This window comes from Salminus brasiliensis, chromosome 17 (assembly GCF_030463535.1).
Source record: "Salminus brasiliensis chromosome 17, fSalBra1.hap2, whole genome shotgun sequence".
In the NCBI taxonomy this organism is placed as follows: Eukaryota; Metazoa; Chordata; class Actinopteri; order Characiformes; family Bryconidae; genus Salminus; species Salminus brasiliensis.
Window position 1 is genome coordinate 32,977,791 of NC_132894.1, and position 121,896 is coordinate 33,099,686.

At 41.8% G+C, this 121,896-nt stretch overlaps 2 protein-coding genes across 6 annotated transcripts; one reads left to right on the top strand and one right to left on the bottom strand.

The window, feature by feature from the left end:
• Positions 1-6,383: 6,383 nt before the first annotated feature.
• On the bottom strand, positions 6,384-16,548 carry sv2ba (synaptic vesicle glycoprotein 2Ba). The gene is made up of 12 exons (XM_072660350.1): positions 16,095-16,548; positions 13,012-13,192; positions 12,706-12,857; positions 12,176-12,309; positions 11,112-11,201; positions 10,674-10,787; positions 10,505-10,593; positions 9,462-9,626; positions 8,540-8,673; positions 8,253-8,456; positions 7,536-7,695; positions 6,384-6,567 (listed from the first exon to the last, which is right to left on the bottom strand). The coding sequence occupies exons 1-12, from the start codon at positions 16,546-16,548 to the stop codon at positions 6,384-6,386; spliced, it is 2,061 nt and encodes a 686-aa protein (XP_072516451.1).
• Positions 16,549-27,746: 11,198 nt separating this feature from the next.
• Positions 27,747-119,111, top strand: LOC140538493 (A-kinase anchor protein 13). Of its 5 annotated transcripts, none has more exons than XM_072661082.1 (38): positions 27,747-27,873; positions 43,636-43,679; positions 49,820-49,982; positions 54,252-54,539; positions 57,228-57,411; positions 60,146-60,326; positions 61,775-63,971; positions 64,993-65,078; positions 76,750-76,846; positions 80,703-80,818; positions 82,986-83,299; positions 84,367-84,414; positions 84,656-84,721; positions 88,268-88,451; positions 88,546-88,648; positions 91,266-91,308; positions 92,086-92,197; positions 94,242-94,398; positions 98,316-98,377; positions 98,487-98,553; positions 98,679-98,823; positions 99,409-99,515; positions 99,775-99,921; positions 101,167-101,417; positions 102,185-102,310; positions 102,412-102,529; positions 104,568-104,819; positions 106,645-106,721; positions 108,083-108,264; positions 109,010-109,092; positions 110,176-110,343; positions 110,562-110,714; positions 111,694-111,755; positions 112,184-112,228; positions 112,929-112,979; positions 114,171-114,608; positions 115,809-116,103; positions 117,258-119,111. In XM_072661082.1, the coding sequence occupies exons 2-38, from the start codon at positions 43,647-43,649 to the stop codon at positions 117,314-117,316; spliced, it is 7,260 nt and encodes a 2,419-aa protein (XP_072517183.1). In that variant the 5' UTR covers positions 27,747-27,873; positions 43,636-43,646; the 3' UTR covers positions 117,317-119,111. The 5 variants fall into 5 exon arrangements, with proteins under 5 accessions (XP_072517183.1, XP_072517181.1, XP_072517182.1 ...); XM_072661080.1 differs by having other exon boundaries at positions 27,748-27,873; positions 115,806-116,103; XM_072661081.1 differs by having other exon boundaries at positions 27,748-27,873; positions 112,932-112,979; positions 115,806-116,103.
• The last annotated feature ends 2,785 nt before the right edge of the window (positions 119,112-121,896 follow it).

Genomic DNA, 121,896 nt, shown 5'->3' on the forward strand with positions numbered 1-121,896 from the left:
AATTAAATCAGGGAATGTATTATTGACCAAATTTAAAAACATTACTAAAAACACTTAATAACTTCCTAATATTGCCAAAATTTCACCTTTTTCAAATTTCCAGGTTTTCTTTAGTTCAGACTTCAGTTCCAGTCCTGATTGATATCTGATCTGGATATCTTAAAAAGCTCACCTGCGCTTCTATAAGGGTGGAAAACAAAGCATAATCATGGTATGAGGTTGTATTTCAAAGGCTAAGCAGCACAGTTGACCTTAATGATGTTTAATCATGCTTAATAACCTCCATTAGAGCATTACACTCAAGGTGTGACATTTCCACTGATTGGTGATCAGTGCCTCTGAAAATGCGCGAGTGAGGCAGCCGTCAACACGAGAGCTGTGAGAGAGCAGCCTGATTGAGCCTGTCACACTAAACCGGCCTCGTTTCATCCTTCAGCTCCCTCTAATGAAGCCGACAGCAAAGGCACTACATTAAAGAACTGCGGCGCTGTGCAGCGCTGTGTTGTCGAACAATAGTGGACAACAAGGTGCAGACTGAACCCTGTGACCAGTTCAGGTCTGGAGTTGGTCACCAGCATCAGCTGAAGTGGTTATGTGGTTGAATGTAGGTTGTGATGTGTTTAGAGTGACGTCGAAAGTCAATGTGAATTTGATCTAGAATAGTGACGACAACTGACATTGATATTTAGTTGGTGATTGTAAGTAACCAAAATCCAACGTCATCCAATCGTTTCATGCCGATGTCAAATTAACATAAAATGCTAACACCTGCGAAATGTCATCTTCGTAACATCTACATTGCCTGAATTCTAATGTTGCTAGACGTTGCTATGTTGCTGGATTTGAGCGTCTTTCAAATGTCTTATGCCAATGTCATGTTAATATAAAATACCAACACTTAGTTGTGAATTATAGAGACCAAAATCCAACATCTGCTAAACGTCGTAATCGTTACATTCACACATGAAATTCGAATGTTGCTAGATGTTGAAATGTTGTTGGGTTTTAATCATGGTGTCAGGTAACTTGAAATCCAATGTCTTTCAAACGCCTTATGCTGATATATTATTATATCATATAAACGTAAAAAACATCTGCGAAATGTCATAATCATAGCTACACATAAATATCATATCATCTACATAACGTGAAATTTTAATGTTGCTAGATGTTGCTGTGTTGTTGGGATTGAACATCTTCAAAGGTTTTGAATCGTGGGATCAGGTAACTTGAAATCCAACGTCTTCCAAATGTCTCAGGCTGATGTCATATTAACATAAAATGCCAACATCTGCAAAATGTCATAATCATAGCTACATCTACATAATGTGAAATTCTAATGTTGCTAGACGTTGCTGTGTAGTTGGCTTTGAACATCCACGTCAACTTCCAAACGTCTCATGCCAACGTCATATTAATGTAAAATGAATTATAGAGACCAGCTGCTAAATGTTGTAATTGTTACATTCACACAACATGAAATTCTAATGTTACTAGATGTTAAAATGCTCATGTTAAATATGTTGAATATGCCTCATGCTGATGTCATATTAACGTAAAAAAAAACAACATCTGCGAAATGTCATAATCATAGCTACAAATAAATATCACATCTACATAACGTGAAATTCTAATGTTGCTAGATGTTGCTGTGTTGTTGGGTTTGAACGTCTTCAATGGTTTTGAATCGTGGGGTCAGGTAACTTGAAATCCAACGTCTTCCAAACATCTCATGCCGACGTTACATTAACGTAAAATACCAACATTTAGTTGCGAAGCATGGTGACCAAAATCCAACATCTGCTAAACATCATAACGTGAACATCCACTCAACATGAAATTTCAACGTTGTTAGAATAACATCTAACGTCTAGTTACGTTGGAGCTTGAAGTCAACTCAGGGTTTTTGACAGACATGTGACTTCCAATCAAAATTCAATGTCAGCACAATGTTGGAGGTTGATTTTCATTTAATGTTTGTCCAACGTTGGAGTCCAACGTCTTTCTGATGTTAAGAACTTACAACATCCTAACAACCGCCAACCTAACAATGCAAGGAACCCTTTAACCAGGCAAAGAAATGAATGAACCCTTAAAAAGCCACTTTCCTTCAGTTTCTAAAAGCTGGACTGATTCCCGTGGCTCTACATGCTCAGCTTTTCCCGCTGTGCTTTACTCCACACTGTTCACCTGTGGAAGTAATTTTCCTGGCCTCCATGCCTAACCTCTCTCTCTCGCTGTGTGTGTTTGGGATCAGGTCGCTGGGTGAGCGAGTGAAAGGGAGAGCCTGTGTTGTGTTGAGTTTGACGCCTCTGTATTTTGAAGGGAAAGCTGAAAGCTGAAGCTGCACCTGTGTGTGTCCCTCCAGTTTCATGCTTCCCTCCTTCGTCAGCCTCCCTGACCTGGGACACACACACACACCCACCCCAAATGACCATTCACATATAAAATATACACGAAAAGTAATTAAAACATAATTAATTAAAATAAATTTAAATAATATGAACATTTGAAAAAAAGACCTACAGCCTTAAAGACAAATCTGTCACTGAAGACTCTTGAGTGAAGCCTCAGAAGAACCACTTTTGGTTCCCCAAAGAACCATATTTGCTAAAAGGATGTTGGAGAGTGAGTGACTTTTTAAAAAATGTTCACATAATGTGAAGGTACCGTGTCGAGGTTCGCATTTACAAGTGTCTCTGTAAAGAACCACCCTTTAAAAAGTGTTCAGGATGTCCAAAAAATCCTTAACGGCACCTTTAAATTTAAGAACACAGTGATATCCTACATGAAGGCCCCTTACACATCATTATCAATACTTCTTTAAAAAATAATAATATAAAATTATAAAAATAACAGTATACTGAGGAAATACACTCACAAGAAGTATATGTTAATTACAAATACATGTATAAATTGTGTGAAATGTGTTAAAATGAAGGAGAAAAGTTCATAACATCATGTATTAGCTAAATAATCGACTTAAGTGTTGATATCTTGCCCTCACATCTAAAATTCTAGCTTTAGATGAGCGAGGTTTGACTTATTTTCACAAAAATAAGCTAAACAAGCTTCTTTAACTCTATATTTGCTCTGTGAGACTCTCAAAAAAGCTCATTACGGAAGCTAACAGTAATTTTGCAGCTCTGATCATTCACATTAGCTGTGCATTGAGATGCTAAGTAGGCTAGTTATTCCCTCCCAAACTGACGTATCCTGAGGTAAACTTTGCTAGCTAGAAAGCTAGCTGGCTAACTTAATCTTAGCAAAGTTACCTAGCTAGCTAACCTTACACCGCCACACCAAGACGGAAGGCCTGTGTAGTTAGCTGTAGCTACACAATTCTGACAAAGACAGGGCCGTTCTCCCTTTATTGAGAATTACTGTAGCAATATATGAAGTATTAGCTAGTAAAAATGGCCAAATTTAATGGAAAAACATCTTAAGAGTAGGCACCAGCGTGCTATGCTAAAAACTACAGGCTTGATATTGAGGCTAGCTAGCGAGGCATACGTAGGAAAATGCTAGCTAGCTTTGCTATTTAGCTATGGACTGGACTTTGTATGTGTGACAAAATTCATAAACGTATAGATGTGCAAATTCATGATTTGTCGGCAAATCCCAGATACCAACAGGATTAGCTTAAATGAATATTAATGTTCACTGAATGAACTGAATGCTAACTCTATGCTATGTTTGTGATGCGATTTGACCCAATACATTTTCATAAAGATTAATAATAATATGAATAAATCTTCAAATATACTGAGTTTGTATAGTTTTTGAGCTTGTTACAGTGCATTTAGTCAGACTGTGCTGTTAAAAATGTGAACACCGTGCCTGTGTTAATGGAGGCAATGCACCAGCTGTGTTAAAAATAACGCAAAATGTGTTGATCTTAGCTAAATGTGTTAAAAAATAACACGGTAAATAACATGGTGACGTCCACGCTGAGCCAGAGCTCCTCAGAGTAGTGGATTTACTGAAGAAACGCATTGATTTTAGACTTCTAGAAGCACCTTGTCTTTACATCTTTTACACCATCGTTTACACCATCATGTCCTTCTACTCCGTACAGATTACTGAATCAAATATGAACATGAACTGCAGTTATTATTGATTATTATTATGATTATGGCCTTGTGATTATGGTAGCTTGTGCACAGCAGGATTCCTTCCCCATTGAATCCTCAATGGGCCGAGAATTGAACCCAGTGGGACCTCAAGCTGACCGCAGCTCCTGTGGGACATGGGCAGCAGCCGTGCAGCATTTTACGCCCGAGGTGTAAAACAAAGCAAGAGCTTCAGCACGAGAACTGCTTCCATGTAATAAACTACTTTTAAGAATGATAAAATGCTACGATTTCAAGCAAATTTTATTTGATAAAGCGATTTGTACTGCGAAATAAAAATAATTAAAAACACACTAGAGTGACACTGTGATTAATTAATACTGTTTTAGATGCAAAAGGCATAGAACGTCACAGCAGGTTTATGTCTGTGTGTAGATAATTTACGTTTTATCTTTTAAAAAATCTTTCTTTCTTTAGCAAATACGTTGTTGATGTTTTATTCACTGATAAGCAGGAAAGGAAAGGAAGGGATTATCCAGATTTCTTTTCACACCTAGAGCTCTAATAAACCTTCTTCACCTGAGGTGTCACTAGTTCACACTCACGCCCTGTGTTTTCACAACTGCCTCTGCTCTCTCACTCTTTCACACACACACACACACACACACACACACATACACAAAGCTATGGCTTATCCACTCTGAGCTGCAACGTAATTCTAATAAGTTTAGTTAAGTTTATTAGTGGGCCGTCGAAGTGGGCCGAAAGTGTTATTACAAACTTCTAATACCAGAGAATAACCCCACTGATTTGTACAGACATGCCTGCAGGTACTGAGTAATACACCTTAGTGTGTAATAGGCCTTGGTGTGTTAAGGGGTTAAGTAAAATAGAATAATTCACCAAGTCAGAGTCAGTTTTATTCTTTTTTTATTTTTACCATCACAAAAACAAAAAAGTAGTCTTTAAATGAAGTCTTTCATCACATTTTCTTTTTGTAATATGAAATATAAAAAGTAAATCATGGATTCTCATTCACATAAACTGGTTAGACTCTGCTGCTCTATTGTACTATATATATATATATTATGTGTTTCAATGGTACAAGTTTGGTAACATGCATTGAGAACAATTAAGGGTTAATTTCAGTCGAAAGTTGTTTGAGTCTGATTCTAAAAAACGAGTCCAAACATGCAGGAAATTCTTGCTCTTGTTCTTATATAGAGGGACTGATTTTAGGCCTCAAGGAATCAACAACATGAACGGCGTTCCCTGTTTGTTTAAATAGTCCTAAATGTAGGACAATGAATCCTAATCGGTGGCATGTGTAATTGGACACATTCATCCAAACACAAAGGAGGTCCTTTAATGCCTTAACGCTGTCGTTTACCCCTCTGATGATTTGCATATGTTAATGATAAAGACTGACACAAAAAGGGAATTAATCTGGCCACAATTAAAACACAAACTACAGCAAAAATATAGATGTGCTATAGTAATAAACCAATAAATACAAGACAACAAAAACAAGCAACAGGTCAACCGATTCAGGTTTGTGTTAGTAAATGTACACATACAGCACTGTGCAAAGGCTTTAGGCACCTGAAGACCTTAGAATGAGAAGCTCCTTATCTGCTCAGTAAAACTCAGAAAGTGGTGGTGGTTCTCCATCACTGTGTTCATCATTAGAACATCTCCAAAGTTCTCCTCATGGAGTCTAGTATTATTTCTCAGAGTAAAAACCCTCTCACTGCTGAGAGACATTACTTTAAATAATGTTCTAAGGGGCCTAAAACCTCTGCACAGTACTGTATATCTCTGTCCACACCAAAGTACTGCAGATATAAGAACATACATCTGCCTTCTGAGTGGGAATATTCTAATCCACAACAACAGAAATAAAAGAAAGTGGGTTACTTTGTTGACAAATGATGCTTTCACTCTTTTTCAATCAAGTTATGACGCAAATATCATTTTATATAATAACAACACTCCAGGTTTTAGATCCAACTTACGAAAAAAACACTTCCTATAAAAGTGTCAAACACTGAAGCCCAAACTGCTCCGGCTTGTGTGGCTTAAAAGAGAGCAAATGGACGGTAAAACCTTGAGGAAAACCCAAATCTGACTCGCTAAACTACTAAACTAATCAAGGTAAACATCATTTTTTAAACTTTACATGATCATAAACAACTCCTGCTCCCGTACATTCACTTCTCTGGGTATGAGAGGGCCCAGTTTCCAGCTGGACCGCGCCCTGACATGAGGCCTTAACATTTTAGAAGTTTGGCTTGTTTGCTTGTTTTGTTGTTATTGGAGGATGACTTCCCGTGTCTCTGGAAGCTTAAAGGACAGCAGTCCTCCACACACCAGCGCTGAGAAGGACAGCAGGATGGGGATGATCTTCGTGACTGCCACGAACTTGGAGAAGATGAAGGTGCTGATGATTGCTGCCAGCTTACACAATCCATTCAGCACGCCAAAGGCGGTCGCTCTGTGGAGGAGAAGAGTGTGACCATGAGCAGGGAACAATGAAGAGAACTGAGAAAACTATCAGGATCTCATCTGGGGATGAGGAGATGTTGGTGACATTCTACAAATGGCAGAAGAATTGAATTTTATTCATAAAAGTTTCAAAAATTAAACCAGGACACGCAGTGTCACTGATGTGAAGCACCACAAGCTACATGAGTACCAATAGCAACCCCTTGTGGAGATTTTTAACTTGCTAATGCTGATGAAGGAGAGAGTTACAAGCCAGGTCTTTGAGGAAAAAATGAGAAAATCCATTTTTATGGATTACAATCTTTATTTTTGAGGGACTTGTATTCTACAAAAAGAAATGGAGCTGGATAATCTTTTTTTTTACTGTAGGCTTGCAGGCACTGATTTTCTATGTCTGCCCAGTGTCTGCCCATCTTTCACACAACGTTTCTTTCCAAAAAAGCCACATTCAAAGCGACCCGCCCTCTAAAACTCCCCCTGCTAGTGCTTGGAGCGTGAAGACCAACGTGTAGTCATGTTAAGCACATCCAACGGCCACTAATAGGATGTGGCTGGACAGCTCCAGGGACTTAGAGGAGAACACTTACTGTCAACTGGGTAATGTCAGTAACAGACACCCTCACTCTCACTAGCTAGCATTGTGCTGAGTAGTGGAAACTGGGCTGTCTCTTGGAAATTGGCCAGAGATGGCCAGAGTGACATCATATATTTTACAGTTATTTATTAGGTAACCCATTTGTAGATTTGTAAAGTGTGTGGTATCCCTATAGGCCTCAGCATTTTGCAGTGTTCACATATCAGGCCTCATCAAGAACAACAAAAATAGGCCCTGTTGTTCGTCTTTCATCCATACGGACACAGTAGCAGCAGACAGGGTGGCCTTGAAGCACCACTGCGCCATTCAACGACCTCAAGACAAAGACCAGACTTGAGCACTACAACACTACTGGACTCTACCTCTTCGAGGCTGGATAGAGTTCCACTGTTATCACTTCTATTCCGTTCCAGGCTGCTGCAGATGCTGCATAGAAGAGGCACTGGAAGGTTATTACAGCACCCGGGTTAAAGCAGAGGAAGAGGAAGAACGAACAGCCAGAAGATACCAGCATGGAGCCACCTACATGGAAACACACATGGACACATTATCAGACATTATTATACACAGTCCAATCAGAGTATTATGACCACCTCTGGGCCCCAGGATATCACAGATGTATAAATAAGCGAGCACACCAGTCAGTTGTAGCAGAGTGCAAAACCATTGTCATGGGCAAAGGATGCGATTTGACTGATCTCCAAAAAGGCATGATAATAGGGTACTGGACAATCTCAGAAGCCCCTAACACTGTGGGATGTTCTAGAGCCGCCGCAGTGAAGGTGTACCGAGAATAGACTTCCCAACAGCATAACAGTGGTGCCCCATCGGCCATTGATGCCAGAGGGGAACGAAGACTCTGGTGAGTGGTACTGAGCAGTTGAAGCTACCCTCTATAATACAGTCCAAGCCAATGGTGGTCATTCCCACTATTAAGCAGGTGGTCAATATTCTGATATGGTGGTGCATTTACTATACATTCTGGAGGTGGAGATGTCATTGAATTATGTTAATGACACTTAATATGGTGTATTTTGAGGCGCCATAGAAAAACGACAGGAAGCGTTTAAACCACATACCTATAATTTTGATTCTTCCTATCTTATCCATAAGCAGACCTGCTAGGATGTTGCCTGGTATAACAGACAAGCTGCCCAGGAAGCTCACTAAATAAATCAGGATGTCGTTTTCCTCCTGGAAGTTCAGATGGCAGCCTTTCTTGGGATGATGAAATGAGACGTTGGAGAACTTGCAGTCAATGAACTTTGAGTCTTTCCACAAGTCTGCAAAGGATAAAACAGAGAAGACGTCAGAACTGCAGTACAGAGGGATCTTTCTGAAGGTAACTTTTATAGAGAAGAAGTACCGGTGTTGTAGAAAACAGTGTTCCTGAGGGTGCAGTTCTCAAAGAACGTGTCTGTGGACCTGACGTCCTCGAAATAGCAGTTTTCAAACAGGGAGTCTTCAAACTTCACGTTTCTAATTTCTATGCCGACAAACCTGCACAGGGGTGATAAGCCAATGAATTTAGATTCAGTTCACGGACAAATGGTTAACAACAAGCTACACAATATATTAATCAACACGTTCAACATTTAAATATGTTTATAGTGTAGATGGTAAAGTATGGTAATGTATTGGAGCATTTCTATTGGTCCATACATCACAATGGATTCACATTATGTCAAAAACAGAAAAACTGCAACATGATTGACAATGTTTTGGAGTGAAATATATATACTCTAAAAGGACAAAAGTATTGGGACATCTTACTCACTCCTTGTGTCTTCCGAAATCTAACGGTATTAAAAAAAAGAGTTGATCCTGCTTTTGTTGGAGTAACTGCCTCCACTGTCCAGGGAAGAAGACTTTCTACTAGATTCTGGAGGAGCATTGCTGTGAGGATTTGATTGCGTTCAGTGGCAAAAATGTAAGTGAGGTCAGAATGTTGGACGATCACCACCCCACCTCATCCCCAACCAACTCCCCAACTCCAAAATGTATTAGATGGAGCTCCACCATCCATCATTCCAGAGAACACAGTTCTTCCACTTCTCCACAGATCAATGTTGCTGGGGGGCTTTAAACCCCTCTAGCCCACGCCTGGCATTAGGCAGCATGGTGCCAATAGGTTCATGTTTACCAGCTCCAGATTGTCCTATTCTATTAGCAGTACTTCTCTACATGGACTAGACAAGCTGTGTGTGTGTTTGTGTGTATTTGCACATCCACAAACAGTACGTATTCAGTAGACAGCTGGGAAGAAAGTCAGATGGGCATTACTGTACCTATCGTGGATGTACTCCCCCTCCCTGTGGACCTGGTTTTGCAGAGTGAAGTTGAAATGAAAACGCTCAACCTTTTCACGGTGGAACAGCTTGACATTAGCCTCGTACTCCTCAAACTGCAGGTATTTGATCTGGTCAGGGAACCACACTGACAGACCGTAATAGCTGTGGGTGAATGGAAACAGATGCATAGGTTACCAGAGCAGGTAACTGTTCCTGCAGTCATACATATGTCAGCATATATCAGTAAATTGATTAGAAATCAGGAGCCAATATTCAGCTCTGGGAAAAATGAAGAGACCACTTAATTATTCTTTCTTAAATCTGCATCTCTACGAGTCTGGCAGACATTTTATTCCAGACTTTTCATCAAACAAAGCTGAGTTAGCTGAATCTGCAGACTAGGAATGACATAGTCCCAAAAGCAATGTGAAAGACTAGTGGAGAGCCGGCTCAGACATGAGAGCTGTGATTGGCAGTCGAGGTTATTTCACCATAGTGATTTCTGAATGCTCTCAAAGTTCAGATATTAGTACTGTGTTGTTTAAATTTCAATAATAACTTTTAATAACATTTGCTTTATAATTTATATTATTATTTCTTTACATTATTTGAGCAGTGGTTTTTGAGCAGTTGTTATTTTTGCAAACAAATAAATGCTCTAAATAGCAGTATTGTTATTTGGAGTTAGGGGGAATGTTGTCCATGGTTTACACAAATGTCACAAATGTTCATTTCCCTAAACACACTGCCTATAAATAGTAAAACCAGAGAATTTGATAATGTAGGGAGGTCTCTTAATTTTTTCCGGAGCTGTATGAATGTATGTATGTATGGATTATGTGGCTAAAATAAAATTCTCAGACCATTTTAGGCATAGAAATCCAAAAAAACAATCACACTGTTCTTGTATTTGAAGATATTCCAGGAATAAATGCAGTCTAATGGCTGTGATTTTGTATTTACACACATACACACACACATATTTACAGTGCACCCCTGTCCTAGTGTAATAAAATAAGTGCAGGGAAAAGGTTTTCTACCTGAAGGCCATCGTAAACCAAACGATGCCAATGAACAAGCCATGGAGTCGCATCTCTGGAGCAGCCAGTGACATCAAATTCTTCATCACCTTTAAAACAGACACATTCAGACAGTCACCGCCACCACTGAAAGCACTGAAAGCAGTTTTTATTCTGGTGTGATCCATACCTGCTTGATGAGGGTCACTTGCCTGACCATGAACCTCTGGAAGGCAGTGCCCGTCTCACTCTGAATCTCGATGAAATCATCATCCTGAGTTTGAGGCGTTTTAATCTGGGAAACCTGAGAGAGACAGACAGATAAAGAATCATTCAGTCTTAAAGGTGATGGTTTGGCCAAAAGACCAGTAACAGGGTTGTTAAGTAATCTCAAATAGACAAGAATAAATGTCTCATCACATAGCGACAGTAAAAGCAGTACTAGCAGTCATCCTGAGGCCTGAATTGTTATGTCCATTTATTGTCCATTCAGATCAGTGCACAGTGCTGTTGTCTGATGATTTGGGATGATTTGCAGTTTGGGAACTACAATAAGGTTTTAGGCGAAGCTTAAATATCCCCAACATGCATCCTGATCCAAATCTAGAGATGAAACATGCTGACATACTTCAAACACTTTCTGGGGTTCACCCTTGGCCCTCCAGTTGGTGTCGTGGACCTGTCGCAGGATCATCCAGGCCTCATCATGCCTCGCATTCTGAACACAACCAAACACACTTCAGTTAATAGAGCATTCAAGGCTCTTATACTGTACTATACTCCTTTATTGTAATAGCTCACATGGGTGGAGTGTAGGTTAGGTGGCTTCCAGGTGGGCATGGGCTCTGTGTGGGTCTGTTCAAACAATTTTTACATAGTTGGGACTCCCAAACGGGTCCCAATATTACAGCCGGTCCCAACTAGGCCCCATGTACAGTGTACAACCCTGATGAGGCCTATGCTTAACCCCACCTAGTCCCATCACTGACTCTGATGGGCATTCACATATATGAAACCAATGGAAGTCACTGGCAGTGGCAAAAAGTTCTAGTTCCCAGTTGGGCTACCCATACAGGCCCAAATTTGACATGTTAGCTGGGTATACTTGCACAGTTCAACTTTTCTTGTCATATATCTGAGCTTAGAAAGCCACAGTGTGAGCACAGGACAGTGGCAGCTAAGCAGACCTGGGTACTAACACTAATAACCCACCACTCCAACCACTGATCCGTCACTGGCAATGCATATTAGGGTGTGGATGACAATTACAGATGCAGCATTACTGCATTTTTAGCCTCCAGGGGGCGCATTAGCCAGGGTTGGAGCAGCAGCGGTGTCATTTATTGGCATAAAATGGATTGTTGGACAACAAAATGCTGCAGAAAAAGCATATAAAAAGTCCAGGGCTTTGTACAGAGTTGTAACACTGTGTTAAAACTAACCCAGTCATGTGGAGGCTGTACTTGAGTTATGTACCTGCTTCAGAATCTTATAGTGTGTTACATCCATCAGTCAATTGCTGTGTATCGGTGCATTTGACCCTACATTCAGTTGTGCTCTACACTTCCTGATTTATGAAAAATTAAATCACACATTATAAACTGTAAAACTGATGCAAGCTAGTAATAAAAATAAAAATGTAAAAATCTTATTTATTTATTTATTTATTTATCTTTTACTGAGTGACGTTACCTCCAGCAGGTAGCGGGGACTCTCAGGCATAAACACAAGTCCGCCAAGAGCGACCACTGAGGGCAGGAAACACACCAGCACAAACACCCTCCAGCTGTGGAACTGGAACTCAGTGCCCATACTGAAGCCCCAGCCTACAAAACACACACACACACACATATCAATCTGATACTGATATAACTTCTTATGACTATATGACTACATACTTATGACTATATATATAGTATCATATCAGAATATATATATATATATATATATATATATATATATATATATATCATCTGACCACCACAGAGCAGGTAGTATTTGGGCAGCGGGTCCTTCTCAAGGTGGCAAGTATATATATATATACTGTCCAAAATGACTTCCCATTCTCATCACATCACAAGATGTTAAGAACACTATTCTTTTGTCAGTCTTCTCACACTAAATGGATCCGGTCTTTCCCACTGCTACTTTATCATAATTAGGGTCTTTATCACTATGGTTAATATGAGTGTAATTATGCTGATCATTATTGCTGTTATTACCATAATGAGGGATGATTCCCCAGGCGGTGAAGGAAGCGTACAAGCCGCCCAGCATCCAGAACAGACACAGCCAGCTCAGGTGCTCTCCACGTTTATCCATCTGCAGGAACTCCGCATAGTATGTGTACACGATAGGGATGGTGCCACCTATTCTATAGAGGACAGTGAAATACTGCATGGTAAGTACAGTAAGACAACTTCCCATGTTAGATTTGCACTTGTACTTTTACTTTTTACTTTTACACCTGAGCTGGCTACAACTTGGTGGTATATCAGTATATCCATGGTACTGAAACTCCAACTCACCCAATTCCAGAGCAGAGCCTGAAGAAGAGGAAGAAGCCGTAGCCCTGGGCGAAGGAGGAGAGGAAGGAGAAGATGCAGTTGATAGCCAGAGCATAGAGGAGACACTGGCGGCGGCCGAGCTTATCAGCCAGACCACCCCACACTACGGCTCCCACCATCATCCCCACATAAACGATCAGGCCTGCACACGCATGCACACACGCACACACACACACACACACACACACACACACGCACACACACGCACACACAACACAAAACAGACATATATTTATAAGAATGCTGAAATAAGGTGCAGTCAGGTGTCCAAAACAGCCAAATTATCACATCACATCCCGGTCACAGTGGATCTAGGCCCTACCCGGAAACACTGGGCGCAATGCTGAAATACACACTGGACAGGGTTCCAGCCCTTTGCAGAGTAACAGACACACATGGGGTTGCCAACGGTCCTGTCCTGTCCTGTCCACTGTCCAGTGGAGCAATTTGATTGATTGTTTAGGATGTTGAGTTTTTAAAGTCAAATGAATAATCATTTATTTAATATGGCCATTTAAAGAACAAATCATAGTAATGGAATAATAATTAATAAATAAATATATTAGTTAAGAGAAAATGTTTATATATATATATATATAACAACCCCTACACACACACAACCCAGCAATTTACCATAGCCAGACCACCTCCTATGTTTTTGGGAGAAACCCTGAGACACCCAGAGATCACACCACTAGCTGCCTGCATACAGTTACACCATTTATTGGCCAGAAAAGTGGCCCTCATTCTGAAATGCAGTTTGTTGAGAGTTCTCCCAGTTTGCTAACAGGTCTAGAGACTCTCTACAACAACACTCCTTGCTTAATTTCAAATGTTTTAGTCTAGCGTAGGAACCATCCCTCACAGCACACTGTACCACTGCATCATGACCACTTTGGAGCTAGTGTGTAAACATGGGGCTTTGACATATTAGCTTGTAGCTAGAGCATTAGATCAGGACACTATAAAGCCAGGGTGACCAGGTCCCGCCTTCTCACCACCACTAACGGCCCACATGTACCTGCATCTCCAAGCAGCCATTAGGTCAAACTGGTTCTCACCACAGACGATTGGCCACAACCTAAAATACCCGGCCGCAAATGTAAACAAACACATATGTTTATTTATATACCTTTATTAATTTATTTATTAATGCATTTGTTTATGTATTGATGTATTAATATTGATTCATTCAGCTGCATGAATGAGAACGGCGTCCTCTTCTAATAAATACACACTGCCATGGTCCTACAACTTAGGCCTATTTGCAGCCCCACAGCCTTAACATACTAACCACAACGGAAAAGAGCACTCCTTCGGTGTCCACGTTTTTAAAAAACTAAATATGGAAGTAGTATTAGTAGAGTTATGATGTATATACATACATCATATATCATATATGTATATATAACTGTATATAAAAAATAAAAAAATAAAATATAATATAAAAATACATCATATATATATATATATAACTGAATTCTAAATTTTGTGAAATGTTACACATCACATTTATGAAAATAGAAGGACAGTAGAAAGGAAAGAGACCTTTCACTTTAAACCACTAGAGGGCTCCCATTACCTCGGTATGGATGAACAGGTATTTCATGAGAAACTGCCCTGATTAAGTGATCCCTAGTTAAATGATCATACAGTCTAACCTTAATTTTAACTAATCCAGATTTGATTTGCTGCTAATCATCAAACCAAATAATTTCTTCACTGTATAAAAAATGTATAAATGCATAATGTAACCACACTATTATAGAGTTTATAGAATTTGGGAGTTGTAAAAATAAATAAATAAATAAGTTAACTGTTAAAAACAGTTTTATATCATACAATATTTTAATCACCCCTCAACAATATGTGATTCTGTATTCATGCATTTATACATGGCCTGTATTTGTTTAACAGTATATTCTGTATTGTCCATTTATCTACGCACCAAATTACACCAAGACAACCTGCAAGTGGCCAACAAAGTGATGTTGGTTGCCTTTGCCTCACCCCTGCCGCCTTAGTATTTTACTACACACACACACACACACACACACACACACACACACACACACACACAAACACTCACACACAGACACAGCTAATTTGAGAATGAGTTAGACGATTAGCGGGCACGTGTGACGGTAGTGTGAACCTCCTGCTGGATTACACTCTCCCCACAGTGCTGTGACCTTGCAGCCTAACAGACTGCCAGCCTGCACACATGCCTCAGTCCAGACTGCAGCTTTGGTCCAGGTCCCATTCTGTCCCATTCACACGCCACCCCAGAGCTTCTCATGAAGATCATCAAGATCATCTAACACCACACTCAGAGAATTCCTCCTAAATGTCCATTTTAATCAGTTCACAAACTTAAACAAGTTTCAGACAGAGTAAACAGCCCAGAAAAGGCTGATTAAAGTCGTCATGCCACGCCATTGTTGCCAATTTCTTTTTTAAACATTTATTTACTGAATAAACTGATTAAGATAAACTGAAACGGGTCAATAATCTACTTTACACATCCACCCCCCCACCTCGAATGTGGCCAGGATGCTACTACTGCTTTAGCTTTGCGACATATTTTTCTTCACTTTATATAAATTACAGTGTGTTTGAGATTATTTACCACTCCACGCAGTTTAAGGAAAAGGATGTGATGATTTAGGCATATATTTTTTTGTGCATGGTGCTAGCCTGGTGGCTATAAGTGTCCATTATGTGTTAGCTACTTTAGCCTTGTAGCAAAACTAACCTCAGAATCGAACCTCAGGCATCAAACATGTGTTAGCTGATCAGCTAGGACTGAGCTAAGGGGTAAATTGTGTCAATTTGCTGATGATAAATGGGCAGTCTGGCATCTCCAGCTTCTCGGTGGGACGTGTTAGGTGGATGTGGGTTTTATCAACCTTCATTTTAATTCGTATTTGTACTAAATTTCAGCATATTTGGTCTCACTAGCCAGCCCTGCCGCACTGAATGGCTGTTTTGAGGAACTTTGAAGCTTTTTAGGCCAAATTAAACCATATTAGTTCTTGTCTTACCCAGCAGGCCCTTGTTGGCATTTGACAGGCACATGTCCTTCTCAGCACTGGGCAGGGCGAAGGCCACCACGAAGCATTCGACGCCGTCAGCCATGAGCGCCAGGCCCAGCACGGTGAAGAGGGTCCACTGGAAGCGCCCGTGGCCGCAGTCCTCCATGATGCTTTCGTACTGATCTGCTAGCGTCTCCTCCTCTTCCAAGGCTGCCAGTTTAGCCTTCATCCTGGCCTCCCGGCGGGCGGCTCTGCGGGCCTCCTTGATTTCGTCCGGGTGAGGAACGCCCTGGTACTCGCCCTCGTACATCTGGTCGTCCTCGTCGTGACCCTCGGTGGCATCGCTGGCTGCATCCTCCTCCTGGGCAGGGTAGTCGGTTTGGTAGGGATATCCATCCTGACCTCCTTCTCCATAGGTGGGGTAGGTTTCTCCTTGCACATTGTTTTGGTAAGGGTCATCCATTTCGACTCACGAAAGGTGGTTGAAGTGTCCTCCAAGAAGCTGATATGTGCTATATGAACATAATCCTTGGTAGGTCTTTCAGAGATGCTGTCCAAGACACCAGAAGAGACAAAGGTATTTGTCTTCTTATGTTTTTCCTACAGTGATCTTTGGATCTCTAGCTAAGGTCTCAGCATGTATGTGGAGAAAGAACTACTTTCCTTGGTGACCTTCTGCACAAGGGAGCATGCTGGGCCTGAGAAAGAGAAATTGTGAGCATGTTAGCATACTAGTAATCACAGACTAGTGTCACAATGTTCTATATAGGGGTTCTATATAGTACTGGTGGTGCCATATAGCCCAAAATAGCTTCTACAAAGGGTCTTTTACCGATGTAAAGAAACATTTAAGCATCCAAATTTGAGTTATTTGAGCTGTCATGTTGGTTTTATGTAAAAATATTGCTATAATATAGTGTATCATGCCATATAGGGGCTGTATAGGTAGCCCACCTGAGAACTAGAATGTTTTGCTCATGGCCTTCATGTTAGCCCTGCATATGGATACCCATCAGGGTCCAGGATCAGTGATGGGACCAGGTCGGGTTTTAACTTCCATCTGGATTGTCCATCATGGTGCCTAGAAGGGACCCATGTGAGATTAAGGTGGGCTGTAACGATGAGTCCCATTTGGGAAGCCCAACTGGGTCCCAGTAAAAACGCATGTTCAGACCCACTCACAGCCCTTGCACACCTGGAACCCACCTAATTCCGGCCACGTGAGTAATATTACTAATTAAATAATAAGAAGAAGTTGTATTATTATCAACATTACTAATAATAACAATATTATAGTTATATTATTAGGCAAGTAGATGGGTACAGCTATGCCTCTCTATGCCCTAGGACAATATGTAGACTCCTACACTATTGTAAGACAGTGTCTCAGGCATCAGGCAGCATTCGTGAGCCTTTTGCATAATAATCTCATAAAACAAGAACACCAGTATACCAGGAGCATCCTACTGGTTACAGTGAGGCCGCAACGATAAATCATTTGGTTACAGATATGTTGACTGCTGTTCCTATGCTCTGACACGGCTGCAATATCCTGTTGATGTTGTTGCGTGTGGGAGCTGCGGTTTAATCCATCTTAAATCTGCTGAATTTTATTTTGTTGTGCAGATAGGAAGTGAGAATGATGATGACCACGGTGGATGATGATGATGAGTTGAAGTTCAACAGCCAAATAGAGAACCACAGGCTGTTAAGCAGGTGCTAAAGGATGTTAAAGCAGCTATTAGCTGATTTTTTCCTCAGTGTCTGGTGATGCTGTGAAGAATAATACCAATACAGATATAAAAGTGCAGAGGCAGCTTATAGTGGAACTGTCCCACAGATCCAAGGTGAACTCAGTTAAATAACCGCAATCTCTACCTGACTTTAGTCGCAGCTGAAGTCAGATTATGAAGCAAAATCCTTTTCTTTTGGTGTGCGGCCTGTGTCACTCTGCTCATCCTAATTTGTTGGTACCAGATGGCTGTTACATAACGCAGTGTTTTACTGCGTTTCTCACAGCAGCAACAACCACAGACTCGGCCAACTAAGGGGAAAGGGAATCGGGGTCATTCTAACCCCAAAAACTTAAGAAGAGATGAGCAATGCCAACAGAAGGGATTTTAAACTGCACTGTTTTCATCATGCACATTAAAGCAGCTCTATGGAGAATTGGCATTTTTTGCTCCTGAGCTCCATCTACAGATTAGAGGTGTAATTCTGGCTTTGAGCCAGTAATTACGGCCGTTATTTTGTTTTTTTGGTTTGAGATAGTAGAGTAATAGTACCAGATTTTCCACAAATAGGCCTCTATATAGCTACGCAGCATTACTAAGTTCTCGTGAGCGTTGTTGTGCACACTCCACTAATTTTACATACTGCAGTTAACAGTATGCTGAGCCTGATGTATCAACAACAGCAATGCTATTCTCCCTATTACAAGTCACAGGAGCATCAACAGGATTTTGAAGCTGTTATTGTAAGGTTGTAATGCTACATAGTGTTGCTTTAATTTGTTGGCTCTTTCTATTTGTTGTCAGATTCGCCAATATTTGGGGTCGTTCATAAAAGCAGACGCATGTGCAAATGGGGGATGTACTTCTAAAGGTATTTTCTAAGTCTATGACACATCAAAAGGTTTCATACTTTGAGATTCTCAGACAAGCAAGCAGGCTAGCTGCTAACAAAGCGTCACTGGACAGCTAAACATGCTTGGAGGAGAACGCTAACTGCCAGCTGTGCTACATCTGCTAACAGACGCCTGCACTGAGTAACGTCGGCCTGGGCCATCCTGCCCAGTCAGATTGAGTGAGGCCAGTTTGTGATAGATGTATGGGAAGCCCACCTGGGAACCAGAACGTTTTGGTCATGGCTTCCATGTGGGCCCTTCAGGGGCCAGGAGGGGTTAAACATGGGTTGTACACTCCATCTGGGTTGTACACTGCACATGGTGCCTAGATGGGACCCCTCACATTATGCTAGGATTAAGGTGGGCTGTAACGATGTTGTTGGATTTTTCTCTGTGTGAAAACAGACCAAACTAAGGGCAAATGCTTCAAGTTTGCAAACTCATTAACTAATTTGGACCAGAACAAACCAGCTACAGGTGTGAAAATGCCTGTAAACGGCACAGCATGACGTTTAGCTGAACTATTTTACTGATTTTATAGTGCTTTAAAGAAACCCTTAATAAATAATGACATTATTCTTTAAATTACTGCGGAGCATATTATCTCAAAGATGCTCATATTACTCATACTAATTTAATAACCTTCCCTGTATGATCTGTAAGGCCCAGCACAATGGTCTCGTGATATACCCATTTACGGGTGGTGCTGCACTTTAAGGGGGCGAGGCCTGTTTGTGGTGTCACTGGGAGGTACTTGGCTGAGGGCAACCCTGAAGGGCACGTTTACTGCAGTGTGTAACCAGTCAAAATAAGCTACCAAAATGCCCACAACGTATGGGAAGCGGTATCTTGCAGAATCCTGCAGTGACATTATCACACAGACAGACAGACAAACAGATACACAAGGTAGATACAGGGGTAGGTACCACATAGGTTGTGTAATTTATGTAATCTGGACATTTTTGTCTTGGATAGGCACAGATTCTGCATTTATGCCTGAGCTAACATTAGGCTAATCAAGTTTGAATAAAATGCTGGACTAGATTTGCTTACATTTAATTTGGGTATTTTGATTTCAGAGCATGGACCGAATTACATGGGTTGGAAAGTTGAAATTTGGAAATATCGTTCTAATATACAGATCAGAAAATGGAAAATCTATGGGAAATATGAATCAGTCACGTTTACCATCAAATTAGACTCAATCAAATTGCTTGTTAATGCATGCATAAATGGCAGTTGAAGACAATGTCAAGACAATTCATATGATTCATATCATGTTTCATACTTTAAATAGACTTTATGCCTGATCACAAGACATATGTTTCAAGCAGAAATCTAAAAATCAGTCATACTGTAGCTTGACTTCAACTAAAACTGCCACAGAGTGGAATTTAACCTTGATATCAAGCGTAATAAAAGCCGTCAATGCAGTTTTTCAATCAAAATAAAATCTACAACTTACCAGAATGATCATTCCTTTGGATGCAAAGCTATTTCTTCACGAAATCTGAGGATAAAAACCATTAAATGTATGAACATATCCAGGAAAAAGGGTTTCAGAAGGCAAACCCTGCATGTCACTTTAGCAGAAAGCGATGGACAGTCCAACGGATTAGGATCCAACCTCATGATCCCCAACCGGCTCATCTCCAGAGAATCTCCCTACGCCTGCTGCCCGTGGGCTGAATGGTAGAGTCCATTCTAACTTGAAGAATGCTGGCCACTGAACAGGGTGGTGGCGGTGAGGTGGTGGGGGGTGGGTGGGGGGTGGGGGTGTTGTCATTTAAAGCATGACTTTGTAAATGTATTGAAATAGAGTAGTTTTTAACTGCTGGAGTTTATGGTGGACTATCATACGTGTGAGAACTCTTCATCTTAGCATTCTTCACCAAAGACCTCAAGAGCCCTCTGGTGCAAGTTGTATTTCAGTAGCATCGCAAATGGGGGAACACTCAGATTGCTTGGGTTCCTCATGATTGCACAGATTGGTGGTCATGGTGAACCTGTCCTACATGGATTCTCATCCTAAAATGTTCTCAATGCTACATGCTCCATTCTGCAACCCCCATATCTTGCCCCATGTGTGGCCTGAGAGTTAGCAAATAGCTTGTGACAGTTCCTAAGAAAATCCTACTCTGAGGTAGGAACCCAACCTCACTAACATCACTGCTTCCCCAATGGTCACTCAGCACCAGTAAATACCAGGCTTGTTTAGGCCTATATGTCTATGTACTTTTTTCAACCCACACCCAGCAGTAGTTGGTTTGTCCTGCTGCGGGACATCATCATGGTGGGTGCATGTCTTGCATAGAGGTAAAGCTGCCTAATCCCGAGCCCAGATAATTCTACCGCAAAGAGGATTAGCTCCACCCTAGCGGAGCCATTGGCTAAATTTAGACCACACATTCCCTCTGGCTCCTCTGCTCTCAGTTTGCTCCACCCTGCTACTTTCTCCTCCCAGTTGAGTTGAGTTTGTCCAATAACCATTTACTCATGAATAGATTTTGCCAGGCCTTGAGTGGCAGATGTCTCGCAATGCTACCAATACCAAATTAGGAGGTGATTCGGAGGGAGGGATCTACACCTATTGAGCTTATTATGAGAAATAAACTGCACTTCTTTAAAAGACCAAATAAAACTGAAGGATTCAAGATCTCATTCATAGCAGAGAGTTGGTGTAGACCATTATCTGCTAAATGGTGGTCAATACACACACAATATGACAAGCCTAACACTCTGAATCCTAGGTTTACAATTGGGTTTTTAGGAACTGTTTAGTTTAGGACCTCATGTGGTATCCCACAGGGCCCTGTTTTAGGGTCTATGAAGTTGATGCTAATTGTGGCAGTAACGTAGTTATGAGAGTGAAGAGCTGAAGTGTAGGCCTGTGCATGGGGTTTAATGGGTGACCCTATACACATCTTATGGGTTATATATGTAGGCCTAATGTCAATCATGGTAGAATAGAGGTAATGCTGGACAAATATGACTTTTGTGGGGACTATTTTGCCTTAGAACACCCTGCATTGACCCCATCCACCGTTAATGTATATAAAAAAAATTTAGGCCAAAATTTGGTGGGTAAACCAAGTATCTCAGACATCAGACGGTTTGTTCGTAAACATTTAATGTAATGGTTCTCTGTGATGTTGCTTTCAGAAGTTGGGCATTAAATGCTATAGATGTGTGCTGATGTATTCTATGTATTCTGACTCATGTTTCTCTAGCATACCAAATTTCCCCACTCTAAATGACGTTGTTTAGGTCTTAACGATTTAATTATGCATGAAAACATTCCTCTTAAATTCTACGAGGTTAATCATGCATAGGAATTAACTCCTGTTCCCAGACTAACGTACTGCAGACCGTTGTGCCTTCTCTTCTTGATTCCATCTTTGGTCTTGAAACGCCGGAGCCCTGACCGAATGCAAATGACTCCAGCGTGTAGAAGGCATAATTCACTTCCTGACGTCCTCGTCACCTCAGGGTTTCGTTAGCAGGATGCTGTCGAGGCACAGTCAGGTTCAGTCTGCCACATTTCCTCCTAATGAGCAGGGAAGGGTCTGTGGTTGTAATCTGCTGGGATTTGCTGAATGGAGGTAGGAGGCGAGGTAAGAAGAGGGCAGGACCTTGGTGACTGCCAAAGCCTTGGTGGCAGATTGGTAGAGTCCTGATAATCACCTGCCACACTGCGTTTGAGATGCTTGGACATGGCTGGAGACCAACAAGCGTTGCAAGCTCCAAGTAGAAAGCTGGTGTACAGAAGGCCATGATATCGCTTTGGCTCCCTGGAGAAAACCATGTTGGAGGATGTGAAGAACCTGCAAAGAACCATAAAAGGATCTTCACATAACTAAAAGACTTTAAACCAGTGTAAAGGTTCTTCGTAAAGGATTTCTTTACATAATGTGAAGGTTCTTTACACTGTAAAAAGACTCTTCACACTCAAACATCTTATTTACTACATGGATTTTGAAGGAAGCCTCCTTCGGAAGGCCTTTAGGGAATCTAGTGGATCTTCTGAGACATCTATTTTTTTTTTTTTTTGCAATATTGCAAACCCATAATATGTTTAGGGCAGTGGTCCTTGGTCCTCGGTCCTTGAGAACCCCCTGCTCTGCTTGACCACAGTACCTTCAGCTCAGGAATGGCTTGTTAATGAGCTAATTAGCTGGATCAGGTGTGTTGGGAGCTGGGTAATACTAAAACGTGCAGGGCAGGGATCTTCCTGAACCACGGTTTGGGAACCACTGGTTAAAGGCCATAATTAAAGTGAGTTTCTTATTTAGAAACATACAGAAATCTATTACTCAGATCCCTGAAGACTCTGAGGAGGTTCCTGCTATGTTGGTCCAGCAGTACGTACTGTAAAGACAGAGAGAGAACCTGCTGGGAAACCTATATGAGTTTCAAGTCTGCAGGAGCGAGTGCTGGCCTTCATCCAATAAACTGGACACGTGGCGCCATCTAGTGACACTTGGGCACAAATGTCAGCTAAGTGACATGAATTTCCATCCCTCTGCAACCACTTTTGAACTGGTTCTGTTTGTTCTGTTGAAGGAAACACGTGCAATTTAATATCACATATTAAAAACTTCAGAGGAATGGTTCCTAAAGAGAAAAGCCAACCTAGTTTTATTCAAATTACTTAGAATTCATAAAATCTTGTTAAAAGCACGTATTATTTAGAGGTATTAAAGTTCAATCAATCAGTCAAACCCATTACACCCATTACCCATTCAGCCTGGCTTCAAAAAAGACTGTAAATGATTGATTAAGCGAGTCTAGACGGCTCCAGAGTGATGTAAGTTCACGTCACGTCTGTGGGTATAAATTACTCATGAGGTCGGGCCAACACACCCCAGTCTTTCTTTCCCAGCTTTGCTTTGAGAAACTGGGGCTTTTTTGATGAGTAAACTCTGAAGGCCCGTCCCCCGCAACCAATACTTCCTCCTCCAGCAAGTCCTTCAACTTACAAAACAGCTTTTGTAGCTGGACAAAGCCTGCAATGTACTTCTTTGTGGCAGGCTTGTTTCCCGTCTCCGAGCTCTTGGCGGCTGGCAGGAGTGATCTTCTGCAGAGGAGGCATTACCATTCCCCGCACGTTCTCCCTCCCCTGGCTATCACAAATGTGCTCAAGTGCGGCTCAGCATGGCTGATAGAAGAGACTCCTTTCTCCTGCTGGTTCCTATTTATCTAACACCACAACTCTTCGCCTGAGGAGAAAGAAGAGAGTGGGGAAAAAGAAAGGCCTGGTCACTGCAGCAACACCATAACACGACCTATTAAAAAAAAAAGCACACACACACACACCTTTCAAAGCCAGCAAAGAAACGTATTCTACCCATTTCTGCTGCTCTAAAGGCAGGGCAGGTCTCAAAGAGACCAGTCGTGATGTTACTTTACACTCTTACCTCGTTTAGAACTGCTGCCGGTGCAACGTCACCGGGCCACCAACCAGCTCTGATGCCGGGCAGCATCACACTGAAGTGATGTGGGAAGAGCGATCTACCCATCTGGAGAGAGCAAGGCCAATTGTGCTCTCTCAGGCTCTGGCTGCTGATGGCAGGCAGCATGACCCGGTATTTAAACCTGCGGTCCTCAGGTCATGTTGCTTCAGATGTTCTTCAAGTGTTCTTTGAAGGAGAACCACTTTTGGTTCCAAAAAGAACCAAGTTGGTAATAGAGATGTCAAGTAATGGTGGTTCTTTAGATCTTTAAAAGGTTCTTCACACATCTTTATCACAAATGTGGTTCATTATGGAGCTGAAAGTGCCCAAACCTTGGGGTGGATTGGTAAACCCTGCATGCGTTTGAGATGTTGGGACATGGTCTGGTCACCAACAAACACAAGTTCTAAGTAGAAACCTGAGGAGCATTTACCGTCTTTTTAGGTGATCCCTTTGGATTTAATTTGGCACTTCCAAAAACTTACGGTAATGAATGGTGAGCTATACAAGGCCATTGTTGCAAAAGGCTCTTAGAACCATGTTGGAGAGATTTGTGAATGGGAGGAACCTGTGAAGAACCTCAAGGACACTTCGCATAACTGAAAGATTCTATACCAGTTGAAGGGTTCTTCCTGGAGGCTCTTCATTATGTGGAAGTTCTTTACACTTTGAAAAGGCTCTTCACACTCAAACATCTTGTTTAAAATCAGAATCAGAAATACTTTGTTGATCCCAGGAGGGAAATTACAATTGTTACAGTTGCAACTGTTCGTGTAAGAATAAACACTCTATAGATAAACACTCTATAAATAAACACTCTATAGATAAACACTCTATAGATAAACACTCTATAAATAAACACTCTATAGATAAACACTCTATAGATAAACACTCTATAAATAAACACTCTATAGATAAACACTCTATAAATAAACACTCTTTAAATAAACACGCTATAGATAAACACTGTATAGATAAACACTCTATAAATAAACACTCTTTAAATAAACACGCTATAGATAAACACTCTATAATTAAACACTCTATAGATAAACACTATAAATAAACACTATATAAATAAACACTCTATAAATAAACACTCTATAGATAAACACTATAAATAAACACTCTAAATAAACACTCTATAAATAAACACTCTATAGACAAACACTCTATAAATAAACACTCTATAAATAAACACTATATAGACAAACACTCTATAAATAAACATGCTATAAATAAACACTCTATAAATAAACACGCTATAGATAAACACTCTATAGATAAACACTCTATAAATAAACACTCTGTAGATAAACACTCTATAAATAAACACTCTATAAATAAACACTATATAGACAAACACTATATAAATAAACACTCTATAAATAAACACTATATAGACAAACACTCTATAAATAAACACTCTATAAATAAACACTATATAGACAAACACTCTATAGATAAACACTATATAGACAAACACTGTATAAATAAACACTGTATAAATAAACACTCTATATATAAACACTATATAGACAAACACTCTATAAATAAACACTCTATAGATAAACACTCTATAGATAAACACTCTATAAATAAACACTCTGTAGATAAACACTCTATAAATAAACACTCTATAAATAAAATACATTTAGGACAAAGAGTAAGAAAAATTTGAAAAATGTACATGTATAGAAATATTATGAATTTAGTAAAGTGGCATATTGGTAATAACTGTTATAATACATATGGAAAATTATTGCACCCGAGTTATTGCACACATTAAACTGAATTACAGTATTATTATTATTGCACATGTGAACAGTATAATTTAAGTATTGCACAGCTTGTGGATTTAGGAAGGACCATCCAATCGAAGGTTTTTATGAAGCCAAAAGTGCTTCTTCTCAGATATTGTGATTTATACTTGCAAGACTGCAAACTCATAATCTGTTAAAGCCAGTGTTTCCTGAGTACAATGGTTTCCTGCTCTAACCCACTATCCTCTACTCAGAAAGGGCTTGTTAATTAGCTGATTAGATGGTCCCTCATGGAAACAAAAGGGGTTCCTCTATGGTGTCGCTCAAAGAACCATTTGAAACATCTTTATTTGATAAGAGTGTATCAATCTTCCAAATCCTGGCAAAAAAAAGGAAACGTCTGCCCATCCTCTTTGATCCCCAGGCAGTCACAGCCTTAAATTTCCGGCCCAGACTTATTGAACTGCTGAGCTGGAAAGGCGGAAAATATGTTTCAAATCTCAAGTCAATCATTTTCTTCTCACTACTCAAATGGCTCCTTACCACTGAAGTGTGGCAAAGCAAGATTTACTGCTGTCACTCAAACCTCTTTCCAGGATTCCTCATGAATGGCTCCGATCAGGTTGGCTGCAAATTCATTGAAGTTATAAACCCATATCTAGATGTCCTTGCAGAAGCCAATATCCTTTCAGCATAGCAAATATTGGAAGCAGAACACTGGTTCTTACTTGTTTATTCCCTACACAGCCGTAAAGGCCCTACACAGCAGGCATCAGCATTCACCACCAGTGTACACTGCTTCACCATTAGGGGGCTGCAGACACCACGGGACGGGCGCTGGAGGCGAACCCGGGGGTAAATCCAATAGCACCTGGATTACAAGAACAAAGGATGATGTGTTTGAATGATAAGATGACTTAGAATGACTTATCGGAGCATTAAATATGAATAAATGGACGTGGTCTACTTAAATACAGAAGGATAATGTTAAGGATGCTATGGATGTTTTTATTTGGTCCATCTTATTTTTCCCCAAAAACTAAACAACTTTTTTTCTTTTTATTAATTAGCAGCACAGCTTACCTAAATTGTGTGTCTGTATTATACATAAAAATGTAAGGATCAGATGGGTATCATTAAGCATGACCTGAACTGAATTGGAGGGGGGATACGGGACAAGCATTCCTCTTTATCATAAAATTTGGTTTACTGTACTGTAAAAAGTCAAGTGTTCAAATAATTTCAAAAATATGTAATTTTGGAGCATTTCTATTGGTCAATTCAATCTGCACGATTCATATTATGTCAAAAACTATGTCAAAAATAAAACAAACAATTTTTTTAAACATTTTAAACAAATTTGGCTCCTACATTTTGGAGATGTTCAATCTTCCTAACTTGGATTTAAAAAAAATAAATAAATCTTAATATTTTATAATATCGCGATAATATGCTGGTAATATACTGTAGCTAATATAGTAGTATCGCGATATTACCAGTATTGCTCAAGGTGCTTCAGCGTTATCTAGTATAATAATAATTAAATGGACGAATTAAACTAAAACTTATCAAACATTTTCTCTCCCGATTTCTAAGTCATTTAGAAAATCGATGTAAGTGCTGCCTGCATGCAGTTATTAGCCGCCTCGGGTCGTGTTTTGGCTCCTTACCGTCGCCATGTTTTCATCCGCCTCGTCGCTGCGTTGCCAATAGCAACGAGAGCCGGGCTTCCTCCGGGCAAGTTTCACACACAGACACTCAACTCGGTTTTTACACGCAAATAACACTCAAATAAAACCCCCTGGCTTAGTGTGGACGGGCTAATTCGAGCAGCAACTTTGTCGACATATGGAAAAAGCTAAGGAAGCTCGTCAGGATCCCGCTTACAGGTCGCCTTTATGCCTGAAGGGGAAGCTCGCCGCTGCAGCAGCGTCCCTGTAGAGGAGGTGAGTGTGGAGAGCTGGGGCCTCTTAGTCTGGGGTTTTAGAGGTAAACTTTTAAAATTAGCACAATTTTCTGCTCTAGAGCAGCTTTTCAGCTCTAAAACAACCTACTGCAGCTTAATACAGTGTACAGTTCGCCCTCGAGACGATGCTAGCTAACTAACTTAGCTAGCTAGCTACTAGCTAACTAACTTAGCTACCTACTGCACTAATGGACAAAAGTATTAGGACAGCTCCTCATTGAGTCTTTCTTTCAAAATCAAGGCTATTACACATGATCTGTCCTGCTTTTGTTGAAATAACTGTCTCTACTGTCCAGGGAAGAAGGCAGCTTTCTACCAGCTAGCTCCTACTAGCTAGATTTTGGAGGAGTTGCAGTGAGTGTCAGTCAGGTCAGGGTGTTGGATGTTGATGATCAGCACCCCATCTCATCATCTTCATCATCCCTAACTCCCCAGCTCATCCCAAAATGTACTGGATGGAGCTCCACCATCCATCATTCCCTCCCATCAGACCCTCACTGCTCCACAGCTCAATGCTGGGGGGCTTGAGACCCCTCTAGCCCACGCCTGGCATCAGGCAGCATGGTCCCAATAGATTTATGTTCATCTGCTCCAGAGAGTCCTATTCATATAGGCATATTTTTAGGCATATTTCTTTCCATAACATGATAAAACACAGCCTATGTGGACATATTTAATCCCTAAAATGATATGTTCTGTCTTAAAATAATAAGATTTAGGCATATTTTATTTTTTAAAGTGATAAAATAACATATTGTGACATATTATACCCCCAAAAAGTTGAAATACAGTCAATTTTGACATATTTTATTCCTTAAAATAATAAGATACAGCTCATTTAGGCATATTTTATTCTTTAAAGTGATAAAATAACATATTGTGACATATTTTATACCCCAGAAAGTTGAAATACAGTCAATTTTGACATATTTTATTCCTTAAAATAATAAGATACAGCTCATTTAGGCATATTTTATTCTTTAAAGTGATAAAATAACATATTGTGACATATTTTATACCCCAGAAAGTTGAAATACAGTCAATTTTGACATATTTTATTCCTTAAAATAATAAGATACAGCTCATTTAGGCATATTTTATTCTTTAAAGTGATAAAATAAGCTATTGTGACATATTTTATACCCCAGAAAGTTGAAATACAGTCAATTTTGACATATTTTATTCCTTAAAATGATAAGATACAGTCTGCATGGACATGTTTAATCCCTAAAATGATATAATAGTCCATTTTGACATATTTTATTATTTAAAACAATAAGATGCAACCATATCTTTTGGACGTTCAGTAAATTAAATAAATTCGCAGTACATTTGTTATTGCAGTTTAGTTTCCAAACATACTATACAGACTATACGCACTCAAATTCAGTTTTTACTAAATATTTTTTGTTTGTAGAATCAAATTCTGCACTTTGGGAGCTGTTGCACACTGAAAAATAATAAAAATTAAAATTAGTATATATATATAATTATGTATTATATATAATACAATATATACAAACTACTTATTGTAACTACTTCCAACTAATTCTGTGATACTGTAATATGCTTGGAAAATATTGCAATAAGAAATTTGACCAAGTGACAAATGGCTACAGTGGATTCACTTCAGATATATGGAACATAGGTGCTATATTTAAAAAAGTCGATGTAAATAAGTATATGCAAAAAATTTAAAACAGGCTGTTTTTGCAGCGTAGTTGCCAAATATGAACTGTACACACTGGGTGAAGTGATAAAAAATCAGTGTGGTAAACATAATATATAAAAAAGTCAGGATTATTAATTTTTTGGTCAGATATTATCCCTTTAAACAAATCAACAAATCCTCAGATTCATTAAAATGCAAATGCAGTGCACAAATACCGAAAAACAGTAGCCATGCTCGCTGAATGCATGTTGCATTTAAATCATTTACACCTGTTGCCATATATTATACTGATTACAGCTCTGACCGAACCATTCAGATGATACTTTATTTGTTAAGGCGTTCGTGACCATGGCCATAACATCTAAACCAGCTTGTGGTTCTTCTTACAGTAACGTGTTGCAATTAGAGTGCGCCGTCGAGAGATATCTACTGTGGAAGTCGTTAAAGCGTTAAACCATAAAGAAAAGAGGTCAGCCGCGCTCGGAAAGGAATGCCAAACATGCTGGCCTTTCGCAAGCATGCAAATAAAGCGGGTGGGGGGTGAATTCGGAGAGGAGTGGACAGGAGAACATTAACCTGGACTGCCTCGGGCAGTAGCTTCAGTGAGTGAGGCTGAAGAACACTGGCCAGCACAGACACCTGAACCAAGACCCGCCCCTCCCCGGCGTGACGTCACTGCCCTTATCTCCTGCCTCTCGGCCAGCACAAAGCCGTATTTAGCTTCCAGTAATAACAGTGGGATGACCTAACGTGCCATGCTCTGGGAATACACAAAGGCGCTTGAAGGCTTTAAGGGACTTTCTTTTATCAAATGTTGAGGGGTTGGATCCATGAGGTTCAACAGGAGTTCTTCACAAGAGTTAAGGTAAGGTCTGTGTAGTGTTTCACTTTGAAAGCAGCATGAAATAAAGGACAAGAAGAAAGAAGAAGTTAGAGCTGTAAGTGGAGAGAACTTGCTGACTGAGAGTGTGTGGCCTCTGGAATGTTAAAACCAATGGGAAAATGACTGTTAGCTGGTGTAAGTGGTGTCTGTGGATGGCCATGCAGTCGGTAAATGTGCTTGTCATCAATTCATACACTTAATACATTTTAATACATGTTTGTACAAGTTGGGACATATTGTATTCCTTAAAAATATTCAAATACAGCCCGTTTGGGCATATTTTTGGACATATTTTATTGCATAAAATGATAAGATACAGCCTGTGTGGACATATTTAATCCCTAAAATGATATGTTCTTGCTTAAAATGGAAAGATACAGCCCATTTAGGCATATTTTATTCTTTAAAGTGGTAAAATAAGCTATTTTGACATATTTTATACCCCAAAAAGTTGAAATACAGTCAATTTTGACATATTTTATTCCTTAAAATGATACGATACAGTCTATGGGACATATTTAATCCCTAAAATGATAAAACAGCCCATTTTGACATATTTTATTCTTTAAAACGATAAGATACGACCATATCTTATAATTTTGAGGAATGAAATGTGTTTAAATATAATCAGAGAAAACTTTTAGATGTATTATTCATGCTTTTGCAGTGTAGACTATCAATTATTGAGCTCTCCTGCTTTATATTCATGTTCCTTTACACATTATTTTCAGTAGATGTCATAGAATAGTTCTGGGAGCCCGGTCCAATACTAGACAATGGCATTTAGCAAAAGCGATGTCAGAAATACTGTCCTCTTCTAAAACTAAGCAGTATCAATAGAGAGTCTGTTATTACATAATATATAAGCTGGACGCCACGCATAGCAAAGCCAAGCACGTTAGCATTAGCTTCTTGCTTAGCTTACGGCGAGTGTGTATCCCCTCAGCAGAATTGAACTGTGTTTTTGTGGGAGCGCTAACTGGAGGTCAGAGAGTTTCTCAGCAGGAGTCAAAGAGCACACAGGGCAGAGGGCCTAAAGAATCAACCACAGGCCGTCCCTCAGCACTCCGCCTAATTTGCCGTCTGAACCCCACAGCTATTGGGTTACACCGAGAGTGACTTTCAAAATAACAAGCTGTGAGACACCCTGGTAACATTTAAGGCAGCACTTCAGCCAGTTTAGCCGTGCACTGTTGCCAGCATTGCTTTTTTTGGTATCTTGTTTTTTCACTTGTTTGTAATGCTCTGCAAATGTAACCGCTCCGATCTGCCCTTCCGTACTTTTCATAAGAGGCCACGTTACTCAGAAAGTTGGCTAGTGTCAGGGTCTTTAGGACATTCCAGGCTGCTGCTATTCAGAACCATCTGGTTGCAATGATACAACAAAGGTCATAACATGTAGTAAGTGCTGACCTCTGTTCTGTTTGCTGGGTGCATTTTAAATACTAAATACCAAAGTTAACAAACACTGGGGGTGTATTGATCCAGTTTCTGGGCCCCCTGTTTGACCTGACCGTCCTAATACAGAGTGTAGGCCGATACCTATTCATTGCATTGTGTTAATTAGTCTACATTTGAAATGAATACCATTTTAAATGACATCTGACTTATATAATTGATGACTTATGATAGTTCAGTAACATGATTACCATTAGACTTCCTCAGCTAAGGCCATAACATAGTAGTAAGTGATAGCAAAACTGGCAACATCCTGATCCATGGCACTTGTACTGGTGTTTTTTGTTTTGTAAATAATAAAGCCACATAATCATGATTAGATGTGCTACACAGCCAATTAATACTGAATCCAGCTTAGTGGGACATTCATCAACTTATGTTTTTAAATGACCATTTTATAGTGTGTTTATGATAGTCCCATCTTAGAAAGAAATAAAGGACAAGAAGAAAGAAGAAGTTAGAGCTGTAAGTGGAGAGAACTTGCTGACTGAGAGTGTGTGGCCTCTGGAATGTTAAAACCAATGGGAAAATGACTGTTAGCTGGTGTAAGTGGTGTCTGTGGATGGCCATGCAGTCGGTAAATGTGCTTGTCATCAATTCATACACTTAATACATTTTAATACATGTTTGTACAAGTTGGGACATATTGTATTCCTTAAAAATATTCAAATACAGCCCGTTTGGGCATATTTTTGGACATATTTTATTCCATAAAATGATAAGATACAGCCTGTGTGGACATATTTAATCCCTAAAATGATATGTTCTTGCTTAAAATGGAAAGATACAGCCCATTTAGGCATATTTTATTCTTTAAAGTGGTAAAATAAGCTATTTTGACATATTTTATACCCCGAAAAGTTAAAATGCAGTCTATTGACTGTAATACACTTGCACGGTACAACAAAACTCTTTGCATATCCCATCTTAGAAAGCCGCAGTGTCAGTCATGCTACAGCACCCCTGGAGCAGAGTTAACCCATTAACACTAGTAACTTCTGTACAAACTGGTGGGGCTATTTATAATAATAGTTTTGGCCAGCCGATAGGTGATAGGCGGTTTAAGGGGTTAAGGGCTTTGCTCAAGGCCTAGCAGTGGCAGTCCCAGTGCTGTAACCACTGATGGAATATATAATATCTGCAGTTCAGCTCCAGCTGTAGCCTCTAATCTTAAGTAAGCTCATTTCTCATTTCTGTTATGTTTTACTTGGAAATTTGATCCACTTTACAAAATAACACCAAGTTTCAGCAGTATTGAGATGAACGTATTAAATTAATTACTCATGTTTTCTGCTCTTACGAGGATATGCAACTGGGTGAGCGCACACTCTGCCAAGCTGCTGCTGTGTTAGAGTTGTTGCTTAGTGACTTTGGTTTCCACGGTTCCGACATCAGCTCAGATTTATGTCCGCTCGCCGCAGCTTTCCCTCCAGCCTCCGCCACTGATTTTTGTTTATGGTACCTTTATGGCGGTGGTACAGCGGTAAAAACAAAGAACGACTGTGGATCAGGCTTAAAGTAGCTGAGACCCGATCCTTTAAAATATGCCTGGATCGGCCCTCATCTACCAAGCTGGTGGATCAGATTAGGACATACTCACAAACTCACTAGGTTAGGTTATGGCAGATAAGATAGCTGACAAAAGTAAAGATGAGTACACGTCTTGAATCAGATTTGAAACCACCTACAAAACATGACTAGACCCCCAAAGTTGGATTTCACGTGTCTCCCTGCAGAAAATCTGTCCTTCTCTTCAGAAACTCTACACTATCTCATGTAGCTGTTTGATTTGAAGTATTTTAAGCTCATCAGAAATCAAGACTCAAGACAAGTTTTAAAATTTCTAGCATTCAGTCACATTTGTGTAAAATTCTGGAGAAATTTGATTAAACTAAGCATAAAAAATTCAGTTAAAATTCAAGAGAAACTAGAAGTGATGGTGGAGGAAACAGGAAATGGGGTAAATACTGTGGCGTGACGCTGAAAAGCTGTGAGTCTAACAGTACTTTAAGAACAATGTCCACTTTTAATCCTGTTAAATCAGAGAATAACTCTGTAATTAAACTATTTTAACTGCTCATTTTAGAGGCTGACCTTTCGACCTCTTACAGTCTGAGACCAGACCAGTGTGAGAAGATTGTAAGGTTAAGAAAATATGATTTTCTGAAAGAGAAAAGTTAAAAAAGATGATTTTAAAGAAGCAATTTATTACAAATCTTAACTTTTCTTACGTTTGAGAAAAAAAAGAATTGTTTTTATGGCACTTTTATGAACCTGGTCTCTGATTTGTGTAATGTGCTGCTCCTGAACGCCTGGTAAAAGCTTCAGCTGTACACTGTAACATGTGAAATGAAGTCTGATCCGTCTGATCTGACTGAGAGCCTGTTCACACCTGGCATTAACGTGCATTTTTGGTGATCGGATTGTGTTCGGATTTCGCTGGACCGCATTAAAAGACAGCTGTAAACACACCCAGCACGCTTTATGATCAGATTACAATCGGATTATGGTCTAATCACTCAAACCACATTCAGAGGTGGTTGGAGATGTGTAAACGGACTGCGTTTTCTGTGATCGGATACAGTCAGTGAAAAAAATGACTGCGCGTTGTCATGCTTATGTTTATTTACAGATAGACAAGAGCAGTATTACAGAGTTTGCTCCCCTGTGGTTCAAATAGTCCGTCACGTTTGTTTGATAGAGCCGTTACAGGAATGTGAGAACCAGCTATTGTTCCACCACGTTGGAGAACCCCCATGGTCACACTGCCAGAGACTAAATCTGGGCAAAGATCTGGTCAGTGGATCCAGATACTATCCAGACACAAATATCCAGAAATCTGAAATATGCACAAAATCCGTCCCTCCCATATCAGTTGTTCAGACAAATGGGATCAGATTTCTGTTTCTGTGTCTGTTTGCCTTTTGTGGGAACTGGCTCTGGAGTTGTCAGCGGCTCCGCGGCTGTTGTGAGGGGGCACTGGCTGTCGCGCCGTGGAGGGGTAGTTAAACAAACCCCGCGGTTAAACATCAAGCTCCTAGTCCCTTTTCACCGAGCTCCGACCCTTCGTCTCACACACACACACACACACACACACACAAATAACCCTGCTTTGTGCAGGCGCACACACACACATTCACTCAACCGTGGCTAATGCAGCTCCCTTGAGAGCCAACCCTAGACCTATTTTTAACCCTTTACTGTTGCTGGAGGACTTACAAGCTCTCCAGAACTGAAGTACAGTGGGTAGTACATTAGGTAGGTATTAGGGCTGTGATTGTATTGCTACAAATTTCCATTGCAGTGTTGAAATATTTAAAAATGTATAGGAGAATTAGTAAAGTGGCATGATTAAAGATGTGGCTTGCCTTATTTTGGCTTGAATAATATTATTTATTAAATATTAATGCTGGATTACATGAATATAACCTACTTGTAATCGGTCACAGCACACAGTAAAGCACTGGCTCGTTCCAATGTCAGTGTTGCTGAGGATAATACAGTACTGTATCATATAGTACAGCACGGCAGTAGTGATGAACAGAGCATATACTGTGTTGATATTATGTGCAGTTTATAATATGAAATATGAAATATTATAAGGGTCTTAGTGTGATATAACTTCCTGTGTTATTCTTTTGTTGATTAACGTTTCTCTTTTAGATCATGTCTAGTCCGGGCTGGTGCTGTAATTGTTTGTGTAGCTCAGTGTTCAAGGTTTTCCGGACCAGTTCTGTATTAGAACAGCGCAGGTACAGTATATCTATAGCAGAAACACAACACACAGTGCCAAAGAATATTTATGACGGAACAAGCGACCCAGGGCTTACGCCTTTCGTGACAGTTGCTACAGAGGTTGCGCAACAGGAGCCAGATGCACTGGTGTTATCAGGTATCACCAAGGGACACCTGTATCAGATGTCTCTTAGCGTTCCACGTCTTTGCCCGACAAATGGCGCTTTGGCTTTTTGAGACGTGAGAATGACGATGATTCAGAGCAAATCGGCTCAGCTGCCTTGTTTTGATAGCGAAAAATAACCAAATGCAACGTTGAGTTTACTCACAGGGCGACTAAGTGAACACAGTTTGCACAGTTTTAAATCCATCATTTAATAAATGTTCAACCCTCAGTCTGACCATTAGCTACAACTGGTTAGCATTAACGTAGTTAGCAGCATTACAGTCTGTTCAATTTAAGCCTGGCTGACTGAAAGCCCACTTATGCCCCCCCCCCCCCCCCCCACCCTGGATTTCGGATCTGTAGCCCACTCGCTAAGCTAGCCTTTACTTAACTAGCTCAGCGACAGCTCCACCGAGCATCAGACAGCTGCTCTGTTGACTAACTGCTGACGATAAGTAACTGTGTTGGCGATGAGTAAGAGAGGCCGGTTCTACGGTGTTAGGACTTGTACCCGTACAGCTAGCTTTAAAGAGGTTAGCTAGCAGGCCAAACACCACAGCACAGGCCGTGTTCCAGCTAACTGAGTCTCAAATCCCACCCGTTATATCTGGGAGCACAGAGTCGGCACATTTAACTGGCTTCTTCGTCCAGGTTTCCTTACTCTGCCTTTCAGTTGTGCAACTACAGTGGGCTTGTTTTTTTCCCACCTGTTTTTTTAGGGTGTGACTTCACCAATCGGTGAGCTATCACAGTGCCCCCAACCTGTTGCTCTTTTAAATGCACATGGAGGAATGAGCAAATTTGACTGTGTACAGAATAGAAATCTGACACATCTGCCACGTCGTCACTTACTGAAATACTGCCATCGTTTTTTTAAATACCGCTGTATATGATATTACCACTAAACCGCCCATCCCTACTTCACAACCAAATTGGCCTGATTTCTGTTAGCCTTTTATTTTAAACCAAAACTCACACTCCTGTCACTTCAAACAACCTTATTTGTTGTTTATTGAGACAACTTAAATAAAATAAAGTTCTACATCAAAAGTAAGAGGTTACTGGCTATCAAATTTCCTTTATTTTTAATTTCACTGTTCAAATGTGGTGTTGGTGCACTTACCTGGGTCATGTTATTTACACCTAGGGCTGGGCGATATGGTAAAAATACTATAAAATGATATTTAATTTTTTTTGCAATACAAAATATTTTACAATTACACAAAAATTACTATTCAGATCCTTTCCCGTACTGAATACAGTGGTTTATACTCAACATCTGCTGAACTACATTTTATTAAACCAGTCTAATTACACTGTCTGTAATGAAACCTGCAGCTGATCAGTGTTTATTAGGCAGTAATAGCAGTCTCCTCCATATGCTTAGAAAAGCTTATTGTTATCACAATAACCAAAGTTATCACAATACGATAAAATATTGTCATATTGCCCAGCTCTATAGCTCTACACCCCTTCTAATTAATGCATTCAGCTACTTTAAGTTGTACCCAAATGACCTCACTAGCACTCTTGTTGCTAAATGCAATCAAATCCTCGACAGCAGTCCTCCATAATCTAGTAGAAAGCCTTCTCTGGACAGTAGAGATAGTTACTCCAGTAAAAGGAGGATCAGCTCTTTTTTGATTCGAAAAAGAAACAATAAATGAGGAGGCGTCCCAATACTTTTGTCCACATGTTGTATTACAGACTTTGAACCCATTTATTGCTGAATTTCTAAAAGGGTGTTCTGACAGTGTAAATACGTGAGGAGGGATTTCATGTCCCCTGCTTTGCTAAAACAGTTGAACCATCAAAACCACAGATATACCACAGCCCTCCTGCACACGTTACTGTTTCTCTTTGGAAACTGTGAGTCGTGTCAAACGCTGGTGGTACTGTCAAGCTCACGAGTCCCCTGAGGGCGGTGTACATCCTACAGTACATCCGGTCAGTGCAGCCCAGGCCCAGTGACTGACCTCACGTTTCTCCAGTGTTCTCACACATATTTCTTTTACACAAACGATCAAACTTTTTAGTCCTCACAAGTCTAAGCGATATAGAGATCAAATCAGTGAACAGTCAATTCAGTTCAAGACTAATGGACAAAAGTATTGGGACATCTGCTCATCATTGTTTCTTCCCAAATCAAGGGTTATTAAAAAGGTTTATTCAACTCTCTACTGTCCAGGGAAGAAGGCTTTCTACTAGATGTTGGAGAATCTCTGTGAGGATTCAGCATGGTGAAGATAGGTTCATGTTTATCTGCTTCAGAGGGTCCTATTCTATTGGCAGTACTTCTCTAAAGGGACTAGACAAGCTGTGTGTGCAAGAGGTGTGTGCTTTCAGTGTCAGCAATGGGTGCAACTTAAATTAGCTGAATCTTAAAAGCACAGCTTATAACACAGCATGAATGGGCGGGGCTAAATGGGCGTTATCGACTTAGTATGATGTATTTTTTTATGACGTGAATTAAAAACTAGCTGTTTATGATGATCAGCTTCCACATATGAACTGCACAGCTTGATAGGCTGATTGAGTGAGTGAATTTGTGTAGATTCTGCGTTACAATCTTAATAAATAGCCCCCATGTGCTGCTCATTCTGAGAACTAAGCAAACCCATAGACTCATAATCCTATTGCAGCTTCCATTCATAGAGTGACGTGATAATGAGTATCATCTCATAATTCTGCACCTCAAGAAAAGACCCTGAGGCTATAATCCAGCCCAGCCAAAGCTCCTGCTCCACTGAGGAGCAGTTATTCAGTAATATTCTATTACATTTGATAACATACAAATCAAATGTAATAGAAGCTTTTATTATAGATGTTTCAAAGTGAGAAATTAAAGAATTTCATAATAAGAGTGTTTTGAGTGTTTCGAGTGTTTCGAGCCGGGTGTGTGAATCGGTGTAGAACACTGTGTAGATACGTGTTCCTTCTTTTAGGCCACCACTTCAGAGAAAGGACGCGTTTATGACCTACTGTAATACCGGATGTGATGAAACGTCTTCCTTTACTCACAATGTTCTTTTACTCATGATCTTTCACATTGTGCAATGTAGCATTTAACAGGAACATGGTATATGCATGAGTTCTGTGCCAATGACAGCTAAGCAAACTATCTATCAAACTATTTAAATCCAGCTATTTTTTTGCTATAAATGTGGTTTTGCTTGGGCAAACATTATATAATATGGAAATTAATAAACAAAAAAACATTAAAATAATATTAATTAATCTTAATTCATATGTAATAACATCATTAAAATTAGTGATTAATTTTGTGTTGAGTTTATGCATCAAGAACAGTCAATTCAGTTCAAGATTCATATGCACTATATGGACAAAAGTATTGGGACATCTGCTCATAATTCGTTTCTTCCCAAATCAAGAGTTGTTAAAGAAGAGTTCATCCTGTTGCTGTTAGAGGAATTGTTTATGAATTGTTTAGAGGAACTTTATATAAAATGAATTTATTAATACAGAAAATGTCAGAGGAATTTCTCCTTGAAGCTTTCAGCCATCACTACCAGTGCAACTGCTTTAGGTTCCCAGTGCTTAACCCCCAACTTAAACTTACACGTAATCTGGGAGATGCTTCTGATATATCAGAGGGCTGATGAGCGACTGATTGGATTACTGGTTAAATATCTGCACATTTAATCAGTAGTTTTTTTGGTTGATTGATGGGGCCTTGTTGGTTAATAACTGGACAGTATGCTGCAACTTTGCAGCTAAGCTTGGCTTATCTGAAACAAGAGTAAAGACTTTGATGATCTGGTTCCAGCGGCACCTGTCAAGGTGTGGATATACTAGGCAGGAAGTGAACAGTGAACTTTTTTACAGTGTAGTATTAAATTAGGGCTGCACGATATTGGGAAAAAACCTGACATTACAATAGTTAATAACAATTATACGAACAGTGGAGTCGCTCGCTGTCTTCATATGCAGACTGGGTACCTGGAAGAGTAGAGTATTATGGTCTCCTTATTGACTTGTGTTTAGTAGAGTCTAAACTTAGAGGATCTTTACATTTTTAGTCTATTCAGACTAGCTGAGGTTCTTCTTGAGTAAACAGTGAAGCACTGTTATAATATTTATAATAATGTTTGTTTTTGGCAATATATATTGCAATATCCAAAAATACAGGAGACAGAAGTCATGATTCAGCATATCATGAGATTACTAATGCACTCGTTATTAAACCCTTTACACAGAAAGGCTTCTTACACACTAAGGTGTATTATTCAGTAACTACAGGGACTTCTGTACGAACTGGTGGGGCTATTCTTTGGTAGCATTTTCATTTACATTTAAGGCATTTAGCAGACGCTCTTCTCCAGAGCGACTTACAAAAGTGCTTCGCTATTTACCCAAGAAAAACCTCAGCTAGTTTAAATAGACTAATAATTCAAAGATCCTCGAAGTTTAGACTCTACTAAACACAAGTCAGTAAGGTGACCATAGTACTCTTCTCTTCACCTGAGCACTCTCAGAAGAGGAGGGTCTTTAGTCTGGGTTTGAAGACAGCGAGTGTTGGACTCTGCTGTTCGGACACCCAGGGGAAGCTCGTTCCACCACTTCGGTGCAGGACAGAAAACAGTCTGGACGCTCGTCTTCTGTGGATTTTGAGGGATGGCGGGTCGAGCCGAGCCGTACTTGAAGCTGGAAGGGCTCTTGGTGCGGATCGGCTTTAGCCGTTTTGTAACAATAACACTATCGGCCTGCCGGCGGGACATTTTAGCTGTTTTAGGGGTTAATAACACTCAAATGACTTGTTGGACGCTCACAGATAAAAAAAGGTGAAACATGGCTTAATATTATTGACAGAACCATAAGCTGTAAGCTATAAGTAACAGGGAGATCAAAACAGACGGGGGCGAATCAGAGTCATTCACTGTGAATGGAGCCAGAGTCAAAATCGAGGGTTATACAAACGAAACCAGGCAAACGAAACCAAAGGGCAAGACCAAACGGGACACGTAGATCGAAATGGGATCAGTAACCAGAAAAGTACGTCAAGTGCTCAGTAAGTCAAGTGACAAACAAAACAGGTAGACGAAAAAACAGCAGATAATATAACACAGCTGAGAGTCATTAGTGCTCTGGATGAGATGGATTATGGGAAATGTAATATTGGCCTATATTAATTACATTAAAAACATTGACAGTTCAGAGGAAAATGCTTTATCAGTGCACAGTTATGGCACTACATTACTCTGCGCCGTAATATCTTATTATTTTTAATGAGCTTCATTAAGTCTAAACCAGGCTCATATCTGTCTTTCTACGTATTCAGACGTATGATCATCCATCAGCCTCAGACTCTCTTTCCTCTACTCTCAGTTTCTGTACAGAGGTACGTTACGGCACACAGAGTGTTTAAGGCAAGAGGATTAGGACAGTGGGTATTATTAGAGCTAGCTGATTATCCTTTTATCTGATCCCTGTTAATTCCTGCTGTATTTATTTACCAATGGGCAAAGAAAATCGCGACCGAGAGCGCTGAGGGACTGTCGGTCGAACTGAGGAAAGGTTTTTAGCCGTATCGACATAACTGAGTGCTCAACTATGCTATGGTGCGAGTCCCAGTAAATTGCTGACAATTTTAAGCCTCATATGTGATCAGAATGTCAAATAGGGCATAAATGTGACTTGTTGAGAGGTTGGACAGGCTTTACAGAATGCTGCAAAAATCCCACTTAACCTGATGAACAGATGTAGATAAATGTTTGTGGACACCCCTAGAACTGTCTGAAGCAGATAAACATGAACCTATTGGCTCGACCTAATGCCAAGATGGGCTAGTGGGGTATAAAGCCCCCCAGCATTGAGCTGTGGAGCAGTGGAAGAACTGTGTTCTCTGGAATGATGGTGGTGGAGCTCCATCCAAAACTTTTGGGATGAGTTGTAGAGTTGGGGATGATGAGGTGGGGTGGTGATCAATTATCCAACATCCTGAGCTCAGTAACGCTCTTGTCGCTGAGTGTTATCAACTAAATTCTCACAGCAATGCTTCTAAATCTGAATTAATGTGCATGTATTTATTAGTTAGTAATCCTTAGGCTGTAATAAAAGTCACAGCTTAAGAGGTTTATGGTCTAATTCACCAGTTCTTCATACTCACGCATCTCTATTACCAACATGCTTCTTTATGAAGCTAATAGTGGTTCTTCTATGGCATGACACCTTTATTGTTAACCCCTTAACACTCCAAGGCTTTTTCCACACTGTTACTCAGAAACTATAGAGGCTTCGGGGCTATTCTCTGGTGATGGAAGGTTGTAATAGCACTTTCGGCACGCTGGCGGTCCATAGGCTTTTTAAGGGGTAAAGTATGTACAGTGGGGAGAACAAGTATTTGATACACTGCTGATTTTTCAGGTTTTCCCACTTGCAAAGCATGTAGAAGACTGTAATTTTTATCATAGGTACTCTTCAACTGTGAGTGATGGAATCTAAAACAAAAATCCAGAAAAATACATTGTATGATTTTTAAATAATTAATTTCCATTTCCATTGAAGAGTACCTATGATAAAAATTACAGTCTTCTACATGCTTTGCAAGTGGGAAAACCTGAAAAATCAGCAGTGTATCAAATACTTGTTCTCCCCACTGTATATCAACACTGGGGAAGCTGCATGAGCCGTCTTCATATAATTACCTTAACAACATATGCTGCAAGTCACAGCAGATGCCAACTGCTGACAACTTCCAGTTGTAATGAAGCCAGATCAGAAAGCTGGCATTTTAAATATCAGGTCCATCTATTCCAGTCCACCACTAAAGAAATGAGAGCAGTGGGCTCAGGCAGAAGGCCGTCCGCAGTGTTTGGCGTGACTTCACGCTCTGATCTCCTGTTTGTAGTCCAGTATTTACCCTGCACAAGAAAGCTGTTTAGTTGGATATTGGGATGCATGTGGGCTGTTTATGGTTTCATGGTATGCGTCAGCTGCTTTTGTTTGGCAGACAATACAGGACAGTTCTCAGCATTTTTTTCATGAGCCGGCCATCAAACCCTGGTGAAGCAAGGAACACACCAAATCCAGAACCTGCTCACATCACCACCCATTCTTCAACATCTCCACCGTCGTCCTGTAGAACATCACGTACAACTCAAAATTCCTCTACTTTCTTATACAGCTCTTAATCTAGCTCCTTCTTTCCTGCCTGATCTTCTTCGTCATGCACTCAGATCTTCCTCAGCTAGACCACCTACCATTCCTCAGCCAACCTTCAAGTGTTAGATTCAAGTGTTCTAGATTTGCTCCTCAACTCTGGAACTCTCTTTCTTCATTGGTCCAGCCAGTGACTATAGAAAGCATGGACAGTACAACGTCTCTCAAAAGTGAAGCCATCACAGATGTAGCGTCTCTGCTGGCTGGTTGCAGTAAGATATGTAGCTCCACCCATCCCCATATGTTTCAATGACCAAATAGCCCATCCTCCATCTCATTTTTTCTCCATCTCCAGTCTCTCCTTATTCCAACAGTTAGTTTTCTCTGTGCTAATATTGACCCATTTTTTATTTCCCACTGCTGTATCGTAAGAAGGCGGGGTTACATTTAGGAATTGAGTGATTGACAGCTTTGGCTGGAAGAGACTGGACGTATGCAGGATCTGATTCATGCCCTTTCTGTTTATTTGTGTGTATTGTTGTGTTTTCTTGTTTGTGATACTCTGGGTACTGATAATTGCAAGAGTCTGTGGGTTCTGGGAAAAAACGCTGTATACGTATAATGATGGTAGTACCAAATGCTGGAGGTCCGAACAGCATAAAGAAGGTCTTAGGGCCGCTGTTTAATACTGTTTTTGTCTCTTTTTCAGTGTCCAGTGTCATGAAACTTAATCCACGTCAGGCTCCGTTATATGTAAGTATCTTTCTATGCCGTCTACTGTTTGTTTAATAAAATGTTTCAAACAGATGATGTCATTGCTGACAAGCACAAGTTTTTCTATCCTAAAACATGTCCTAAACAGGGTAAAGGTGGGTGTACTGTGTACAGAATAAAAGGTCCCCTGGCAGTCTGGATGTGGTGTTAAAATAAGATGATTGATTGCTCTGGAAAGACCAGACTTTCAGGTCTACAAGCGTCCAACTTCAACTGTGAAATGAATAAGGATTAGTTGATGTATCAGTTAACTGACCTGCAGATTTATCAGTAAGTGCAGATAATTAGATAATTAACAACTACTTACGGTTTAATGATTTCATGCTCTTTCAAGCTTACACTCCTCACCTGCACTCTCCTGTTAGAGAAACAGGCTAAAATACCATCGTTAAAATAACAAAAACATGCAAAATACATCCAAACCTGACCATTAGCTTGAGGATAACATGTTATAACACACACAAGCACATAGCTATTAAGAAAACTGATGTGGGTTTATGTTGTTTGCATAGAAAAACATTTTAAACATTAACACATTAGTCAGTGAAATACTGCTTGGAGCATATTTAATAGGCCAACTTTACTCCTTTTTTTTTATTTCTGGTCACTAAATGCTCAGATAGATCTAAGAGATATTTTCCAGAGCCTGGTGGAGATATTGGTTAATAGAAAACATCGGACAATATTGAAGTTTTACAATTTTATCACTACTGGCAAAAATATTACTGATAATAAACTCATACTTACTGTTTTATTGCCATAACATTGTTGGGATTTAACCCCACAATCTTCTCACAATGGATGAATCTGAAGACTAGCAAAATCTGAAGGTTTAAATAGCAGAAACATGACAAATGTAACCAAATTTAGTCTAACCCAATGGAAAAAATAACACAAATACAATAACCCATCATTCTCTGACCCCATTTGCGACTATATCATGAAATTAGTAATTTCCTGCCAGATTTGTGCCATGTTAGTCATCCTGCAGTTTTCAGAATATCGATCCAGTTTGAACTTTTGATTGGATGTGTAGTTTCTGCGTAGCAATGGCTTTTTACCATTTGTTTCCCCATAGAAATGAATGGCGTACAAGCGTTCACTCTTGTACTCATCGGCATGATAATACAAATACACAAGCTATCATTTTAGCTCATTTTGGATGGTACATTATAGATGCCTCATAGACGCTCACCTGATATTCAACTACCATTCAACTGAATGTGTCTTAAATGCAACTGAACTCTATATTGAATGTAAATGGTTGTCTGTTGAATGTATCCCTACACCTAACCCTAACCACAACCTTACCCTTGAATCAACCCTAAAACCTTACTGTAAAAGGGGAAGGTTAGGGTTAAGTGTTGGGCTACATTTAGTTACATCATCATTTCAGTTGCATTCAGCTGAATTTTTGAGATATCTACAATGGACCATCCAAGTGAAGTGATACCATACACTACTGACACCCAGCTGAACACCTGGGACACCTGGGATAGCATAGCGACCACATGAAATACCATACCAAAGGTAAAGGTGTAAGTATTTGTCGCTGTACAGTGTACAGTGAAATGTGTCCTCCACATTTACCCCATCCGTGGTAGTGTACTAGGGGCAGTGAGCACACACACACACAGAGCGGTGGGCAACCAACAACTCAAGTGCGGGGGGAGCACAAGGGGGTTAGGTGCCTTGCTCTAGGACACTTTAGCCATGGATTGAAGGAGTAGACAGACCCCCCAATTCTTACCTGCTGAAAGGATTCAAACCAGCGGCTGGTCTCAAGCCCACTTCTCTAACCATTAGGCCATGATTTCCCTAGCAACCCTATAGCAACCACCTACCCTTTTGGTTTCGCGATTGGTTCGCTACCCTTTTGGTTTCCCAGTTGAAGTTGGAACCACTTAAGCTGCACAACCTTCAGGAAAAGCACTTTTCTAAAGAATTTACAAATTGGTCGTATCGGGCGAACCCTAGACTTTCTGCAGTTAACCAGATAACCCAAGCCAAAATTCAGACCTGTGGGACACTTCTAATATAAACGTTTGGCTCAAACTTTGAAGCTAACTAGGAAAACTTTGTGAAATACGCCCCTCCTATAGGGCTCAACCTCAGCACTTTGTAGGCTCTGAAGGTAGAAGAAGCAGAAGCAGCAGAGGCGTGTAGAACTGGTGTCCGGTTACCTTCGTTCCAGCCCTCACTCATATACCCAGCTCAGTCAACAAAGAGGTGCTCCCTCAGAGGGGATTTCCCCCACCCGCTGCTGTGAAACTTGCTACCGCTTCAAAGACGCCTATTCTGGTGCTAACACGCTGCAATTAAGCAGGTGAAAAGATATCAGATCAGTCGAAGCACTGGCAGATCCATGATGAATGCAGCGATGACGGTGGTAGCGGGTGGATTATGATCGCTTGCTAGTACGTTTTGAAGGACGGATAATCTCTTCTTACCTGCCTTTGCTCCTTCCTAGTTTCCCAAGGATTCAGTTGCAATACTGAATCATATTTTGTTTCTACTTTGTAGGAAAGTAGAGCCCTATCAGGTGTAAGCAGATATGATCAGCACAGTTCATATTCCTACCTTTTACCAGGGAAGGGATCGAGTGAGTGTTACTGTACTGAGTTTATGTTTACAGGCTGATTTTACTGGTATCTGTTCTCCTCATGGAGTCTAGTATTATAGTCTAGAGTTCTCATCATTTCAACACCTGGTTTGGTGGTAAATCAGGGCTTAATGATGGTAAATCAGGTGAGCTGCTGCTGATGATGCTGCTGCTTATGGAATTGAACACACCCACGCTGTACTGGCTGGACTGGGGCGAACCAGAAACTGGGAACCAGGCTTTGTTCTTTAGACTAGCTCAGAAAATCTCTCTAACTGCTGAGAGAAATGCTTTTCACCCTCTGGGGCCTATAGAAGTACCGGCGTGTTGAACTCAATGTTTCTCAATGTTTCTATTAACATCTTTGCGTTAATCTGTAGAAGTCTAAATATCTCACAGCTGAAGTTACGAGGTTATGAAGAACCACTGAGAAACGTCTGTCTTCTGCCTCCTGCCCTGTCTAACTGGTGGATTCGTGTGTCCATCATCTGCCCCGGTGGATTCGTGCATCCGTCTATGGACACTCAGAAAATCACTAAAGGCCAGATTATCTCTTCACAAAGAGCTACACTAGGTCACATGAGGCCTCGTTTTTGAAAGAGTGTGTTCCCCGTAGCGCCCCCTAGCATAAGCAGTGCTCCCGACACTAGGAGGATAAGGACTTAACACATTTCTTCCGATACCTGTGAAGCCAATCACTGCCTCGTTTCCAAATGCCGCTCAGCTTCTTACTGGAATTTGCCGTTCCACCTTAAATGGTGCAGATCATACAGAAGGTAGAATGTAACTGCGGCGCTGTTTTAAGGTGGAATTTTAGCTTCATGCTGTGAGATTAGCACTGTTTATTTCTTTAAAATGATATTTTAAAACATTTTATAGCAGTCAGATCAAAGTCAGAATTTTTTTTTTTTTTATTTAACTATGATTAAACTGCATTAATATATATTTTTATATATCGAATAGAACATTGGTAAATGCTAAATGCTAATTCTGTGCCATATCTTTAATATAAAAATAGCTTTTTAGATATTTAAAGCAGTAGACTCAGGTAGACCTCGGTGTCTAAAACCTGTACAGTGCTGTATATCTGTCTTTCGGTGAAGGGTGTAGCCACCCTCTTCCACATGTTACCGTTAAGTGTGAGGTTTTGTGCAACTTCTCTCTGTGGTAATCTCTGCAGACCAACAAGAACACGATTTCCTGTCAAAGTACAACTTCAGTTATTCCGCCCCACAGTTAACTCTTAACTCTCATTTTCATCATCAGGTAAAAACAAGAGCTTCCCACCGAGAGATTTCATGCTATTCCTCAAATGCGAAAAGCTGGTTGCTGTAACTTTTCAATGATCATCCATCTGACAGGTGCAGGACATAAAAGCTAATGCTAAAAAGGTGCTGGTTCAACACTGTACTACACTATACGGCCAAAAGTTTGTAGACACCTGCTCCTCCAGAGTTGCTTTTGAAATCAAGGGTGATAATGCAGAGGCAGAGTGTGTTTTGTGTTTTGTTCGCTTTGGTGCAGTAACAGCCTCTACTCTAGATTTTGGAACATTGCTATGAGGATCTGATGGCATCTGGCCATGTGATTGAGGTTATAGTTATAGGGTATTACTTATAGAGACCAAAAATGCCACTTAAACTTGTCCCAGAGGTATTAGCTGGAGCTCCAGCTCTTTAGAAAAGTCACGTCCACTGCTCCGCAACCCAGTGCTCCATTGCTTTATACAGTACCCACCCCTCTATGTAGTGGATGGCATTGGGCTCGGTGACTTTAGACTCATGCGTGGCTGCTCCAGAGCATCCCGCTATATTGGCAAAGCTTTTTTTTCGACGCCGATTAAACAAGCTGTGCATGCTCAGCTAAATGCCTTTGTCAGTAATGGGTGCACCGTAAAGTAGCTGAACTCGCTCATTAAAAGGAGTGTCTGGACATGTTTGTACGTATAGTGTGTAATCAAAGTCCCGTCTGGCTGTTTGCTAGTCTCTAAGCTGTAGCAGTTCCTAACTGGAGAAACTAATATCTTGTGCTGTAAAGGAAGAGAGTTAGTAGTGTTAGTTTAAAGACAGTGTGAAGCTGATAATAAAGGTAATGTTTGATATTTGTTACCAACTTTTCAGTAAATGGATGGAATTCAGTTTCAGATGCTCAGCAGGTTTGAACCAACAATCTTTAAGGCGTTAATCACTTTGTGGCTCATTTCTTAAGCTTCTTTTCTTGTCTGTCGGAAACCGTTCGGTTGACATGAACATATCTGTGGTCATTATGTTCCTCATATTGAAAGCTGGAGTTCTTTGTGTCATAAAGGAATCTTCTAGTATGCTTCAACCTCATCTCACCTGGCATTAACAGGCATCCTGGGTGATCCTGGGTGATCATCAGTGGCCTCTCGAGGATGCACTATAATCCAATCACTCAAACCACCACATTGGGAGGTGATCAGAGATGCATACGACCACATATGACATCTCGATGCATCCCAAAAAGCAAAGCCACACCCACATCAACTACATCACTGCCTCAGCTAGAAAAAATGCAATGGCCGTGAGGCCACACCGCCCAAACAAGGTAGCTGAGCACGCCACAATAACAAACAAACTAATGGATAAAGACGATACTCATGACTGGAGTAATTATTATTATTATTATTATTATTATTATTATTGTTTTGTATTAAAATGGTACATTAATGTGCGCCACGCCCCTCCTTCAGTGGAAACGCTGTGAGAAACTCAGATTTGGTCACAGGGGTGTATAAATGGCTATGCGGTTTGGCAATCATTTGTGATCGGATCATCCGAGTGATGATCCGATCAACGCGTGTTAATGTCAGATGTGAACAGGGTCATTTTGAGGTGTTTCACTGTACATAGATTTATTCCAAGTCATTTTGGAGCATTTCTATTGGTCCATTCATCATGAGATTTAGACACAATGTAAAAAACAGCAAGTAGAGATACAAGGTTTTTGTGTGACAACAACAATATGAATTATTTGATCATATAAGCATAAATTGGAAACTGGTCTTAGGATGAGACTGACGTAAGAGAATCCTGTCCAGCCTTCAAGTGCAGGGTTGGAGTGAACATTTGCTGTTACTTTCACTCTCCCTGAGGTCTTCTGGTGTCCATGGCAATCTGGCGGACCCTGTGAAAACTCCGCCTACAGCACTACGCTGGCCGCTGACCTTACGAATATAGACTTCCCTCTGGAAAACTGCTTCCGTCTCTGAGAAAGTTATGATGCCGTTGACTGGAGAATTTTAAACTATGTGTTTTACATAAACATGGACTGGAGAAATTGAACAACTGCCCAATGACTTCTGTTAGTCAAGTGGAAAAAATCTAACCGGTCATTGATATTATTGTCTATGGTAATCAAACATGTGCCACAGATGCAGTAGATACAGATTACAGCTATAGTTAGGTCTATCTTAGTTCCCCAAAGCTGAAATGGGAAATGCGAGAATGCCTTAAGAATGGATTATAATCCCCAGCTGTGTTGCTTCTGGTTACAGGGCAGTTGCGTGCTAACCGTTCAGCTCAACGATGAGGAGCTTAGTGAAGGAGGAGGCGTTAGTGAAGATGCGGAGTTGTTCCTGGTGTTCTCTGGATCCACTCAGCGGCATCTCAGCAGCAGCCTGAGGGTCAGCCATGACACTCTGCAGGCAGTGTGCCCAGGTATGTTCAGCCTCCCCATATGTTCCATAAGCTTCACTGAATTACTGAGTTTTCCCCCTATTTAGTGTCTATTTTTGCTCAGATTGGCTAGTCCACTAGACCACTAGTCCATTAGACCTTATTTGTGAGGAAGCCTCAAGATTGGGTCTGAAACAGATGAATCATCATTGTAGAAAACATGAACAACGTAAAGCATCCACAGGTCTAGCGCTGGCTGGATCCTTATATGTTTCAATGACTGTCTTTCCATCTCCAGTGTCTAATTCCAAGTTAGTTTCCTCTGTGTTAATACTGGCCCCTTTTATTTCCCCCCCCCCAGAAATCAGTTATTAAACCCTTATTCTGATATATTGCAGGTAATAGAAAAGACCTGGTTTATGGTAATTTAATCACTTCAACCATTATGAGTGTGCAGGCCATCGTGACTGCGTTTAGTCATATAGTGAATGGTTAACAGCAGAGGGAATGACGTGTCCAGGACTGTGTGTCAAGGGGCTTCTTTGTCTGTTTACTTACTTTAGTCAGAAGAAGATTCTTCTAAATTTCGTCCAGCGTGTTTAAGCAGAAACACTGCGGGCAAAATCTGTGTTTGCTTTACACAGACCTAACCTAGAGAACCTTTCAGCCCTGTGTCATGTTTCTTTGTCACCAATACTGAACCGTAAAATACTGTAGACTCTTCATGTGAGCCGAAGGTCAGTCGCTGTCTGCTTTATCCGTTATGTAAGGTTCTGTTCGGATTGACTTGACCATCCTGCTCCTGCCAACTCGTCTGTCTGCCCTGTCAAGCCTGGAGAGATGTGGCAGCACTCAGGCCTGTCAACAAAACATGTTTGCCCCTTGATCTGATTAAGGGCTCAGGTGGATTGCAGCAAGCAAAGCAGGGTGCATGGAGGCCCACAGAGAGTGCATTCATGTTATCTGGCTGGGTGCAGTCAGGTGTCTTATTCCGTACACAGAGCCGCGCAACCCGACTGGACTGCAGATCCACACATAGCAGCTACGAGATGATTTTCATATTCATGTATGCATCAGTATGAGGTACAGAACTGAGATTAGGCACAGGGAAGAAAAAAAAGGACCGAATGAAGATAAGCGAGGTTAACTGCTGCATACCTGGGGTAGTCATTCATTTATTAAATTAAGCTCTAGACTTACTGCTAGGTTTGCACCACAGCAGCACAAAAGAAATGTCTTAACACATGTCTTAACTTAAACATGTTTTGTAAATAAGGGGAACGTTTCATCCTCTGCTTGTCATCGTCTGTTCAAAGTCTTTTCTCGCAGCATTTACCACATAAAAGCTGCGCTTTGGAGATGTGCCCAAGTACCACCCCATCTCCACTTTTGTGCTTTTCTGTTCCCTAGTCCTAGTCAGTCCAATAACGTCTGCTCCAGTCAGGGGTGAGTGATATGGTAACGTATATTATTACAATATTTAAAGACATTTTCATCATAAACAATATTTATTACTATACACATAATGGCAGACAATAAACATCAGTATTTACAGATTCTTAAAAACCACTCTACAGTGGTCCAGCTTCTGTTTTTATTCAATACTGCTGCCCTTTATCCAATTAAACCAGCACTAATTACACTGTCTGTAATGAACCGAGCAGCTGATCTGATCTGATTCTTTAAGCACTGACGATATCTATAATAAAATGTATCATAATATCAAAGAAAACATAGATTAGACCAATAAACCGAGAAACAAACCAAGGGCAGAGCAAAGGCTAAACATAGCAAAGACCTAAAAGACCCCTTTTGTGCTGTACTGCAGGCAAAACCCACTTTGTAAATAACAAGTACATCAGGCTAGACGTTACTTTGTGATCGAGTTCATGTGCTACTTTAGTTGTGGAGGTTTTGGGAAATGCTCATTAAAAGCTAAGCATTCGTAAGAAGTAGTTAAAAGCTTTACGTAGCCTTTGGGAAACTCTTCCCTGGCAGTAAAGAGTGTATTCTACAAATTTCTCATCTTTTTGATTAGAAATATGATCACATACAGCTCCCATAAATGCTGCAGTTTCATTAAATGTAAAACCTGAGGCTCATGCTGCCACATTTTCAGCATTTTTATACCAGTGTTATTATAAGATGATGCAAAATTTATAGGTTGATTTTTTTCCACTTCAATGCCTTTTTCGATCAAATACTACCTACTCAGCCACTCATTTCTACAAATAGACGCATGGCCAGTCGGAATGCATTGACGTAGAGTGTGGTTAGCTTAGCTGGTCGTTATGGCCTGGGTCAGTGATTTACTGTGGGTCAGGGCTAATGCCAGTCTAGGCTGAAGATGAGTGGGGGTGGGAATGAGAGGCTGATGAGCCTGGAGAAGAACTTCCAGAGTCAACATGCTTTTGATGAGTCCAGCTTTTGATGGGTCTTCTGATAACAATTTGAGGTTAGTAAGGCACGATAATGTGTGTCATTTATGGCACGTTAATGATTCATCATGCTGGAGCATTACTTACGGTGCTAATTTCCTGAGCATTATTGCATTGATGTTGAGAGATCGTTTCATGCCGCTGTAAACAAAGCTGTGTTATGGGCTTTCCTCTTCTGGGAAGCATGGGAGTATTAGACAGCCCATTTTTCCTTTGAAGTGACTTCGGAAAAAGCAAGTACACAGTTCGTAGGTTCAGGCAGGCTTGCTCTGCTTTATTCTGGGACTGCCATCTTTAGCCTTGGACCTTGACCACGTCTTGTAAGTGCGGTTCTCCCTGGGGTGAGACTTGGCCGTCATGTTTACAGCAACCACAGGCTCCAGCCGCTGTGGTTATGGGCTGGGTGTGGGTTGCCATATAGATAATGACTCGGGTTTACTGCAGTAAGGAAGGAGACACCTTAACGCTGTCATTTGCTGAAGTTTACAGCAAAGTGTGGAAAAAAGAAGCATGTCGCTGTGCCTCATGCCTTTCCCAACAGCCGTTTTTTCCATAAGAAATATGTCTCCTAAACTAAAGCAAGCCCAACAGTCTTTGGTGTCAAACGTGTTGATGCTGACATGCTGAGATGTTCTGTAGATGTTCTGGAGGGCCTGATTTCCCATAACAGTGATGCGTGTCAAGGTCTGGAATGCCTGTATGTCGAAGTTCAGGTATTGGGTGCAGGAGAAATGGCTGGCGTTAAGACTGAGGTGGGACAAATTGATTAGCTCCTGGTTAACTGTGGTGGGATATCTGATAACTGCTGCCTATCAGGTCACGTTGGCCACGCCCCTTTTCCTCACAATATATGCATCAATGTTTGTGGACACACCATCTAAATAATGCTTCAGCTACTTTTTAAGTAGCACCCATTGCTGACAGAGATGTGCAAATGCACACACACAGCATGTTTAGTCCTTAGAATTAAAAAGTATTGTCAATAACATAGGACTCTTTGAAGCAGATAACCATGAACCTGTTGCCACAGCACCATGCTGCCTAATGCCACTTTTTCATCCCAAAAGTATTGGATGGAGCACCATCCTTCATTCCAGAGAACACAGTTCTTCCACTGTTCCACAGCACAATGCTGCCTAGTTCCAGGCGTGGGCTAGAGGGGTATAAAGCCCCCCAGCATTGAGCTGTGGAGCAGTGGAAGAGCTGTGTTCTCTGGAATGATGGATGGTGGAGCTGCATCCAGTACTTTTGGGATGAGCTGGGGGGCTTTATACCCCTCCAGCTGCAGTTAACCCACCTACCCTAACTCCCCAGCTCATCCCAAAAGTATTGGATGGAGCACCATCCTTCATTCCAGAGAACACAGTTCTTCCACTGTTCCACAGCACAATGCTGCCTAGTTCCAGGCGTGGGCTAGAGGGGTATAAAGCCCCCCAGCATTGAGCTGTGGAGCAGTGGAAGAACTGTGTTCTCTGGAATGATGGATGGTGGAGCTCCATCCAGTACTTTTGGGATGAGCTGGGGAGTTAGGGATGAGGTTGGGTGGTGATTATCTCATATCCCTACCTTACTAACACTCTTGTTGCTGAATGCAATCAAATCCTTAAAGCAGTGCTCCAGAATCTTGTAGAAAACCTTAACTAGATAGCAGAGACAGTTACTCCAACAAAAGCAGGATGAACTCACGTTTTAATACCTTCGATTTCAGAAGAAACAATGAAGGTGCTGTTAGGTAGACAGATATTAATGTCAACACATTAATGAATATTATTAATGTGGTTAGATATGTGCCTAAAACACACTGCTCTGTACTGTGTATATAACATCTCTTGCTATCTCTCTCTCTCTCTCTCCCTCTCTCTCTCTCTTCTAGCTCATGGCTGCTGTGAGTCAGTGGTGGTCACCGTGTGCTCTGCAGACTCTGATGGCCTTGTTCATCAACTCGCCTCAGAGCGCATGTGCTTTGTCCAGGACCTGGCCTTCGACATGGCCCAGTTCCTGGTGGGAGCAGTGGGCCGGGCCGACATGCTAGAGGGAGCTCTGCTGCTGGACGAGCATCAGATCCCCCTGCAGGAGTGCGAGAGGATGGATCAGAACCTGGCCCTCGCCCTCTCACACATCACACTGCCGCCTGGCTGGAGCGTCCTGGGGAACTGCAGCGGTAAGCCCACTGCGCGTCTGCCACAGGTTCCTCCGACTATATTTACTGATCTTACTGATTGGAATTACTCCTCCGTGCAGTTGTTTTCACCCAGACAAATGTAAGGGAAGGTCCTTGGTCAGCATCCTCAAGTCTGGCCGGCGGACAGCAGAACTGTTTTTATCGCTTAGGCCCACCACAGTCACATGGTGTTGAGGGGAATAGATAATGGAATAGACATGTTTGACGTCCAAAGTTCACTTCTTTAGTTCTGGGCTCATAGCCACAAGCTGTAGGCCTAAATCATCACAAATTCACCACAATCTCTGTTAGACTTGTATTTGTGTGGTTCCTGACACTGTATTACTGTATAACTATTACTGTTATCTATAGAAATGGGCAAAACGTATGGACAAAACTGATTCTTCACTGAAGCTGCTCACACTTTTTAGTTGTGACATACTGTTGCCCATTAAACAACAGTGAGCCATACTAATGAAGCAAACCCCAGCCTGATAGACTGACTAGATTTGGAGAAAGGCTGCAAGATGTACGTTTTCACTTTACTGTCATTCAGAGCTCTGCGGAAGAGCTTATTGAAGTGATATCTCGTGTATTTTACAGCTTTAGGATTTCTCTTCTCAGTGTTTAATGTTTAATATGAGAAATGTGTCATAAGATGTGAAACCTGTAGAGGGCGTCTAAGATCCAGACTATGAGCTATTAGTGCTCTGTATATTTATTTAAATAGGGATTACACTCAGTTCTAAGCAAATGTTAGCACATATTAGAACATTTAGATAGCAAAATACATTCATTTCATTTGAATAACTGAATTAGTTGGTAGAGAACACTTCAGGGGAAGCACTGTTATTCTTGGCTCACTTATTTGAATTGCTCTCTTGTAGTTTAGAGCTCACTGTTAAGGCAAATAAGCGTTTTGGTTCCATGGAAGGTAAGGTATAAACTACATATCAGAACTGCTTGTAATATTTACATTGTTTAATCGAATCACTATTTTTAATAAATAAATGGTACATGACAGTGGCTCCTGAGGTGGCTATATTAGGCAGCGTGATATATTCGAAGGTGATGTGTTAAAAGCAGAACGATAGGCAAGAACCAGATTGAGATGGCTAGACAACTGGGTCAGAACAAGCAGACCGTGTGGGGTTTTTCTGGCATGCAGTGGTCAGTACCTACCAAAAGTGCCCCAAGACACCCATGGAGAGACGATGTAAGGGCGACATGGTCCTTTGATGCTCATTGAGGCCCCACCTGACAACTTACAGGACTTAAGGATCTGCTGCTAAACAGGATTCCTTGTGGAGTCCATATCCTGAATGGTCAGATCTATTGTGGCGGCACCTGGGGGACTTACTCAATATTAGGCAGGTGTTACTAATACTGAGGTTTTTAGCCACTTAAGCACATTATTTAAAACCATATATCTGAGCAATGAGAAAGTTTTTACTGCAGATCTCTAAACATAAATACAGTAAAAAGAAACAAGAATTTCTGTTTGAGGAAACGTTTGAAGAGCAAAGCTTGGTTCTAGTATTTAGGTAGTATTTTTTTCTGGACGTTCTCAGCCAGCATGTGTAAATGTTCAGATGTATTCAGTGAACTAGAACCACTCATTTATATGAATGTTATTTGTATTTCTTTTAATATTAGTGTTTTATTGAGTAAATAAACACTTACTGTCCAGATAAGGAGCTTTTTATTGTAATATTACACATATATATGTCTAGGCTACAGCTAAATCTATGAATTGGGATGAACGTTTAACCAATCCATGAGCAACACCTACATTTAATATGCTGTAGTGTGTACACAGTGCTGTGTGTATGAATGAAATGGCAGAAACATTTTTCAGAGACCTGAAAATCTTTGAAGTCCCGAAATCACAAGAACAGGCAGCCTCACATGTGAGGCTTATTAGGTTGAACGCCAATTAGCTGTATTTTAAAAGACGTCTGCCAATCAGCACTTTAATGAGCTTTCAAAGCAGCGTGAGTCAACCAACAGCTCTGACTGAGCACAGGGCTAAGCCGCTCTCTCTGCCTCCTTCATCCGTTACACAACTGGAGGCTTTTCGTCTTGAACAAAGGTCCCGGATTCTACCACACATTTCAGGACAGGCAACATTCCAAGAAGTACTGAAGATGTTTTGAAGGGTTTAAAGGGAAAAAGTGGCCCTCCTCCTCGTTAGGTCCTTGATTTGAATATATTGTAAGGTGTTTCTGTTATTATGTCCATGTCCTGTGTTTGTATGATTCCCCTCAGTCAAGCCTTTGTGTTGAGGCTGACAAGTGAGTAGGCCCAAGGAGAATAAGTGTGTGTGTGTGTGTGTGTGTATGTATGTGTGTGTGCGGTGCACAGTGCATGTCAAGGCAGCACTGGCAGTAATTTTGTATAGTCTTTTCATCTGCTGAAGATGATGAGCACATGAGCGTGCCATCTCTTCATCATTGCAGTTCTGCCACGCTGAACGAGAAGAGACGGGTTGCCTCCCGCTCTTTGTGCCGACAAACAATGGCCACGAATCACTGAATCATTCATTTGACAGGCCGCTTTATTCCGTAAACCAGCTGATATTGAAGTGAAAGCAGGGATGGTCTGAAGTAATAATAACATGACTCTTAAGAACTGGATGTGGGGATGTCTGTTTCCTGCCTTCTGACTGGGCTCACATTTGTGTTGCAGCCCCAGAACCTCAGGAGACGCTCCTGCACTTGGCTGCTCGCCGCGGACTCCAGAGAGTGGCTCGTTTCCTCCTGCAGCAGCCCGGGGCCCGACAGGCACTGGCCCTTCCCAACAAACAAGGGGACACCCCAGCTAGCCTGGCTGACAGCCGTGGACACAGCGCCATGCTGGAGCTTCTCACGCAGTGAGTACAGACTTAGAACAGTGAGCAGTTCGACACGCTTGGGCTTGAAAGGTAACTTTGGGCCCACTCTAAAACCTCATTAAAAACCCTTGTGTTAGGTGGGAGTTGCATAGTTTTGAGTGTGATGGATGTATGATAAAATGTAGATTGGCCCTTTAAGGTGTAAAGGGTTCATCCATCATGTGTAAATAGATATAAAATTACACCCATTATACCAAGCAATTTATTAGGAAGACCTGTACACCTACTCATTCACACAGTTATCTATTTAGCCAATTGTGTGGCAGCGGTGCAGTGCATAAAATCATGCAGATACGTGGCTGCAGCCTCACATAGTGTTCACATCAACCCTCAGAATGGGTGGTCTGCTGGTCTCCTGGGATTTTCAGCACACTAGAGTTTAAAGTCCCTAGAGTTCCTCAGACTGGAGTAATAAAGAAAACACGTCCAGTGAGCGGCAGTTCTGCAGACGGACGCACCTTGTTGATGAGAGAGGTCAACAGAGAATGGCCAGACTGGTTGGAGCTGACCACAACAGAAAGGCTGCAGTAACTCAGATACAGTAGCTCAGAGTCTACAACCTTGAGGAGGATGAGCTACAACAGCAGAAGACCACCTCTGTAATCAGATCTGGTGACTGGGAGTCCATGCTGGTGGGGATGCAGTAATTGTGAGTGTGGGGAGTGTTTTCCTGGGCACATTTTGGGCTATTCTGTCATTGCTTGAATCAGTCATTGACTCAGATCAATCAGTTATTGCTTGAATGCCACAGCCTGTTTGAGTATTGCTGCTGAGCATGTGCATCCCTTCATGACCACAAATAGGCCCATATTTTAATGACCACTACCAGCGTGATGATGCACCACCTCACAGAGTGAAAGTCTCTCAAGCTGGATTCATGAACATGACGATGAGTCTTGTTTAGTGTTTTTTTGTGGTCTTCCCAGTCACCAGTCACCAGCAAAAAGAGACTCTACCAAGTGCATTAGTGTAGTGTACCTAATAAATTGTGTCTGGCATGAACTTTTCAGAGGAATTCATCACACATGGCAGTGTTGCTGCCATAGCTAACATAGCTAACATAGTGAATGAAATCTAATATGTACAATTAAGCATGAGTTGATTAGCATAATGCTACTTAAGTCAACGCCAGCATTGGTTCTTTATTTGCAGCTTTAGCATCTTTGGCAGGGTGAGTACTTAATACAGCCCAAAGCTAAGTGCCTTTAGGCTCAGCTCAAGGCTAACGTAAATTTAACATGTTATCTTGCTAACCCATGCTTTCAGCTTCCATGTACACTCTTGGGACTGAGTTTTCTGAAAGCACTGTTACATCACAGGATTATTTTTCAGATGGTCTTTTTCACCATTACAAACATGTGCCACATGAATCAACCTTATATCTTTTTTCTCCTTCATACAGTGTATAAGAATCACTGTTCTGAATTAGCATCTGCACACGTTGACATGTAGGACCAAGGCATCAATGGTATTGAGAACTTGGCTGAAGAACGTTTGTATTCTTAAAGCAACAGTATGTAGATTTTTTACCTTAACATAGCAGCTTCAAAATCATGTTAGTTCTCCCCTGACTTGTAATATATAACCTATATATTATGTCATAATACTCTACTGGCTCAGTCCACATCAGCTTGTCCAGAAAAAACGTGTGGCTCAAAGCGCAAATTGCTCTTCCAATCTGGAGGGGGAGCCCAGGAGCAAGAAATGTAGATTTCGCATAGCGTTGCTTTAAAACACTGAAGAACAGGAGTTCTGTTTGGCTACACTAAGGCTGTGTCTCAATTGCATACTACACAATAAGAATATAGGGTATGTAGGGTATGTAAGATTTGGCAGATTAGTACACAAGATATTCATATTATAATATTAATATAATAATATTATGTTGCTATGCCAACATACTTCACTCCTGAGTTCGCCCCTGCTTGACTTGCATCGTTATCCACCATTTTTTTTCTAATAACCGCTCCAGAATACCCTATTTGTTCCCATCCATTTCCATTTTGCATTGCTTTGTAGGATTATACTGCCCATCTTACTCTGAAAATAGTTAGCATCAGTAATCAGTACACTTTTGGGACACATCCTATGACTTGTGGGTTAAACTAGACAAGGTTACAGGAGGGTTTGAGAAGAGAACCTGACTGAAAACAATACAGCGATCTTGAGTTAGCTTCTACCCATGCTGAAGTATTATTTTCTGTGCAGTTTAGGAAACTAACTGCAGTTAACTTCATCATTTTCTCCTCACATATGTCTGCAGACTCACAGATCACATCATTTGAACCTGTTATTAACAGATAATTGGGTGATTTGCACAAAAAATGATGTCACACTTGGCCACTCAGTGAACATCAGGTCACTTCAGATGACTCAGAGAGCAGCACTCGCTGCTTTCATTCAGCCTCTCTAAGGACGTCCACCCCACCCAGGATTGCACAATATCATAGGTCAGACCGAAAGGGTTTCACCCATTACACCTCGTAAAGAGCAAACTAACTTCAGCTGGGGTTGCTCAGAGGAACCCACACTTTAGAGAACAGTGGGATTCAGTGTAACGCTGGATTCAAGTAAACACTGTAGAGAACTGAGTATGAAGTACTGAGGTACTTTATGTTGTGTGTGTTTGTGTGTGTATGTGTGTGTGTGTGTATAGGAGCCACTGCCCTTGTATTTTGGTGTGTCTTCTGAATAGGTTGTATGTTTTGCGCAGGGAGGAGACGGGCACTCAGGATAGAACAGAGACACACAGACGAATCCCCTCTGGTGCTGGTGTGGTGCAGCACCACCCGTGTCTGAACACCTACACCCTGGCATTGGGCACCCAGTCTGGCACTGCGCCACGCAGCCTGCAGGCAGATTTACAAGACTTTCGCTGCCTGATCCACCATGAGGTGAGTCACGCTATACAGCTGCTTTGTTAGCCGGCTACAGTTTCTCTTTTAAAAGCTTTTGCTCTCTTTAAAGCAGTAGTTTGGAAATTAAAAAAGGTTTGGGCTGTTAGCGGTGAGGCTAATGTAGCTAATCAATAATGGAGCAACACCCCACCAAACTGCATTCCTAAATGATCACATAAGCAAATTCATTACTTTGATTTTTTTCTACATTTATGGTGGCAGATCATCCCAGTATGTTTGTATTTGTTGGTACAAACGTAAATAATAAAAAGTGGGGACGATCCAATCCAGTGACTTGAGATCAGGGACCAGTCCAGGCATTTTTAATGGATCTGATTCACTTCCGATCCTTAGGTTTGCTGTAGATGAGCGCCATCTGGCACCAATAATAGACATGATCCTCAGCAGTTATCTCATTTTTTCCAAAATCTACCCCAGACAGAGTTCATCTTTGAGCTTTATTTGAACTGATAAGTGAGGCGACATTACCAGTCAACATCCAAAACAAAAGCTAGAGTTGGTTCTAATGCTAACTCTCCATTCCACCTTAAATAGTGCTGCAGTTACAGTGTGTACATTTCAGCAGCAGAGCATAACTGCTGTTATTTAAGGTGGAACGGAAAGTTGTGGGAGGAGGAAAACTTTAGCTTAGCGTTAGCTCAGAGCCTCGCTGTAAATGTTGCTCTTACAGAGCAGCAGGTAAAGAGTGTGATAGTTAATCTGTTAGCAGTGGAGGATCCAGACTCTTCCAGAAAATGTTGGTCATTGCCAGAACCACCCAGTTTGGTTGTAGCTGTGCACCGACCGAGATTTTTTGGGAACATCTAATGTTCCTCCCTCGCCTGCTTAGACACCATACTATGGTGAAATGCTCTGTTCCACCAGCGAGAGAACCACGCTTCTTTCTTTCGTTCTAAACCAGCTCTGAACAGCGCAGTCAGATCCGAGGAGGAGGATAATGCTAATGCTAATTCACACACTAAATGATTAGACTGCAGAGTTGTAAAGGAACTGGGAGCTGAATGGTCAGGTGGGTCAGTCAGACTGGACTGGAAGATATTAAACACTGTAGAGTTTAAAACAGTCGTTTAATAAGTTGCGCCAAACAAAGTAGATCAGATTAGAGTTATCTATAGAAACACAAAGAGTGGAGTGGGGGGGGGGTAAAAACCTTGATCGGGATCCCTAGTAAAAAGCACAGTAGTAGACCTGATTAATTACCTCAGTTTAGATCAGTTAAGATGAGTTTGTATCAGGCCTAATAGAACGCATGTTCTAGAGGTGCCCTCTGACTTTAACTTTCCACTTCACGTCTTCGCACAAGAGAGTGGGATTCTGAGCCAGTGATTTACATAACTGCAAGGACTGATATTGATAAGATTTTAAAAGCAGCTTTCTAAAGAAAGAGAAAACCCTGAGGCTGTTCTTTACTTTTTCTTATTCAGGGAGGAGCTACACTTCAGCTGCAGTCCGAGTCGCCGCACACCACTGGAGAATGTGCAGACAACCCAGAGACGAGACAGGCCTGTTTTGAACAGCCACAGCACGACTCCCTAGATACCACAGAGCAAGGCTTCACTCCTGTGTGTGTGAAAGGAAACGAAAACGAGCAGAGTGACTGCTGCAGCCCAGGTCCTCTCCGGCGCAGGGAGTGCGACAGCGATCCCGCGCCTCCCTCGGACAATAGCAACGGTGACGAGAAGCGGGTGTGTACTTGTGAAAACACTGAGGGAGATTACGGAGTGCAAGCAGAAAGCACAGCTGCTCGCGTAGAAGGCTCGAGGAAGGAGGGAGATAGTGGTGACTGCTTACAGAGTGAATTTGGGAGGGAAAGCGCAGCCCTCCAAACCTCATCCTGTGGAAAGGAGGGAGAGGAAACTGATAGTGCTCAGGAATTGATCTGTGAGGCACAGGGCACTGCTGAGGGGCCTAAAAGGGAGGTCCACGTAGAGGCGTGCAGCTCTGTGAGGCCAGACCAGGACCAACTTCAGGAGGAAGAGCTATCAGAACACAGAGCAGCAACAACAGCAGATATGGGAATCACTCAATCTTTAGACACACCTGAAAGCTCTGATGTGGAATCGTGTAGCCAAGGAGCAGAAAGCGATGACGAGAAAGAGGTGGAGAAGAATAGGAGTGCGAGTTCTTCAGGACTGGAGGAGAATGTCAAGGTGATATACGAGGAACCTGAGGACTTAAATCCAGCAATGGATCAAGCATCAGTTACCTCATGTGAAAAAGATGGGCAAGGCTCAAGTAGGCCTGAGACGGGGGCCATGTGTTTAAGTCCATTGCCTACAGCAGATACACTGCATACATTGGAAGATGTTGAAATAATTGCTGCTCAGGTGTCCAGTGAGCAGACAGTGGACAAACGTGCACTAGGAACTGATGAACTGGAAGATCCTGGACAGGACAATGTTGAAGGTCTACGAGAAGTTACCCCGGTTATCTTGTGTCACAATGCTGAAACAGAAATCCGTCAAGAACCGATGCCTGATGCAACCTGTCACCAAGAAGGTCCATCTGATGATACTACAGAAGGCAGTTGCCAAGAGAATGAAACTCTTGAGAAGCCTCGGGCACATTTAGGCTCAGAGGATAATGAAGGTGAAAGAATTTGTAAATCTGGCTTTGAAGTGGAAGGTGCATCTTCAATGACACCTAACAAAGTCTCTGAAGACAACTTTCCCTTGCCCGAGGAGGAACCAGAAACAGGCAGTGAAGAACCACTAGCCTCAAGGGAGCCATACCCCAAGGAGGCAAATGAAACAGCGACAGGAAATGAGAGTGAGGGACAAAGTTTAGGAAGCTCCAATGATGTTTCTCGGCCTGAAATAGACTCAGAGCCTGAATCTCCGACCCCAAGCAGTGAGGACACCTTAGAACCTGAGGAAACCGACGGCTGTTCCGCTGAAGTGGTACAAGTGCTTTCTGGCGAGGACCAGCAAGAAAGTCCAACGTCAGACACCCCTGAAGATGCACTTCTGCCAATGGTGGACTCCCAGGTCGTCGAAGGAACTTCACCAGAAGACACAGAGAACAAGAACTCATTATTAGAGAGTCATGACTGTTTAGAAGGCCGGCAGAGGACAGAGGATGTGGTCTTGCAAGGTGGAGTTGTCCAGCTGACACAGGAAGTGGATCTTCTCCCTCCAGAGAACAGTGAAAGCGTTTCTGAAGGGGGACCAGCTCCTCAAACCTCTAAGGTCGACCAGTCAGAAGAAGGAACCAGTGAAAACTGTCAAAGTCCTGAGAATAATGAGAGACTTCCTGAGCGGGGAGATGGACCTGTCTCTCAAAGCTCTCTCATTGACCAATCAGATGAAGGAGAGGGATTGGGTGCTACCACAATTACTCAGAACAGCCAGAGGACGATTACAGAGGAACAGCTCCAGTTATGTTTGGACCAGAGTGACTCTGTGGGTGGTGTTTTGTCTACCTCCAATGCAACTGATACAGTAGACGGTTCACTCTCGCTTGAAGAGCAGTGGAGAAGCACTGAGCTCAGAAGTGAGATTAGTTCTGAACTATCGGTGGTGGGCACAGGTTCTGTGGTTGTGGAATCAGCTGAGGCACAAGAAATGCAAGAAACAGAGGCTGAACCACGTGAGGATCCATATGCCAGCGCTCCTCAGAAAGGTGAGATGCAATTCCCTCAATTTATACCTTAAAGATACATTCAGGAATTGAATTAAAGCTCAGGCTTACATGGTTCTGTATCAGATGGATAAGAATTGCAGATAAACTGTAGTCTTTGCCCTCCAATTACGTGCAGAGCGGCTCTACCACTACGCTGTGTACACCAGAGCGTTACGCAATGCTGCCATTCTTTTGGCCTACCTTTGAAAATGCCCCGTGATTATGGTTATGAGTCTTTTTAAGGCAGGCACAACGAACAAGGATTGACAAGGAACTCCTAATAAGAAAGACACAGTACAAAGGTACTGTTATAGAGCATGTATTAAACACACTCTTAGATCATCCCAGGCTTTCCTGGGATGGTAGGAGGAGGGCGAAGGAGTCTTCCTGTGAAGAACCCCACCTATTATTAATCGAAATCCAGTAATTATTTCTTTCCATGCCCAAAGGAATCATTAAAAGCAACATGTGTACCTCCATCATATCCCAACCAGAAGGAAGTGAGGTGTTCTCATGTTCTCATGCATCCCAAATATATCTATATATTTACAACAGCATGTTGCTAAGCAATGGGTGATGTCATCCAGATCAACCAGGAAAAGCAAAAAAGAGGTTACCCTCCATTCAGCCCTTTTCCTGGCTGTTTTTTTTTTTGTTCTTCGCTGTCAAAGCAAAAGAACACGACTACGCCCAATATTTTAATGGTCATTGTTATCTCTGCCGAATTACGTAATAGAACCCAAATAGCCAGAGCGTCTATTTTCAGAAAGCGTCTCTGCTTTGTTGAAAGAGTGGCATTGCAGGGAATGTTTTCAATTCATTAATCATTCGCTAAAAATGACCAATATGTTCCATTCCTGGTCAGGAAGCTAAAGATGGGCTCTGGCCCAGCGTTCTAACGCTTGCCATGACTTGTCAGGGTTGTTCAGGAAACTTTGAATCCTGTCATCAGTCTCAGCTTAGATTAGCACCGTATCTGATTGGCTGATGTGCGTATTCATGTGTAAATGTACCCTCACAGATGTCCAAGATGACTCTTTAGACGATCAGGTGGACTGTCAGACCGTGATTTGTCCTGATGTAAACACGGATAATGACGTTTCTATGGTGAGTGAAAGTTTCTTAATACACACTGGTGAATATTATGCCTATTATCAAATGTGTTGTTCATGCCAGAGCATGACGTTATGTTTATGTTGCTTTTGAATGTTGAATGCACCGCCACACCAGCCTGTTCCATTCATTAAAATACAGTGTGTGTTAAAGTTTGGCTGCATCATGATGCCCATCCAAATTGGCATCGTTTTGGATGGAGAGGACCTACTTATGTCTTCATGGTTCAGTAGATAAAACAGTATGTAGTTCACTGTACTGGACTGTAATTTTATCAGAGGACGACTGAGAAAAACGCAGACATGGTTGATCAGGACGGGAAAAAGCTCACTGAGGAGCACATGTGAAAGACAGAATTACCCCAGGACCCCATGTAAATCTAATCCAGTCTGAGTAGGGCTTAAAACATGCACGTCTTCATCATTCCCCATTTGTCTAGTAATGAGGATCTGCTGATGTGTTCGGCGGTGTTTGACCGAAGTGCCACGAACAGTTATTTTTCAGAACCTTCTAAAACCTTCTTAATCTTTTCATTGTCCTAGAATCATTGGTCGGTGTGCTCTGGCCTTGAGTCTTTGTTTGTTTGATTCAGTATGGTCTGATAAGTCAAGTTTGTGGTTACAGATAGCTCTGGTATTAGACATTTATTACATATTTATTACATATTTATCACAAAGACACTTTTTGTACATATCACGCATGTATTACACATTTATTACATATTTATTACAGGTACAGCTTTTGTTACACATTTATTACATATTACACCTCATTCATTACTGTATTACACATTACTTATGTATTTATTACATGTTTATTACATATTTAATAAAATCTCAGAGCTACTTTATAACATATTTTAGTCATACTGCTTTATTACACACGTATTACACATCACATTTGTATTACAAATGTGTTACACATTGATTGCAGCAATACTGCTTTATTACACGGTTATTACATATTAGTCTTTTAGTACACATTTATTATGTATTTATTACCGGGTTACTGCTTTATTACACATTTATTACATATTGCACTTGTATTACACATTGATAATGTATTTATTACATATTTAAAAATCACAGAGCTACTTTATTGCACATTTATTATATAAGAGCTTATATATTATATATAAGAGCTGGAGCTGGGCTGGAGCTAGTGTGTGCAGTCAGGGAGCAATGTGGAAGTGTTTACTTTTGGGTTATATTATATATATATATATATATATATATATATATATATATATATATATATATATATATATACATTTGATTGTTGTCGTTGATTTAGTTGTTTCCCAGACAGTCTTCCAAGTGGGGGCAGTATTTCCCCTTTGTAGTATTAAGTGTGACTGTTTTTCCAATAATGCAGTGTATTGGTTGGCTCCCCCTGCTGCCAGTCTGCTGCCAAACTCTCACCAGATGTTTTATTCTTCACTTTTCTTTTATTGATTGTCCTTGGCTAATATATAATACAGTATTGAAAAATTATCAACATACAAACGGCCCCCATGTACGGAGCCTAGTTCCAGTGCTATTTTGAGTCGTGTGACAGACACTGAAAGGGGTTTGACCACACATTGAGCTGTCAGACTTGTGTACAGCAAAATTCGCCCGTGTGTTCTCAGCCAAGGCACTTAATGAAGTTTACTTTGCACGTTGGTGCTCTCCGTGACCACATTTCCGCCTCCCGTTCTGTTTATCCAGTGCGTTCCTCAGTGCTTCGCAAGTGTGCAGAAGAGCAGGCTGGCGTTAGAGGGTGAAACAGCTTCCATTGTGTGTGTGTGTCTAGTCAAAGAGCTGGAGCTGGGCTGGAGCTAGTGTGTGAAGTCGGGGAGCAATGTGGAAGTGTTTACTTTTGGGAGAGGTCAGAATTGGAGGGGGTGGGAGAGAGAAGGCAGATAACAGGAAACCATGTGGTAGTGTGTGTGTGCGAGAGTGAGTGTGTGTGTGTGTGTGTATGTGCTGTGTTTCTGTGTTCCATGTGCACTGAGAACACTGAGGCAGTGTAGTTGAGTTAGTCTGTCAGTGCGTCAGCATGCCAGAGCTGACGACGGGTCGTTTCCCACAGCTTCGGAGGGTTTTATTATGTGGAAAGAACCAGTAAAGCTGCCTGGAAGGAATACAAGGTTAATTAGCTCGCCTATGAAAGCGCGGTGCGGACCATTGGCCTTCAGATAATACTCTCCTCTCACCATTCACTGAACATCTGAATCATGTTCTCTGAACGTTTGCCTGAAAGAATTCCCCGGCTCAGGTAATCTTCATTTTTAAGAAGGATTTCATGAATGTATGCTGTTGCTATCGTGACAAAAACCTCATTTCTTGAGGCCCAAGAGATGTTGTGAGTAGAGAGTTGTGGCTCACGTATGTCTACTTAGGTATTCAGAAAAACTGCCCTGGTGTGCTGCATTAACCCCTTATGCACTGTCCACTGACTTCTAATACACCCTAAGGATTACTAATTCTAACTGTGGGGAGAACAAGCCAGGAACCACCGGTGGTCCCAAGAATTAAAGTCCCATATTATAAATTATAATTCATTTATTTGAGATTTTCACCCATTTTCTCACCAGTTTAGATTGCCAATCACCCTCCCCCCATCACATGCAACGCCCCCGACACTAGTGAGGGGGAGACCAACACACGCCCACTTTGACACATGCGCAACCAACGCGCCTGGAGGGAAGCGTTGTATACCCAGCTCTGACGCACAGGCTAGCAGAAGCCAGTGACGGCCAGTGCTGCACTAGTGTGATGTGGGGGAGAGCGCCATCTACCCACCCTAGAGAGAGAGCAAGGCCAATTGCGCTCTCTCAGGGCCCTGGCTGCCGATGGCTAGCAGCATGATCGGGATTCGAACCATTTCTCTCATTGTTTTCAATTTTAATGGGGAATCATGTTGCATCCACCTTGTCATTGTAGCCGTTTTGCTACCTACCACTAGTAATATACTTAAAACATCCACCCAAACCCTCCATACCTCTGCTCTTGCCATTTTGTGGAGGGCTGCTCCATCCTTACCCAGAGGAATGGCTTAGTTATGAAGCGCCGGTGAAGTGAACGCATCAGGTGCTTGCGAGGCTATCAGGTTAGCTCTTAGGCTTGTCCACATTGTCCAGGCTATTGACTCAGCGTCCACAGCAGTAGCCTCCTTCATACAATATGACCGCAAACCTGACCGCAAACCAAATTGTGATTTTAATACATAAATGCAATAATTTAGTTTTTTATTTTGACCATTTCCATTGGTCCATTTATTGAAACTGTTTAAAACATTATCCAGTCAAAAGCACAACTGGTCAAAAGTTTGGACACAGTGGCATTGTGTATGTGTGAGGGTGGAAATACCTCTGAACCCAAGCAGCTACAGTATGTTAATGTATGTTAATTTAGCCTATAGCCTATATGTCCACATCATCTGCTTTCGGTTCATCTCACAACTTAGACCTACTTATAGCCCCCCCATCCCAGCCACGACATCCTAACCACGATGGATTCCCCGTGTGTGCACAGTCCTGGCCACCCTAGCTTTTGGACCAAATGTTTTTAAGATCATGATCAGCACAAATTTAACCGGGCATTATAGGCTTCAGGTTTCCTCCTCAGGATGGATCCAGAGCTGTCTTGCCTGCTTTTGTGAGTTTAATGTGACCTGGAGGCGTCTGCTCATCCTCTGGCTCCTTCGCGTCGTCCCCTTAGTGCAGAGAGAGAGAGAGTCTTTCTGCTAAATTGCTTGCAGATTCTTGCAGCCGAGCCCAAGCTGCGATTTCTGCTTATCTCAGCTTCGAGGATTATAAGCAGATGAGGGAGGGGGGTGGGGGGGTGGGGGGTTAAAAAAATGATTCTGAGGTGTTGCCTTGTTCTGTGCAAGCCGGCTTCCTTTTCTACCTCTTCTTCTACCACTGTTGTGTACCTTGTTGTGAGAGCCGCGTTGCCAGGAGTGTCACAGGATGACCTCTTAAAATGCATTTGAAAGCATGGGGTCAAGCGGGGCTTGTGTTATCAAGCCGTTGCACTGGATAGATTTCCTCGCAGCTCAGGAACTGAGCTCATAGGTGAGTGAGAGAGTTAGTGAGAAAGAGGGAGAGAGACAGTGTGAATATGGGTGTTGGAGACACAGACAAGAAGAGGGTGTGTTTGTTTGAGTGGATACACGTTAGTAGAGGAAAAGCAATGCACTGCATGAGTGTCAGTGTGACAGAAGGAAAGAGAGAGAGAGAGAGAGTTGGAGAGGGGGGGTGGGGTGGGCGAGAGAGAGGCAGAGCGAGTGAAAGGGGGCCGGCTCTTCACACAGATGTGAAAGATTAGGAGCTTCTCATTTTTCCAAAAGCTCTAGCAGCAGAGGCTTGGCTCGCGAGGACCTCATGTTGGAAATAAGCTCCGTTTTGCGCACCAACTGTTCCTTACTTTTTCGGGGAAGATGTACGAGCGACACAAGCGGAGGTACAGTTTGTGTGCCAAAGGGGGGAGAGACATGGATGTGGTTTTAATAAAGGTAAGGAGAGCTGGGCTGTTTGGGCTTTTTAATCCAGGGTTCTTCTGTTCAGGCTTAGGTTTGGACCTAAATCTGTCCTGCTTGACTAAAGGAACGTACATGTTTTTTTTTTTCTTTCAAAGTGTTGGTTCTCCTAAAGTGTCAAAAGTTTGCCCCCTCTTGCCCCCCTTTAGTAAAAACAAGTCCCTAATGCCACGTGAAGGTCAAGTTGTCTGGGATCAGTCTGAAGAGGATGGTGTTGTGTTGCTGTTGTTGTTCATTTTCAACCTTAGAGAACGTTGTGTAGCACTGAGAGCTTCTGGAGTGTCCAGAAGAATCATGTGGTCTGTGGTCATACTGTCTGAAGGGTTCTGTATATAAGTTTAAGAGAGTGTGTGTGTGTGTGTGTGTATGTGTGTTTGTGTGTGTGTGCACAGGGTGGGGTTTGGTTCTGGATGTGTAATGTGGTCCTCCAGACTCCCAAGCCTGGGAACCAACCACTGCTGAGCTTGAGAATGTTGTCTTATAGTTGATATGATGCAAGATATGAGTCAAATTCCCAAGAGTGTCGTTCAAGTCTCACTACCTGCTAGTGCTTATTTCGCTGAGGCTCGTCTAGTTTAGTCAGTATTCTGAGGAAAAGTGTTGACCTGCACTCGCTGTTAAGATGTTCTGGGCCATTTCGTGAGCTTTATATGACTTATTTTGTATCCGAAATGAACTTTTAGGCCTATGATGGTTTAGATGTTCTCTCGATCTGCTAGTCCCTCACACGTTAGCCGGCAACACCAAACACATCAGGGTTTTTTTAAGTTTCCTTAGGGTTCGATTTGTCAGCTCTGCTTGCCTTCCAGCTCAGATGCCTGTGGCTGAAAGGAGAAGGCTATAATGAACCAGTCAGTCAGTAGACATTCCTCTATATGGTTTTGAAAGCCTGCGCCACTTAATGACTCCTTCAGGCCAGATACCTTTCTCGCTTTGGCTGGGCCAAAGGCTTTCTGATGGCCCAAGCGCAGCATTGTGGTAGATTGTTAGATTGAGTAGGTATGTGTACGTTTGTGGGTGTGGGAGCCTGCATCATGGGCCGAAAGGGTGAGGGGAGCCTGAATTTGGTGGCAGTCTGGGAGCCTGTGTTTAGATCCTAACGGTTTCCTTTGGCCCGCAGCCTGGAGAGACTGATGGAAACGGGGCACTTGGCCAAGTGACTTCATACCACTGCACTTCGGCTGAAGTCGCCCATCCTCGGGCTGGGCAGCGCTTCCAGCCTTGTGCACTTTTAAGACCAAACACTAGAACATCTCAAGAATTCTTCTCTAAGGACGTAGCAACGGTGCAGTTACTGAAGCAACAGAATGCGTTTACATGGGTCAAAATAATTGCCTTGACCCCCTTTTCGTCACGGCGACACGGGTTTGTAGTTCTAAGCTTCGGTTCCCAGGCTTTTGAATCCGGCATGCATCAAGGCCCAGTCCTAGGGCTGCTTATTTTTAAACCATATGTGTTTTTATTGGGTGCATTTTTGAACGTTCTGCTTCCGACCAAGCTGTGCTGGCAGCCCCTTTCGCACTCCTTCCCCTAGTCCTGCAAATATGCAGTGAGAATAGCAGCGCTGCCAGATTCTGGTGAGGGACCTCAGGCCATATCTGGCAACATGCAGGGAAGCGGAGGCATGTACTGTGTGCTAAACCGAGCTGTCTGGAACGCAGTAAAATGCAGACATGTGAATGTAAAGAGAATGGTGGAACTTGTGCTGGTTTTCAGGATCTATGCAGTCAGCAGTCAGAGGATGTCATCAAGCCATTCTTTATAGCCTTTAGGAGCATGCATTAATAAGTACACCCATAGGACTGGACATTTGGCATTTAGCTTTTTACTGTAGAAACTCCTGATCCCATTAGAACAGATGCAGGTAAACATAAATACAGTAAAGAGGACCAAGAATTTCCCATTTTGAAGAAAGTTGCACAGTGTGGATGAGTTCAATTCCATCCCTAGCTCACCTGATTTACCCTCATTAAGCACTGATTTAGCAAACCAGGTGTTGACATGATGAGAACTATGCAAAATACTAGACTCCCATGAACACAGTTGTGCCACCAAAACGTTAAGCCCTGACCCATTGAGGCATGGACTCCACAAGACCTCTGAAGGTGTGGTATCTGGCACCAAGACGTTAGCAGCAGATCCTTTAAGCAGATCTTCTGTAAGCTCCTCTGTGGGGCTTCTATGAGCTTCAGTGAGCCTTGGGCACCCATGTCCCTGTCACCGGTTCACTGCTTGCCCTTCCTTGGAGTAGTAGTAGGTACTGACTTTCTGATAGGTGAAGTACTGATCACTGCATACCGAGGACACCTCACAAGACCTGCCTGATGTTTCAGAGATGTTCTGACCCAGTTGTCTCACCATCACAACTTGGTTCTTGTCAGAGTAGCTCCAGATTCTTATGCTTCTTCTTCTTCTTCTTCTTCTTCTTCCAAACACATCACCTTCAAGATGCCTAATATCTCCCACCCCATGTCAGCTGCCAACTAGTGGCATGTGCCAGGAAAAGATGCTTGATCTCGATAATGACATAAGCCTTTAGCATAGTTTGCAATGTATTTGCATGGCACTGGATTAGGGAAAAAACTGTAGAACCCTTGGTTCTTCAGCTAGCACATGAAGTTTGACAGACACCAATGCAACTTTTACCATGAGCTGTGAATGTGTGAGGAAGGAGACACACAATAACACACTAAAACAGCTGTACAAACATCACATAAAGCAGGGGATCACAGCGTGACAGCAGAGTGGGAGCTTGAGAAAGCAGAGCTGCTCTGCATATCTAGAACAACTCATGGCAGCGTAATCACTATATTGCGATTGTCCTGCCGCTGTATGCTTCTAGCACGTGATCTGTGGTGGGAAATGCTGAGATCAGGCCAGTGTGTATATGCTTGTGTCTGTGTGTGAATGTATATGTGTGTGTATAAGCGCTATCTGGCCTCTCTGGAGGCAGTTCCTGAGGCCTTTGCGTGGGACAACAGAGGGCTGTGTTCTCTCTCTCTCTCTCTCTCTCTCTTTCTCACTCTCTCTCTCTCTTTTTCGGCTGCCTTCTCAAAGACACACACAGTGGCTACTCAGTACCACAGCAGGGAAGGTCCCATCAATAGGGCGTTGTGTATTGTTAATTGCTTCAAAACCGTGCAGGGCCACTCTGCTTCTTCTCTCTCTCTTTTTTTTTTTTTTACAACTTCTAGTGGTGTAAACATAATTAGGCATCAGCCAGAAGGGCAATTTGACCCCCGCTCGACCCTCACATGCTTCAGGAGACATCTGAAATAGGACTGTATAATACAGACAGGAGACACTCGTATAAATCGAGGCGCTTCAGATGGTTTGGCTGTGAGCATTTATGGTTGCATTTAGAGGTGTGAATTGGCAAGAACCAGGCGATGCTATGCATACCGTGACGTATTGCAAAATACACTGATCAGCCATAACATTAGCACTAGCAGCTTTAGCAAGTGAAAAATGTGATTGATTATCTACATCTACAGTGGCTCCTGTCTAGGGGAGAGATCTATATATTATATTATATTATATTGTGATGGCCTGACGACTGGGTCAGAACGTCTCCAAAACATCAGGCAAGTCTTTAGGGGTTTCTCTCTCTGCAGTGGTCAGTACCTACCAAAAGTGCTTCAGAAAAGGACAACTGGTGAACCGACAACAGGGTCAGAGACGTGGCCGCCCAAGGCTCATTGATGCGATCCGTGGAGTTGAGAACTTAAAGGATGCTGCTGCTGACATTGGTATTGGCACCAGGAACCACAGGACGCCTTCAGAGATCTAATAGTCAGATCTGTTGTGGTGGCACAAGAAGGACCTACTCAGTATTAGGCAGGTGGTACTAATGTTATGGGTGATTGATGTATTGCGACACTGTAAGGGAAAACTGCCATGGTCTATAAACATCCACTTATGCAGTCAGAACAGTCTACAACACTTCTATTTAGCAGTCAGGGCTTACGCACAACCAATTTTTACATGTAGCTATTGTGAAACATAATATTGCGATACCTTAGTGTAATAGACATTTTCTTACACCCCTAGGTTCCATTAAGAAGCGTGTTTGTAAAAGAGAGACCTTTTAAAGGGCTTTAAAGGGCTTCTCCACACTCTTCTCCACACTCTCACTTCTCTATTACAGACAAGGGCCCTTAAGGAACCAAAAGTGGTTCTTCTATGGGATCACCCAAAGCTAAACATTTCAAAATACCTTTATTTATTTATTTATTTATTATTAAAAAAAAAAATTAAAGATTTTTACCCAACCTACACATATTCTCCCACCGTCACATGCAAAGCTCCCGACACTAGGAGGATAAAGGCGGCCACGCGCCTCCTTCAGCACGTGTACAGCCAGCGAGCGCCTCTGTTTCTGAACTGCTGCCGATGCACTAGAGTGATGTGGGGAGAAAGTGCCATCTACCCACCCTGGAGAGAGCAAGGCCTATTGGGCTCTCTCTGGGCCCCAGTGGCTGATGGCTAGCGATCTGATCCTTAGGTCATAGTGACTGTCTTATTCCGCTGGTCCACTCTGGGACCTCACCTTTTTTATTGAGTCAAATATTGCAATTCAAATGGCAATAGACCAAAAATACATCAGTGGATCAGTAGCAAGCGATTGGCCTGCATTACATAGGTCAGATTTTACAGCATACACACCTTTTATTAAACCATCAACACACTCACAGAAACGCTCGACTGGAACTATAATTGGGCTCGTTTGCATATTTCAGCCTTCTGCAATATCAGTATTGCCAAGGCGACTACCAAAGACTACCACAGTCACCAGTTCTATTGGACACAGATGGAATTTGACTTTCACCTTTAACCCAACTGTGGAGTGAACACACACACACACACACACACTAGTGAGCAAAAACACACAGTGGACAGTGAGCACACATGCCTGGAGCGGTGCCAAGGGAGCAGATATGGTTAAGGGCCTTGCTCAGGGGCGAACCCGAGTATTAAACTCTGTCATCAACCCTGTCATCGATAACCACCACTACCCCAAACAAACAGTATACAGTGCAGGTTCCCCCTCCCTATCTGCCTCTGGTCCTATGTATACCCATTCAGGGCTAGTCTTTGAGGTCTCTGGAAAAACCTGTTATCCCTTCTTTAATGCAGTGCTGTTGGTCATAACAAAGCCGAAGAGCTCGTCCACTGTCCAAACAGGTGAACAGGTGAACCTTCATATCTACTTACCATTGGGGGTGGGCTTTGTCCTCTGTGGTCTTTGTGCTCTTAGTAACGTGTAATGTGAGAGGTGTGTAAACATCACTAATGCAGCACATGTACTCACTTTTTTGTTAAAGAGATGAAAAGCTGACTTCGTTAGATCTAGTGATGTGATTTGAAGTCAGTTTGAAAGTTTTTCGTCCCTTTGACTTCGACTTCTCTTTAGATAATAGCACTGTGTTTTATTATTCAAAAATAGTGTAGCTTATAATGTTGGATGGGTCCCAGCATGTCAGTAGATGATGATAATATGACATTGTATTTTCTTCTCTGGATTTTCAGAACAGCATCTCCAGTAGGGATCCAGTGGATCAGTGATCGGGATCAGGGCAGATTCATGCATATTTTAATCGCGATCCAGTTGCGATTCTTTATTTAACCATCTAATTGCATCAAGGCGTCATTAGAACACAGACATTACTCTCCAGCTGGCAGAGCAGATGTTCTTAGAAGGTAAATAAAGGAGCTGAGGTTCTGCAGTGTGGAGCTATTTTACAATGAAACATGAAAACAGAGCATGATATCTGACCCTTTATAAAACCATCACTGAAACGCTCCGTTTTACCAGCGGGAGAACCGGCGAACCGCTTGTCTTTCTCTGTTTGGCTGTATTGTTTGTTAATGGAGCTTTGAGGACACCAGATGGCGCTCTGAACATCGTGGTTAAAAGCAAGACTCGACTGGATTGCGATTAAAATAGCCAAGACCCAATCCAATAAAATATGCCTGGATCTGCCCCGATTCTGATCCATATAGATTACCAGGAGGACACCAGACGGCGCTCTGAACACTGTGGTTAAAACAGGATTGGGATTGAAATAGCTGATACCCCATCCATTAGAATGATCCACTGGATCTGATTAGATCAGGACATCCCTATTAACTTGCAGGCCGACGTGAAGGACAAAAGAAGTATGTATAAGGGAGTATGAATTAGTCGAGACCCAAACTCCGAGACCCTCCCAGTACTTACTGAAGTCCAAATCATGTTGACTTTCATTTGACCACCTCTCGATTGATTTGGTCTGATGCTACAGTTGAGTAAGAACATCTGATCCATTGACATCGGATTAGTAAGTAAGTCTTCCAGCTTTCTCACTCTTACAAAATCTGACCAACCTCAGCGGATCTGAGCCTCAACATGTTGAAGCCACGAGCACATGTCTGTCCAAATCAAGGCACGTTTGTTTGTTTGGACACCCACTTTTAGGGGGCAGCTTTGCTGCTGATTGCTGAGGTTGGGGTTTTTTTTTTTTACTCAGAGCTGGTGTGAGGTAGCGTGTGTGGTCTGTGGCGGCCCAAACACACAGCTGTTTTGGAGGTCTGGAGCGTATGGTCTAAGGAAACCACAATCTGAATGCAACCTCATGTCGACTACAGGTCTTGACAATGTGTGTCATGGAAGCTGTGGAGGACTTTTTCCACATGAACACAATCAACACAAATTTGTATTTTTGCTTTATTTAGTTTCAGGTTCTGCAATTTTAATCCGTGCCGATGCGGCAATATGCAGTAATTGATTCATTTAGAAAAACACGCTCAGTCTATTTACAAGGCATTACTCTTTCTCAGCGCAGTCTGACGATGCCTGACCATGTTTATGATCTGTGTTTCTGCCTCGCTGCTTCCCTAAGCTGTGTGCTAAACGGAACCAGCTTTGCACTCAGTTCACCTTTCAGAGCCTTCGGTTCAGAGGCAGAAACAGAAGGAGGAAGTCTCAGAAATTAGAGGTGTACACTTCTTTATGAAGATTTACTCCGCTGCTGTGTTTTATGGTGCTCGGCGGTGTTACGGTACGATGTGTCATTAGCGGACGCTCTAGGCGACCCGCAGTTTCCAGTCAGACAGTCACATGCTCGACCATGACACCATGCCTTCCTGTTTCTGTTTCCAGATTCACAGAGAGAGGGACGCTCTCTGTCTTGACAGTTCCCAGGCCTCCACGTACAACAGCAGGGCTTTAGAGAAACGACAGAGCTCAGAGTCCACAGGTAAGCCTACATGTGTTTTGCACTGCCAGCGCTGTCAGGCTGTGTTAAGTATGTGCTAAGAGACTGTAGACATGCATCCGAAGTGTGAAGTACACTTGATGTGCTGTTAGGACTTTTTGTGTGCACTGCAAAGGTTATATCCTGGGAAGTGTAAGCATCTTAAATCTAGTCTATATGTGTAATAATTTTGATAACTGTGTAAGAATATTATTTGGTTATTTAACCAATTTGTAGATGTTTTGGTCTTTTTAAAAATTCTCTAGAGAAAAATCCAAGTAATGTAATCTAGAATTTCACTTACCAGCTAAAAAGTTGGTGATTAAGGTCCATTGAAATGCAGTGCAGAAATGCATCTCACCAAACACTGTGTCAGGAAGGCCTGCACATCTACTCATTTATACAGTTATCTAATCAACCAATCATGTGGCAGCAGTGCAGTGCATTAAATCATGCAGATACGGGCCAGCAGCTTTACGCAGTGTTCACATCAGCCATCAGAATGGGGGAAAAAAAATCAGATCTTAGTGATTTTGAGCGTGGCATGATTGTTATAATTGGTGTCAGATTGTTATATGTTGGTGTCAGAAGGGCTGGTCTGAGTATTTCTAGAACTGCCGACCTCGTGGGATTTTCAGCATAGCAGTCTCTAGACTTTCTCTAGAGACTGGTGTAATAAAGAAAACACGTCTAGCGAGCTGCAGTTCTGCAGACGGAAACACCTTGTTGATGAAAGAAGTCAACAGAGATTGGGCAGACTGGTTAAAGCTACAAAAAGGCTGAATGCATTCATTAGAAGTGGTGTCCACAACAGTTCGTCCACATGTGTTAAAGAACGTTTTATAGGAAATATGAGGAATTCATCAAATCTGGCTTTAATTTATTAGGTTTAGGGTCATCCTAAAGTATCCCTTTACACAGTGCTCTAGGTCATATGGGGTCTTATTATAGAGAGCTGAAGATTTTGATATGAAACATGTGGGTAGTATCTTGTATGCAAGTGCCTTTAAGAAGATATGTAAAAAATCGGGAGCCAATCGGGAACAAACTCAGTGCTAAACTCGTACACGAAGCTATAACCTCCTTTATCACCAACGCAATTTCTGAGTAGTTATCTTTAGCACATCCTGTCGTACATCCTGTCATGTCAACCTCAAACCATCACAGCTGAGACCAGGCCCGCTTTCAGCTGGTGCAGACGATGAGGCTTCAAAACACTCTTACACAATGACATCATTCTCCCCTGTGGCCTATGGACCTTGGCTGAAGAAGCATGCCTCGCCATTCGTCCGCCTCTGATCTGACTCACCCTCCGGTCTTTAAACTGGCTGCATTCTGAGTTCTTATTGACCTGGTGATAACCATGGCCTGTTCCTATTGCAGCTCTACCACTGAATTACTGACCTATTCTTTGGTAGTAGAGCTGCAGCTGTGGCGTTACCTGGAAATACATTGTACAATGGCTGCAACTTAAAGTAAATGAATGCATTTATTAGAAGGGGTGTCCACAAACATTTGGACATAAGGTCCCGGAGTAGCGACAAGCATCAGCGTGCCTCTGTATCTGGAAGTCAGTTGGCGTGACGTCGGTTGAAGGCCTCATTTGTGAGTTTGCTGTGCTTTCTGATGGTAAACGTCTTTCTCAGGAAAGCTCTGCTCAGCTTAGAAAGGCTGTTTACTGAATTGCTGTTTTTCTCAGCAGAAAGCACATGCGGACAAAGGACAGCTGTAGTGGACCCAGCGTGGCCCCTCCCCTTTTTCTCAAGCCGTCACGGCACCTGTGGTGTGTGTGTGTGTGTGTGTGACAGCTGACAAAGCTCACACTATGCTACCAGATGCCCCCGCTTGCAGCACAGAATCAGGACTACATCGTCAGATCGCTGCTCTTTTAAACCACAATTAACCCATGGAGCTCTTATTAATTGGCTTATTAATAAGTGCTATAAATGTTTTGACAAGCTAACTACTATGAAACTAATATGCAGGTTATGTTGTGGACCCTCATTATGGCTTATTAGTGTAATTATTGGCCCCAATTAAAGGAGCACTGCAAGACAGCTTACAAACAGCATTTAATATGTTGTTTGTTATTCTATATAGCACCCTGCAGGAGCACAAGCTATTCAGCAATGTGCAATCAATTGTCTTAGTACATTTGTTTTGTTCTGTAAATAATAATAATAATAACTTTTTATTATATACAATATACACACCAAATTATATTTGTAGTTTATTCAGCACTCTGGAAACAAGAAGTATTAATAGAATGATACATCTGTCTGTTTACAGTTGTTTCTGTCAGGTTTTATGCCTCAAGATTTGATCATTATTTTGGAATATATGACATTCTGCATTTTTATGTTATTAAACCTTTGATGTTGATGTTCTACAGCTTTCAGAATAATTGGTTTAAGTGTCAATCTTGTACAGTATAAAGAATTTATCTAGTTAATATGTTGTAAATAAGCTCCCCAGACAAAGTCACCTTGTGTGTTTAGGGTGGTAGTAACTTCAGTCTCCTGCAGATGGCGCTATAAATACCTGCGGGGTGTGTGACAGGATTCATAGATTGAGAAGAGGTGGTGCAGTGCAGTGAGCGTGGCCAAAAACCTTCGTTTAAAGGAAGTAGCTGAATCTGCAGGTATATGGAAGCAGACGGTCATACAGGTCTACCAGCAGTGGCAGAAATCCCAGCCTGCAGGTAATTCTTGTTAGAATTGTGGCTGAAAGGCAAAACCAACAGACAGGAACTGGGATTTCTGTCACTGCTGGTGGACTCGTATGCCCGGAGCTTATGATCTAATATTGTACACTCAACAATACAGGTGCTTCAAATGGACTTAGAACCACTCCATAGAACCGTGTTTGTAATGTGTGAGTCTGAAGAACCTTTTAAAGTCCCAATACTCATTTCAACCAGGTCCGATCTCTCAAACCACTTCAGGTGGTGGTCTGAGACGCCTTTGAGACACATGTTATAGCAGTATGGACGCATCCGTCCCTCCAAGACTCATTCGACAACCAAAGCTCCTCTCAAAACAACCAGAACTCCTCCCCATGCAGTTTGTCACTGGGCACGTGACCCAGCAGCCATCCTAAGGAAGAGGTTGAGGGGATTGCCGGGTAATGATTTGCATATCCCGTCAAACACAGCAATTGGATTTCAGTCTGACTAACTGGTGACATATTAGGCTACCCAGTGTAAATACACATGAAGTGACCAGGTGTAAACGGGGTCTTTGTCTACTGGAAGGTTCTTCACACTCACAGACCTCTATTACATAACATGGTTCTTTATGGAAGCAATAATAAGGCTTCGCTCAATAACTACATAAACGTAATTTTTAGAGCGTATAATTATTATTATCATATAAAGCAACAGTTCAGACAATTTGTTGGTGGCTGAAGGCTGATGGCCTAATTAGAGTTCGAGCTGTGGAACTAATGGAGGGGAGGTTGGGGAGAAATACAGACAGATACAGTATTCAAATGATGGTGGAAATTATTTGAGGTTTTTCTGGGTTCTTCCTCTCGTATGTCACCGCCTGATGCGTCATCCTGTTTCTGAGTAGCGTGAGTCTGACATTACTGTTGAAGACATGCCATCATATGAGGACCTGTTTCCCAGGCTAAAGGCCGAGAAGGAGAAACGGGACGGCTCAGGAAAAAGTAACTCGCTGAGCTTTTGCTCCGTTTTGAATCCGCTCTGCAGATGTGCTGTGAAAACAGCGGCATTGCTTCTCAGCAGCCTTTTTATATCAACCCCTCTGTTCTGAGAAGAGAAGTGAGAAGTGAAAGTGGTCTCAGCTCGTGTGAGAATGAACACGTGTGCGTGTGTGTGTGTGTGTGTGTGTTGCAGAGAGTCCACGCTCGCAAGCCAGACACAGCACAGGCAGCACCACCCTGCGAGACTCCGGCAGTGATACAGATGGCTTCATCAGCACAGACACGGGAGAGGACAACGTCTTTAGAAAGGTAAGAGAGAGAGAGAGAGAGAGAGAGAGAGAGCGAGCATTTACTGTGTATTTTAGCTTGTTGTTTGATGTAGAAATATGTAATATATAATACTGGGGTGGAAAATGCTCAGATGCAGTGTAACAAGCCTTTTTACCACCCTGTTATTTCACCTTAATATTCATTAATTAATTAATAAAAACACTCATGGAAGAAAATCGTCATTCTCTCCTTTTATTGGCTGGTTTACAGCACCCTTGACGGCTCACCGGTGCCCCCATTTCGCTTCCCTGGGTTTGGCTTTCTCAAGTCTTACCAGTAAAAAAAAATAAAGCCAGTGCTTTCCCTTCTGATGTGACTTTAGCTCCAGTGTGGTTAAGCTAGGGTGGTCCAGTTTGATTTTGAGGGAACGGACAGTTGATGGTAAAAGCTAGTGTTGGCTAGTGTTAGCATTTAGCCTAGCTTGAATCCTTGTAACCCCCCCCCCCCCTTTCGCTTCATTGCATGTTGAGTATGAGCTCCAGTTCTGCAGACACTGGACAAGCACAGGACAAGCAACCCATATTCCCACTACTAGCAGAGTCTGGAGGTGATGATCTGCTCTCAAGCATCAACAACCCCATTTTCTCTTGAAGTCCTTGACATTCGAGGACCTATTTAAAATTGTAAAAATGTTTAATTCTAGATATATCAAATTAATATAAAATAGACATTAAGTCTGCGATGCAAAATGACCAGTTATACCAGTTACATTCTAGATATAATGTGGAAAATGGCACGGTTGTGCTTCCAGGTACTGGTCTGGGCAATGGTGTCTTGGAGGTTGGAGCGCTGGGTTATTGTTTAGAAAGCTGTGGGTTCAATACCAATGTCTGCTAAGATGACATTGTTGGACCCTCAAATAAGGCCCTTAACCCTTTCTGCTACAGGGGTGCAGCACCATGGCTGACCCTGTGCTCTGATGGCTTTCTAAGCTGGGATATGACAAGAAGAAATTTGTTGTATTGTGCAAGTGTACCTATAAAGGTACTAATATTCTGGCCTAAAAATGCTGATTTAGACTAAATGTTAATTGCAGAAGTGTGTTTTCTATATTATTGCTGTTTGTTAGGCAGTGTTTAAAGGTGTTTCTAGCATTTTACATTTAACCTAAAACCTAAGGAACCAACCTCACACACCAAGCATGTCTTGGCTGACGAATCACATTTTGGGCTAATAATTTTCCTCAAATCTTCATTCAACCCCAAATTCATTAGCAGTTAGAGCTCAAACTGAAGCCTTTTCCATAACCAACTGAGCTCTACGCGAGCTATCGAGTTTTAGGAAGTACAGCTGTAAGACTTTTTCTCCACTGAGGTCACGTGACCATGATGCTTACAATTTTCCCTGTACTCTGTCAAGCCTCCGCCCCACCCACTCTCTCACCCACACACTCGCTCACACTTGCCCCGGCTTCTCAGCGTCCTCACGCGAGCACTCACCCATTCGCTGGAAGTCATTTCTGGGGCACATGAATGGAAAGCTTTCATCCCCCAGAGCCCCAACAAAAACCTCTATGTGTGTATTAGAGGCACAGAGCCGGCTCTGCCTCCTCTCTCACGCTACCTCTGCACAGCACAATGCACTGGCCAAAGCCTCACACCCAACACCTTGGGATTATTTCAGTCTTCCGTAGATATGTGTGTGTGTGTGTGTGTGTGTGTGGTCTAAATATGCTCAGTATGTGTGTCCAGGTGCATGGGCAAGGTAGGAGTGTGGTTTCTGTTTTGTGTGTGTGTGTGTGTGTGTGTGTATGCGTGTATTTGTGGGTTTGCTGGCTTCACACATTGGGTCCCCTTTGTGCTCTCGTTTTACAGCCTGAACATTTCATATAATGAACTTTTATTATCATTATTATTATTATTATTATTATTATTAAGTATAATACAATAACTGGTGGGTTACATTTTTTATGTACTTTTTAAAAACATATATACATACATCTTTTATTAAAATATACAATCTAATGGGAGACAAACAGTTCCTTTCATTTTCCTTCCTTTGTTCACTCTAAAGGGGCATTAGTGCCGATTTAAAAATGAACTCTATTGGTTAAGGAATCAGATTTATGCCACTTCCACCCTGTAATGTGAACGGAGCTTTCGATCGTGCACCGAATATCTGATTTTGTTTCTCTGTGCTCTCGTAGGCAGAGGAGGCGCTAGGCCCTGGCGACAGCACGAGTGAAGCATCCATCTCCTGCTCCTCCACGGACGACACAGCCAGCCTGGGACACCCCAGCTCCTCCGCCGAGAGCTCAGAGGAGGTGCGGCGTGGGGGAGGAGGAGGTGTAGGGACCTGTGCAGGGGGAGAGGCAGAAGACGAGGCCAAGGACCGGCTGACGGAGGTTCCTCTGCGCTCCTCGCTGCTCCGCTCTACGGTGCGCTCACTTTCTCCTTTCCGTCGCCACAGCTGGGGGCCAGGCAAGAACCAGGGAACAGAAGGAGACATGAATCAACGCAGGTTAGTGTGGTTTTAGGAGAAATGCATGGAGACGTTTTGTCTTCTTTTGAGTATTTTTCAGAGTGGTAATCTGAAAAAGCTATTTTTTAATTTAGCTTCTATAGTCAGTTAAACATCTGAAAGGGTTGAGCACAGATGAGTGCTGACATCGCAACAAGGGGATGAATGCCTGGGCTTTGGCATTACTTATAAGACAGCACTTTCGTTGGTGATTCCATCAGTTTAGCATTTCTCAAGATCTCTGCTGATTCCTGTTTTTGATTAGACATCAGTTTAATGTCAGAAAGACGTTGAACTCAGACGTTAATTTTACTTAAAAATGAACATTGAGTTGACAGCCCCCAAGGTTAGACAGAAATTTTGGTTGGAAGTCTCAAATCTGCCAAAAACCAACATTGGGTTAACATCAAGCTCCAACATTAGACAGATGTTGAATTTTGGTTGGAAGTCAAAGTCACATATCTGCCAAAAACCAACATTGGGTTGACATCAAGCTCCAACGTTAGACAGATGTTGAATTTTGGTTGGAAAGCAAAGCTTTTGCTCACCATACCTCACCACTACATGTATTTTACGGAAATATGACGTTGGCGTGTGATGTTTGAAAGATGTTGCATTCTAACAACGTTAGGACTTCATGTTATGTGGTTGTTAACGTCACAGTTCAGCGTCTGACGTCACTATTGCATAATAAATTGACGTTGGCATGAGACGTTGTTCTGAAATAGAATTTTGGCCAATCAACCAGATCAAAATGGCTGTTAGCCATGTTGGACTACTAACCAGAGGTTGATCAGGCCAGGTCAGGCCTTTCACTTTCACAGCTTCCACATCCTTTTTCAGTTCCCCATTTCATTGCTCTTCATTTCTTTCATCGCCTGTAAATCAGTACACAATAATACCTCCACTTGCTCAGTAATTGCAATTTCTATGATTAATTATTCTTTATTATTATCTTATTAATTTCTGTACTGTCATCTACACAGGCCTTTACTGTAGCCTGGAAATGACTCATCGTAATTCAACTTTTCCCATCTTTCTTATCTGCCTCATCTGTCCGTTTCTAGCTCTGTACGGAGTACTGGAGACCACAAACCTGTGTTTCACAGAAGAAGGTATTACCTCTTATTACCTTTTATCTAGGCTTCTCTTCTTGCCTCTCTGTAGCTCATACTCTAAATCTGAAGGGGGTAGCGGTACAGAGTTAACTGCCCAACATCTCCAATACGTCCATACATGTGATTTCAAACATTTCGTTCCATTCATCCTCTGTTAGATCTGTCCTTTTTTTCTGCCCTTTCACTGTAACTCAACCTGCCTGTGTTTGGTTTGGTCCATCCTTATCGCCCCTTTCAGTCTTAGCTGGTGTCCCACTCAGCCCCACTCCATATCTGACCTGGATGAGATTAGTCAGCTCTTCAGGTATTGTGTGTTTTTTTCTGTGTGTGTGTATGTGTGTATGTATGTATGTTTGTGTGCGAGTTTGTGTGTGTTTGCTTGCTGCAACCTCAGGCAAAGGGCCAACCCCTTTCGACTCGCGCACAAAGCTTTTGCATTGAGATTTGCATCACCTTTTTTGTGAGTTAGACAAAGAGAGCTTTACTTTGGTAGTGATTAGATTAGGTCTGCTTTGATTCAGCCCAGCTGAAGCACAGGTGTAGGTGCCTAAGGTATAAGAAGTGTGATCAGTGCTGCTTCATACAGGATGACTAATATAGTGATCATTGTAACGTGTCCAGATGTCACGTAAGTACAGCTTTTAAGCAAAACTGCATCAAATAAACATTTATAATACTGCTTGGCTAAAGCCTTATATGGACGGGTTGAGTTGTACATGAGGAGGTGGGGTAATGTAATTACTACCCGAGCTTTTCAGTGATTTTAGTAGCGCCCGATTGCGCCTAGTCAGACATTTTTACGGCCTGTGTTCTCCCGCGTCAGTAAAGATCACCTTTCTGTAAAATGAGCCATGAAAATAACCTCGGGTTATGTTAATATGTTAATAATCGCCATGTGTGGATAAATATTCCATCATATCCTTCATCAGTTTTTCCATTTTTTCTCAAGTATGGAGACTCGAGGTTTGAGTTTCGTCATTCATTGCACAGATACCTCGGGTCATCCAGAAGACGAGCCAAAGGGTCCTCCGAAGTGCGACTCTAGCCTACAAGCATGTTATAAACATTTAGAATGTCTTTTGTTACTAGAAGTTTGTTAGAAGATAATGTGAGAAGGTTATCATCGCGGTGGTTGGTGTGGCGCAACAGATAACGCCACTACCTGCCACTGAGCTACCACACCATGTGGGAGGCTGGGGTTCGATTCCCGGTCTGGGTGACTATGCTGCGCTACACCAATAGACTCCTAACCAATAGACTCGGGCAAGACTCCTAACACTGCACTGACCCACCACTGTAATACGAGCAACCTTGTAAGTCGCTCTGGATAAGAGCGTCTGCTAAATGCCATAAATGTAAATGTAAATGCATTTGTTCAGAGGTGACAGCAGTGAGCCTCTCCCATCTCAGTCACTTAGGCTGCAATTTCTTATTTTACATTTTTTTGTTTAAGGAATCTATCAGACGCTCTTATCCAGAGGGACTTAGAAAAGTGCCTTAGAAAATACCCTTAGCTAGTCTGTATGGGCTAGAAGTTGAGATACTACTAAACACAGAAGTCAGTATGGAGACCATAATACTCTACATACTCTCTAAGTACTGTCTGGGTTTGAGGACAGCGAGCGTTGGACTCTGCTGTTCGGACACCCATGGAAGTTCGTCCCACCACTTCGGTGCAGGACAGAAAGCCGGGTCAAGCCGAGCCGTACTTGATTCTGGAAGGGCTCGTGGTGCAGATCGGCTTTTGACCATTGCCATCGAGTACGGAGGGGCTGGTCCATTCTTGGATTTGTAGGCCAGTGTAGGGGGGTTTGGAATCTGATGGCAGCAGCTACAGGAAGCCAGTGAGAGAGAGAACGCAGCAGAGGATCTGAACATGGCTGAACTTAGAATCTTAGATTCAGTGCCATAGTAAAAATACATTACTCCACCTCCCCATGCAAAACTAATCCCGCCTGAATAGGGCTTAATATTGTTTTTGTAGAGGTGCAATACTTGAGTGTGACAGATCTCCTAAAAAAAAAAAACACATCACCTTTCTTATAGTATCGTAATATATTGAATCGTAAACCTTTTATTGTCATACATATTGTATCAGCAGGTTCTTGCCAATGCTGTCAGTCGAGACTTTCAGTCTGCTATTGGAGCTGCAATACTAGCTCTAGCCTTTCTGAGGTTGTGAGAGACGTTGTTGTTTACGCAGTAGTATCAGGATGTCGCCTGCTGTTTTTTGCAGGGTCAGTCCCCTTGGCCCCAAGCTATGTCCAGAGTTTTGAACTGTAAGCAGTATCACAGGTCCACTTCCAGGACGTGACTATCAGGAAAGACTAATTACTACACCAGTAGCCAAGCTTACAGAATGAACTGCACCCAGTAGCCAGGGTGGCCTGCTATATTTTGCAACTGTGTTCAGCAGCTGTGTTCAGCAACATTACACTGCACACTTCCTTCTTCTTCAGCTGTCCATCCCTTTAGCCCTGATAATGTTAAAGCAAAAGTTTGGGCAACAATCACAATCTTCTCACCACAAGTGGAGTCGATCAGCCAGGATGTGTTGACAAGGTGTCTGAAGGTTGCGTCAGTAGTTTTGCTGTGAAAACAAATGAGGCAAATGTGGCTAATCAAAGATGAAATCCAGACATTAGCAGTGCGCAAACTACTTCATGCTCTTATCCAGGGTGACTAAGGCTAGAAACATACTCAAAGCAAGTAAGTGAAGAGCGAACCTCACAGTCCTTCTGCACAAACTTTTAGCAAAGTAGGCAAAGCAACTTTACAGAGATCCTTGTGTACTTTTAACATTCTGTGTAACTTCAAAAATGACCCTTAGAAAATCAGTGTACTCTGGTGGTGTATAGCTTTCATGGAAGTTTGAACAAAGGTGATGTCCCCCTAGGAAAAGGTTTTTATTTTCAAGCTGAAAAAAGTTCAGCTAATAACCACTTATTATTATAAACTGCTCAGTTGTGTATATGTATATATATATATATATATATATATATATATATATATATATATATATATATATATATTATAATATCTTTATATATATTTATTTTGTACTTAATGTAATGTTATTTATTTTATCCTATCCTATTTTATCCTGTTGTTTTATGTGAGCAGACAATATCACTGCTAGTTGTACCATGTATACCCATGTATTTGAAGATACAGCTTTGTCAAATACAGTAACTCAAATTAAGTATAAAAATATGCAAAATATATAAATAGTTATATAAAAAACAGCATTTAAATAAAAATGCTAAAAGAAATATGCAATGCAAGGATGGTTTGTTAAATGTAAAGTGGATGTGTAACATAATGTCGTGCAGCTGAGCAGGAAGTAGTATGTATTATAATAATAAGTGATTATGTTCAGTGGAAAGTCCTGTGTGGGTTGGGGCGGGGGACGTCTTAATAGTCTAGTAACCTCAAATTATCTATGTAAAAATGGAAAACTAGGTCCAGTGGCAGCTTAAAGGCATCGCTTAGAAGCATGGCTGATGCTCTGAAATCCAGATTTGCTTACAACCATGTTTACATGTGTTACAGAGGTAGGTGAATGTGGCTGTAGGAGTCTTGCATCAGGGATAGCAGTGTGTGCTTGCCTGAGCTTTGCTGCGAGCCCACTATGCTATGCTTGGTGGATTTACGCATGCAGTTTGCTAACAGTTGGCTAAAAGTTTCCATTGCTTGTTAGCTTTAACATGGAGGGCCTTGTGACTCCAGTGTGAAACATGTCTTGGCAGATCGACTATATTTGGATTCCTGTAGTTTTGAAGGACAAACTTTTGCTTTAAATGTTTTGGAGATCTTGTCTTCACTGACTGAGGGTCCTGTGGTCTGACAGTTACAGTCTAGAGGGTCTTGCGGCAGAGCGAGACGATGGGAAAGGATGGCAACCTCAGGGGGGCGGACCCTCTCAGGGTCAGCGGGGTGGCCACCGGCAGCACAGTGACGACAGGGGCTCACAGGTGTCCCTCAACGAGGGGCTGGAGTCCGACCTGGGAGACCACAGCAGTCTGGACAGTCAGGTATGAAAGACTGAAAAAAACACACATTACATTGTTCTGAGAAGTGACTGTGTTTTATAGGTGTACAAATGTTAAAAAATCTCGATGTTTCTAGAAATCAAAGAAATATCGACCACTAAGACGCAACTGTCCATCCATGACCCTCCCCCTCCGACAGTCCGTATCCATGCTGTCCATCAGCCAGAGGGACATAGATGGTAAGTTAAAGCTTTATTGAGGTGTGTTTCAGATTGACCCCAGCTCAAACCTACATAAACAGGATATGGACAAAAGTATTGGGACACCTGCTCATTCATTGTTTCTTCTGAAATCAAGGGAATTAAAAAAAAGATGATCCTGCTTTTGTTAAATTAACTGTCTCTACTGTCCAGGGAAGAAGGCTTTCTGCTAGATTTTGGAGAAGCACTGCTGTGAGGATTAGATTACATTCAGCAGCAAAAACGCTAGTGAGGTCAGGATGTTGGATGATCACCACCCCACCTAATTCCCAACTGCCCAACTCATCCATCCCAACACTATTGGATGGAGCACAATCCATCATTCCAGAGAACACAGTGGGCTTTATACCCCTCTAGCTCACACCTGGCATTAGGCAGCATGGTGCCAAAAGGTCCATGTTTATCTGCTCCAGAAAGTCCTATTCTAGACACATCTGCATCAGCAGCCATTTGCTGCTTTTCTCATTCGCACAGTATCAACATACCAAACTCCATGAGTTTGCCATTACTTGTGTGCTTTTATCACTCCCACTCCCGTCCCAGAGAACACAAGTGAACCCTTTCCACTCCATGAGCTAATAAACTCCTGCTCTGATCTCTTTTGTGCTCCCGCCCGCCGTCTGTCAGCAGTAGGAAGAATTCGGCGGAAGAGACGAATCTCTTTTGCCTTCAACATCTCTCCAATGCGGCAGAAATACAAAACTGATTTTGCTGTCAGCTCTTCATCGAGTGATGATGAGGACTCCATCAGTAAGTTGCCTGAGTAGAAGATCCCTACTAGAACACCCCAGTTACCTGTAGCACGGTAGCATTAGATGAGGCCAGCTAGGTCTTTTTAGTCTCAACGGTCAAGAACAACACCTAAAAACTCAGCAGCTGGAAAACCCCTATTTTTAATCCGAACAATGTTATTTTTGTCCTTTTCAGTCCTCATGCTTTTCATGCGGGTCAGAGATCAGCACTCACTGAAATGTTTACAATATTTTTCCATCTCCATGGCCGAGTTGCTACCAACACAACCTTGCCAACTTTCTCCACTTTGTCTTCTTTTGGAAGCATTTATCCCAAAGCCTCTGAATTGCTCTCCGCCGGCATGACTGTAAAACTCTGTGAGATTTTCTGTGGTTGGCATATTTGCAATTAACATTCTCCTGATTTCCCATGACTCCAAGAGAAAAGGACTTTCAGAGCTTTCCTTTTATAACAAAGAGAAAGACCCGCCTCCTCTTTCACATCCGTCCAGAGTCTGAAACCCTAAGTTTTGCTCCTAAAAGTGGCAGCCGTGCTAGAGGTGGTACAGTACCACCCGTTGCTCTCTGATACTGATAATGAGATAACCTTGAGGTTTAGCTGATTCTGCACTCAGCTTAAAAATACTGCAGCAGCACAGGGTTCTTTGAGCTGAGCCGTACAAAAACCATTGCTGAATCCATTAAGAGGCATTTTTGTAAAAAGGAGATATATGTATGTCTGTGTGTGTGTAAAGAACCAAGGCTTAAAGATTATTAGCTCAACTTCACATGTATCTCTTATGAAACCAAAGGTACATTTTTCTATGGCATCACTCAAAGAACCCCTTATATTAGAAGCCTAATATTTATTTCCTTTAAAACCACTGTGGTTCAGAATCAGCTGTTTATAATTGAAGCTCTTCGCTTAAGATGAGCATCTAAACATAGGCTATCGTGACTACTCAAACGATCTTCTACCCCACAGGAAGACACACACACACACACACACACACAGCTAGCAACATCACATGGTACAGTATGAGTGTGTGCTGTTTCAGTCTAGATTCGTGACTTTTTTTTTTTTTTTTTTACCTCTATTAAGGCAATTTCTTCCAAACGTCAGCCCGATACCGACATCCACAGATACCGATATGCCACCTATGTCCAGCTTTCTCTGTCTATTATTACAATTAGTTCCAACCTCACGATCTGATTGGTTAGGTGTTCTGACTGTGCTTATAGTAGTGCCAGCATGGATTTTTCACACTAAAACTTTGTCACTCCACTGGTGCGTCGTCCTTATAGGCAAGTCTTTTCACTCTGTGGCCATGTGTGCAAGTCCAGTCACACAAGACTCCAGGCTCCCATCTCTGCGAATGGGGAGAGCCTGAACTCCTCTAAACTGAAGAGTCAGATTATCCCAGATGGACTCTTCTTGCTGAAGGGTGGGACGTTATTACTAAACAGACACTCCTCCTCATTTATAACGTCTCTGGCTGAACTGGATACTTCAACAGTTCTATGGCTCTATCAGTATTACAAAATGTGAGTCTTATAGGATCAGCAGTTTACTTTGGGACTGCTTACAGGGCTCTACAGATTCCTTACCCAGCCTCCACTGGACGTTCAGTCGGTCATGGCGTTTTGGAGTTATGAGCAGTAACTCATATTTGGTTGTTGTGGTATTGCGAATATCATCATGGCCATGATGACAAGAATATATCTCTATATCCAGCAACCAAACATTTATGAGTGAAATGTTTCTTTAATAATATATGTATGATATATTTTCTTTTAGCCAAGAGCACCAGTTGAAATCACCAGTTGAATCCTCACAATTGTCCTGTGTGTGTGTTTTTTTCTAGGTATGAGATCATTTTCTAGCACTTCAAGCTCTCTGGGATACAGGTGAGAACTCTGCCCTGCCCCTGGGAACACATCTTGATAAATGGATTTTTTTTGGATAACGCTGTACTTGGGTGTTCAGTGAAATGTTCAGCAAAGTTTAACTAGAAAACACAGAGCAAAACACTCCTCAAAAATCCCCAAAATGCACTCATCATCATCCGACCTCTCTGAAAACGGTCAGGGTGTGGTCTTAACATTCTGTTGAACATGCATGGCTGACAGCCCTCTACGGATGTGATTTCACAGATCTGTAGGCTTTACTAAGGTTCTGATATCTGGAAACAATTACCAGCTGAATTTGCTTAAACCAGAATGACTGATCCAACCTGTTTCATTTTCCAGTGTTTGCCATTTAGACTAAGCTTATTTATGTTGCTGTTGTCACACAAAATTGTAAAAAAAGAAAAAAGAAAAAAAACAATTTTGACCATTTTTTAAAAACTTTTTGACATAATATGAATCATAAGTGTTCTTTACATTGTATCAGAAATTTAGAAACGCTCCAAAAATGGCTTGGATGAAAATCCAATCTTTTAAATTGACTTCTTTAGAAAATTTAAAATGTTTTTTTTTTCTTCTTTTGGAAAGTTGCTGTTTTGGAGAATTACATTTTTGTATGTTTTGTGCGTTCATATTTTATTTGACTGTTTAATGTATGTTTATTGTTGTAGAGAGTACTAGCATAAGCCTTGAGATATAGTATACTATCATAACACTATATAGGAATGTAAATTTATATACATCTGAATGACAGTCTGTATCCTTCTCTTTGTTCAGTATTACAGAAGAGGAGCCTGGCCCTTTAAGAGGGGATTTTGAAGGAAAAAGTGGGACCAAAATGAGCCGCACCTTTAGTTACCTGAAGAATAAAATGTACAAGAAAACCAGGGTACGTCACTACATTCTTCACCCCCATTCCCTCATTGAGAACAACAGTGATGTTGATTAAGTTTTTGATTTTTAGGTTCCCTGGTAATAGACTAATATAAGCACCCAGTATACTGCAGCACACAGTATTACAACACTGTGACTTCATTGTGTAAAAGCCAGTGACGGAATTCTAATTCTAAACACTGCAGGAAAGTTGGGTAGTGTTAAAGTGTCACCCACCCCTCATCTGCATTGTGCTCTGAAGGAAGTGAAGCAGGAAGAAGAGGCACAGTGCTTCCTTCTGAGCATTTGAGACCTTGTGAAACTACTTCACACGTGTCGTGACTCCTGGTGTTGATTGTCCCGCCTCATTGCTGAAGTGATGAGCTCTGGTGCATCTCTTTCACTGTTGCTGAGATTTTCTCCTGATTCTGATGGCCCTGCAGTGAGGGTCATATTTGTGCAGGTTTTTGCTGCACAGTAGAACAGTGCACCACCCTTACAGTGTCTGATAAATCCTGAAGTAAATTCCTGAAGTATTTGCAGTCAGATGATGGTTTGTTTTTGCCTTTTTAGGACTCATATTTCAATCAATCTTATTTTCATCATGATACAGATTTTATTTAACTGGATATGAGGATTAACTCAAAATTGGCACTATTGGAACTATTTTATTTATTTTATTAAACCTAGTTTTCGTCTCCCAATTTAGCTGAGCCAATTACACACCCATTCACTAGGACTCTATCTAGGACTAGGACCTATCACTTAGAGGACAAGCACATACCTCCTCCAACACATATGAAGTCAGCCACTGCCTCTTTTTCCAACTGCCACCAATGGAACATTAATAGGCAGCTCAACTAGGTCCCCAACTCCGATACGTCAGCCAATAGACGCCTGTGCTGGCCAGAGGGCGTAGAGCATTGCCAGTTGTGCTCTCTGGGGCTCCTCCTGTTGATGGCGAAGCAGCACATAAGACAAACTAAACACAAACCTGGTCTATCATTAGTATTATTATAATTATTTATTTATATTTGCGCTATTAGCGCTATTTTCGAATGTGGTGAGATATACCAGACAACACATCTCTACTTAGATAATGAGCAGGCTGGCTCTAAACTAGCTTGTTTAAGGTCTGCTTTGTCAAAGAGACTGAAAGGAGGAACAGCACCTCCTGTGCTGAGCTCATCACTTCCTCTGTAATCTCTGTGAAGCCCAATTGTGTGTCTGCTCTCAGTGTGAGTGAGCCTTGGAAGGCTCCAGTTCGCAAGCGTTATGTTAAGTTATAGGAAGTTCTTTGAACATGGACGCTACCTTAGGATACCTGGCTTTAAGGAAGAAGAGGTAGGCTAACTCTCAAGCGTTGTTTGGGGTTGTTATCAGGCTTTCAGGTTGCTCTCACAAAGACAGGAAAGTGTCTTTATCGATGTAGCGCGGTTGCTAGCATGGTTCTGTGTTTCTACTTCTTTAAATAGGCTCTGGCATTTAAAATGCTCTGTCACTTCTTCAGTCTCTTCAGGGTTTCATGAGGTTAGTGGGGGGTTTTCCTTTTAGAAAACGAGAGTCCCCTTTACCATCCTGTTGGCATGGCTTGGTGATGTCATTTGTTAATTGTAGATATGATGTGAGTCTTCGGATGTTCTCTTCAGAGGGCTGTTTGCTGTTTGCACTGCAGTGGTCTTGCTGTTACTCTTTTTTTTCTCTCTCTTTGCTGCAAACGGGAAGTTGGCAATAGAGGAACTTGACAATGGGGGCTGTTTAAAGCCTTGTTCTTATGTGCATCATAGTGCAAAATGTATTTACTTAGAAATTACCATGTATTTTCCAGATAGTAGATCTTTAACATGCAGAAACGCCTCTCTGCTCACTGCTGACAGTGGAGATGCACTGGGCTTTCAATGTACAGTCCATTTCTAATACATATCGCAATGGAGGACATGACGGCTGTACAGAAAGTTAGGCAATATTGCAAAACGAGTGACAGCAGGCCACGAGTGTGTCCTCACTGTTGTCCTCAGTGTATCTCTTACTAATTGCATTGTCCCTCTTTTTTCTCCCAGGAAAAAGATAAAGAGAAGAAAGGGGAAAAAGACAGAGATGCCAAGGACAAGAAGACAGTGAACGGGCATCTGTTCAGCTCCATGACCTACGTCCATTCAGCCCTGTGTCAGCACTGCAACAAAGCCCTAAGTGCTAAAGATGCCGTCAGCTGCACAGGTACGACCCCGCCACTTAACGTCCCACTGTGCTTTCAGTTTCGGTGTGAAAGGTTTAAGGTTTGCAGTTCAGCTTGCCAGCCTAAATCTAGTGAGTAGTGTGTAGTGATGGGTTGCTTGCGTAATTGGCTTTGGAGATGCTCTGAGATATTTTGAGACTCTTAAGGCTGAACAAACTACATAAATATAAGCTTCTACACAGCTGACATCAAAAGCAGCATGGTTGCCATCTCATAAGTGAGGAAGTTCTTCAGCTCTGTAGGCTTTGGGCCTGACTGGGGGATGATGCATTTATAATGATCTATACTAATAAATAATATTATATATTTATCCAATATTTTACAAAATATAACCTCAAAAAATACATAGCATACAGTTATTATTATTCATTAATTGTTATAAAATTATAGGATTAATCAAACTAAGGCAATGTAACTTTTAAAAACACATGATGGTGATGATTCTGTGTCCCTTCTCTAATAAAACGTAATCAGAAGCCTCAACATAAAATCAGCTGAATATAAACCAACAACATCCATTCCATCCTTTTTTATTAAAAAATATGAAAACATAATATTAACATTTCAGTCTGCTTTCAACAAAGCTATCGAGTTAGCCATCATGGTAAGGAACAGTACCAGCACTCAACAGCTCCGACCACTTCTCAGTTTCCCAGCACATCACACAGTGCTCCAGTCAGCATTCAGTCACTACTGCGGTAAATTAAAGTGTTTTTTTTTAGCGGACCTCGACCACACTGAACTTCACTCTGCAGTCTCATCTTCACACATTCTGTATAGTATAGGCCTTCAGGTTCTAATTAACAATACCTCAGACAGACGCACTGGATGCAGCTGGTCAATTTCTGAGTCCACCTTAGCTCATTTATGGTCTCGAGACCAAGACCAGATTTGAGTACTACTACACCAGCCGGTTATTATTTCTGGTTAATTCCAAGCTCCATTCTGCCATGGCCTGGTAACATGTGCTGTATGCATAGATTATAATCACTAGGTAGCATTGCATACCAAGTGTGGCTGGAAGAATGTGGTGACTGCCACAGATCTAGCTGAAAAAGCACAGCAGAAGATAAATTGATACATTAATTTTCTAGCCAACAGACGACAATGGCCCAGAGCCCAAAAGCAGCTCAGCTAACCATAAGAACATGTATTATTTGTATAATAATACAATGCGCTTGATACACCATAACAAAGACAGACAGAGCATAACAGAGCATTTTGTGTTTCAGTTGTTTCAAGTTAAAGTTCTGCTTTAATTTACAATAGCTTGGACAGTTCCTGGTCAGATAAATGACGGTATCCACGTCAAACACACTGCACTGGCCATTATATCTCTAAAGCTCTCCTTATGGGAGCTCTCATCATATCAACACCTGCTTGATATAAGTGCTTAATGATGGTAAATCAGATGAGCTGCTAATGGAATTGAACACACCCACTTGCTGGCTGGGGATATCCAGGAGATTCCTGGACCCTATTTCTTCAAACAGAGAAACTCTTGGTCCTTTTTAACTGTGTTTATGTTTACCTGCATCTGTTCTTATGTGATCTGGTGTTTCGCCGAGAAACACGGGTTTAAATAATGAGCTTAGGTGCCTGTAAAAGCTCTGCACAGGACTGTACATCTGTGAGGTGTTCAGAATTGAGTCAGATGGCCTTTTCCTGTCAAAGTAGGCGGTTCTTAGCCATGAAAACCACCAGACTGCTTCTGAAACTACAAGAAAGACAGCCTTGCTCACTGTCTCCAGTGAAGTAGTGCAGGCTTTGTCAGTGGATCCTTGTGATATGATAATTGAGTTGGTCCTTGTGGCGTCCACATAGTGAAGATTTGAAATGGGCTCTAAGAAAATAACTGCTTGCTGCAGATCATTTAGGACAAGAACGTTTCCAATTCAAGAATACGCTGGTCTATAAAACCAACCCAGGCTTTTATTGTAGTACCATATAAAGGACCAGGGGTTGTCCTGCTTCTACAGCACCTAACACATTACCATTTCACAAGAGTTTCGTTGCTTAACAGTGGAAGCATTTCTGGTAACCTCCCATTTGACTTCCTCATGGACCAATTAAAGTGAGCTAAGCTTCATTTGGAGAATGAAGGTCATTTTTTCCTTCTTTCTTTTTGTGAATTTTCATTTGAACACAAAGGATCCTGAGCAGAGCTTTATCTGTTGTTCCTGATCTTTAAGTTTCAAGTGTTTTCAGTAATAGTGCTGTTCCAATGGTCCAGAAGTTCTCGGTTCACAAGCCACTGCTTGTATTGCATTTCCCATTATCAGCACAGGCCTAAATAATTACATCAGGACTGTCCCTGCCAAGTCAAATATAATATAATACAAGAGAATGAAAATCCTGTGATCTCTCCAGTGATCAGAAGGTTGGGCCTACAGGGTTGTAACTCATTGCTAATCATGATCACTAAACATGATCACTTTTATTTTGACATAAATAATATATTAATTTCTATAATAATAGTTAGTTAAAATGGAATAATGATATTGAAATATAAAGTTTCCCAAAAATTTAAATTTGCTATTTTTAAATAAAGCACTTCACCTTAAAATCTAAAAGCAGGCTATTAATAGAGTTGGGCAATATGACATTATTTTATCGAAATGTTGTCACGTAAAGAAAAATGGTATGTATATACAAAATAATTGTGATAAATATCAGGTATCATGAAAATGTCTTTAAATATGATATAATATTTTTGCCATATTGCCCAGCCCCACCTATCGTGCTCCAGCTACTCCACTATCCCATAAAAAAAGACCCACACAGAACACATGTACATATAAATATATATATATAATATTTGTGATATATATATATATATAATATATATATATAAATATTGCAGTAACAGATTATTGTCTGTGAACAGTAGCTGATTCTACAGCTGTTTCAGTCAGATTCCAGACTGCCTCTGTTTGCAGGCAGGGCTTTATTTGTGTGCTTGGTGGAGTTTCCTGGCTGGCACTGTCCTTACCACTTTGACTTTGAGCCAAAATAGCACGCCAAGGACTATGATTTAAGTAAATGACTCCTATTAGGGTTTTCTGACGGAGAGAAAATCTCTTCTGGATCTTCTCTCCTGAGCAAAGTGGTTGGTGGATGCTTAATTCAGGCCACTTATGTCTTGCCATGGAATGATTGTTAAAGAGCCGATATCCTACATTTTTGTTGCGTTTAATTTTTTCCACATATGGCATTTGTGTGTGTGTGTGTGTGTGTGTGTGTGTTTTGGTTGTTTTGTTTTTACCAAAAACAATCAAATGTAATTTTATCAGACCTTTGCAACCTTTTTAAACTTTTATAATTATTGTGACTGTGCCTTTAATGCTCATATATGTAAATGGACTGATGGTTCCGATTGTGTCTTATTGAAAAAGATGTCCAGCAGTGCTGAAGCAATTTGTAAAACTGTGTGAATGGGCAGGTTTAGCATGCTATAGGTGGATATATACTATAGGTAGTCTTATGCAAAAGTTTGGGCACCCCTGAACAAATAACACACGTTGATTAAATTAACAAATCCTCTATAGAAAATAAACATAAACACATATTTTATACACAATTCCCGCTTATTTTCTGAATGTAATTATTCATGTTTAATGTGCCAATACTTTTGCACACCCCACATTTATTGCTTTTTTTGTAATATGTTAAAATAAACAATACAGCAATAATTATGCTTTAAAATGTGTGATGCCTATGTGCTGCAAAGGTATTTAAATGAGCTATGTGCTTGTTTGTGACATAACAAAAATGATGAATTTAAAACTACAGGTATTTGCATCTTATGTAAAAGATGTAGGAAAATGAGTTTTTCCATGATATATGCCCCTTAAAACTAAAGCGCAGTTTGTGATGTAATGTATTGATCTTGTTTTAGGCTGCAGTGTGTGTGTTCACAAGAGCTGCAGAGACAGCATTCCCGCATGTACCAAAGGAAAGGTATGGAGAATTTGCTCTTGTTCTCAGTAAAGGCCCTTTAAATGGATTTCTTAATTACAGACCAAGTAACAGTTTGTGTGCAAAATGGCCTTTTTGTGTCTCCTTCCAGTTTCAAAAACAGCAGCTTGTCATACCAGAGTCGACCACCATGCCTGGAGTCACTTTAAGAGCAAAAAGTATGTGAGCTTGTGGTTTAGTGGTTTGTTTTCAGCCAAACCGAGTGGCACTACACTCTGTTTGGTTCAGATACCAAATTGTGCGTCGGATTATTATCATCTCAAGAGTGCGTTTCTTTCTTCAGCTTCTGCACCACGGGAAAGGCCCTGGTCGGCTATCCTGTCTCCAGATGACCACTCCTTGATGATTGCCACTCGGAGACACACAAGCATCATGCCTTTTAACAGCAGCAACTTGTCCAAAAGCATATCCATTAGCAACATTGCAGTGTGAGTCTCAAATCCCACTCATTTGAAAATGCTGATAATGTATAATAAGCCTGAATTAGACATTGTTAAATTGTTTATTTACGGTGCATTAAGCCTTATTCAGAATGACCTACTACTACATTTTGTTACCACCCTGTTACGCAAACTGTTGAGCTTAATATATTCGTTAAATGGACTGGTTAATAGAGGGCTCTAAGTGGCTCAGCGGTCTAAGGCGCTGCCGCTATTACCCGGCGGTCAGGAGTTCAATAATATACTAATATACCAAGAAGTGTTCCCTACTCTAAAGTGAGGTTCTACCCTTCACCAATGAATGGCTAAAAAGTTGCAGTGCCACATTCTACTGTACACCTTCAGAGGTCTTGTGAAGTCCATGAATCGATGGGTCAGAGCTGTTTTGGTAGCATGAGAATAAGCTACCAATAATAACTAAGAAGTTCAGTTTTAATGTTATGGCTTGGAGGACAAGCCACAGTGTCTCCTAACATATTCAATATGCTGTATTTAGCATCCCTAATAATAGCCGATCTGCCTATAGCTATAGCCCTCCAGCTTGTTAGCATAACTCTCCTTTTCTTCCTCCAGATTTGATGAGATGCCCATAAAGGGCCTGAGATATCTGTCCCAGTCCACCGACTCTTTGCACAAAGCCAACAAGGTCAACGAGTCCACAGAGTCCCTGATAGATGAAGGTGAGCAGTCTCATTTCCTCCCGACTGGCCCCTTGATCTGTTTCTGTTTCCTGTAGCTTCCTCTTATCTTCCCAACAGCTGGACGGCAGGTGCAGACTTCAAACGAGCTGATGCCTGAAAATCTGTTTGACCAAGCAATTGGGAAGAGCAGGCTGCGAGTTCTTTGTGACATTTGCTGTTTATTCCCGCCTCACCATGACAAGCTTTATTCCGCACAGTTGCTAAACTGAACGTCCGTGTTTGGTTTTATGCTTTATAGGAACAGAGATGATTGACGGGCAGCTGATGGGAGAGTTCGAGGCAGATGCTAAAGAGCTGGAGGCCGACTCCTGGAGCTTCACCATGGATAAGAAATACCTGAAGCACCTGAAGAAGGATGTTATTAAGAGACAAGATGTCATTTATGGTAAGATCATGTAGGAATGTACATTTTAGCTTAGCTTAACAGATGTTGTATGAAATTCAGGGTGTACTGATATGGGAACTAAGACGATGTCGATAATTGATATTGACGTACAAATCTGATGATACTGATGATAATACATATTAAATATTCTAGTTATTTGAAGTGCAATAAACACATCTAGTATCAGTTGGAAATATAAGTCAAATCTGAACATCTATCCAGTGTCGATCCTTGTTTTAAGCAATAATATTTATTATTATTTAATCTATACTAATTTAATTCTGATTCTATCACAGTTGCACTCCTCATATATAATGATCTACAGAAACAACTTAAAGTTATATCGGTTTCACATCTAGTGTGACTCAGTCCATAAAAACACTATATGGACAAAAGTATTGGGACACTTGCTTCTTCATTGTATCTTCTGAAATCAAGGGTATTAAATATAGATTTTATCCTGCTTTTGTTGGAGTAACTGTCTCTACTGTCCAGGGAAGAAGGCTTTCTACTAGATTTTGGATGATTTAGGTTTTGGATGATCACCGCCCCACCTCATTATCCCCCCAACATCAACCCAGACTCATCCCAGAAGTATTGGATGGGGCACCACCTATCATTCCGGAGAACACAGTTCTTCCACTGCTCCACAGCTCAATTCTGGGGGGCTTTATACCCCTCTAGCCCACGCCTGGCATTAGGCCTGGTGCTAACAGGTTCATGTTGATCTGCTCCGATGTGTCCTGTGTTATTGCCAATACTTCTCTACATGGAGTAGACAAGCTGTGTGTGTGCATTTGCACATCTGTGTCAACTTAACTGAGCTGAATGCATTTATTAGAACTGGTGTCCACCAATATTTGGACATGTAGTAAATTACAACAATGTCCTTGCTTGATATGTCCATATAGTCCTTTAGACCAGTTCAGTAAAAATATTTTGGATGTGATCAGATATTTATTATTTATATAAGATCCCACAGTGCAAAAACAAGCAGAGAATTCCAAGACATGCTTCTCGGAATATAAGCAGTGTTTCTCCTCCAGTCTACACAGCATCATAGTGTAACCTAGATATGTCCTACACTGGTGATCTAAAGCCCAGTTGCAGCTGAAGTTCCTCCCTGTACTTCTTCTTCAGCTGCTCTATCTGAAGCCATTATTTTCTGCTTGTAATGTGAAAGATAAACACAGCACACTGGATCATCAACAGTTACTAAATATCTCAAGCACTCTCTCCCTCCAGAGCTGATCCAGACAGAAATGCACCACATGCGGACCCTACGGATAATGTCGGATGTATACAGCAAGGGCCTGATGAAGGAGGTGCAGCTGGAGGCCCAGACAGTGGAGAAGGTGTTCCCCATGCTGGAAGATCTGCTGGAGCTCCATACCTTTTTCTTCAGCAGCCTGCTGGAGAGGAAGAAAGAGGCTAAGCAGGAGGATGCTGATGGGGGCTTTGTAATCAACCGGATTGGAGATATCCTGGTAAACCAGGTGAGGAAAGGGAGAGGGTCAGGTCATGGTTCATTTAAATGTATGATGCAGGTGTAAATCTCTGACCTCTGACTAAGTAAATGTGATGGAAAAGTTATACACAATAATCAATTATACAGTACCAATCAAAAGTTTGGACACACCTGGTTGACTGTGTATCAATCATCATTTTAAAAAAACATCCAAGTGCTAGGGTGACCATATTTTTAAAAAAGAGGACACTGGGGAGGACACAGGTATCCATCGTAGTAGGCCTGAGCTGTAGGTTGAACTGAAAGGAGGTGATTTGGTCACAGGGGCTGTTTGGCACATGGGCTGTTGGGCTGTTTATTGGTCTTTGCTAAATTAAATGTAAATGGGTGTGTATTAATGCTCATTAACATATTGTAGCTGCAGGGTTTGAGAGGTATTTTCACACACACACAAACACACACACACTCACACACACACACACACACACACACTGCCACGGCTCTACAGCTTAGGCCTAGGGCCTGTAACCCACCAGCCATGACATCTATACTGTGGTGGATACCTGTGTGTCCCCAGTGTCCTCTTTTTTAAGATGGTGATCAGCACACATTCAGCCAGGCATGTCCATACCTTTGACTGGTACTGTATACAATAAAAACAACATAAAAACATTATAAAAACATTTTTAAGGTTTTAACACATTTAGCTAACAACACTACCTTTACAATAGATACATTTCTACACCCTTAATCTGTTAATTCCAGCATTTCATTATTCTGTATGGTGTGCTTTAGTTCTCAGGCTCCAGAGCTGAAAGCATGAAGAAAGTCTATGGCAAGTTCTGCAGCCGACACAACGAAGCTGTTAACTTCTACAAGGAGCTCCATGCCAAAGACAAGCGATTCCAGGCTTTTATCAAGGTAACAGAGTCACTTATTTGCTTGTATTTGGCTCTTGGAGAATAATCTTATAATCGTTCTCAGTGATTAAAAGGCTCATATTGACTCCTCTTATCTTTCAGAAAAAGATGAGCAGCAGCATTGTCCGGCGACTGGGCATCCCTGAGTGCATATTATTGGTCACACAGCGAATAACAAAGTACCCTGTCCTAATGCAGAGGATTCTACAGCACACTAAGGGTGAGAGTCTTTGACAGGGAACCTACAGGAGAGTTTATCCTGCTTTTTGTTGGAGTAATTCTCTCTACTGTCCAGGGAAACCTTTTTTTACCAGATTTTGGGGCATTGCTGTGAAGAATTGATTGGATTGACTGGAGGGACTATACAAGCCGTTTGTGCGTTTGCACATTTGTGTCAGCAATGTGTGCAACTTCGTAGCTGAATGCGTTCATTAGAAGGGGTGTCCCCAAACATTTGGACATGTAGTGTACATCTATGTGTAATATATCACTTTAATGGGCGGTAATTCAATGTAAACGTGAAGGCTGCTGTGCTAAGCACAGGTTTCTTTTCATACTTTTGCAGTTAGGACTGTGTTGTTGCAGTCCTTCAGGCGAAAAGTGAGCAAGTCTTGCACCCATGAAATGTCCATAGGCTTTAAAACCTAGTTTCAAAACTGATTACAGGTACACAAACTTATACTGTAAACAAGATAGTTTAGCAATATTCAACTATGAGGTTGGAGGCAGTATCATCACAGAGTTTCTTTCAAATAAGAGAATTCTGTTTGAACCATGGATCGATCAGCAGATAACCGCAGAGGTTGTTTCTGGTTATGTCTTCTAGTGCTTGCAAATAACACACCCTCTTTAGAGGATATCATGAGAACATCATAATACTGTATCACTTCTAGATGCAGTTTGTTTACTGGACTGGTTTGAAAATGACCCAAGATGATTTTGAATGAGTTTGAATGCAGTTTTCACACTCGACCAAACTTACTAAACCCCATATCCAGAAACACCCTCAAATGTGAAAGCGCCCTAATTCTGAAGCAGCCTTTATAGACCTGAAGCCTTAGAGGATTTATGTATTTTCCCAATTTAAAAAAGTCTAAACTTTAGTGTTCTTGACAAATATGTTCTTTAATATCTTCTTAATGTTACAGCCTCACACTGGTCTCAGACTGCAAGAGGTCAGAAGAACAGCCTCTTAAATAGTTGAATTCCAAAATTACTGTTTAATTTAACAGGACTGATAAAGGAGATTGTTCTTAAAGTTCTGTTAGTTTCTAGATAATGAACATAATGGTTTTCCAACATCATGCAACAGTTTTGTCTACCATCTACTGTCTAGATTTTTTAATGCTTAGTTTTCTTTCATTTTGCCTGAATTTAACTGAATAATGGAAAATTAAAAATGTCTCCCACATTGTTTATTATAAGCTGCAAAATACTGCATTAAAGGCTTCCCTACAAACAGCTGCATGAGAAAATTATGCAGTGTCTTAAGAATCTTTTAAGGTAATATTTAAGAGTGTACTAGGTTTTTTGGGGAATTGCATTTTTGCATCCTTTTGAGAATTTGCTTAAATTTGTTCTTGAGAAAAGTCCAAACCACAAGGTTCAGGATGCTCTGCTCTTATAATGATGGATCTTATTGTGCCACGTAACCTGAACAGAGTTGGGCCATTCTTATCAGTGTTCATATTGTCCATTTTAAGATTCGACATAAGTTTTTCCTTAGGAAAAAAGGTCTTTTGTGAATCCGGCCCCTGGGCATTAACCAGAGTGCAAGTCCCGCTAAAAGTGTTTAAATAATGCGCCCGTATTTCTCCCTCTGTAAACACGCCTGTCTTATGGACGGCCCCATGCTTCCCATATGAGGTACTGAGTGTGTACACACTGTGCGTTCGCCACAAACAGCAGCCAAGTGTTGCTGTATGTTAAGTAGAACGGCTGAAAGGGTTGTTGGTCAAATTCCCAACGTGCCACGAGACAAAAGCGCAGTGAGATTTAAGAGAACGAGCTTTCTGAAAACAGCTCGCTTTGCCTTCAAAGACGACTTGAAAAGAGGCTTATATTTTTTCTGAGGGGAGCTGAGTCTAGTCAAAACATGCTCCAATGAAACAAAACAGGCTTGCTGCTTGTTTGAGGGGCTTTTGATCATTCGCTTTGCTTGTTTGGGTGTGTGTGTCAGGTTTTCTCATTTTTTTTGGTCATTTACCTTGTTTTGTCTGTGTCTGTCTGTGTGTGTGTGTTTACGCATGCATAAGCAGAGAACGAAGAGGACTATGAGGACCTGAGCCAAGCTCTGCAACTCGTCAAAGAGGTAATAGCTGCCGTGGACAGCAAAGTGAATGAGCACGAGAAGAAGAGGCGACTGAAGGAGATCTATAACCGGACAGATGGCAAATCCATTATGCGCATGAAGAGTGGTCAGATGTTTGCTCGAGAAGACCTCATACGAGGCAGGAAGCTCCTTCACGACGGCCCTCTGCAGCTTAAAAACACTGCAGGCAGACTGAAGGGTAAGCATTTCTGAGGTACACTTTTACACTGATAAAAGTGTGATAAAAGGTATTCTATTAATATCTTTTTATTAATAACTATTAATAACATCACTATCCATCTGACCAGAGGACCAGCAGTTGTTCTTGGTTAATTACAGTTACATAGCATCTAGTTCTAGTTCTAGAAGTCTAGTTCTATCAATTCTCTTTCCATAGAGGGTCAAAGGTAATAATTGGGTTGCTTGTCAGTCACTGCTAGTATCCAGTTACATTGCCCCCATCTCCCCGCCATATATTTTAACATTAAAGCAACACAATGTTGCATTTTAGAGAGAATAGCGTCACTGCTTGAATTACACCTCCCTGCTATAGGGGGAGCCCAGGAGCAAGAAATGCCAGTTTTCCATGGCGTTGCTTTAAGGAACAAACAGATGTTTCCAGGGGAATAAAAGGCATCTAAGTTATATCATGTCCTTTAAGCACATCTCACTTCCTCAGGATAAAACAATTTACAGCTCAGAATTGGTTCTCAACATCACAAAATCTGGAAATAATTAGACAGTAGCTTGCCTCCGATGACAGCAGACCAACCCACCAAAATTCAATCCCAGGCTGATTTGTCAGAATGTCAAAATGGATGAGACAAACATAGTCTAGACAGGACCTGAAAGAGCCTCCTTTCTCAGAAGTGGATAGACAGCAGTTATTTTCCCACAATGCCAGTCATCAGCGCTAGACGTATATCAGCAGACTGAAACCTGTATTGACAGAACAAATCCACAGCAGCTGTAAAGCATGATGGTGGGAGTAATATGGTATCAAGCTACATCAGTGTTTCAGTATGTGGGCAGGTATTGAGTCAGCCTTCAGTTTCACAGTGTTAAGGAGAACATCAAGTCACATATCAGAAAGAAATGCTTACTGAAAATGGATCAAGAAAATGATTCAGACTTTTTCTTCTTAACTTTTTACTGTTTATGAAAGATTCTACGAATTATGGGTATTTTCCGATAATATGTTCTTAAACAATGTGATCATCTCACACTTCTGAGAGTGTAAGAGAGTGTAACAGCCTCTAAAATGTTTAAATGTTACGTTTAAACAGTTGAATTACAGAATTAATGTCTAATTTAACTGGATTTACAGTGGAGACTGTTCTCAAAGTTCTCAAAGTGTCAGGAAAATTCACCTCTAGCTCTTGTTTACTGAAAATATTTGAACACTTGATTCTGTCTTTCTGCCATTTTACTCTTCAACGCACATTTTTACATAAATATTGAAAATAAAAATTGAAAATGCCTTTTATATGGTTTATGATAAGCTGTGAAATGCAGCATAAAACGGTTAGAAAATAAAAATGAATAAAAGAAAATCTTAATAAATAATAAATAATTTGTAGTAATTTTTAGATTTCTTGGAGAAGAGCATTCTTCTTAGTGTTTATCTTGAGATGCTTCGTTCAACAGCTTAGTCCAAAGGCCAGATCTGAATCAGGGACTACAGCGAGGGGACTGTAAAAACAAGAACTTCATTTACTGTCACAAATAACTGCTGTCAGAATCAGATGTTGAACCTTTTTCTCCATTTTCTGATGACATGCTCACTGCCGTTTGATGAATGAATGATAACAGAATTGAAAAAGGTTCAGATTTATAGAGAATCTTTCAGGAAGGCTGTGTTCTCACTCCACTGTGAGTCTGATGTCTCCTGCCTCTACTAATGAATAGAAAACCTGGCTCTTTTGTAGTTCATACATCCAGACATCCCAATTTACTCATCAGTTCGGAGAGTAGATCTAGTAATGCCTGCTTTCAACTGATTCCTGCTTTTTCTTTTTCAACAGATGTTCAAGCCTTGCTTCTCTCTGATGTCCTGGTGTTCCTGCAAGAGAAGGACCAAAAATATGTCTTTGCCTCACTGGTATGTTATTACCTTTTCTAGCTGCCATTTTTCACAAGAAATGCTCTCTTTTGATGCCCCGCCGGCACAGCTTCAGCATTTGTATGCTGTACAATTTTCCCAGTCTTGTAGTTAAGCTGTGTACTCGGGTTGCTAGTTTCAATAAAGACGCTGACTTTGTGAGGCTCTTGGCAGAATGAAGGCAATCCAGCAGTAATACAGGCTTTCGCAGTGTTTTCTTTTTCCGTGCCTCTGTCAACTGGGGTGATATTTTGTTAGAGCTTCAGTGTATCTGATTTATTGCCACAATGGCTCAGTACAAGCGAGGGAACTTCCCTGCTTTGCACATTCTCTCAGCTGTCGGATTGAATGTGGGGATTTCTTTTTTAGATATATATACAGATATATCACCGTCCATGTGACCAGAGGCAAAGGGAAGTTTGCCGCATTGTAACCTGATGGCTTATTAATGCCCTGTTGTAATTCATTGATCTAACTACTATTGACTGTTAAAGACATATTTATTGGTAATGTTATGTGGCAAAAATGTAAATAAATAAATAATCAATATAGTTCTTTATCAGTTTTCTTTGCCAAAGATGGTCAGAGGTGATCCTATTGACCCACCATATACTTTTACATTACTTCCCTGAAGCATAGTTCCTTTACGAAACAATTTACAGCTAAAACTGGTCTCAAATCTGAGAATTAATTAGGCAGTAACATGCCTCAGATAAAATCAGACCAACCCACCAAATTCGGGCACAAACAAATTCTAGCTGCTGTACAATTGCAGTATGTGGGCAAGTATTTGGTCTGCCATCTTTTGTGCAGTGGTCCCGAGAATACCAAGCCAAATGTGGATCTTGCGTCAAGAAAAGTATCCAGACACTTTGCAGATCCACATCATATCATGTGACAAATGGATGTATGCCAGTGCTTGTCTGAATAGATGGTATAAACGTAGTCTAGACAGAGCAGTGAATTTCTCAGTGAAACCTAAGGGGGGAACCTTTTCTTGAAAGTTCCTCAAGGCACCTTCACACCTCCACAATTCCTCACAGTTTTAAGTTGAAGAACCTCCAAATGTCCCTCAATGATCTCATACTTTTAACAGCGGACAGCCTTGGAAACACACCTGTCACTGCTGGTTGTAAAGGTTCTCCTGTACTGAACAGTAGAACAGGAACAGTGTTGTTTGGTGCTCTTATTGCTGTTTGTATTTTTCTTTTTCTTCTGTTTTACCGACCCCTTCTCTGACTCCACCCACACTTGCCCCTCAATTCTCTGTCCCTCTTTTCTCTCTCTCTCTCTCTCTCTCTCTGTCTCTGTCTCTCTCTGTCTCTCTGTCCCTCCCCCATACACACTGCCTTCCTCTCCAGGACCAGCGTGCCACCGTGATCTCCCTGCAGAAGCTGATAGTGAGGGAGGTGGCCAACGAGGACCGCGGCCTCTTCCTCATCACAGCAGGCATTGAGCGGCCTGAGATGGTGGAGGTTCACGCCAGTTCCCGAGAGGAGCGCAACACTTGGATGCAGCTCATCCAGGACGCCATGCACTCTATGTGAGTTTATTTTTATATATATATATATATATATATATATATATATATATATATATATATATATATATATATAGTCTATAAAATTCACAAAATGTTGCATTGCTACATAAACATACACTATATAATATTTTATATGATCAGTTAGTGTTATTTATTTATTTGTGAAAATTGCTGTCTTGATATTTAGCTGTTTTTGTGTTTGTGTGTTGCTTTTAATTATTTTGTACTTTGACTTGTATTATCTTATCTATCAACCTTGTTATTATTATTATTATTATTATTGCTGGTTATTCATAAATGACCAAAACTGTAAGTGAGAACAATGTGTGAGAACATTTATCTTTTTACAACCTTTTTTGACCTCTATTGAAATTTCAGAGTTTTATTTCAGGCTAGATAAACAACAACATTGTTTTACGTCAATTCAAACCTCACTCCAAATCAGCGTCTGCCCTGACCAGTGTGAATTTCCAAGGAACTATAAATAAATTATAATATACTGAACTCAATTTTACCATAATACCAATTCTGCCAGTATAAAACTACTAAAAATACTTTTTAATATATTTTAAATACATTTAAAAAACCAGTGTAGCTCACTGTTACTATGAACTACAAACAAACGTAGATCCTGTCCTGCTGGCCACAAGCGGCTGCTTCTGGGATCAGGGTTGCGAAACACAGTTGAACATGCAGCACGAAGAGGGGCCGTTTGGGTTGATGCAGCTCGTGGTTGTTTTCACAGAGAAAAGGACGATGATGAAGGGATCCCCAGCGAGACGGAGGAGGATAAGAAGCTGCTGGAGTCCAAAGCGAAGGAGATGAGAGGTGAGGAGCAGAGTGGAGCCCTGACAATTTACATGCTGCTGTTTCTGTTGTTGTTTTTTCTGGGGAAAATGTTCCGAACTGTCTTTCACCTCTTTCTCTCTCTCTCTCTCTCTCTCTCTCTCTCACACCTCTTTCTCTCTCTCTCTCTCTCTCCCTCTTTCTCTCTCTCTCTCTCTCTCTCTCTCTCTCTCTCTCTCTTTCTCTCTCTCCCTCTTTCTCTCTCTCTCTCTCTTATTTTTCTCTTTCTCTCGCTCACCTCCTCTCTCTCATGGTCTCTTCCTGTCTTTCTCTCCACTTTTTTTCCTCTCTCTATATCTTCCTTTCTATCTCTCCCTCTCCTTCTCTCTCTCACCCCTTGTCTCTTGCTCCCTTTCTTTTCTAATCTCTCTCTCTTTTCTCTCTCTCCCACCTTTACTTTATTGCTCTCTTCCAACCTTTCTGTCTCTCTCTCTCTCTCTCTCTCTCTCTCTCTCTCTCTCTCTCTCCCCCCACCCTTTCTGGCACTCTCTCTCCCTCTCTCTCTCTCCCACCCTTTCTGTCTCTCACTCCCTTCTTTCCTGTCTCCTCTGTCACCCTCTCTCTTACACCCTGTCTCTCACCCCTTGTCTCCTTCTCTCTCTTTTACACCCTGTCTCTCACCCCTTGTCTCCTTCTCTCTCTTTTACACCCTGTCTCTCACCCCTTCACTCTCTCTCTCTCTCTTTTACACCCTGTCTCTCACCCCTTCGCTCTCTCTCTCTCTCTCTCTTACACCCTGTCTCTCACCCCTTGTCTCCTTCTCTCTCTTTTACACCCTGTCTCTCACCCCTTCGCTCTCTCTCTCTCTCTCTCTCTCTCTCTTACACCCTCTCTCACCCCTTCGCTCTCTCTCTCTCTCTCTCTCTCTCTCTCTCTCTTACACCCTGTCTCTCACTCCTTGTCTCCTTCTCTCTCTCTTACACCCTGTCTCTCACCCCTTGTCTCCTTCTCTCTCTCTTACACCCTGTCTCTCACCCCTTGTCTCCTTCTCTCTCTCTTACACCCTGTCTCTCACCCCTTCGCTCTCTCTCTCTCTCTCTCTTTCTCTCTCTCTCTCTCTTCCAGACATGCTCCAGAGAAAGGATGATCAGATCCTGTCTCTCCTCCAAGAGAAAATTAAGCTCTTCCACGACATGTGTGAATGTACGTCCCCTGACGAGAAGATGCTCTTCAGGGCCACTAACGACAAAGTGCCCAAAGGGCAGCCCATCATGAAGGACGCCATTAAAGAAGGTGAGAGGAACTTTATGAAGAATTCAGAATCAGTCGTTCAGATTCGTACCTCTGTATTATTTATTGGTTGCTCATTTTTTCTGCATGAGCGCGCTGTCCCTGGTGGCTTCATTAGACCTCATTTCCACCGCCGAATGTCCTCCAGGAGCCTTTGGTAACTCACTTAATGTAATGCGGTTAGTGACGTGCGTGCCTGTGTGGGTTTGTGCATGTGGCAGTGGAGATGTTGCAGACGCTCATCAACAGCAGCCTGGGAGGGGCCGTGGGCCAGCAGGTGGTCAGCGCTCCGGGCAGCACGGTGTCCGTGTGTTTGCCCCGCAGAGCCGAAACCTTCGGGGGATTCGACAGCCACCAGATGAACATCTCCAAACGTGAGACCCCCTTTTTTTTTTTACAGACTTTCCACAGGTTGCATCACTGTGCTGCTCACCCGCAGTGTTCAGTGCAGCTTGATGATAAGTGGATTCACCATTTACTTAAATATTAGCTCACTCAATTTACATGATTTAAAATCTTCAATCATTTCCAAGTAAACAGAAGTATTACATTATGTCATTTCTATATATATATTTTTTACGTGGAAAATCTCTGCATCTCTGCAGCTTGCACCTTATTAAAGCCCTTTACAATAGCAGTGTAAGGTTAAGAAAAAAAAAAATTTATATATATTTTTCTACCAATGCAGCGCTGCCACTTAACCACTTAACCCACCCGTTCATAACTCCCCCTAGCACTAGCTATGCTCCGCTACATGCAAACCCACCACCTCTTTTCAAACAGCTGTCAGTGCAGCATCACCAGGCAGCCGACACGCTTGGAGAAAAGCACAGGTTCACCAGCTAACGGCATCACTTTTAGAGTGATGTGGGAAGAGAGCCCCATCTACCCCCTCAGAGAGCCAGTTGTGCTCTCTCAGACTCCAGACACTGATGGCAAAGTGGCATGGCTCTGAATTCGAACCTGCAATAAATTTATTTGGAGAATAATAATTGTTACCAAAAGAGGGCAAATTCTTCAAAAAGTTGTTTAAAGACTAACTGAATCGTAACTTTTTAGACCTGGTTTAGACATCGTAACATGTTAGAAGAATTTCATTATTAATAATTGTGAATCCGGCCCCTAGTGTTCATAGTTTTGATGTAAAAACACCTTTTGAATACCTGTTTTGCATTTATACACTATGTGGACAAAAGTATTGGGACACCTGCTCATTCATTGTTTTGTCAGAACTTGTTTTCATCAAGGGTATTAAAAAAAGATTTGGATTTCAGAGTACTGCTGTGAGGATTTGATAGTTAACGGAATTAGACTGATGACCTGTGATCACAGCCTGTGCCTCTCTGTCCTCAGATGGAGATAAAGAGGAAAGTGAAGACTTGAGGAGGACAGAGTCTGACAGTGTTCTGAAGAAGGTAAGGACCATTTCACCGACAGACCCCTCTCACCCACACATCTACACATCCACTCAGTTATTAGCAGCTACAAAGTTAACCAGAATTTGCAGAAGCACACAAAAACACACCCATACACCCACATACACCCACTGGTGTTCAGGGCCATGCTCCCGACCAGCAGGCAGCGTTTATTTTTCCTGTCAGCTGTAATAGCTAAAGGGAGTCAGAGTGGAGTACGCAGGGCTCAGTGAAGGGAGGGAAAGGAGTAAGTGTGCATTAGGACATTAGGAGTGTGTGCTGCAGCCCGGCTCTGCAGCTCTTTAGTGCTCGTAATGAGCAGCGCTGCGGCGGGCCAGCGGCCGCCCGCCTGTGGGAGTCAGCCTGATTAAAGGAGTCTCGCAGCTGGACTCAGCTAAGCTACACTCTCTGCTTTGTCTTCTCCACAGGGGGGGAACACCAACCTACTGCTGCTGCTGAAGAGGAACAGTGAGGTAACAGCGGCGAGCATGCTACTCTTCCAATGAGACGAGTTAGAGCTAGTCAGCGGTTGTTGGATTTAGCAGCCCACCAGACTGAAAGTGGCAGTTGGAACAGAGCTGTGTCCACTTGTTTTGCAGCACTGCTGTTTTAACCCTTACAAGTAGGGGCGTGAGAAAATAGTGATATTTAGAATTATCACGATATTGGCAGATTGACATAGTGGTGCTAATGTTATGGCTGATCTTTGTATAGTTGCTGTTAGTCAAAAACGTACCAATAGAAATGCTCCAAAATGACCTGGAATTAAATATTTTTACATTGACTTCCATTGAAAGTTAGGAAGGTTTTTTCCTCCTGTAAACTCGTCAATTTGGAGATACAAAGTTGTTGCGTGACAGCGACAACGTATTATGTGTATCGGCATGCTTATTTATCATGTCCAGACCTGTTTCATACCACTATTAGTCTCTTTTGGTCTACTGAAAAAACACAGATCACAGGACTGTGTGTGGGAGCAAGTAGCCAAGTCATGTTAGCATGAACAAACACCATTCCAGCACAGTGAGATCAGCGCGATTGCAAGCACATTAAAAATTTCTTAAGAAAGTTCCCTTTTTTCCGTCCCACTGGAATGCGTCTGAAGTGTGAGTGTGTCACTGTATTAAAAGTGTCATTAGGATTAAAGAATAACATATGGTTGTTTTTCTGCAGCAGGTCCTGGACAGTGTTACTCACCTCCATGATCTCCTCAGCTCACTGCAGGTGTGTGCTCAATCTGTTCAGTTATCAAGTGTTTTAATGCAGGTCTGATACAGTATACCTGTCTTTTCCTCTTTACAACTTCGGAAAGGTAAATTACTAGATATCTCTAACAGATAGGGTCGTTTGTAGCAGTTGGAATAGCGGATTAAATATTATATTTTAAAATATTTATTAATCTAGGCTATTTTAATAGGGTGTACAAGATTGGAATCAGACCATTTTGCTCCAAATGAGCAACTGACAGTCCACCAGTATACCACACAATATTTCCTTTTTGGCAGATCTTTGTTGTACTTGACTTTTACTTTCGGTGTATCTCTTTATTTGATTTCATGTTATTTAAATAGTTTATTTTATTTTCACTTATCCAATTTGACTCATTAAAGAGCAACTGATGATATTAATATTGTGAGTTGGCTAAGAGACAGTACTGGAAATGTGCTGTGTTGTGTTCATTTAGAGCTAGTGCACTCATTTAGCCCACACTGAGTGAGCTTTGGCTTAAAGACAAATGTCTAATCAGCCCAAAAAAGTGGCCCTTGGCCAGTTTGGTTGCAAAGAAATTGGACCATCAATAAACCAAATATTGGACCATCATTTTTTTGCAAAAGATCACATTTATGTACACTAAATTCCTCACCTCTCCATGGGGTCACCTAATAAACTTCATATGAGCTAATAAAGTAATAGAATAGCCTTTAAAGCAGCATTATGTAGCAGTTGTACCTTAAAAATATCAGCTTTAGAATTACACGCAGAATCATGTTGGTGCTCCCCTGACTAAAATAGGGAGAATGGCATCTCTGTCATTTCCACTCCAGACCAGAACGCTGCTACTGCACTATGGAACATGCACAAGACGTCTTGCACAAGAACATGCACAAGAACTGTGTAACGCTGCGTAACCCGAGTCCATATTTGTGTTAAATTCTGTAACGTTACTCTGCCGCCTCAGTCCACATGCTTCTTTCATTCCCACTTGTCAACAAAGGTGTCCAGCTGTTCATGAGGGGTCGCCTCTCAAAGCCTCATTTGTATTAACAAGTGAAGTAAAAGTGAATTACACTCCCCAACTGTAGGGAGAGCCCAAGAGCAAAAAAAATTAAATTCTCCATAATGCTGCTTTAATATGGAGTTAGGGATTCTCCCGAGGGGACAGGAGTCTTAGTAGGTGTCCTGTGTTTTGTCTAGGCTGTGGTGGTCCAGCAGGACACCTTCATCGAGGACCAGCGGCAGGCCCTAAGCGACCGCCCCTTATCTCGCCCCTCCTCTCGCCCGCCGTCTCTGGTGGAGCAGGAGAAGCAGCGCAGTTTAGAGCGGCACAGGCAGGAGACGGCCGCGCTGCAGCGGCAGCAGGCCGCACACGCCGAGGAGAAGAAGCGCAGGGAGAAGGAATGGGAGGCGCGGGAGAAGGAGCTGATAGACCGGGAGGCGCTACTCAACTCCAAGGAAGAAGAGGCTCTGAGGAGGCGGAAGGAGCTGGATGAGGTGCGGAAGGAACTGCAATGTAGGAAAGAGGACTACCAGAAAGACCTGGAGAGGCTGAGGGACTCTCAGAGGAAGCTGGAGAGAGAGAAGGAGCAGATGCAGAGGGAGATGGAGAAGCTGGAGTATCTCAGGGAAACAGAGGTGAGTATAAGTTACCATTTAGTCTTACATGGGGGAGTACTTTAGAAAGTCAGAATTGAAAAGTACTCCAGATTGATGTATCTAGCAAACACTGGGTCATAGATTGGTATCCGCTGTAGTTAGGATGCCCTGGCTGGGGGGGTTTCAAGTAGGCCTAAGTTGTAGGTTGAACTGAAAGCAGCTGATTTGGTCATGTAGGCTATGAAGGCTATTTATTGGTTTTGTTAAATGAGTAAATGTGTGTATTAATGTACATTATCAGATTGTAGCTTCAGGATTTGAGAGGTATTTCCACCCTCACACACACACACACACACTGCCACAGTTCTACAACCAAGGCCTACTGGAAACCCCCCACCACGACATCCTGACTACAGTGCATACTCGTGTGTCCTCTTATAAGAAAACTGAAATTGTCACCTTAGCATTTAGATTAGGTCTGAAACAATATGTCGTCCAAAAATATATATATTCATTTTTGAGACAGGCCTTCTTCCTGCATCTGTACATTTTATAGTGTTTTTACAGTGCAATAAAATGAACTGCTGAAATATGGCCATGTTATATCAATACCAGCACAAACAGAGACATAGTTAAATTATTCCATTATAAGTAAGGAAGTAGAAAAGGCACTTTCTTGCATTATCTGTGTCTCCCAAATCTAGAAGATGGATATGGCTCTACAGTGCATTGTAGCAAATGTTCAAATCCAGAAGATATTCAAGCAAACTTCTGAGAGGATCGGTGCTTCTGGTAGCTACGTTAACTGTTGGCCATATATGCTTTGGGAAAGTTTACTAATTCTAGAGCCCAGGTGATGAGAACACCAGCCTACAGATGTAAAGTCGAGTAGATGCTCACATAAAGGCAATGTTGCAGTGTTAGGTAATGCTAATGTGCAATTCACACACTCAGAAACAGTGCTTTAGAAACTTACAGTGTTGCCATTTACAGAGGTTGTCACTGGAAAGTCGATGCAACTGTTAGTACGTTCAGTTGCAGCTTTTTTTTTAACCTCGTTGGCATATTGATTGGTGCACAGTCTAAGAAACCTATTTGTTATTCATTGTCAGAAATGTTTTTAAATTATTTATGCAGTATTATAACCTATGGAAAGGCAAAAAAGAGGTAACCAAGCATGATACTGTGGACTAAAAGAGCTTTGACTGAGATGGTTATCGATTGTGTCTGTTTCAGAAGCGCGTGAACAGGACGCCCTCCAGCACTTCAGAGGATTCGCTGAACATCCAGAGCAGCAGCTCAGTGGAGCGGGACCTGGGGGAGGCCGAGCTGTCAGCGAGCCCCAGGAAAAACTCCCTCTCCAGGATGGACTCCAAACACAAAGGCCGCAACCTCAACCCCTTCTCCCTGGGGCCCAAAGTGAGCGCAGATGGACAGAAGCAGGTTCAGAACCGCCTGCTGCAGCTGACCAAGGCTAAGGACAAGAAAGACAAGAAGAAGAAGAAAAGCAAGAGCAAGCCCTCTCAGGAAGCAGGTAACCTCAGCTGTAAACCATAGCACTGTGCAAAGGTCAGAGAGCTGCTACATTCATTTCATTTCCTGTCAAACAGCCATCAGGCATGAGCTACCGAGGCAGAAATCAGATATTTAACAGAAAGCAACACAAAAGTTTCAACCACTGAGCTGATATTAAATAAATAGAGCGTCCACCTTTACCTTCACTGCATTATTATTATTATTATTATTACATTCCTCTCAGGAAACGCACTTTAAGAGGCTTCAGTCTTGGAAGTTGAAGCACTTAAAGCTTCTCAGCCCAAATGTATTCAGCGATGTTGAGGTCCGGACTCTGCGGCAGCCCAGTTTGGAAGTGCAGTGTATAATAGAGGCAACCTTCCAGTGGAATTGGATTATCAAATATATTTTATATAATAAATGCAGGGGCTGAGTACAAGGTGGAGTAGAGAGAGTTAAGGGCCACGCTTAAGTGCCCAACACACAACCTTATGATCATTAACTCTCAGTGCTCAAGCTATTGAACCACCACTACTCCCCAGAATCTTCACTTATCCCATCTTAGAATAGCTGGGGTCAGAGACGGTACTGCACCCCTGAAACAGAGAAGGTTACGGTTAAGCTTGCTCAAGGTCCAACAGCTGCAGCTTAACAGATCTGGGTATTGAACCCACAACCCTGTGATTTATAACCAAAAGCTCTGACACAGCGCTTCCTTTGACTTTACCCTTATTTCTGTTTCTATTTAGAGAATTATCTAATATCTAAGCTCATCTGAAAAATCTCCTAAAGAATGAATAACTTCTTAATGGCTGTTTTGACTAGAAATTAAATAAATGCAGGGTGGTCTCAGACATCTGCATAGTACTGTACATATAGATAGTAAACAGCAGCGTTAAAACAAGCAACAATAACAGAGAATAGAACCTCTGCAGTCTAGTTATCATGAAAATTGAGCTTTTGAGATAGAACTGGAGCTGTATCCTTTTGGGGTTGTTGATTGACTGGGATTTTACAGATGGAGCCGAGGTTATTTATTTATATTTTCCAGTTTAATCAAGGGCTTGCACCTAGACAGAGACATCAGCACTGATTACCTGGAAGTTTAGCATCTGTTGAGTGTTGATTCAGTTTCGCTGATTGTAAAGGTCACCTTCTACCATCTCTGTGCAGAATCCCATCTGCTGCCACTGACAGAGCCTCCGCTGGATGGAGAGATTTTCTTCTGCTGACTTGGCCTTCACTTTCAACCAGCCCGTAATTCCGACACCCCCACTCCCCCTCTACCCCCAAACCACTTTCTCTAAGCTATCTGCACCAGCTGAATGTAACTCCATGCAGGCTGCCTGCCAAAGTGCCCCCCTGCCACGCTCCCTGGCACTTAGTGCCACTCTAATTGGGGTCAATTTGCCCTAAAATCTTTCCACGTCCTGCATGGTACATGATTCTGTACTTGCAATGTGACACTCACCCCTTTCCAGCTCAACTCAGTCTGATCTCACTCTGTCTGCTTGCCTCATGCCTCTAAAATCAGTAGTTTTATCCCAGAAGGATTTAAAAGTGTCTTTAGGATGGAACAGCCTGTCTTACGGGAGTCGGATTCAAGGCAGTTATCGAGAACAAAAGAGGACAAGAGGCCATTCACTGTCATCCTCTGGGTTTAGCTTTTGAGTAGGGGGTTCTCTGAGAACTCTGTTCTTCCACTTTCATGTTAAAACCACCGAGCACTTTACAGAACTCAGTACTAGTATGGTTATGATCCCACAATGACAATCGGTGCAGACTTTATGAACCCAACAAAGACTTCCAAGGTGATTCCTTAAAGCAGTGGTCACCCCACATTAGACTGTGTTAAGAATTCCTTCAGAACAGCGATTCGAAATACACGCCATGCTTGTACTCTTGATTTTATCATAATTCTAGCAACAAAAAAATTGATCAAACTGTAAATATTTAGACATAAAAGTTAAACTACCTGCTGGACAGGTACTGACTGCGTCTGCACAGAAAATGCAAACCATTGGAATACTGTATCAGCTCCATGCACTCACGATTTTGGCACCGACTCGCAGTATAGCCCTGCTCCCTGAAGTCAGAATAAACCCCAGCCAACTTTATGGACTTTATTTACTTCACGGACTTTTGCGCAAAGTGTCTGTGTATTTCATCATGCCCCAAAACGTACACCCTGCTAGATTTCAATGGGAAAAGGTTTCAAAGGAATGTTTCTTTTACACTGAGATGCTCCACAGGCCAGTTTTTTTTTATTTGTTTTTTTATAGCAGTTCATTTTTGATCCCCCTTCCCCCCATAAAGGGATTTTTTTTTGACCTGATATTTAAACCCCACTTGAGCTGGTGTTGTTATTATTGTCATTCAAGTCAGCTTGCACTGAGTAAACTGACCCAGCAGGGGGCGACAAAGATTCCTTTATTTTTCTGCTTTTTTGGACTCCCTTTTGGAGACGTCTGACCCCTGCAGGCTAGAACCGAGCAACAATAGTCCTTGTGTTCAAAAAGGGATCTTTTTTTTGTAGTTCTTAGTTTTATGGAGATAATTCCTCTATTCCTCAATGGCCTTATGAAATTCAGGACATGCGTAGTTTCAGATCTTTGCTACACCTTTTATGAATAAGCAGGGAAACGTCAATCAGTGTATTTTGTAATTGTTGATAAAAGTACAGTCGTCGTGTAGCCTTAAACGAATGATGAAATGCACTAAAGTCAAACCCAGCATTTTCTCAGGAGCGCAGGTTTCAAACCTTTTTTTTTTAATAGTAATAGTAAGAAATGCTTTGTACTTTAAGGTACAGTACTGTTTCCTTGATGAATTGTGTAAAGAAAAATGGGCAAAACTAATATTGTGTAAATACAGATATAAATGTATAAGTACGGACCATGTGTTTGCTTAATTTGTGTTTGATTTCACTATTTTGTAAGAAGTCTTTATTTATCTGTGATCCCTTTGGATTATTTGGAGGCGGAGCTGTAATGTCCTCGAAATAATTAAAAAGCTATAACGTTTAAATGGTTGTATATCTGACATTTCTTATTAATTATGATCTTCTCAGTGGGTCATCGTGTTTTAGTCATTTGGAGAAATTTCCCTTCTGCACACATTTAAAGGTTTATTCATGTCCAGGAAGTACATCTACTAAAATTCTCTGCTATAAATACATTTTAGAAATACTTCATTACAAAATAAACACACTATATGGACAAAAGTATTGGGACACCTACACATGATTGAGCTTTTATGATCCCCTATTCTAAACCCATAGGCATTAATATAGAGTTGTTTGCCCTCTTTGCTTTGCAGCTCCAACAGCAGCAGCAGGTCTGGAGCTCTGCAGTTATTGAGTCAGTTGGAGGCTTTTCTGCACTCTGCTCTGAGCTCTGACCCCACTCTGTAACTTTACGTGGTCTGACAGACACTCGGTGGCTGAGCTGTTCTCTGTGAGCTGTTCCTCCTAAACGCTTCCACTGTTCAATAATAATACCACTCACAGCTGATGGAGGAAGATCTAGGAGGGAGGGAATCATTTCACCAGCTGACTTGTTGTTGTTGGTGGTGCAGCGGTGTCTCCTATTACATACAGAACCACGCTGGAGTTCAGTGAGCTCTTTAGAACCACCCATTCTTTCTTTCACTGGAAAGGCAGACTACATGGCCAGAGGCTTGATTTGATTCCTGTGGAAATGGGACTGAACGAAACACCTAAATTTAATGATTCAATGATGTGTCCCAATACTTTTGTCCATACAGTATAGCTTAAATGTATTATTTATTACCAAAAAACTTAAGCAATCACTTAATAACACTATAGCAACCATCTAGGATGCTATAGCAACTACCAGTCAATCCCACAGCAACCACCTGAAACACCATGGCAACCACAGAATAACCACTTAAAATGTTTCCTTCAGGCAGTGACATTCTGATGCTTGGAATGACCAAGTAAAAGGTTCTCCACACTCTCACTGCTGGTTCTCCACACTCTCACATGGTTCTTTAAGGCATCTCTCAAAGAACCCTTTGTAGCACCTTTTCCCGCAGACCGCAGATCTGAATGGGTGTGTGTTGCACCCTGCAATGGACAGGCGCCCTGTCCTGTTTCTGCCTTTTGCCCAACGTTTCTGGGTTGACCCGCTGACCCACCGCGATCCTGACCAGGCAGAGGAAGATAAGAAGGTGAGTAGATAAGGATGTGGTATGGAGAACACTCCAGAAACCAATCATGAAGGGAAGACCTCCAGTTCCAGCAGTGATCGATAAATGACACGTCCTGACAGGACTGTTCCCCTGATCTGCAGCGTGGGACTGTCGGATATGTCCAGCGGCCCAGGCTGAAATGAAAGCAGCTCTTCCAGCTAGCAGTGATGGTCCTCGCTCGTCTCCTCTGCCAAACAGAATCAGATTTGCTCAGTGTGTGCAAAGTGCTCCTTCCAACACAATCTGTCTCCTCCGTGCCTCCACCAGCAGCTGCTGGCTCTGTAGCGGTGCAACTGGTTGCCAACTGTTGGTTATGAAGCCTCGAAACCTGTTGCTAAGGTAACAGTCGAAATCCGGATTGCAGGTAGGCCGGAGAGCGTAGAGGGGATCATTCAATGACATCGGATTGCTGTTTTAGGCGAGTGGCCTCGCTTTAAAGGATATGTTTACCATCCCGGAGAGCGACGTTGGGGAATGGAGGTCTACATTTTGATTATCTGGGCTCGGATATCGGCTCTGCATCACTCCTGACTTTGCGCCAGACGGCTGTAGGAAAAGTGGCGTCCAGGACGAAGCCATGAGACCACAGAATGTTCGTCATCAATTAACATGAACTCATAATGTAAATGAAACATTCTGGCTTTAAAGGGTCCATATAATAAAAAACACCCTGTGCAACACCACAACAACCAACAAGCAGTACTTCAGGAAGTGGTCCTGAGTGGTCCAGCAGGCTACGGTGCTGTCACTATGATCAGAGGATCGCTGGTTTGAATCACGGTTATGCTGCTTGCCATCGGCAGCCGAGGCCCAGAGAGAGCACAACTGGCCTTGCTCTCTCCAGGGTGGGTAGATGGCGCACTCTCCCCACATCGCGGTGCTGGCCGTCGCAGGCTGGTGCATGGTGAGGTTGCAAATGAGCAGTTTGACTGCTCACGCATTGAAGGCGGCATGTATTGGTCCGCCCTCACTAGTGTTGGGGGAAGAGTACATACGGGTTGGGTAATTGGTGGTCTAAATTGGGAAGAAAATGGGTAAAAATCTGATATAGTAGCCATTAAGAGAACATCTACACCAGGGCTGTAGAGAATCCTGATGTGTAAAGTCAACCTTTAGTAAAGTGATCTTGGCGTGGGAGACTCCCTGGCATCCCTGGATGATTCATCCAGGCTTTGAGGATGAATAGAAGGTCTACTCGCACCTCCAAGAGTACCTGCTACAGTTAAAATGAACGTCCAGCACTGATATGTTGGTGTTTCAGTTGAGTGGATTCCTCTGTAAGTTCTTAGAGTTGGTTTCCATGTTTCATAAATATATTGGATTAAATGATTACATCAGGAAAAGCCTCCAGATCCAGGGGCTTAAACAGCCAACCCACTGGGCAGTACGGCTAATTTTAGCACACAGGAGGACGGCGCCAAGCTTGGCTAATGCACTGAAACCCACTGAGTTCCACACAAACACTCAGACAACACTGAAACGTGGACACCATAGCACGACCATCTGCATTCAGGGGCGCGCCTTGACTCCTGAGTGCAGGCCGTTGGGTTGAATTTAAGAGAAAGCCATGGATTGGCTGCAGCTGTTAGTTTTGCATTTA

Bases quoted from the DNA above. Each gene is read 5' to 3' on its own strand.
- LOC140538493 (XM_072661080.1), top strand. From the start codon at position 43,647: ATGAAACTTAATCCACGTCAGGCTCCGTTATAT. The intron at 57,412-60,145 runs GTGAGTACAGAC...TGTTTTGCGCAG, and splicing joins ATGCTGGAGCTTCTCACGCA to GGAGGAGACGGGCACTCAGG. The intron at 84,415-84,655 runs GTATTACCTCTT...CGCCCCTTTCAG, and splicing joins CCTGTGTTTCACAGAAGAAG to TCTTAGCTGGTGTCCCACTC.
- sv2ba (XM_072660350.1), bottom strand. From the start codon at position 16,548: ATGGATGACCCTTACCAAAACAATGTGCAAGGAGAAACCTACCCCACC. The intron at 12,858-13,011 runs GTGAGTTGGAGT...TGTCCTCTATAG, and splicing joins AGGCTCTGCTCTGGAATTGG to AATAGGTGGCACCATCCCTA. The intron at 6,568-7,535 runs GTAGAGTCCAGT...TCTCCTCCACAG, and splicing joins CTCTATCCAGCCTCGAAGAG to AGCGACCGCCTTTGGCGTGC.